Below are 144,179 nucleotides of genomic sequence, written 5' to 3'. Positions count from 1 at the left end.
GAAGGCAGACGTTAAAAAGCTTCTCCTTTTAATGCCTGCTTTACAGTGACGGTAATTTATTGCACTAAACCCTGTCTACTAATGTTCATAGATAGGGTATGGCATCAAAAAGCATGGGTCGCAGCATGGGAACGCTAATGTACCATCCATGTAATGCCACCTTGGAGCAAAGTACTGCAAAACAGCTTTTGCGCTGCCCAGTGTTACTTTTCTGTACAATCCAACGCTAATACCAATTAGCGCTGATTTGTTAATCCCAAAATAGGTTTAGCTTCGGGTTAGCATTACAAAAATAACTCTAACCTGACTCTAAACTTTTGTGACTCTGGGCCTTAGTCTGTTTTTTTGGAAGTTGAAAATCTCCAGTGTTACAAAGCTGGAGGCTGTAGCTGCAAACAGTTCCACATGGCTTGATACCCCTTTGACGATGAACCACTGAACAGGATTTGCTGATGCGGAGAAGAGTAGAAGGTGCTGTGAAGTCAGGCAGACTGGCGATGCACCTTGTGCCAATAGATCAGCAGGGTGGTCTCAGTCTCCTGTCAGTTTTCAAAGCAGTTTTTAGCCAAGAATATTTCGAAGTCCCTAGTATTGGATTTTGTCTATCTGGGCACCTGTAGCACCACAATCTAGGGTCCAGGAATGGAGAGGCACCGCTTGGGGGGTTGCAACTCATTATGACTTGGTGCAGTTTATGGGTTCAAAATGGTTGGATCCTTTTCTGTCACTGTGTCTCTGATCAGGAGGTCCGTCAACTAGCACTTGGAGTCAGTCTGGTAGTTCTGGGTTTAGCCGTACAACAGGGCTCAATCAGCAGGGCAGGCCTTTGAGGGTTCGAGGCAGGCTTCAGACAGTAGAACAGTCCTTCCAAGTGCAGCAAAGCAGATCTCTGAGAAACACAGCCGGCAAAGCAGCAGGCAGTCCTCTGAGAGTCCTTCCACAGGTCCAAAATTGAACTGAAGATTGTGTCTAAGGGTACAATTTTTATACATGGTGCCTTCTTTGAAGTTATTCTATGTTAACAATTCTGTAGAGTGCCTGGCTACTCCATACAGAGTGTCCCTGCTCTAGGATGCCTGCCTTAAGATGGTCAAAGCTATTACTGCACTAAAATTTTACGTTTGTCTGAAACACCAAGTTTTACGTTTTTTCCGAAAGGCCATTTCCCACTGTTCCTGTCTCAGTTCAGCTGGGGGGGTGTTCTACAGGTTCGCCACTGGAAAACTGAAGGCGTGGCTTCCCATTCGTGCTCTCTCCACTCCAGGGACCACAATGGGTTCTGCTCCTGTGGATCTGAGACGTCTGCTAGGGTGATATGGCTTAATAAGGGGAAGTAGATAGTGTGGTCCTTTCGAATTCAGGATCTTCTGGCAAAAGCAATGGGCTTTGAAAAAATCCTTTTCCTGACTGGAAGCCAATGCAGTTCAACAAGGGCTGAGCCCATCGGTGAGTGTTTGGAAATATTCAGAAGCAGCCTTGCTGCAGAATTGTGTACTCTTTGTAGCTTGTGTAGATTGCCTTGTGTAGTACCCATATACAACACATTGCAATAATCCAGACGGGAGATGAAGAGGGCTTGAATTACCATGCTTAGGATCTTGAAGTAGGTGAAACTCCTAGAGAATTGCTTAGAAGTGTTTGAAGTTTTATTGCTCCAAGCTGGCAGTATGAACAATGCAGTGGTGTCAATCCTATTCATCTGCAAGTGGGGCTATACACACCTAATCCCTCTATTATGGGGCTGTCTGGGAGAAATAAATAATATCTAACTGCTAACTACACTCAGTCATGTGACTCAGGAACATGCTGCAGGAAGCAAATAGTTAGGGCTGGAAAATGCCAACTTTCTAAAAGTATACAAAAAGTGATGGATGGAATGCTTGGATAAATCTCTATCACTTGTAATTGCTCAAGCTGCATCCCAAACCATTGTTATCTTGCACACCATGCCCCCCAAGCTACCAAACCAGGCCCTCCATGAACCAGAATACAAGAAACCCAGGACGGGTTTCACCCTATTTATTGGCTCATTAGCTGTGTATATAGCTTGGTTTTAGTGACACAGTGTGCACAAGCCTTCTTGTCCACTTAGGGCAACAGACTCAAGTTTACAAGAAGTGATGGATGGAATGCTTGAATTAATCTCTGCCACTGGTAATTTTTCAGGTTGCATCCCAATCCATCATTATTTTGCTCACCAAGCCACCTCAGTTTGGAACCATCTATATGCACATTAGTCTTGACCTTGCTCCAATGGGATGCAGCCTACTAATAGCATTTCATTTACAGGCCCTGTGTATATGGTAAACCCCTTTACTAGGGACTTATAGGCAAATTAAATATGCTAATCAGGCACAAGTACTTTAGCATTGGTTAGCAGTGTTAATGTGCACAGAGTTCTAAAGCCAACAAAAATGAATATAGCAAAATAGGTGGGTTAAAGCAAAAAGTTTGGGGGAGACAACACCCAAAGCTGATAGGTTTAACTAATGTCCCCTGTTAGAAATGGGATCTCTGGTTGGCTAAGGCTTGCGCCAAAGCCAGGCAGAGACCGCCACTCTAGTCAGGGCAAGGGAGTTACACGCCAAAGATAAACCCTGCTCACCCCCTTGGTAGCTTGGCACAAGCAGTCAGGCTTATACCGGAGGCAATGTGTAAAGCGTTTGCGCAACACACACACACAGCAGCAACACACTAGGCACACCACAAAAGGAACTCCACACAAGGTTATATCAAAAATAGCCTTTGTATTATCATAAAACACATTAGATGGTAATCACACAATATACACTGTGCCAACTGGCACTGGGAAATATTTAAAGGGGATTATATACACATGACAGGGCCACATGGACCACTGTCAGAATCATCAATTAGTAGAAATAGTAAATGTAGAACTTGTAATAAAGGTAGATCACAACCAGTAATTATGGGCCACCACTGTACTCAGCATTATCCTGCAACATAAAAGGTGGGACACCTAAATCATATCAGGCATGAATCTCTTTAGGCATAAAACTACATTAGCATCACACATTATGCAATCATCATATGAGGCACTAAGCCTCGCAAGCATAAACACCTTAGGAAATATTTTGCATAAAACCTATGTGCCCCAATCGGGGGCACAATGCACTGAAACTGGCCCTAGGCCAACTGGCCTCTCACAGGGGCTCAAATGCCCTATGTCCCGCAGAGTCAGGGCGTAATTTGCCGAGGCAGCAAAAGCAAAAGTGCGCAATGAACTTTCTTAAACGTAGCAGCTGCCCACTAATTGCTGGGCAGCTGTGAAAATGAGCCCGGGCACCAGCGTGCCCCCTGAGCCCCTCTCTGGGACTCTAAATAAAAATGTATGTGCCCAAACGTTGCAGCTGCCTGCGCGCTCACAGGGCAGCTGGAAATGGCACGGGCACCACTGTGCCCTGTGAGTCACCCACTGGGACCCTAAACTGAAAATTGCCCCATGGTGCAGCTGCCCACCACTGCGGTGCAGCTGGAAACAAACCCGGCACTGGCACTCACTGTGCTACTAAAGTCCCACTTAGGGACTTTAAACAGAATGGCCCCAATGTTGCAGTGGCCCGCTACGGCTGCGTCACTGAGGAAAACTTTGCCCCAACACTGGGGACAAACTGGTCCCCAATGTTCCAGATGCCCACTGGAATTCGGGGCAGCTGGGAGTGTCCAAAAAGTGAAGCCCTCACTCATCGGGCTTCGTGGATGCTCCTCAGGTCTCCCTCTTCGCCGTCGGGGCTTTCCTCTCCACATGGGAGCTCCGCTCAGGTACTTATAGGCTCCTGGTCACCGTTGACTGGACAGATGCGGGGTGGGCACCCGCTAGTTAAATAAGCGAGAATGCGGGGTGGGCACCCGCCAATAATTAAAAAAATATGCGCACCAAAGGCTGCCGAAACGCGAGGTGGGCTCCCGCAAATTAAAGGGCAGTGTGGGGGAATCCCACTCGTTGCCGCTTCGTGCTGCAGGCCATCAGCGCTCTTCAAAATGAAAAATAAAGCGCTCACAGGCACTGCAGAACAAAGTCCAGGGAAAGCCCTTCAGAAGGAAGGGGGGCAAAGGCTGGGCCCAGCCAGGCCAGCTCACAGGGCCCTCCAGCAGGGAGGCAGTCCCTAGTGGCGGTTCCTCCTGGAGCCCAGCAGCAGCAGCAGGCCCCCCCCTCAAGTCAGGAACAGCACAACACAGACATGGGGTCACAGCCCCTATATTTATACCACATTTCCTTTGTGTGTAGGCACAGGATTGTGGGGAAAACCAGATGCAACTGGTTCAGGGGGGATTTGGAGCACTCTGTTTACCCAGCTCCTCTTCCCCTTTGTTCGGTGGGGGCTTAGTGATCAGACACACCACAGGGGGCGGAGCCAGCATTGTACTAGGGAAGCACCATCCCATTCAGAGTCAGGGGATTACTCCTCCCACCACTCTTCCTCCAGGTGTCCCATTCAGCCTAGTTGACTCAACCTGCCCCACCTGGAGCCACCCACAACCCTCAGCTCCTGTCACTCACAAGCCATACATGCAATTCACATCAGGCAGGCAGACACATAGCACACAGAAATGGCAACTTCTAAAAGTGGCACTTCTCCACCAGTCACCATAAATCTGCGTACACCGGTGCGCAGCATTTATTCTCATGAACTCATACATACTAAACTCGCCCCTGCACTCCTCTCATTCCCGGAATTACCATGGACACACATATCCCCCATGCATTCCTATGGGAGAGCAGGCCAATCTCACCACACACACTCAGAGAGTGCACGCACCTTCCACTGGGCCACAGTGCTAAAGTGCGCAGAGGCCAAAAACTACCAATATCAGGTCACAGAAAAGGCTAAAAGTTTAGGGGTGAACCTGCCAAAAGGGCCAAGTCCAACATCCCCCATCTGAAAGATGGGAAAACTATTCCTCCTCCCGTGAGTTCTCTTCACTAAGGGTGAAGAACCTGGACAGACCATCAGTATTGCACTGGTCTGACTGAGGACGGTGTTGCACCGTGAAATACATTCCCTGTAGGAAGATGGACCACCTTAACAGTTTTGGATTTTCACCCCCGCATCTGCATGAGCCATTTGAGGAGCCTATTGTCTATTTGGACCCAGAAGTGAGTCCCAGCTCTTCAGCTTCTTCAGTGTCCAGACCACAGCAAAGCCTTTCCATTCAATAGCACTCCACTTCTGTTCCCTGGGAAGTAGCCTGCTAGAGATGAAAGCTGGTCTTGACCCACCTCTTTTAGATTGGATAAGACTGCCCCTATGCCATGCTCTGAGGCATCAGTTTGCACAATTAATTACTGTCAAGGGGCTTCAGTACAGAGACTGTACACATGGCCTGATTGAGGGTGTTAAAGGTGGTCTGACAGGCCTCTGTCCAGATCACCATTTTAAGCTGCTCTTTTGATGTCAACTCAGGTAACGGTGAAACAATGGTGCCATGTCTCTTAACTAAGGGTGGCTGAAGCTTGCATAGCAGTACTCTGCGGAATTTCATACAAGGGAGTGTGGAGTTTTAAAACTCCACAAACTTCGCTGGTGAAGCGGAGTTATCCTCCCAGAGGTGCAGAGACAGAATATTGAGTTGGAAATGTTGACTTACGCAAATATCGAGTTGGAAATATTGTGACACAGAAATATCGACAGCAGGAATATCGTGGTCAAGAATATCGACTTTAAGGTAAGAAATATTGGGGGATATTCTCAAGAACGTGTGATAATCATCGCAATATTAGCTTAATGCAACTCTTCACATCGCAGTCTATCATGGGAAAATAACTCCATGTTAACGTGGTATTCTCAAGCCGGCGACACCATGCGATAGTCCCACGATAACCCGTCAAATGACAGCATTAAAATCAACGCGACACCGCAAAAATGCGAATTAGAACGCAAAAAAAGTTGCGATGAGGCCAAGCACAATACAAAAATCACCAATAACCAGCGACAGGCCTGCAATTTCCACGCGTCATGCAGAAAATTGCACCATAAAAGCAGAGTAACAAAACGGTGAGATTACAATGTACAAGCACAACCCCACATCCGTGACTGAGAGCAAATGACCATTGTCCCGCATCAAATAGGCATCTCCTCACAGTCACAATGTACATTGACATGCCGTCTGCATGTAAACAGCGCCAATGCTAAAACATTCATGGAACACACTGTGAAACTGCATCTCCCCTTCACATCGCAGAGGGACAAGCAACTCCTCCTGCACACAGACGTGTCATGACCATGATCAATTAATTATGCAAGAGTGGATGAATGTTGGGGCAATGACTCCCACTTACGTACCTGTTGCCCATGTTGTGGGACTTGAGTCACAAGGGGCATCCCTGCACCATGGTGGCACATATCTGACCCCAAAAGCAGCCCTGTTGTCACCTGTAGGTCACAAATGGCAGCCCAAATGGAATGAATTTGGACACATGTGAAACTCCAAAGAGTGGGATTTCCTACTAACTGTGACACACAGAACTGGCAGTCCGAATACGTAACACCCTAAACAGCCTCTCTGCACAGAGGTGACACACCCACCATCCATGAACAAATCATAAAATTGTTAGCAATACATGTCACACTCACACTTGTCTGAGTGATGTGCCTGTACAGATGAGTGACATGCACCCAGGAAATGTGTTTTTGGAATGCATTTATTTGCACATGCTGTGCCTGTGCTCATTTTGTACTGACCCATGATTGCTAAGGACTGTCACAATGTGAAATGCTCATGTGAAGAAACTGTCAGTGATGGTGTTCCTACGGGCTATTCCTGCTGCGGCTGCAGTGGGGTGTGGTCCACCTGCCTCATCTTCATCATCATCTTCCGGTGCATCTGGCACTCGTATCCATGGGGCATTGCTGCATACACATATGTTGTGCAACACACAACATGCAATGATCATCTTGCACATGATGTCTGGGCTGTATAGGAGCCTTCCACCTATGACGTCCATGCACCTGAAACATGACTTCAACACGCCAAATGTGCATTCCACAATGCCCCTGGTGCGTTTGTGGGCCGCATTGTACTGCCTCTGAGCCTGTGTGCTCGGGGTTTGGAGGGGTGTCATCATACAAGCACAGAGTGCATATCCTTGGTCACCTGTGACAGTGCAGAGAGACATGAGTCAATAGTTGGTTCCGCATGATGTGGTGGCGCTCACTGGTTCATTGGCATGTGATGTGTGACTTGGTGATTCATGAATGACATGTACTGCTTGTTGCAAATGAGCGGCATCAATGTGTATTACATAGCCTCACTGCTGCTCCTCCCTCCCCCCAAGCCTATTCACTAGTGTGCGCAGTGCGGTTGCATCACTTGCACCCCTGCGGCACACCATTGCCATGCCTGTCTGCACATGTACACAAGCCTGACAATGACACAGTGATGTTGTGTGCTGAAGGTGGGTGGCCACGTGTGTGTAGGCCTGTGGTAAGGACAGGGCTGAGACACAGATGTAGAGTTCATGCCTTGCCGAACTCACCATGCGTTCGAGGGTGGACCCTTGGCTTATGCTGCGAAAATAGCGACACACACAACAGTTGGCATGTCTGATCCCAGACCCCGAGCGGGCTTGCGCTCCCTCATTCAACCCTCGGCCGAGCCCGCACTCCGGGGGCATGCTACATAGCAACATTATATATTGCGTGATGGGTGGCGCCGACACGACACCAGAGACACACGCATTAGTTACTTCCTTGGCAAGGCCTAAACTTAACCACGCCCAGAGCCACGTGTTGAATGACGACATCCCTATGCCATACTGCCATACGCAGGTCCACTCCCTTACACTCACAGGGGGGTCCGACACAGCTACATGTCCCAGGTCTACCCCACTGCCTGAGGTGACATGGTTGTGCCCGCTAGACTCAGCACAATGTAATGTGGTATGGCCCTGGTTCCCATGGACACACTGAGATAATTTGTGGAACTGGCTACGGGCACGTGCGCCTTGCACCTTTTATTGCCAGGGTCACATGTCCAGTGATGCCTGTGCTGGATGGGTGTTGGGTAGTGTAAGCCACCCCTCAGGGTTTGGTTGGTGCTGACAACAACTACAACAGTGATCAGACAATCAGAAGTTCGAAGTCCAAACTGTAAAGGTCCATGACTTGAACTGCACAGAGTTAGTGGCCCCAGATGCAGTGTGGCCGGCACAGGCACACTGCCACGGGACGGTGACTTTGCTTTGCACTGAGGTAGGGCCATGAGAGCTGAGCGGGTCCTCATTGATGTCCAAGGAGAATATCGCGGAGTGTTACCGGGAACAGTGGAAGGTGTTCATCCAGGGCATGATGCAGAGGACAGAAGCAAGTAGAAACAGGCAATATGAAGGAGTCAAATTCTACAGTCTCCTTTTTCCCACCATGTCATTATCAGCTACATGATGATGAGGACAACCCCCAGGCCAGAGACTCAGACGCCACCACAGTTCAACCAGAGAGTGTCCATGACTCCCGTGGCACAGAGTCAGTGGCCCCAGAACTGGAAGGGGATGCAGTCTGCGATGAGGCCTGTAAATGATATAAACTCTGAATGAACAAAACAAGACTCAGTTCCAATTGTGTGACCTACTCGACCGCAGTGTGTGCCCGAGGCAGCAGTCAGCAGTGGCCCACAGCCACATGTCGTCGGCTTACGATGCACAGAGTCAGTGGCACCAGTGCAGTTGTAGGTAGTGTTCGATCACCTCTGTAACGGAGATCCTTTTGTCCTTCGGACTTAACTACTTCTTCCTCTTACTCCTCTCCTTGTGTATTGTGGTATGAACTCTGCCATGATGAAATCAAGACTCAGTTCCAAATATGTGAACTACTCAACTGCAGTGTAGGCTGGAGGCAGCAGTCAGCGAGGGTCCACCGCTGTGCAGCTAGCTCCTCCTGGATCTCTAACACACGGCGTTGAAATGGCATGTGGAGAAGATTCCTGGTTGACGCAGGTAGAGGCACCAGAGCTGAGTGGGTGTGCACCCTGCGACGATGGCGTGTCCTGCCTGGTACGGACTGTACTGGATTGGTGTGAGGCCTGCTGGACCGCAGTGTAGGCCGAAGTCAGCTAAGGTCCCACAGACACGTGTGGTCGGAATGCTATGCACGGAGTTGGTGGCACCACATCAAAGGGAGTATAGTGACATAAACTCAGCCATAAAATATGTACTCTGCCATTGTGTAATCAAGACTCAGTTCCAAATGTGTGACCTACTTGTCTGCTGTGTATGCCGGTGGAGTACATCAACGAGAAAGGAGTACTGTCGGCCTTGCTCACAGAGGCCGTGATGGTCTAAGGAAGCTGCCAAGGTCACGGGCCTCGAGCTTAGAGCTTGCACCGGCAAGTGGTGGGCCCTCTTTGAGACACGCTGGTGTCGGCAGGTGAGCAGTGAGGCCTGGATGCACAGAGGCAGACAAGACTGTTTTGGGGACCAGTGGACCGGGTTGCGGCAGGCACGCGGGATCTCAGGCACCGCCACACACAGCGTCGGCCTCGTGGCGGGGTGAGAGGCGCCGCCCTGGCAGACACGGGCATTATGGAAGAGAACCACGCCCAGGGCTACATGCTTTTTATTCACACCCCTATGCTAGCCTGGCGTACGCCGGGCCAGTCCACCCCGCACACACTTACAGGGGGGACGTAACAAGCTACATTTCCGAGATCTTCCCCACTGGCTGGGGTGACATGGTTGTGTCCACTGTCCACAGCATGACCACCATCAGCAGTATATGTCGACATGGATATGTCTGTGGTCTGCATACTGCAGTCTGTCCAGCACTTCCAGCCCATACTTGGCATTGTGTGCATTCTCATTCATGGGTCACCTGGCTCCTTCGCACATTCCTGTTTCCCACCTCTCCCCACATTCTGCTATTGTGTGGCTGAGGTGCCATGCCATTGATGACTCATGTACATGGCTAGCCCAGGTTACCACAGTACGTTGTGCTGTCATGTATGGTGGGTGGGCATGTTGTTTGGCATGTTGTATGTGAGTTTGTACCTAGCGCATTCCCAGAGTTGTGAGTTGCATGATTGTGGAGTTGAGGTGTGTGGTGTGTTCATTTGGTACTTACCAACGAGCAGTGCATTTCCGTAGGTGCCATCCTGGAAGCGCCGGTTGATGATGGACTGCTGGAAGATGTATGAATCATGCACACTTCACCAATGTTATCGCCAACTACCCAGGCAGAGTCCCCGGTGGTCCACTATTGCCTGCACATTGATGGAAAGCATGTGCTTTCTGTTGCCGTAATTGTGTGCAGTGTCAGCAGGGGCACAAGTAGGACATGTGTGCAGTCAATTGCCCCCCTCACATGCAGGAAGGGAGCTATGGCATAGAAGCCTTTCTTGGTCTCCAGCTGTTCCTGCACAAGTATAGGTACTGGGGTACCAAGCTGATAATGGCATCCAGGACAGGTGTGAAGAACTTGGATAGGGCTGGCTGTGAGACTCCTCTGACTCTGGAGGTTGTTGGTTGGAAGGTACCAGAGGCCAACAAGTGCCGCACAGCCAGCAGCTTTGTCTGAGGTGGGATGTTGGTTGTCCGCTGTGTTGGTACCATCAGCATGTGGGCAATGATGTTCAGGATGCGGAGGATGGTTGTCCTTTTGAGTCTGTGGTGGGCAATGACGTTCTCTGGTGTTAGGTCTGTGAGGCTGGTGCGTTTCCTGAAGGTCCGCTGTCTTTGTCTGCACTGTCTCTGTGGTGGTCCGGGGGGGCAGGGAGGTTCCGGGGGGCAAGGGGGGTGGCGGGCCAGGGGGTGGTTGCGGAGGGTGTTGTGGCTCCGAGCTGCTTGATGAGTAGCTCCATGGCATCTGTTGTTCTTCAGGTTTGGCTGTGTGCTGGGCTCCCTTTTCTGGTGCAGGTTATCAGACTTTACACCAGGTCAGAGCAGGTGTTAATTTCCTGCTGCTAACGCGCCTTTTCGCCTGTCTTGTGGTCTTATCGCTGTTCTGGCTGGTTGTTGAAAATGTTGCGGTGTGGTGTTGTCGCTGCTTTTTGCTCGGGAATGCCTACTCAGCATCTCATTAGCGATGATTGCCGGGTTCATCTGTGGCGAGGTTTTTTGCGGATGCTAATGCGGGAAATCTGGTGATATCGGCTGTTAGCACCAGCTTGTGAATGGGGCGATAAATTTATCGCGACTTTGGCTGAGATAAAGTGCCGATAACTCGGCGATAGCTCCTTGAGAATATGCCCCATCGTTTTTAGAAATATCGAAGTCATTAATATCGTTTGTAAAAATATAGTTGTTTAAAATATCGTATGTAATCTATTTTTGTATGAGTACTGCTTTTGTTTTTTAATATATATTAGTTAAATGTTTTGTAGTTATTAATTTTATTTTAATTACATGTATTGTTTTTTTGTTCTGTAGCAAATTGTGGGTTTATAGGGGAATAGGGTGGGAAGTAATTTAATTATAATAAATTAATTATTATTTTTTATTTATTAGTATTTATTTAATTTAGATTTTATTGTGGGAATTAATGTATTATTAATTAATTATGTCATTTTGTAGGAGTGGGTGGTGGGGTATATAGGGGAAGAGGGTGGAAAGTAATTTAACTATCATAAATTAATTATTATTTGATAATATTTATTTAATTTAAATGTTATTGTGTTGATTGTGGGAAGTAATTTATTAATAATTAATAATTAATTGGTAATTAATGATGTTAATTGTGTCATTCTTTTAGGAGCCGGTGGTGGGTTTCAAAGGGGTATAGTAATTTATTTTTACTTAATTATTAATTATTTGCTAATTAATGCTAATTAATTAATTACAAATTACATATGGCAATTGTGTAATTAATTTTAGATCTGAGTTGTGTGGGATTATAGTGGTAAAGGGTGGGAAGTAATTTCTTTTAAATTAATTAATACGTTGATTTTAATTGATATGAATTTATTAAAATTAAAAAATAATTATGGAAATTGTGTAATGATTTTTAGGTGTGGGTTGTGGTGTTTATTGGGGTAGAGGTTGGAGATTAATTTATGTTTACTTAATTAATAATTAGTTAATTATTAATATCAATTCATCAATTGATAATTAATTAGGGTAATTGCTTATTTTTGTATGTGTGTGGGTTTTAGTTTTATAGGGGTAACGTTTGGGAAGTAAATTAATTTGTATCTGTTTTAATTTGTTTTTTAATTAATAATATTTCTTTAATTGATAGTTAATTATGTTAATTAGGGAGGTACATTTTTTTAAATGTAGATGTGTGTTGTGAATTGTGGTGCTATAGGTAGGAAATAAAAAAGATATAGGTGCCGATTCCGATCCGTTAAAAATATTCCCCGTACGAATCGTATCCGGATTTTTTTACGTACGAATCGTACAAGTCCCGTACAAACTGGCAAGTACGATTCGTATGTTAAAAAATCCATACGAATCGCATTGGGAAAATTCCCCGACACGTCCTCGGGTCGGAAAAAGTGTCCGACACGTCCCCGGACAGTTTTACGTACGAATCGGTAAACTGAAGTCCGAGCGCGCAAGTACGATCCGTCCCGTCCGTCCGAATGCACAACCGTATGGAAAAAACACCGCACGGAGCGAACTCCCATAGCAACCATGGAGACGTCCAAACATGTGCCCGCATACGCGCCGAACACCCCCCCAGCCCACCCCCCCAAGTACGCGCCGTATCCCCAGCCCCCCATGTACGCGCCGTACCCCCACCCCACCCCCGTAGGCACGGAGCGTATCCCCACCCCGTAGGTACGGAGCGTACCCCCACCCGTGTAGGTACGGAGCGTACCCACACCCCCGTAGGTACGGAGCATACCCCTACCCCACCCCGCAGGTACGGAGCGTACCCCCACCCCCGTAGGTACGGAGCGTACCCCCACCCCGTAGGCACGGAGCGTATCCCCTCCTCGTAGGTACGGAGCGTACCCCCACCCCCGTAGGTACGGAGCGTACCCCCACCCCACCCCCGTAGGCACGGAGCGTATCCCCACCCTGTAGGTACGGAGCGTACCCCCACCCGTGTAGGTACGGAGCATACCCACACCCCCGTAGGTACGGAGCATACCCCTACCCCACCCCGCAGGTACGGAGCGTACCCCCACCCCGTAGGTACGGAGCGTACCACCACCCCGTGTAGGTACGGAGCGTACCCCCACCCCTGTAGGTACGGAGCATACCCCCACCCCACCCCGTAGGTACGGAGCGTACCCCCACCCCCGTATGTACGGTGCGGACCCCCGTCGCGTAGCGCTGGGGGTCCGCACCGTACCTACGGGGGTGGGGGTACGCTCCATACCTACGGGGTGGGGGTACGCACCGTCCATAGGGGGGTGGGGGTATGCACCGTCCATAGGGGGGTGGGGGTACGCACCATCCATACGGGGGGTGGGGGTATGGCGCGTACATACGGGGGGCTGGGGGTACTGCGCGTACATACGGGGGCTGGGGGTATGTGCTGGGGGACGGTGCGTACATACGGGGGCTGGGGGTACGCACCGTCCATACGGAGGTGGGGGTATGCACCATCCATACGGGGGTGGGGGTACGCACCGTACCCCCAGCACCCCGAATGTACGCGCCGTACCCCCAGCCCCCCGTATGTACGCGCCACACCCTCGGTTCCCGTATGTACGGCATGTACCCCCAGGCCCCTACACCCTGCCCGTGCCTGTACGCACCCTACCCCAAGCCCCTACACCACCACACTCACCCAGCATTGCGCATGTACGAGTCGTACCAAGCCATAGCAAATGTGAGCACTGTACAACAACATGGCCGATGTACGCACCTTACAGACGCGAAAAACACACGTACTGAACCAGGACACTGCATAACACCACAAGGAGAGTCAATTCGAATCGCACAACACCACAAAACACGTCCAACAAGCCCAAATACATCCAATACACTGACCTGCAACAGCCAAACAGGTAAACAGAGGCCCAAAACACAACCACTCCTTATAACACACCCACCCAAAGTTCAAACACAGCCACACCCACAAATGGACCAATAAAAAGGGCCCACACACACAAACCATGAGCCTTTGCAACAGACCCACTGCTGCCAGACCCCACAGACAACCCACAGCACCATACTTGAACCTTGACTACACCTTACACTTGCACACCTTCACACAACCACCTTTCACAAACACCCCCTCATCACACTCACACACACACCTTCACAACCACACACCCACACCCACAACCATCCACACCCACACCATGCCCACAGACAAGAATCCAAAGTTCACAACAGCGGAAATCATCAGAGTCGAGCCACAGCTCTTTGGAACATTGGTCAGACAAACCAGCGTAGCAGCAAAATCAGCCATGTGGCAGAGGATCGTCGACAAGGTGAATGCTGTTGCGTCCATCAGAAGGACCAGGCATGAATGCCAAGCCAGGTGGTACGATCTGCGGAGGACGGTCCGCCGCAAAATGACTGACGAATATAACCAGGGAAACATCACTGGAGGTGGCCCGCCCCGCAGACCGGTACACTGCCATCCCTGGGAGGAGAAGGTGATGCGCACGCTGCCACCGGTGGGAGTACACGGAGTAGAAGGAGTCGCCGAGCCTGGTGAGTCCACAAACAACTCACCTCACATGGGGGGAACTGCATCAACAACCCAACTCCCAATAATGCACGCAACTACCCCAAAGCCATCACCGGACACAACCACACTCCAAAAACACGCACATGCCACTAGCGGTTCCATGCCCCATGCACCAAGCAAGGCCATGCCAAGTCACAGGCCACACAAAACACCAACACAAGACAGGATGTCCGTGATGCCGGGAGGGTGGGCCTCCAAAAAAACATTGTGCAACTCAGAAGCAGACACCAATGCCCTCAGCCCATATGGCCTAGGGCAGAGCTATACAAACAGTGTGTCCCGACACTGTACTGTGTCGCCTGCAAATGGTGGACGCGTCGCAGGATGACATGGGTATGAAGGCCCAATTTGCACATAACAGCAGCTAATGAAGAGGCATCACTGTGAAAGAGTGTCAGCACACACCGCCGCAGCAGCGCAGACTCAGAGACACTCTGCCCAATGGGGGCCTGGAGATTCTAAACAAAGCCACATGAACAAGCCGATGGCCTTTGAAAGACCTGCAAAGTGTGTGTGCCCAGGAAGCTGGGCTGAGATGACAGAGGGTGACAGACAGACGGAGGGAGAGGGAGAGAGAGGGAGGGAGACAGAGGGCTACAGAGGGCGACAGAGGGAGACAGACAGAGGGAGGAGGGTGACAGAGGGAGGGAGAGAGGGAGACAGAGGGAGACAAAGTCAGCCTTGGGTGGTGTGGGCATGTCCGCTTGTCAGCAGGTGGACTGTGTGCATGTTGACAAGGTCTGGCAGTGCGTGAAACACCCCTTTTTCTTTTGGAAATCGCTGGGCCATGTGCACGAGTAGATCCTTGCTGCAGGCACAAACCTAACCTTACACCCAGTATACCCACTCACTGTGTTTGTTAGAACCCAGTCACAAATGCATAAGTTACCTACCTGCATTCTCCAATAGATATGAAAAAGCACCATTTGCCCATGTACAGTGCAAAACGTAAGCCGGTCCTGCATCGCTCGCTACGCACGCTCACTACACTGCTCACTGCGTTCAAAAATGATGCAACAACAAAGAGTGTGTCACACATAGGAAAAGTGTTGGAAGCTGTGGCCAATGGACATACCCATGCACCATGCACAATGCACAGGGACTTGCCAAGTACAGACAAGGTAGATGACACTTGGCCCTGCTGTAGACAGCACAAGGCAATCCTGTGACCACTGTACACTCAAACACCAACTCCACATGCCACCTACCTACCACAGGAACACACATTCACTGTCATGCCAGCATGCACCATGAGGGGTTAGACACATCACCTGGTAGACCCAATGACAAATCACACCACACCCAACAGCATGCCCGGTCGCACACCCCCCCCCCCCTTACACAAGCACACCCCCCCGGGGCAGCCAACGCAAATTAGCACTCCCACAATGGATATGTGACTCAACAAGACCAATCCATAGCCAAATAAGCATCCCAACACTCATTAGACAGGCCAAATAACCAGGAGTACATATCAATCTGTCCCCCGCAACATACCCATCCACAAGTGCACTGTGAGAGGAATGCTAGACATATCCAACTACCCAGAGGAACTGTGCCAACTTGAGTATCTATGAAACATGGATGTCGCATGAAACACCATTAACATTGTCTCTCTCTCACACACAGGGCAACGTCATCGATCTCCCCCCAACACTGGGGGGGAAGAATCACAGGATCAGGCTCGGCGTGACGATGATCCCACCGGCAGCGACGACTCTCATCACACCGTGGATGACCCCGACCAACCTGGCCCCTCTGGTGCCCAAGCACCTGCAGCACCTGCGTCAGGTACAACTGTGCCAACCACCACCCCCATTCCTGCCACATCCCAGGATACACACAGGAGCCCTGCTCGCACACAACAACGCAGCCAATCTGACCAGGAGGGACAAGGTACTCCGGGCACCCAGGAGGAGGCAGGCGACCCCGCAAATGCCATCCTTCAGGGGTCCCGGAGACCCGATGTGCCCACAACGGCAGGCCAGGCTCAAGTGGGCAGGGGTGGTGGGAGTGGAGGACGGCGGAGGCGCGAACCTGACCAGACAGCTAAGGAACCCGTTATGTCACACGTCCGCAACATCCTGGACACATACCGGCATGACACCAGGGGCATCAGCCAGGCAGTGGAGACCCTCAATGAGATTAAGAACCTGCAGGCCGAGCAATATGCCAGTCAACAGCAACACCAAGGACGGATGGAGGCAAGACTGGCTGAGCTCGTGGCGGTGCAAACGGACATGAGCCGTTCGCTCCGTCGGATTGCCGAAAACATGGGCAACCCTCCCTGTGCCACCAGGTGAAGATCACCACCAGCCACAGGGAGGGATCAGGAGGAGGAGGATTCGTCCGACGGAGCATCACAGACATCGTCACGGCCTGCTTCTGAGGGTCATCCACGCAAAAGACCGTGAGAGTCAGCGGACCATCACCATCTCCCAGGTCACCTGGCCTGGCACCTGGCCCTCTGGCACAACAGCAGCACCTCATCCAATGACATTCTCTGCCACATGGACTTGCTGGTCACAGTCTGACCAATGTTGACAAAGACTGTGGCATGGACTCTGATGACTTCCAATGGCAAGGATCCCAACTCCCCCTGTGATCTTTGGATTACAGACACCCAGCGAGCACCTCTTTACATCCCCCCAAACACGTACCCCACCACTAATAAAAGTCATAAAAATCACGAGATGATGCCGTGATTTTGTATTATTCCATAACATGTGTGTGTTGGAAAGTCAAACCATGCCTGAGTTTTGAAGTAACTCCAACCATGCATACCATGGGGTCTGAGTCTGGCACAGGACACACATGGGTCACAATGTATCATCCAATACAGACATGGAGCACCATACTCACCCGTGATGGGCCCAACCAGCTGAGGGGGTGCCTGCACAACTGTGCGGACAGACCTATTTCAAAGAGCAACAGTCATGCGCAGAGGTCAGGGATCATGTGGAGTGTCCTGGGGTGGGAGTCCCAGGTATGTGTAGCCAGGTGGGAGAACTATGTCCTGCATGCTGGAGTCAGGTGGATGTGGAGAATGGTGGCCAGGTCAAGGTTGGATGCATGGAGATGGCACAATGGGGTCTTGGATGACAGTGCCACAAGGTTGTGTTGGGGTCGTGGTCGTGGGCTGCATCCTGAGTGTGGGCGTGGATTGTGAAGGTCATCCTGCAGCTGACAGTGATCCATTGCAGCTATCTCTGTTGGACGGTGATGTGGCTGGGTCGCCGGATGTTGAAGCAGAGCTGTGCAGATGCACCCTGGATGTGGACAAGTATCATGGGAGCTGTAACGTACTTTTCCGTAGAGTGCAAGGTAGGATTAGACACGGATGTTGTAGTTGACCTGGGGGATGGTCTGTCTTGCCGTGAAGTGGATTGAACTGTGGATCTTGTGCATAATGCAGAGTGTGCTGAAGCCTGAGCTACAGATGCTGGTGATCAGCATAGTACATGTGAGCAAGCAATCCATGATGCACACCAGCTCATGTGCGTGGACACTGTGTGCCTGTGCAGGGCCCTTGCAGGTGGGACACAAGCAGTGGAGCCAGCTGTAAGGGGACAATCCGCAGATGAACACCTCAGTCGTGTACAAGTCCAGCATCAGGTGGCCGATGTTCAGCCATCTGCCAATGGATACCATGCATTATTCAGTATGAGAACTGGCAAGGACTGCGTCTTTGGGGAGGGTGAGGAGCACCTGGCTGTCAATGGGACACCAGATGATGATGAGATGCAGTGCGCATGTCATGGTGTAGAGGGGGATCCTGGACACATTGTAGACTGACATGCTGAGACATGATACCTGTGCCATGTGTCCCACAACGACACCATACTACATGCAGAGGCCTGGAGTACCACTCCCATGGCCTTGTTGGGGTACAGAGCCGGTGGCGAGTAGGAGGGACATGACCTGGTTGGTGTGACAGGGCCTGGAAGGCATGCCAGCGCTGTGTAGGCAGTTGGAGTTGCACACTCATTATGCAAAGGTGTTGTGTGGGCGATGAGTGCATGCCTGAGTGCATGCAACAGATGTATTGGATGGACATTGCTTGGTGGGTGGCCTCAACATCATGGTGTAGCGTGATGTGGCACATGCAAGGACATGAGGCACGTGCAATGTGCACGTAGCATGTGCAGACGGTCCAGTCCTTGCCACCGCAACTGTGTCACACACAAGCAGATTACACCAAAATGAATGGGTGGAGGGAGGAAGGGGGGTGCGTCTTAGAGGCGTGTGTGTGAGGCCAAATATAGAAACTCTGCGTGCCCTTGCTGCAGGGCCTGCAGCAGCAGGCGCCATGTCCTGAAAACCATGCCACAAGTTGCACACAAACACAAGCATGTCAGAAAGGACTACTGCAAAAGGTGTATGATAAGGAAGGAGTGTCTGTTCAACATGGCACACACACAGACAATGGATGCACATGCAGCAAAGTGGCCGTTGTGGGGACTGAGATGCCAAAATACCTACACAGCCATGTACATCATGCGCAATACATATCATAATCCCTGACAAACAGCTTTCATCTTGCTACTCTACACATAGACTCATATGCACAATCTGTGATAACTATGCCAGACATGCCGCATGCACAGTGGCAAGAGACCTGCATTGACAGAGATGAGACACCTTGGAGGCTGAGGGACACCTTTATTAGTCATGTTTGCCGGAAGGCAAATGCATCTATATTAACAGATGCCCAGGTCATGTGGATGAACATGTGGGACCTACACTGGCACCCCCCTTTGCACCACAGATGTAGGAAATCCATAGAACTGGCACACAAGTGACGGGTTTGAGGCAAACACCCCGTGCTGCTCACGGAGAGGCTGCAATTCACCATTGAGCCTCTAATGGGGATGTCCCACACTATGTCAACCCTGTGCATCCCGTATGTTTCCGAGGGCAGTGTTACACACATTGATGCCTTCATCACAATCCACAATCGCATTACAGATGACTGTCACCAAGTGTGACTATCAATTCAGGTGAATCCAGCTCCATGTCATGTGCCCCATGGTGATTCTACATGTATGCAAAGTAACCAAACATGAACAGGAGCAGTGCACACACATTCAAAACAAATCGCACACCCAAAAAGCCGTGCTGCATCCCTTACCCTAAGGAGAATTTTCGACATGTCCGTGCATGTTACGCTGATTCAGCACACGTTGCTGTATTCATGAGGAATAGCAGGAGCACAACAATGCCACCGGCAGACAGCATGCGCAAATACCTGGGGATGAGAGACACACAAGAAGTGAGCCAAAAGAAGCACATCCGCATGCATGGGCATGTACTCGACATGTATAAGGTTGTCAACATGCTAGGTGAAAATAGTGTCTCAAGAAAGACATTCTTTTATTACACCATCACTCGAGTGACACATCCAAACACACCTCTGACTCACTTGCCATACATGCAGATGGACCCACACATTGCAACACATGCCACACAAGGCTCAATGCGTGCACACTCAGACACTGCAACTCACCACTAAGCAAAGAAGTTGCGTATGAGCCGACTCCGGATGTCCTCTTCCTCCTCCTCCTCAACATCACTTGCCTCGTCACCAAGCCCCTCATCCTCCACGGGTGGATGTTCCTGCTCATCCGGATCCAGGATGAGTGGCACAGCTTTCTCCACTGCCATGTTGTGCAGCATGCAGCACACGAGGAAGATTTTGCAGACCTTCACCGGTGCATATGGGAGTGCGCCGCCGGTCTTGTGGAGGCACCGGAATCGACTCTTCAGGAGGCCAAAGGTCCTCTCTATCACTCGCCTGGTCTGCCCATGGGCGTTGTTGTACCGGTGATCGCCAGCCGTTCTGGGGTTGCGGAGAGGCGTGATCAGCCATGGCATGTTGGGATAGCCAGAGTCCCCTACATGGAAACATCATGGACAGAAGTGGGTCAGGAGAAGCAGTAAGACAGAAAGATGATGCTAAATACAGGACTAACAGAGTATACCCACCAACAAGACATGCTCGTTCGTTGCGCAGCTGCAGCATCATTTCAGGCACCCTGCTACGCCTCATGATGTAGGCATCGTGTGCTGATCCTGGAAAACGAGCACAGACATGGGAAATCACCATGTTAGCAAGACACACCACAAGGGCATTAATGGAGTGGTAATGTTTATGGTTGCGAAAGGCTACCTCCTGTGCCTGTGGTGGTACCAAAGCCACATGTGTCCCATCAATAGACCCAATGACATGGGGCATCCCTCCCAGGGCATCGAAGTCACCCTTGACACCTGTCAACTGCTCAGGAGTTGGGAAATGAATAAACTCATCCAGGTGAATCAACATGGCCTCTAAAAAATCATGCAGGGCACGGCTGAACATGGTCTGGGACATGCCACCAACATGAGCTATGGTATATTGAAACGTACCCGTGGCAAAGAAATATAGGGCTGCCATCCCCTTCATCATGGGTGTCAGTGTAGTAGGATTCCTGTGTAGCGGTTGGAGGTGTGGTGCCAGCCTTGCTGTCAAGTTCACAATCAACCGGTGGGTGAAGCGGTAGCGGCGTATACAGTCACGTTCCCTCAGGGCAGCCAAGTCTGGCATTGGTCGGGGGAGAGGCGGAGCCCTGCAGTAATTTGGAAGGGACAACGAAGAGTGAGTACAGTACAACAACAATGTCAATGTACTGAGCACATGTTAAACAGCCAATACACATATGCTACATACAGAGTCAGGTCTGTGCAACATATCCTGGACACGTATGCCAGGCAGGGGACACTCCTACCAAGAGCCAGCTACAAACGTGGATTCGCAAGCTCAACATGACATGGCATGAAACTAGCTGTGGGCCAGTGTAAGTGAACAGGCAGACGCATTACAGGAGTGACAGACATCCACATATGTGCAGAAGAAGGATGTTTATCATACAGACAGGTTGCGGAACACTAGAGGCACAGGTCACATGTCCCTGAAAAAAGGACAGACCACACACCTTGCCATGAAGGGGTACATGTCAAGACTGATCACACATACATTGATACTACGCAGATATGTCCTTGTCTCGCAAGTCCCTGTTCGATGCATACATACACACGTTACGTCTGATTCCACATGTGTCTTGGTGTGCATAATAGTGTGCCATGCCCATCTACACACAGGCACATGTAGGATGCAGCAACTGCAGATGCATTTGACGGAACACCAACAGCAAGCTTATGGGAACACATGACACACACATGACATACTCACATCGTGCAATGCCGGTAGTCACATGTCAGGTGTAATTATCCGTGTACCTGACATCAGGGGACAGTTGCGGGTGTTGGCGACTGTGCCATGCCAGTGACACATTGCTCAACAAGTCTATACTACATGCACACATGTCAAAGGTGTGAAGGGGATGTGTGGCACATAGTGCACCATCACACATGACATGTGTACACAGCTCATCACACATCTATTGGGTTCAAACATGAGGAGATATGTGCCACATCACAGCCTGACACACCTAGGCCCGAGACATGTAGGACTGCACTGACAATGGCTTGATGTCCAGCCTTGGCCAAGTATGACAGCTCAATTCCTTTCTGTGTGCCGCCTGTCACCAGTGTAAGGTGTGAAACGCACCATACACACGCTCTGAGGGCGTGTGTAGGGTCCGTATCACTATGGTTGTGTTGCCGTAGGCGTACGCCATAGGGATACGGTCCGTACACGCGTGTGTAGGGTCCGTATCACTATGGTTGTGTTGCCGTATGCGTACGCCATAGGGATACGGTCCGTACACGCGTGTGTAGGGTCCGTATCACTATGGTTGTGTTGCCGTAGGCGTACGCCATAGGGATACGGTCCGTACACGCATGTGTAGGGTCCGTATCACTATGGTTGTGTTGCCGTAGGCGTACGCCATAGGGATACGGTCCGTACACGCGTGTGTAGGGTCCGTATCACTATGGTTGTGTTGCCGTAGGCGTACGCCATAGGGATACGGTCCATACACGCTTATGTAGGGTCCGTATCACCATGGTTGTGTTGCCGTAGGCATACGCCATAGGGATACGGTCCGTACACACACGTGTACGTGTACGGACCGTATCACTGGAGTAGTGGTGCCCTAGGGGTGTGGAACGCACCATACCTGTGTGTGTATAGTGAAATTACATAGGGGACACATGAGGGACAAGTATAAGGGCCTAAATGCATGCTGGTTGTCATGGAGACCGAGTTTCAAGTTCAAATATTTTCATCAGGTGGCCAGCAAAAGTCGGTTGGAAACAATATCCTATGTTGCAAAGTGGTTGTTGACTTGACATCATGCTCAATTTTTAAACCATGCAAAGCCCCTCACTGGGGTAGGTTTAAAGGGATTGGAGGAAACGTAGGATGCAAATGAGATTGACCAATCACTCTGTACTCCTGTAAATGAAACAGGCCAGCAAGGCAAATATAAGGCAGCCAGGTCCCATGAGAGAGCACTTGCCTGCACAACCTTTCATTCCACACCACTGCTGCTGCTCGTGATTCCTCTGGCACCATGCCCAGATCTGTGGAGAGGGCCCAGCCATTCACCCTGGAGGAGAATGTGGCATTGCTGGATGTCATCCTCCCACAGTTCCCCAGCCTGTATGGGAGACCAGGGGAGCAGGTGAGTGCTGACTCCACTAGCTTAGACTGTGCCCCTTTTTTGTGACTGTCACTTCTGGCATTGTGTCCAGGTGTGACAGACATGCAATGTTGTTTAGAGTGGGTCCCGGGGGGGGAATGCCTCATGTCTCCCATGCAGAGCATGCTGTAGTGCATGTCTGCACTCCTCACTTGCATAGTGCTTACTGTGACAATCACTGCATGGTGCATGCCACATTCAGCCTGGCTAATCCTCTTGGGAATGTTGTTTCTACAGCCCTGATGTGATTCTGTGTTCCACCCAGTGTGACAGGTGACTGTACCCACAGATGTGTGTGAGTTGAGTGTAGCTGTGGTGAGAGTGTCCAAATGATGTGTTCATCCCCTGGACATTGGTGTGTGTGTAAGTCCCCTGTCATGTGGGTGAGTGTCTATGTGGAGTGTTGCAGCCCAGATTCATGAGGGATGCATATACCCTACCCATCTGATGTGAGCAGGGAGCAGTGCTGTGTGTCTGACATGCTGGGCTAGCCCAACACCTGTGACACCCCCCAGTCAAGTGGCACATGTGCAGAGTGAGGTTTGTACCCGCAGCTGCCAATGGCAGGTGATTGTCCTGTGCCTGTGTGTGTCTGTGTACTCTGCTGAGGTTTCGTCAGTGGCCTGGGGCATGTGACTGCTGTGAGGTGCTGTACATAATCCTGGTGTAGCTTGTGATGCACAGTGTGAGCCATGATCATTGATTGTGTCGCACCCCTCATTCCACCTGTGTACTTTCAATGCCACGTAGTGCATTTTGCCTTCCCCAGAGGATAATGTCCCTATGACAAAGGTGCAATGAGTCTGCTGCATACTATGCCCTGTTCAAACCAGCCAAATTGTTCTAATGTGTGTCTCTGTGACATGTAGCATGTATATTTAAGTAGTCTCACTTTGTCATTCTCACAGGTAGGCGCCTATGCCAAGGGGGAGATTTGGAGGCAAGCCGTCAGTGCCGTGAGGTCGGTGGAGGGTCGGAAGCGGCGCCTGGCCCAGGTGAGGAAACGCTGGCAGGATATCCGGTGCTGGACCAGGAGGATCGCCCGGGTCCTGCTGGGGGACTCACCAGAAGGGAAGAAGAACCGTGGGCGCCGGCGCCTGACCCACATCATGAAGCGTGTGCTGGCGGAGGTCTTCCCTGACTTGGATAGGTGCTTACTGGAGAAGCAGCAGCAGGAAGGGGGTAAGTACATGTGTGTTTGTTGTGTGTCACCAGCTTTTGGAAGTGCGCAGTCGCATGGATACACTGCCAGGGTTTATATGTGCAGTGCATATCCTGTTCCACAAAGTCAACCCGTGCTGTTCTTCCTCCCTTCCCCTCCTTGACATGTGTTCCCGGGTCTGTGGGTAGTCACTCTTGCACAAGGTTATCTAGGCTGGCAGTTAATCCAAGTGCCCAATGCTTGCAACTTCATGTGTGGGGGTGGTGTGTTACATGTGTTGTGTGCTTGCCTGTGCCCTGGCCAGTTCAGTCATTGTGGGGTCCATGTTAGTTGGCACTGCTGCTGAGTCCCGACATAGGAGTGTGTCTTAAAAGTGTACTGCCTTACAGCATGCATGACCAATGTTGTGCCCTCAGACATGATGTGCATGAGTGTGAGATATGCATAGTGCAGGGACGGTCGCTTCTGTTGCAGTCATATCCATACAGGACCATGGAGGAGTGTGGCCACTACAGTCCCCTGGGGCACCTTTTCCTAGGTATCATGTGTGTCAGCCAACAATGTGGGCATTCTCTGTGTCTTCAGCATAGGTTGGGCTCTGTGGCATTGTACCCTGGCCTCATTTGTATTTACGTTAAGTGTGCTACATGTGTCCACGTGACAGGGTGACCCAATTTGGCTTGTGCATACTCACACTGGCCAGTGCCTGTGTGTCTTGGTACAACTATCTGATGATGGTTGTTTGTCAATTATATGTGTGGTCAGGCGCACGAGGGGTAGTTCGTGTACAATCAGGATTTATTGTAGGGCATTTTTTTAATCCCCGAGTACGAGGTGTAAGTACTTCCTCTGTCTCAATCACATTGTCTCAGGTAGGGGGGTGTTTGTGCGGGCAAGGCCTACATGTCCAAACCGTATGTCTCCTTGCCAGGTCTGGCCTGTGTGTGGTGATTGTCTGGACATACACTCAACATGCAGTGACCCAGTCATGTTGGACATGGTTTAATGTATTTGTTAAGCATGCATGTGCCAAAAGTTAACAGACATGGTTCCTGCTCATCCCTTTTTTGGCAACGGTGTGTGGTCCAGATGCTGTGCTCGACTGTCCCCAGACACTAGCTCCTCTGTCTCATTTGATATCAAGTTATTTGCTGTTGTGTCATGCTCTCCATTGTTTCTCAGTGGCATGGTGGGTCAACCCACTGTGTGGTGCAGGGCCTACACATGTGCGTAGTATTGTAGATGTTACTCATGTTGCTTTTCATGCTATGCACTGTGACCTATGTAGTTTTGACTCATGTGTCATATGTATACAGGTGTCTGATTATTTCCTGTCTCTTCACCTTGCCCACAGCATCGTCAGGGAAAACCGAGGGAGACACTGGCACGGACCTTGAGGAGGGATCCAGCACCGGTGCCACCACTGCTGGCGAGTCTCGCGCAGCGAGTGGCACGGAGGCCGAGGGGAGTGAGGCAGAGGACCTGTCCAGTCCCACCACCGACTATGACGCTGATGGGTCCGAGGCTGAGCTCCCAGAGGGGGCGGAGGCTGCTCCCAGAGCTGAAAGCAGCACTCCATCTCTCGCCGCCCCCTCCATTCCCATCACCAGCCTCCCACTTGCTCGGGTCCCTTCCCTCCGTGCTAGGCGACAACATGTCTCCTTCGTGCCAGGCACCGCACCCCCTGCCCCTGTCTCTCCTGCTGCCGTCAATGCCGAGTCTGTGGACATTCTGCGGCAGTTGCAGGTGCGTCAGACATCGCTGCTTAATGTCCTCCATGGCCACACCAGACTGCTGACACAGATGGTGTCGTACATGGAGGGCATGTCATCAGCGATGTCTGAACAATGGATGTTGCTGAGGTCCATAGACTCGTCACTGACTGCAGCAGTGGATCTCCAGCAGCGCTCCGTCCCCCCCCTACCCCTCCACTATCCACACTTCCCACTCCCATGCCTGTCCCACGCACACCCAGACGTCCCCATGCATGCACCCCACCAGAAACAGGCAGCACACCACCAGGGAATGCCAAGCGCACACCTCCTGTCACGCACACACAGGGGGAAGTAGGCACAGCCACTGGGTCGGGGGGCAAACGGCAGCCACACAGCCACAGTGGGAGTGCGCAGTCCTCACAACCCACTTCCTCCAAAACCACTCCCCTTAGCTCTCCTGGCCAACTGTCAGATAAAGAGTCCTTCGTGGCCAGTGTGTCCCTCAGCCCCAGTTTGGCACCACCCCGCAAGCGGTGGAGGCAGTGCCCGGACAGGGTATTTGAGTCCCCCCCCTGTCCACACCCTCCCCCAGTAGCGCTGCAACCCATCCCTCCGACCCCCCCCCCCCCTCCTTGGGGCCTGTGGTTCATTCAGGTGCAGGGGAGACGCTGGAAGAGCTTGCAACCGTGTGCAGCGCCCTGCTAACCACCACCTTTGGCGCTGCCCCACCCCCTGTGGTGGAGTCGTACGTTCCTGCAGCCACAACACCTACCCTTGCCCCTCCTGTCCCTGCGGTGCCTGGTCCTTCCCCCCCACATGATGCCCCTCCTTCTGTGGATGATATGGAAGAGTGAACTGTGCAGGCAAGCTAGGGGAGACGCGCCCCAAAGTGTCCCCCACCAGGACTTCGCACATGGCCTGGCCTATGGGCCCTGTATATAGTGGACATTTCTTTTGCTATAATTTTTTATGCTGAATAAAGCATTTTGGTTTTCATTTGCACACAAATGCTTTTCTGGTCTTGCTGTTGGTGGTGCTGCTCCATGATTTGGGGTGGTGATAATGTGTCAGGTGTCTGGGATATGTTGTAGTGTGCTGCTCATGGGGTGGACCCTGGTATCTGTGTGCCATCACAAGGTATCTGCAAATAATCTTTGGTCATGTAAGCTCTTACTGTATGGTGACATTGTCCCAAGGTGTGTTCCTTCCTCTGTGGACCCTGACATCTTAGCTGCAGGGTGTTTCCCAATTGTTGTGCTGAGCTCTGTCTACATTTCCTGGGTGTGTGACGGATCCCTTCAACTTTGGCCATGCATGCTCAGCAATGTCTCCACCTGCATCATTTGTGGCATCCTTGGTGGTCACTGTACTTGTGTATGGAGTATATTGACATGACTTCATGTGGACATGTTCCCTTTTACACTATGCATGTGTGTACTCCCAGCCTCGCACACATGTGTTACGTGTTCTGCAGGGTCTTTGGGCACCTGTCTTACAATTGTGGGCATTGTATCTGTGGGTACTCCACCCTTTTCCTTCCATGGGAGGCAACAACTTGTTGGCTGCCCCAGCACCTGTACATTCCTATCAGTCCTAGAATGTGCGTGACAGTGTGTGTTCCCTTTGGGTCTCTTAGTTTAGTAGGGTGGCACATGAATATACAGTCTTGTTGCATGCTCTCAGTGTGTGTATTGTGCTGCCAGTGCCAGGGGTGGGTAAGCATGTGTCATTTGTCATCACACCCACATGTGGTGTGTCATGCAGTGGGGGATGGACATCCACCCTCATGGGAGTAGGACACTGCTGTCATTGATGTGTTGGCGTGCCACTCTCAATATAGTCGCACTTTGTGTATGCCTTCATGCACCCATGGAGTTTTGCTAATTGTAGGATGGTGTACACACCACCATGTCTCTGTCCACTGCTGGGAGGACTCTGCACCCACCCCTCCTATGTCTGGGCACTGTTGGGAGGACTCTGCACCCACCCCTCCTATGTCTAGGCACTGCTGGGAGTCCTCTGCACCCACCCCTCCTGTGTCTGGGCACTGCTGGGGGGACTCTGCACCCACCCCTCCTGTGTCTGGGCACTGCTGGGAGGACTCTGCACCCACCCCTCCTGTGTCTGGGCACTGCTGGGAGGATTCTACACCACCCCCTCCTCTGTCTGGGCACTGCTGGGAGTGATAGGCACCCACCCCTCCTATGTCTGGGCACTGCTGGGAGTGATAGGCACCCACCCCTCCTGTGTCTGGGCACTGCTGGGAGTGATAGGCACCCACCCCTCCTATGTCTGGGCACTGCTGGGAGGACTCTGCACCCACCCCTCCTATGTCTGGGCACTGCTGGGAGGACTCTGCACCCACCCCTCCTGTGTCTGGGCACTGCTGGGAGTGATAGGCACCCACCCCTCCTATGTCTGGGCACTGCTGGGAGGACTCTGCACCCACCCCTCCTATGTCTGGGCACTGCTGGGAGTGATAGGCACCCACCCCTCCTATGTCTGGGCACTGCTGGGAGGACTCTGCACCCACCCCTCCCATGTCTGGGCACTGCTGGGAGGACTCTGCACCCACCCATCATGTGTCTGTGCACTGCTGGCAGTGATAGGCACCCACCCCTCCTATGTCTGGGCACTGCTGGGAGGACTCTGCACCCACCCCTCCTGTGTCTGGGCAATGCTGTGAGTGATAGGCACCCACCCCTCCTATGTCTGGGCACTGCTGGGAGGACTCTGCACCCACCCCTCCTGTGTCTGGGCACTGCTGGGAGTGATAGGCACCCACCCCTCCTATGTCTGGGCACTGCTGGGAGGACTCTGCACCCACCCCTCCTGTGTTTGGGCACTGCTGGGAGTGATAGGCACCCACCCCTCCTATGTCTGGGCACTGCTGGGAGGACTCTGCACCCACCCCTCCTGTGTCTGGGCACTGCTGGGAGTGATAGGCACCCACCCCTCCTATGTCTGGGCACTGCTGGGAGGACTCTGCACCCACCCCTCCTATGTCTGGGCACTGCTGGGAGGACTCTGCACCCACCCCTCCTATGACTGGGCACTGCTGGGAGGACTCTGCACCCACCCCTCATGTGTCTGTGCACTGCTGGGAGTGATAGGCACCCACCCCTCCTATGTCTGGGCACTGCTGGGAGGACTCTGCACCCACCCCTCATGTGTCTGTGCACTGCTGGGAGTGATAGGCACCCACCCCTCCTGTGTCTGGGCACTGCTGGGAGTGATAGGCACCCACCCCTCATGTGTCTGGGCACTGCTGGGAGTGATAGGCACCCACCCCTCCTATGCCTGGGCACTGCTGGGAGTCCTCTGCCCCCACCCCTCCAGTGTCTGGGCGCTGCTGGGGGGAATCTGCACCCACCCCTCATGTGTCTGTGCACTGCTGGGAGTGATAGGCACCCACCCCTCCTATGTCTGGGCACTGCTGGGAGTGATAGGCACCCACCCCTCCTGTGTATGGGCACTGCTGGGAGTGATAGGCACCCACCCCTCCTATGTCTGGGCACTGCTGGGAATCCTCTGCACCCACCCCTCCTGTGTCTGGGCACTGCTGGGGGGACTCTGCCCCCACCCCTCCTGTGTCTGGGCACTGCTGGGGGGACTCTGCATCCACCCCTCCTGTGTCTGGGCACTGCTGGGAGGACTCTGCACCCACCCCTCCTGTGTCTGGGCACTGCTGGGAGGACTCTGCACTCACCCCTCCTGTGTCTGGGCACTGCTGGGAATGATAGGCACCCACCCCTCCTATTTCTGGGCACTGCTGGGAGTGATAGGCACTCACCCCTCCTGTGTCTAGGCACTGCTGGGAGTGATAGGCACCCACCCCTCCTATGTCTGGGCACTGCTGGGAGGACTTTGCACCCACCCCTCCTATGTCTGGGCACTGCTGGGAGGACTCTGCACCCACCCCTCCTGTGTCTGTGCACTGCCGGGAGGACTCTGCACCCACCCCTCATGTGTCTGTGCACTGCTGGGAGTGATAGGCACCCACCCCTCCTATGTCTGGGCACTGCTGGGAGTGATAGGCACCCACCCCTCCTATGTCTGGGCACTGCTGGGAGGACTCTGCACCTACCCCTCCTATGTCTGGGCACTGCTGGGAGTCCTCTGCACCCACCCCTCCTGTGTCTGGGCACTGCTGGGGGGACTCTGCACCCACCCCTCCTGTGTCTGGGCACTGCTGGGAGGACTCTGCACCCACCCCTCCTGTGTCTGGGCACTGCTGGGAGTGATAGGCACCCACCACTCCTATGTCTGGGCACTGCTGGGAGGACTCTGCACCCACCCCTCCTGTGTCTGGGCACTGCTGGGTCTGATAGGCACCCACCCCTCCTATGTCTGGGCACTGCTGGGAGGACTCTGCACCCACCCCTCCTATGTCTGGGCACTGCTGGGAGGACTCTGCACCCACCCCTCATGTGTCTGGGCACTGCTGGGAGTGATAGGCACCCACCCCTCCTATGTCTGGGCACTGCTGGGAGTGATAGGCACCCACCCCTCCTGTGTCTGGGCACTGCTGGGAGTGATAGGCACCCACCCCTCCTGTGTCTGGGCACTGCTGGGAGTGAAAGGCACCCACCCCTCCTATGTCTGGGCACTGCTGGGAGTTCTCTGCACCCACCCCTCCTGTGTCTGGGCACTGCTGGGGGGACTCTGCACCCACCCCTCCTGCATCTGGGCACTGCTGGGAGGACTCTGCACCCACCCCTCCTGTGTCTGGGCACTGCTGGGAGGACTCTGCACCCACCCCTCCTGTGTCTGGGCACTGCTGGGAATGATAGGCACCCACCCCTCCTGTGTCTGGGCACTGCTGGGAGGACTCTGCAGCCACCCCTCCTGTGTCTGGGCACTGCTGGGAGTGATAGGCACCCACCCCTCCTATGTCTGGGCACTGCTGGGAGGACTCTGCACCCACCCCTCATATGTCTGGGCACTGCTGGGGCTGATGGCCACACACCCCTATGTGTCTGTCCACTGGCGTGGTACGACCCGTACCCACGTCCTTAAGGGATGGGTATGGGCCGTACCCCTACGTCACCCCAACAATGGCGGTACGGCCGGTACCCATGCCTTTGGGACGTGGGTACGGGCCGTACCGCCAATGTTGGGGTGCCGTAGAGGTACGGCCCGTACCCACGCCTTAAGAGCGTGGGTATGGGTCGTACCACGCCCACCCCTACGTCACCTCAACAATGGCGGTACGGCCCGTACCCACGTCCCAAAGGCATGGGTACGGGTCGTACCACGCCCACCCCTACGTCACCCCAACAATGGAGGTACGACCCGTACCCATGCCTTTGGGACGTGGGTACGGGCCGTACCGCCATTGTTGGGGTGACGTAGGGGTGGGCGTGGTACGACCCGTACCCATGCCTTTGGGACGTGGGTACGGGCCGTACCGCCATTGTTGGGGTGCCGTAGGGGTACATCCCGTACCCACACCTTAAGAGCGTGGGTATGGGTCGTACCACGCCCACCCCTACGTCACCCCAACAATGGCGGTACGGCCCGTACCCACGTCCCAAAGGCATGGGTACGGGTCATACCACGCCCACCCCTATGTCACCCCAACAATAGCCAGTATGGCCCGTACCCACGTCCCAAAACCATGGGTACGGGCCGTACCGGCATTGTTGGGGTTACGTAGGGGTGGGCGTGGTGCGACCCGCACCCACACTCTTAAGGCGTGGGTACGGTGCGTACCACAATTGTTGTGTTGCCGGTTCGCGTCCATGTCGACTTCCGTTGTGGCGGATGCAGGCGTTGGTGGAGACGCCCCCGCCCTCCGAAGTGACCATGCCCTGGGGGTCAGGTATGCACAGGGCATGTATGATTTTTAACTTGGGTGGGTTATGTTTCCTGCCCCTGCCCCCCCCTTTGCCCCTGGGTGTTGTTCTGACCTTCTGCGGCGTCTGCGTCAGTTCCTGTACACCAGGTGGACTGCTATGAGGGCTGGGATGACACGTAGGTTGGGGTCCATGGCTGTCCGTCGCGTACAGGTGCTCCTTCTGCGCGTCGTCCTGATTTCCCGGCAGTTTTTGGCTGCCGTAAAATATAATTTGTGCGGAGTGACGTGGGCAGGGATCGTACTTGCTGGTTCGTGAAACGCTGCCTGACTCCATCCGGACGTCACGTCCGCGGTGTCCCGGATCGGAATTGTGGGTGTGTGTTTTGTCGGTCGGTGGTTTTTGCGATTCGTACGGAAATGGTGTTTCCGTACGAATCGTACTTGCATGTTTGTAAGGTATTTGTCCCAGGTACGAGTCAGACGGAGAAAACGCTCCGTCCGACGAATCGTACCCGGTTTTTCCAGGATCGGAATCGGCCCCTAAATGTCTGTAACAAATAATGTTTTTGTTTATGAATAATTTCTATTTAAAAATAGGTATTTGTTTGTAAAAACATTTTTTTAAATCAATATATTATTTCTAGGTATTTGTTATATCTATTTAACATTATAATTTGTTTCTATCTTTTTTATTATTTTATATATGTTTTATATTTTGTGTTTTAAAATCTTTTGTGTTGTTGTTGGTATTTTAGTTGTTTTTAATTTTGAACTGACTCCAGTGGGAATACTAATTTTTACCCCTCTGCTATCCAACACTATCCCTATTGTTGTAATAACTGGAGTGGAAATATTATTTTTGACCTCTCCGCTATCCAACACTTTTCCTATTGTTGCACTAACTGGAGTGGGAATAGTATTTTAACCCCTTCTATCCAACACCTTCCCTATTGTTGCACTAACTGGAGTCTGAATAGTAATGTTTACCCCTCCGCTATTCAAAACTTTCCCTACTGTTGCACTCATTGGAGTGGAAATAGTAATTTTTACCCCTCAGCTTTCCAACATTTTCCCTACTGTTGCACTCACTGGAGTTGGAATAGTAATTTTTACCCCTCCGCTATCAAATTTGTTCCCTACTGCTGCACTCACTGGAGTGAGACGTTTTTTTTATTCCTCAGCTATCCAACATTTTCCCTACTGTTGCACTAACTGGAGTGGGAATAGTAATTTTTACGCGTCCGCTATTCAACACGTTCCCTACTGTTGCACTCACTGGAGTGGGAATAGTAATATTTACCCCTCCGCTATCCAACACTTTCCCTACTATTGCACTCACTGGAGTAGGAATAGTATTTTTTACACCTCGCTATCTAACACTTTCCCTACTGTTGCACTTACTGGAGGTAGAAAAGTAATTTTTACCCCTACGCTATCCAACACTTTCCCTACTGTTGCACTCACTGGAGTGGGAATAGTCATTTTTACTACTCCGCTATCCAACATTTCCCCTACTCTTGCACTAACTGGAGGGGAAATAGTAATTTTTACCCCGCCGCTATCCAACACTTTACCTACTGTTGCACTCACCGGAGAGGAAAATATAAGTTTAAAGACTTTTAAATAGTTTGATGTTTTAATTTATCTTATAATGTTTTTTATTCGATTTTATGGTCTAGGTTTATGTACATATATTAATTTGTAAATTTTTATATATTTATAAAATTACAAAATACATTAACATTAATAGTTTATTAAGTTTTAAAGTAAATATATATATATATATATTACATTTTATATATGTATTTTTTTTTTTTTTTTTTTTTCCAAATGAGTTTTTTCATGTAAGTTTTTTTTTTTTTATTTAAAACTCTTTTTATTAACATTTCCATTTTCAACCAATACTGCAATACCATATCGTGCTTTATCAAGTACATCACAGTTTGCTCGTGTCAGCCTTTGCCGAGCGCTAAGGGTCCCATTCGGTCTCCTCAGGACCCCAGCACCCTCCTCCTCCACCATGCCAAACATCTCGTGTCTTGCTTCCCCATACACCCCCAGTTAGTCTGAATCATCTGACAGGGATTCATCCTGCGGGGGGTCACAAATGTTTCCCCGATAGTCATTCCACTTCCCCCATATCTTAGTCCATTTTTTGGGGCATCTTCTGTGTACATAGACCGATTTCTCCGTTACCATTAGTTCGTCCATACCATTACACCATTTTCGGAGGGTCGGGGCCTGCCTGGCTCCCCACTGTTGCGCAATGTCTCTTTTCGCCAAGGCCATCCCTAGTGCTACCCATGTTTGCACTGTCTGCGTAATGTCCGCTTCCTCCCAGATGTTCAAGATACACCCCCTTGGTTCAGGGACCAATGTTGCCCCTGTGACTTGCGCAATTGTACGCATGACTGCTTTCCAATATTTCTGGATGTTTACACATTGCCATAATATGTGCCAGAACGTGCCTGGCTCCCCACACTGTCGGACGCAAAGTGGTGTGTCGGCTCTGTGTAGTTTATATAGTAGTGTCCTGGTATAGTAGGTACGGTGCAGTATCTTCAGTTGTATTAATTTAAATCTGGCTGAGATCGCCACTTCTCGTGGCGATGCCAACGCGTCCTGCCAATCTGTCTCATCCAGCTCCCCCACGTCGGTCTCCCATTTATCTTTTAGGGCTCGTGTTGGGTCTGGTTGGTTGTTTACGATTTTTTTGTATGTGAGTGAGATAGCTTTCTTCGTCATATGATCAGTAAGGAGCCTGTCCTCAAGGGGTGTGGACTCTGGAAGTTTTGTGCCTTGTGGTATAAGTGCTGTGAGGGCATGCCTTATTTGTAAGTAGCGAAACGCCTCAGTGTCAGCCATCCCATAGCTCTGCTGCAACTGCTCGAACGGGACGGGGTTCCCCTTTTTCCACACGTCCCCCACCTTTGAGATACCGATCAAGTCCCATTGTTTGAACCCCTTCGTTTCCTTAGCCTTCCCAGTTTATTGGTGTCCCAGAGTGGTGTCGCCTGCGTGATGACTCCTTCCCATCGCATCTCCTTCTGCACTGCGTGCCAGATCTTAATTGTATGAGCTGTAGGGCCTATAAGATGCTTGTGTTGATTCCTATTGTAGAGTACTCCCATAAGGTTATCTGCCCCCAGCAGATGCCTATCCATACGGTAGGCCGGGTCTCCCTGATCAGCATGAAGCCATTGGTTGATTACCACCAGGTGTGAGGCCCAGTAATATATCTTAATGTGTGGGAGTGCTATCCCTCCATCATACCAGCCTTTCACTAGTTTGTGCATCGCTATACGCGTCGCCTTGCCATCCCACAGCAGCTTGCTGGGTTCACTATTCACTTCCCTAAAGTATGCTGGGGCTATCGGGAATGGTGTATTTTGTAGGGCGTACAGAAACCTCGGGAGCGCCATCATTTTAAAGAGGGCTGCCCTGCCCAATAGGGTGAGCGGCAGAGACCGCCAGCACTGCACATCCCTGCGGAGTCGCTCCAGCGGTTTTTTGAGGTTTTCAGCTATGAAGTGGGATTCCTGCGCCGTGATGTGGATGCCCAAATACATGAATCCATCAGTCACTATCTTAGCAGCACAGTTACGTGGGAGTCGAGGCCTATCGCCTGAGAGTATATAAATATGTGATTTTTCCCAGTTTATGGTATACCCTGAAACCCGGCCGAATGCCACACAAATATCCATGAGGCAATTGAGGGATCGGGCCGGTGAGGCCAGATAGAGGAGTATGTCGTCCGCGTAGAGCGATATTCTGTCTTCCCACCCCGGCGCCCATTTAAGCCCACGGATTACTTGGTCTTGCCGTATACACGCCGCCAAGGGTTCCAGCACTAGTGCGAATAGAAGCGGCGATAATGGACAGCCCTGCCGAGTCCCCTTAGCCAGAGGAAAGGTGCCCGAGATCCTCCCATTGGCCACCACCTGCGCCATGGGTTTCGTGTACAGCAGTTCCACCCATTTTATGAATTTGGGACCGAAACCTAAGTGGTGAAGTACCGCGCATAAAAACGGCCATTCCACCATATCGAACGCCATTTGCGCGTCCAGGGAGAGAATTATGGCGTCCTCTTGGATGAGGGATTTGCGCGCCATGACACTATGCACTCGCCTCAGGTTCAGCGCCGTGTTCCGATGCGGCAGAAACCCCGATTGGTCCGGGTGAACCACCGACCCTAGACAAGGCTGGAGCCGCCTCGCTAGCACTTTGGCCAGTATCTTTGCTTCTGCGTTGATCAGGGATATGGGCCGGTAGGACATGCAACTATTTGGCGGTTTCCCGGGCTTGTGTATTGCTACTATCGTAGCCAAGCGCTGGTCCCTGGGAAGCTCCCCCCTTTCTAAGCTGTCATTATACATGTTCAAGAGGTGGGGTGTTAAGACCGTAACCAGGTGTCGGAAGAGCTCCACCGGGATACCATTAGGCCCCAGAGCCTTGCCCATGTGGAGTGCGAGTATGGCCTGAGTCGTTTCTTCCTGCGTAATGTCCGCCTCAAGCGCCTGCACTGCTGTTTGAGCCAACTTCGGCATTTGGATGTCGTGCAGGAAGGCTCTGTTTTCTTCCTTAGTGGCCGTTGCGGTCGGCGTGTATATGCGTTCATAATGTGCCGCCAGTTCCTCTACAATGGCCTGGGGGTCTGTGATTGGCGCACCGTGTTGTGTGGCAAGCTCTGCTATCCACCTATTAGCTTTGTCTTTTTTATCTAACCAGGCCAGTAGCTTCCCCGCTTTGTCCCCCTGCTCGTATACTGTGTGTCTTGTGGTCTGTAGTCTAGATTTTGCCTCCTCCCATACAAATGTCTTGTATATACGTGAATCTGTTTCCCCTGCGTCTGGAGTAAAATATAAACAAGATTAGAAACGAAGAAAAACGTGTGCAATACTGAGATCAATTCGAAGGTAGGCAATGACTCTGGATCTAAATGAATGGAATGGGGATGGATACCTATTAGTTTTAATAGAAATAAGAAAACATAAGAAAACATATGTTTTTTCAGATTCCAGCCATATGAATAGAAAAGTTGGACGGTTCCTCACAATCAGAAAGGAAGAGTGAGCACATAGCAGATTTACCCAAGATAAGAAAGAATTGAGAGCGGAAGAAGGTGAGGACTATGTTATAGAATATACACGAGCCCCCAGACTATGTTAGATAGAAAGAGGCATGGGTAGAAAAGTGAGACACACATAAAATACACATTGTCTCAATATCAAATAAGGATGATGAATTGCTATATTTATCTTAACACAGGATCGAAATATTGAACATTGAGTTGAGAAAACCCTCATCAATGGTCTTGACAAAGATAGTGGCAAACAAATGAGCCCATCGAAACGTGTCGACGCAAAAAAGGCACAATTCAAGGAACGGGTACCGACCTATAGAGATGAATGTATGAGTATCTCATAAGTGGTATAATTTTAGCTTTGTTCAAGAGGATGTGCAATATATGACAAAGTGTACTGTCTTTTTATGTGGTGTTTTCTCGGTTATGCAGGCTCATAACGGGATAATGTTATCATTTGATTTCTGTGTAAAAATCTAATTTGTGTATTTGAGTTTTCCCTATATATTTCCAATTGGTTCCTTCTTGTGCTGCTAAGGAAAAATTTACTGTTTAGAGTAACTGTTAAGTAGGGACCATTTTAGACTGTGTTTTTAAATGTGATGTATAACATGTTTTTTAAATAATAAATACTAATGATTTCTGTATAAATGTGTTGGAGGATAATTGTCAAATAACGATATTACACAAGGGACTGCTAGTTGATACTTTTAAGAGTACCCTATTCCCTTGAGTACTACAAGGGGTCTCTCTCTTTTATTTTATATATGTTCAGAACAACCTGTTGGTTGGAGAGGGCTTAGGCTTTTACCTAAGAAAGTTGAAGTTATCAAATTGTGTTGATAACAATAAGGCGTCTTTATTAATATGGACAAATTGAAAACTTTTGGATTCTCAGAAGACCAATTTAATAGGCTCATTAATCAGAATCCACGTAATGGCAATACGAATGCTTTGAAAAACACGAGTCATGAACAACTGGTGAAAATCTTGAATTTAAAGAAAAAACTAATCCGCACTGAATTACATGCGGAATTTTTAATTGAATATTTGAAGGCAGGGGTCATTCCGATTGGATTACAAGTGTGGAATGAACCCGGACTTTTCACGGAGAACCCCAAATTTATAGAGACTTGGACACACATAGCGAATCGCTGTAGCCGTGACTGGCTTATTCTCATTATTGAGACGGCCCAAGAACTAATAGATATAGAGAAGAAAGAAATAGAAGATTTAGAGAACCTTCTCAGACAAAATACAGCATTAGAAGAGGCCAAGAAAAAGATGGAAGAATTAGAGAATGAAACCAATAGCTACAGAGAGTATCTAACAAACAAAAAAATGAAAAAGTTGAGAAAGGATATAGATAGATACAACGAAGAGATAGTATATCCATATTTGGGGAAGGAATATTTTAAAAATAGACAAGACCAGAGATGGGAAAAACCCCAATTTGTTAGACCACTATACTCAAGAGGGGGTAATAAACGGGTGACCTTCTCCGAAACATCAGGCTCAAGCAGCGAGGAAGAACAGGAATCAGAGCATAATAACAGACCAGCACCTGCATTTGAACGGGAGCCTTTTTTAGGGAGACGCCAAAATCGGGGACAGAGAGGGTACAGGAATTACAACCGGCAAGAACCCTCGAGGAACCATCAACCTCAAAATGCAGGGCAGGAGTATTTAACGACCAGGAGCAGACAATACTGGAGATAGATGATTTACCTATTATAAATTTGTCCAAAAAGGTATTAACTAAAGACGAACAAGAGATTTTGAAAAAAGGTTTTAGCTTCGCGCCGACAGCCCCTCACAACATTTATGAGTTTGAAAGTGATCTTAAGATGTTTTTTAGGAAAATCAGACTAAATAGGTTTTTTGAAGACAAAAATTATATACAACCACCCAATGTTTCGGGTTTTAAACCCAAATCTACTTTCACGCCAAATCTAGGTCAGGTAGATAAAAATATTGAGATATTTGAGAGGGTAGTAGAAATGGACATCAAAAATATGAGAAATACCACCCCGAAATACAATAATCACAATTTATCGGTAGACCAGAAGAAAGCATTAAAATCATTACAGCAATGTGAAGAGATTACCATCAAACCCACCGATAAAGGCGGGGGAGTGGTCATCTTTGACTCCACAGATTATGACAAGCGAATGAGAAATCTCCTCAATGTGAGGGAACACTACCGACCTATCCGCCTCACGGCCATAGAAAAGTTAAAGATGGATGTGGCTTCCCTTTTAAATCAGGGACGAGATGAGGGATGGATTTGTGACAATGAATACAAATATCTTTATAACATGCACCCTATAATACCGGCAATTTATGGTCTACCGAAGATACACAAAAATGTTGAAGATCCCCCCATGAGGCCAATTGTTAGTAGTATAGGCTCAATATTAGAGCCCCTGAGCAGATACGTGGATCACTTCTTGAAACCTATAGTACAGAAGCAAAGATCCTATATCAAAGACACTGCCCATGCCATCTCGATATTTGAAGGACAAGGCTTCAACAGGGAGACCCAAATGCTGGTCACCCTGGACATTGAAGCCTTGTACACCAACATTCCCCAAAACGACACCATTGGGGTAGTCTCTGCTATTCTTGAAGGGGAGGATTTGGCGGGTGCCAATAAAAACTTTATTGTGTCATGTATTGAAATGATCCTAAAAAATAATATATTTTTATTCAGAGATGAGGCATTTATCCAGGTCAAAGGGACCAGCATGGGGGCTACCTGTGCTCCCAGCCTGGCATGCCTCTATGTAGGCAATTTTGAACAGAGACACATTTTTAACGAGATGGCCCCTTATTTTGAGAATATCCTAGGCTGGCACCGTTTTATAGACGACATCATCTTCATCTGGGATGGAGGAAGTGATGAATTAAAACACTTTTTGGAATGGATAAACTTGGGAGATCCAAATTTAAAATTTACAGCGCATTTTAGCAACTCCCATGTGGAATTCTTAGACATAAAAATAAAGAATGTGGCCAACGTACTACAAGTCGAGCTTTTTACAAAACCAACGGACAAAAACACTTTATTAACGTACAACAGTAATCATCCACGATCTCAGAAGGACAACATTCCCTTTGGGGAGTTTCTGAGACTGCGACGAAATTGCACCACATTGTCAGATTTTTATCATCATGCGGAAATACTAACTAACAAATTAAAAGCTAGAGGGTATCCTAAAAAACTCATCAAACACTCGCTAAAAAGGGCAAGATTCTACAATAGAGATAGTTTATTAGAGACCAACAAAAAGAAAAAGGATAAATCCAGTGGTAGAATTGTATTTGTCTCACAATTTTCAAATATGAGTAACCAAATCAAGAATATAGTTAACAGAAACTGGAAAATTCTAAACTATGAAGCCAACATAAAACTAGAGAAACCCTTATTCTCATTCAGACGGAATAAAACAATTAGAAATTCCCTAGTAACGACGTACAAACAAGTACATGACACACAGACCACACTAACAGGAGAGAGAGCTAAAGGGAACCACAAATGTGGTACCTGCTCTGTGTGTGCACAATGTATAGAGACCAAACATATAACACACAACAACAGGAAAATGTGGGCTAAATCATTGAACAACTGCCGCAGTAAAAATGTAATTTATCTCCTGATCTGTCCCTGTGGATTGGGATATGTAGGGGAAACAGGCAGAGAACTCCGCATTCGCCTGTTGGAACACAAGTCTGCAATCAGGAACAAGAAAGTAAATGCTCCACTCACTGACCACTATGAGCAATTGAAACATGACTGTGAACAATTTCAATGGTTTATACTGGAAAAGGTGGTAATCAACAGGAGAGGGGGAGATCTTAATGCAAAAAGGAAACAACGAGAACAATGGTTTATGTGTCAATTAAATACAGTAGATAGGGGACTTAATTCCAAGGAAGATTGGATGAGCATCATCACGAAATAACGAATATACCAGTCAAAGAAGATTTGATGATGCGACAGGAATTTCATTAAGTATAAAAATAACACACGCGGTTTCTTGGAGAAACTAGTTTATATATAGACGAGTTAAGGTTAACTTTTAATTACAAGAAACAATATTGAACATAATGATTTGAAGAAAATAAACACATAACGCTAGGTTTGAAGATGTACTAGAGGCGAATACAATTGTAATGAAGTCCATAAGACTATAATAAAGTTTTGTTTTTATTGACAAAATAAAATAAAACAAAAATAAAAAAAACTAAAAAGAACGATGAAAACATAACACAATAAAACTGCCGAAAGCAAGCAATTTGCTGAAAGCTCTATAGATAGTGTAACAATCTACCACTATAGAGCAGGTCCAATATCAATGCTCCCACAAATAAGATCATGTTTTAGATCAATTAAAGGCGAATACAATAGTGGTGAGATCCACAGGAACACAATAAAGTTTTGTTGAAATTGACGAAGCATAATAATATAAATAAAACCAAGTAGAACGGTGAAAATGAAACATAACACAATACAACTGCTAAGAACAAGCTATTTTGTTGAAAGTCCTATAATGTGTATAACAATCTATCTTTATAGAGCTGACTCAATATTAATGTTCCCCAAAAAAGACATAACAACATGTTAAGAAAAAGTTAGATGAAGTGGAACGTAAAAATAGGGATCGGCTACAAAACGGCAAGCACTGGCTCAGAACGGGTCATGTGTAAAATACGACCAATCAGAAACGAGGTTAGGGAGATCAAATAGGAGCACGCGATAGAGCGCTGCGTAAGAGAATACCGAGGAAACGACTCTGCACGATAATATCACCTGCACGCCACAGGTAAGAGGGAAGGGAAGAATGAGATAGTGGAGTAACGCAGTGAATCGCGTACACCGCGTTTAATTTATTATACAGCACGCTGCTTTAAATAAGGCTTGGTTAGCGAGAGAAAGTATGAATCTATTGTGTTGATATCACCTTTAACGCTCCGGACTAAGGATATGGGGGAATAGGATGGCGCCTACCGCGAGTAATTTAAAGTAAGAGTATGCAGTGCACAATATTTGGGGGGCAAGCGAATGAGAGCTACCACTTATGCAATGAAATACAACTATTGACTTGCCCGATTTAGGCGAGGGTCGAACAGAGAGGAGGACCACATATCCAAAACTGGTTCCTCTGACGATGATTGAGCGTCCTTATTAAATAGTTGGGAGCATGTCGTGTGAGACAAATGCTTTTAACAGCGAAAGTTAGTAATCCCTTATAAAATGAATATACTAAAATAATGCTTTCCGATCCTCTCAACTTAGGAGAAGGCGGTCCAGAGAACAGGGAGAAACACCATATATGTGAATCTGTTTCCCCTGCGTCTGGAGTAAAATATAAACACGATTAGAAACGAAGAAAAACGTGTGCAATACTGAGATCAATTCGAAGGTAAGCAATGACTCTGGATCTAAATGAATGGAATGGGGATGGATACCTATTAGTTTTAATAGAAATAAGAAAACATAAGAAAACATATGTTTTTTCAGATTCCAGCCATATGAATAGAAAAGTTGGACGGTTCCTCACAATCAGAAAGGAAGAGTGAGCACATAGCAGATTTACCCAAGATAAGAAAGAATTGAGAGCGGAAGAAGGTGAGGACTATGTTATAGAATATACACGAGCCCCCAGACTATGTTAGATAGAAAGAGGCATGGGTAGAAAAGTGAGACACACATAAAATACATATTGTCTCAATATCAAATAAGGATGATGAATTGCTATATTTATCTTAACACAGGATCGAAATATTGAACATTGAGTTGAGAAAACCCTCATCAATGGTCTTGACAAAGATAGTGGCAAACAAATGAGCCCATCGAAACGCGTCGACGCAAAAAAGGCACAATTCAAGGAACGGGTACCGACCTATAGAGATGAATGTATGAGTATCTCATAAGTGGTATAATTTTAGCTTTGTTCAAGAGGATGTGCAATATATGACAAAGTGTACTGTCTTTTTATGTGGTGTTTTCTCGGTTATGCAGGCTCATAACGGGATGATGTTATCATTTGATTTCTGTGTAAAAATCTAATTTGTGTATTTGAGTTTTCCCTATATATTTCCAATTGGTTCCTTCTTGTGCTGCTAAGGAAAAATTTACTGTTTAGAGTAACTGTTAAGTAGGGACCATTTTAGACTGTGTTTTTAAATGTGATGTATAACATGTTTTTTAAATAATAAATACTAATGATTTCTGTATAAATGTGTTGGAGGATAATTGTCAAATAACGATATTACACAAGGGACTGCTAGTTGATACTTTTAAGAGTACCCTATTCCCTTGAGTACTACAAGGGGTCTCTCTCTTTTATTTTATATTTGTATTCTTGTTGCGCCAGCTGTAGCCCATGTGTTGCCGCCTCTGTAGCGTCGGCGGCGTAGTCCGCCTCTGCCCTTTGCATGTTTTCCTCTAGCGTGCGGAGTTGTTGGCGCTGGCGCTTCTTGTGGTGCGACACTGAGGAAATGGCCTGGCCCCGCAGGACCGCCTTATAGGCTTCCCAGAGCGCCGCTGGCGACTCCACCGTGTGTTCATTCTCACTAAAGTATTGTTTCATGGAGGTGACCAACGTTTTCTTGATCTCTTTAATTGCTAAATAATGTGGGTAGATCGGGAAGAGCCTGCGCCTGCCCGGGATGTCTGATGAGTATGTGAGCATTATTGGGGAGTGGTCCGAGATTCCCCTGGGCAAGTGTGTCACCTCCGCTATCCGTTCCAATCCCAGCATCTGGGTAAACATGTGATCTATCCGCGACTCACTGTTGTGCACCCCTGAGTGGAAGGTATATTGCCTGTCGTGTGGGAATTTCGCTCTCCAGGTATCTGTGAGGCCGATCGTATCTACAAAATCTTTAAGTTTCGAACTAGAGCTACTGGGGTCTCTGGGGGGTCGCCTATCCATGACGGCGTTGAAATCCCCCCCTATAATCGTTGCGCCTTGTGGGAGCGACAACAGGAATGCGCCCAGGTCCGGGAGCGCGGTACCATGTAATGCTGGTGGGATATATACTGATACGAAGTTGTACCTTTTCCCTTCCCATTGGCCCGCCAATGCGGCGAATCTGCCCTGTGCATCGGTCCATGTCTGTTGTACTATCAGTGGACAGCGCTTATGGATTAATATACCTACACCCCGGGATCCAGAGGTGAACTCCGAATGAACTCCCATTTTATATCCCCATCTGTCTAAGGCTTGACATGCAGAACCCACCAAGTGCGTTTCCTGCAGCAGTGCTACCGCCGGCCCCTTTCGTTTAATGTACTGTAATACCAGCCCCCGTTTAATCTTGTCCCCCAACCCGTTGACATTCCAGGACAGGACCGCTAGGTGCGTGCCAGTACTGGTGTGGTCAGTGGTATGCGGATTGTCGGTCGTCCCTAAGGTCTGTTCCGTGTCCGGCCCCATGTGCTATCGTATGTGGTATGTGCGATGTACAATGAACGGTGTGTGGAGAGTCTATGCAGATGCTGACTGAGCTTGCGGTATGCAGATAAAACCTTGTGAACCAAAACCCCCTGTAAACACCCCATCCCCCCCCCACCTCCCTGCTGCCCTGCCCGGCGGATTCCAAACTACCCACCACCCCCAACTGAGCAGAGTGCTTTGTCCCCATAACTGTGTACTTGCGTGCCAGGGGGGAGATGCCAGTTGCACCCAGTCTTAGTCTCCCCCTCAGAGCTTCATTATGTCCACGGCTGTGAAGATGGCTCAGGCTCCGGCCGTACAAGCCTCCCCCTCAGCTTTCTTCAGTATGGCGCCGTCTCCAGCCTTCGTAGGCCCTCTGTTCCATCACCGGCGAGAGGCCCCGGGGAGACAGCCAGGTCCAACCCCCATGGCCATCCTCCAGGAGCGACAGAGGTCGTCGTGCCATTTCCGCTGTCCGGCGAGCCCCACGTTCATATCGTGCTTGGCGCGGTGTCATAGTCCTCTGTCCGCCCCCTTTTCGATGGGTCCGATACCTCCGCCCTGTCCGCGGATTGTCCAGGTCTCTGCGCCGCTCCAGTGCGTCCCGTTGTCTTCCGCCAGCCCTCTAGCCATTCTGTGGCCTCCGTCGGGGACATGAAAAACCAGGTTTTGCCCTCCGCCTCCACCCTGAGCTTCGCGGGGAAGAGCATTGCATACTTCAGTTCTCTCTTCCGTAGCTCTTTCTTCACCTCCAGGAAGTCTCTGCGTTGCTTCGTTACCAGTGCTGTGTAGTCCGGGTATATCTCTATTTTGCTATTCTCCACTCGGAGTGGGGGAGCGACTCGCGCTGTCTGCAGAATGGCGTCGCGGTCGCGGAAGTTGAATATTCTTGCTAGTATAGGCCGTGGTGGGGCTCCCGGTTTGGGCGGCCCTCCTGGCACCCTGTGCGCCCTTTCCACTGAGAAAAACTCCGACAAACCTCTAGGTTGGAGTTTATTCTTGACGAGGTCTTCCACAAATAAGTCCAGCGCCGGACCGCGCACGGTCTCCGGCACTCCCACTAAGTCCTTAGTAACAATATCATAGGTACACAAGTCGAGGAGTGAGGGAAACTGTAACAGGAACTGCTGTTCTGGGGTCACGGTAGGAGACCTTCCACTGAACCATGTTTTTCTGACAGGAGGTTAGGGAGAGGTTCACTCTCCTCTTCCCATACATCGTCTGTCACCAACAACATGGTCACCTCAGACCTTTCATAGTGGGGTTTGAGACAATTGATGTGGAGAACTCTTAAGGAGTTTCTGGAGGTCTCATAGTCCACCAAGAAGGTCACCTCCCCCTTCCTCTCCTTCTCCTCATAGGGCCCAGCCCAATGGTCTCGGAGAGTGCTGGGCTGCACTGATCCATCACCCACACTTTCTGGCCAGGCTGAAACTCCACCAAAGTGGCCTTTGTGTCATACAAGAGTTTCATGACTTCTAGCCTCCAAGTTCTAAGAAGCTTTCTTCTAAAACTTGGCCATTGAGTTTTTCTTAGGACTAGCATGTAATTAACCACATCCTGGGGGCAGGGGGCGTACTGGGAGCAGAATTTCAAATGGGTTGAACCCAACTCCCTTCTGTGGCACATCCCTGTAGGCATAGCACTAACACATCCCACTTCTGCCTTAGGGGCTCAGACAGGTATGAAATCATGCCTATCAGGGTCTTGTTGAACCTTTCAACAAGCCCATTTATTTGGGGGTGACAGATATTGGTTTGGGAATGATTGGGGATGGAGAAATTGTAGGTTACTCCACACTCATTCCACATGTATCTCATGTAAGCAGAGATGTCAGCCACCACTTCCTTTTGAAAACCCTACCCAGGTAAAAATCCTGATCAGGGTCCAAGCCACTGCAGGTGCAGTCACAGACCTTGGAATGATTTAATCTGAGAATCTAGTAGCATGGTCTACCAAATCCAGGGTATACCTGTCACCCGAAGGTAGTTTGGGGTCCAAGAGTCCTGCAATATCAAAGCCCACCGTTTCAAAGGGGGTGCCAATGACATATAAGGGATTCAGGATAGTCTTTAGCTTTTTTTGCTGTTTTCCCACTGGCCTGGCATGTGAGACAGGTCCTGCAGAAAGTATATGGGGCTATCCTCATCCAGAGCCAATAAACGTGGGAGACAAGCCTGGCAAAGGTCTTGTCCTGCTGCAGATGTCCTACCAGGAGAATTTCATGAGTCAGCCCCAGTAGGAAGGCCCAGAAGCATTGAGGGACCACAAACACGCATGGTGCCCCATGCACAGGTACCTTAGGCTTTCTATACAGGGGATCATTCTCCCAATATATCAGACCCCCCAGGATTTCGCGATTTCGCGATTTGCAAAAAAATCGCGAAATCGGCACTTTTGTAAAAATGCCGCGATTTTTACAAAAGTGCCCGCGAAATCCTGGCATCCTGGCGGCATCCCACCCCCATCCAGCAGCAGACAGCAGATCACGCGCCTCTCTTCCTCTTCTATTGTTCTATTGGGCCAGTGGCTCTTGCCACGGGTCCAATAGACCAATAGAAGGGGGTTAGGGGGGGTCCTCACAGCAGGCAGTGCTGACGACTCGATGACGACGGACGCGACTCACCTGGTCTGGAGCGGCGCTGCTGGTCTGGATCGTCATTGTATCGTTGTCTGGCTGGTGGTGGATCGTCGGATCGTCGTCGTCTCGGGAGGCCCAGAGGCCCAGGTAAGCTGCTGTGAGCTGGGAGGCGTCTCTCGCCCTTAACATTTGCTTCCACAGGCAATAGTGGGAATCCATATCGCCTGAGTTCTTTTCAGCAGCGGTAGAAAAGTGAAGGATCGACCCGTGCTGGCCGCCGCAGCAGAAGGGCTATAGATTGTATATAGTTATACGTTGCACTCTGATTCAGGGCCGGCTTTAGGGTGCTGGCTTCCTGGGGGCGCCGTCAATGAAAGTTTATTAAGCTTTTGAAGCACCTGCCGCAGCGTTTCTTTCCGCGGGCAATGACCAGGCCTCACATAAATGTCAAGATAACTCCTGTGATTAATTATCTTCCTGGATAGAGATCAGCATTTTGTGTAGTTCAGGGTTTGACTTGGGTGAAGTTAGTGCAGAGGGTTAATGTGCCTGCTGCAAAGAACGTGTACCAAGTAGATTACAGAATGCGTAGGATGTAAACAGATCAGCAGGTTACTGCTTTCAAAAGAGACATCCTTTTGTTACTTGCAATTTATAACTTAAAGTCCTAATATAGAACAGCGAGCTATTACCTTTCATCCCAGAACTGCATACACACTGCAAAGTATACATTATTAGAACATTGATTAATGTTGCAAAAAGAGTTAATTTAGCTATCATTAAAGAAAACTCCCAACTCTGCTGTTTCTTTTTCGACTCTGCGTTTGTGCTTCTCCGCACCAAGCACTCTTAAACTATACTGCCTACGAGTATGGACGTAAGCATACAGGTACCCTGGGCATTTATTCAGTAACAGGTTTATGTCCTATTTGTAGTCTTGAAGACAAACAAAGTCTCTACATTGTAAATAAACCAGATATACATAGCTTCATGGTGTTAAATAACTCAAAAAACAAAGAGATCTGTGTTTGTTGTAGGATAAACTGCCAAATAAAACGCCGCTAAATTGCCGCTAAATTTCCATATTTGTGCCGCTAAATTTCCATATTTGTGCCGCTAAATTTGCTAATCCATGCCGCTATATCCTGGGGGGTCTGAATATATGAGGTGATCTCTGAGGGGATATCATCAGTTGCATGGGCTTTAGCCGGATGCCTTATGCCCTCCAGGCTTGGGCGCTCCTTCTGTGTTCTGCAGAACTCCTCCCTGGTAAGCCCGCCCTCAGCTTGCCATCTAATAACCTCAGGTAGGTCTCCAAGGGAGGCAATGTCATCCCCTGTAGGCTACAGTGTGGCCTCATCTGGCACCCCATCCACCTGTACCATGGGAATTTCAGGGTCTAGTTTCCTACTCCCCTTGCCCTTCCCTTTCTTGGCAGCAGCCTGGGCCATTCTTCCAGGCTTCCTTGACTCCCCTACTGGGCGACCATGGGCCTTGTGGTCCTACAGAACCACTCAGGTAACCCCAACATTTCCAGGTGTGACCTGAGATCCACTTCCTTCCAGGCAGTGTGCTCCAGGTCATTCCCAAGCAAATAATCCACAGGCATGCATGGCAGGGATCACAGCTTCCCTAAGAGAACCTGACACCCCCTCCCCCAACCAAAGACACTGGATAGTGGTTCTCAAGGTTGTCTGGTACCACAACCTGGTGACATGTATTAGGCATCACATGCTTCAAGGACAGCAGATGACACATGACAGTAATCATACTCGGTCCTCTGTTCTTCAGAGCTTCAATCTCTGTCAACTGATGGTGACTTCCTGCCTGTATTTGGAAGTATTTAAAGGCATGAGGGCTTTGGGCACTGTCTCTATGTCCCCCAGGATAATCTCAGCTGTCTCCGCCACACTAACTGGGGCCATCTCCTCCCCGCTACACTGGCCATTGCAGAGTTATGCCCACCGCTGGGTGCCTGTGCCCTTCTGGGGCCCTTGGCATCACCCTTTGTGTGCCCAAACTGGTAACACTCATAAGAGTAGGGGAAAAACCCACCAGTGTACTTGTCTACAAATCCCGTTTTCTGGTCAGATTAGGGCTGGACCCTGAGAATCTTTTGGGGGCCTTGAGAGAACTCCTTCCTAGTTTTATCTCGCCCCTCCTTATTCTAGGGTGGGAACTCTGACCACCCTTTTTGGTGTCCCCTACAGATACCTTCTTGTTGGCCCTAATGCTGATTCAGTGGTCTGCCTCCTTAGCAAGTTCTCAGGAGTTGGTAAGTTTTATCCACCGGATGTTTGAAGCTGCTCTGCAAATAAAACACTGAACATGCGCTCTCTAGCAATCAAATTGTACAGCTCCTTATAATCACTCACTTTACTGCCCTTCATCCAAACATATAGTGCCGTGCAATAATTATCTACACAATCCACCCAAGTCTGCTGGGGCAGCTTTTTTCTGTCCCTAAACCTTTACCTATATTTCTCTGGGGTGAGCCCATACTTGCCGGTCAGAACTTTCTTCATGAGGGTATACTTCATTATGTCTCCTATCCCTAGGACTAACTGGGCATCCCTCCCTTCATTTGGAATGTGCCTCCAGAGGCAGACCCCCCAATCTTCCTCATCTCTAGGGTAAACTCATAGGGCTCAAACCAGATTCTATGTCATCTCCAGAAACACAGTTAGGCACCAGATCTTTTGGGATTTTCTCCAGTGGATACTGGGGTAATGCTACCATCGTTAGTGCTGGACTCTGCCTGCCTGGCTCTCATGTCCAGTTTCCTGAGACCGAGCTCTTGTGCCTTGTTCATCCTTGCCCAGGCAGCCTCAGCCTTTCTCTCCTCTGCTTCCATCTTTAATTTGGCCAGATAAAGGTTGAGCCCCCTTTCTGCCTTTCTATCCTCCAGCTCCTATGGGGACAACCCCCATGCAGCTACACTGCCTACTAACCCACCCTGGGCATCCTCTGAGGGTGAGTTGAGCTCCTTCTGGAGCTCAGCACTCACGTTTGGGTCCACCTCCTCATCATCATCCAGGTGTGCTCTCTCCTCATCATCTCCTTCTGGGATGGACGGGCACCTCTGTGCTTCCTCATATGTTGGAGGTCCACCTTGGTAGCCTTCTTGCTTTCCCTCTTTCTTTGTAGAGCTTCTACAGCTCAGCCCTGTTGAGGGTGTCAAAGTTGAGCTACTCCATCTCCATAGGACAAAAAAGGGAGGTAGGTCACTACAATTTAGAAAAAGAATAAAACAGCCAATGGAAAACCAAGAGAAATTTTAAAAGAGGTCAACTCTGGTGTTAAATTATTTATATGGGATTTTCGTGTCACACAAATCACTATGTGGTAACGCACAAAGACAAGTACTGGACCCCACCACTGAACACCAATGTGAGAAATTATGTTGCTGGTTGAGTGGGGTGCTACCTCTGCTCAAGCAACAACCACAATCCCTGTCAGGTAAACCATAAAAATCACTAAATTAACCTGTACTTAACCCTCTGGTAGCTTGACGACAGAAAGCAGTCAGGACTAACTTAGAGGCCATGTATAAAGTTTTTATTCAGCACTCAAATAGTAATAAAGCATAAACACAACACAAGAAAAATCCCTCAGTAATCAAGATAAATAGTGTACATTTAATCATTTATTTGACACCAACAAAACAAAATGGAAATAGTTCCAGAGTTATGAATTTTTAAAGTTTAAGGTAAAAACTAGTGCCTAAAAGATCAAAGTGTCAACCCCGGACATCTAGTCACGCAAGATTGGGTCAAAGTAAAAAAATATGGCTGATCGCAATGCAGATACAAAAAGTGGAATGGGCCTGGTCGGGGCTTAATTTCAGACATAGAAGAAGTTTTGACAAAAAGTTGTCTAAGGTAAAGTTCAGCAAGGCAAGGCTGCAGGCGGCGTTCGAGGAGACACTGGACGAATTTGCAGTGCAGATTTCCCTGTTTGCCTCATTAGAATGTCCGATGACCACCACTGACAGGCCGTCGGTGGCAGTCCAACCGACATCAAGTAGAGCTTTCTGACCGCCGCATTATGATGCAGTTGGTTGAACCACATCAGTATGAGAGACCGTCCGATGATTCTGACTGGCTCAAGGAGCCTGTCAGCCCGTCCGTTGGGTCATATTCCCCACAATAGGGGCAGTGTCAGCTCAGGCATCTTTTTCTGACAGCCTTTCCATGGTGGTCTGACTGCCATGGAAAGGCTGTCAGAAAGGGACTTTGCGCGGCCCCTAGCAGGGCCACCGTCCCCCGTGGCCCTCCGTTACAAGGCCTGGGGGGCACCTGTGGTGCCCACCAAACATCCATACCCTGTGTGCCAGGCACACAGTGCATGGATGTTTAAAACATCCCTTTTTCCATTGCAACTTGTGCTGTGCCCCTTTTTTACTGCAGCACAAGCTGCAATGGGAAAAGCTATGATTCAGACTGTCTATACGGCAGTCGTATCATAATTAGGCGGGTAGGACCACAAACTACTTGTCGGTCGGACTGCCATCGTAATCGGGCCCTTAGTCTCTTTTTTTGGAAGTCGAAAAACTCCAGCGGAATGAAGCTGGAGGCTGTAGCCAATGAGAGTTCCACGAGGCCTGATAGCCCTTTGAGGAAGAATCACTGCTGAGGATAAGAACGCAGCGGGAGCTGATGGAAGTCAGGCCGACCGTTGTTGCAAGTCCCAAGTTTTGGATTTTAGCTCTCTGGGCACCTTTAGCACTACCACCAAGGGTCCAGGCCCGAGGAGGCACCACTTGGGGGTCAGCACTAAGGCTGGGTCCAGTTGCGGGTTAAAGATGGTTGGAGTCTTTATATCCCTGAGGCTCTGATCAAAAGGCCAGCCAACTAGCTCTTGTAGGTACTCTATTAGTCTTCAGCAGTAGAACAGAGCTCAAGAAGGAAGGCAGGCCTCTGAGGGTTCAAGGCAGGCTTTAGACAGCAGAGCAGTCCTTCCAGGTGCAGGAAAGCAGTCCTCTGTAGTGCACAGCAGGCCAGAGCAGCAGGCAGACCTCTGAAGAATGGTTCTGATGGTCCTATTTGTATACATGAAGTTAACACGATCTCCTTGTGGGACTCCACTACTTTAGTCTGCCCCCCCCAAAGATAGGATTAAAACAATAAACCAGTGCAGGGTAATGACTTATCCCTGACATAAACTGGTCAACATGTTTCTGCCCTAATTTTCTTTTTATGTTCTTATAGCCACAAAACCGCTGCAATGTCAAGCTTTAAATACAATGGGAACAGACTAAAAGCCTGGTGCATATACTTGACCCCACCAAACAAGGACAGGCTGTAGGGCCCAAATCACATTGCTGCATTTGTGAAATCATAGAGCTGCTTGATTTTACAGAACCAACCTCCTCCTCAGAAATCCATGCCCAGATCGTATCAGCCCTACCTGGAGTGCTCTCTAGGTCTAACCTACAAGTCCGACGGGAAGTCATCAGCCATGCTCCTGGGGAGAGGGGAGTTGGATTTAGCCAATTTCTGTAGATCTCCCTTTTAGTAAGGAGCAATAGGTAAAATAGGAGACACCGATGAGATCTGTCCAGGAGGTTGTATGTAATAGTGTCTACACCAAACAAGACAAGCGGGGAGCTTACCTTAACTGAGACTACCAAGATACCAGTAATGATATTACTCACAGTTTTGAGTAGTTGAAAATCGAGGGACAATTAAAGAACATGTTCTCATCGTTTGCTTCAGATAGACCACATCTTCTGCATCCTGAGAGCAGATGTTTTGCTAATTTTGCTATCCATTGCGGGGTCTTGAACATTCTGTTGAGGGTGAAAAAATGATTCCTTTTCAAATTTGCAGGCTTGGCCGTGTAGCACAGTAATTTTAAGGATACTTGCCACAGGTAAGATGACTTCAACTCAAGCAACATGTCTTCTCAAACCAAGTGAGGGGCCTTCACATTTCCATTGCTTGCATCTAGAAGCTTCCAATACCATATGGAGGTCAAAAATGCTAAAATACGAACAACTGCTGAAGCCGTTAGATACTGTTTTAGGCATAAAGAAAATAGTGCGATAACAATGATGATTACGTTTTTAGATCATGCATATAAAGCATTAACAGTGTAAATGTCCCATATAGTGGGAAGCAACACAGATTTAATCACCAGAAAATGTAAATTTAAATTGTATAATTATGAGAAAAATATGTACCTTATACTTCTGGGGCTTTAGTATATTGCCGAAAGTAATGAAGTGAGTTAAAAGAACACAATACAGAGGTAGAAGGGTGAACACATTTTGCACATTTGGTACATTAGCACTTTAGTATATCTATAAAATCATAGATTGAGACAAAAAAGATTATTATAATGGCAAAAGGTTAAATAATATATGTAAATTAATGGAGGAAAAAGAATATAAATTGCATTTACACCAGGGATGCAAACATATAGAATCTCTAATGATAAATCAGATGCATATATTTTGCCTAATCGGCACATTAGCACTTTAACTTGGAAAAAGAAATAGACTGAAGTAAAGAATATTGTACTATAGTGGTACATGGATGGATAATGAATGGGAACAATTGTGGGAACTAACAGAATCCTTGTATTATGAAGTGTTGTATTGACTATGATAGCATGTTTTAATTATTGGAGTTTTAAACAATTGATCATTTTTCTTTTAAATGTTTGCATTTTATTGTAATCAATTGATTAATACAATAAAGTATTTTACTTCTACATATGGAGATCTCTTTTTTCATAGGCTGCACATCCTGCAATGCTGTGTCAGCTTCCCAAGCGCTCCCGATCTCCTGTTTCTTGCTAGCATACCAGGGGGAAAGCTGCAGATATTTAAATCTAGATAAAAGGGGCATATTATCAAGAACGGCGTTAAAATTATCGCCGCTTTAGCGGCAGGAAACTGTTCTGGTGTGAACATGGGCTTCTATTGGAATTCTCAAGGGCATATTATCAAGCCCATTATCGCCGCTTTAGCGGCAGTTTCCTGCTGCTAAAGCAGTGATAATTTTAACTCCGTTCTTGATAATATGCCCCCACCGGGCCTGATCTTGAGTGCCTCCCAGAGTTGTAACCTGGATGCTGTTAATAATTCCCCCTAAGTTGTTATTCCCACATTCTTTAAGGAGTAGCTCATGCTTGCCTAAGAGACTCTCTGGGGTGCCCGGGGAATCCCAGTGGGTGAGAAATCAGAGTGGTAATTAACACCCTGGGTCTTCCTGCCTTCATACCAGAGACTAACTGAGGCCTTAAAAACATTTAAGCAAACTTTTAAAGTATTTTTATGCCCCATATTTATATCCAACACAAATAAATCCCAGCTCCTTAGTCATTTCTGTTAATATCCTGCCCCACGTTGAATTATCTGGGGTTCCCAGGAGCATCCTACAGTTCTTAAATTAGTAAGCATTTCAGTAGAGGTGCAGACCTGGCAATACGAGGGCCACTTGTGGAGAAGTGTGGCTCAATGATTAGAGCGGTAGACCCTGATGCAGAGGTCTAGCCTGGGACCAGGGTTCAATTCCCTGCCTCAGCAGGTCTTGGGCTCAAAAATTCCACGGACCTGATAATTCTCGCCTCGGTGCCATTCCAATCATGGAGTCCCACTCTGCAACTCTGAGCAATAGCTTGCTTAATCTCCACAACGGCCCCCACAACGCTAAGGATGCCTGGCCTCCACCTTGGGGGTGCCCAGGAGTGGACGCCTCACAGGGAAAGCCAGGATGGGTTCCACAGTGGTATTCGTACAAGCGCCTTGAGACCCTTGCAGGTGAGTAGTGCGCTATACAAGTATCAATTTACATTTACTTTCCCCTGTCTTCACCTCAGTTTTTTCCAGGAAAGCCCAACTGTGCTAGCGGCCCAGATAAAAGTTGTAATTTCCCCCTGTATTTTAGCCATAGCAGTTTGAGGAAATTTGGGGAGAATCAATATTTTAACTAAATTACCCCGGCGGTAAATTGTCAATGGGAGATGTCTCCACTTGATGAGCAGCAGGTCAATCTCCTTTGCCACCTTCCTCAGATTATATGCTACGTTTGCCTCTAAAGAGTGGGCTATAGTGATGCCCAGGTATTTGATCTCAGCCCTTACCTCCCTATTCCAATCAGTTGTATTCCAGCACATAGTCTCGTACATACCGCTGTTTATCGAACATCTTGATATAGACCCAAACTCCTTGGCTACCTCTTCCACTCTGGGAAAAGTCTTGGCAGGGCTCGACAGGTAGATTATGCGGTCATCTGCATAAAGTGCTATCTTAGTCTTGAAAGCCTGCAAGGCAAAGGGGATCCCTTCTGAGTAACTGAGCAAATGTTTCAATATAGATGTCTAACAATAAGAGGGGGAGGAAGGCAGCCTTGACTCATACCTCTAGAGATCCAGAGGGGCTTATTTACAAGCCCCTTGTGCAGCCCGTACGTCTCTTTTTCCCATATTAAAAGTGACACACCGGCAGCGCAAGGAGCTTGTAAATAAGCCCCAGAAACTCTTAGTTAAGGACATATTAAAAAAAATTCTGGTGGACGTATTCCCATATAATCTCTGAAGTGTCGAAATGAAGAAAGGTAATTTCTTTAGTCCTCATGTTCACCGAGCCCTTCCAAACCCATCATGGATCTAAACTATAAAACTGGGAGGGGTGACAGATGTGCCAAAAGTGGAGTTAAATGGGTGTAGGCAGAGAGATACGGTTCTTAACTTGGAACGTAAATGGCCTCAGGTCCAAGGGGAGACAGAGATTGGTGCTCCGATATATAGAAGATAGTAAGGCCCACATCATGATTTTGCATGAGACTCATTTAACAGTATTCCAGCATTACTGGGCCCTTTATTCTTTAGATTCAGTTTCTGAGCACTATCTCTTTCTGACACTAACTTGGTCCTCTGATGGACCTTGTTTTGTGCCGATGGGGACGTGGGAAAAACTGTGTAAGGAGGGAAGAAAATGCAGGCCTCGTATATTTGCTTTAAAAGATGTGCACATATAAAGTAATGAAAATACACATTTTGTGAATAAAAAGCAATGCACTACTATTCTCCCAATGCATAGTTACTCAGAATAGGTTATAAATATTGTAAATCTCACATGTAACTATGACATATTACTGTATTTTCAAAGTACCAGCGTGTAAAATTATTTCAAATTATAAAATATAAATATTGTTTCAAGTGGGTTACATTAGTACATATATAAAGATTACATTCTGAAAGTTTGGTTTTATTGTCTCTCAATATTACTATGCAGCACCACTTTTTCTTTTCTCATTTAGTAGTAGTAAAGTTAGGATTTTGTCTTAAGTTTGACTTAAGATAGACTTAAGACCGACTAAAGACAAACTTAAGACAAACTTAGGACAGACTTAGGACAGACTTAAGACAGACTTAAGACAAACTTAAGACAAACTTAGGACAGACTTAAGACAGACTTAAGACAGACTTAAGACAAAATCCTAACTTTACTACTACTAAATGCCTTCTGTGAATACCAAAAGTAGTAAGTTTAGGATTTTGTCTCAAATTACTTCTGTGAATCAGGCCCTATATAACATGTAAGGTCTTCATTCTAGCACTCGAAGGCACTTTGAAATAGCATATTAAGGCTTGTTTATAAATCAGAGCCTACATTATTGGATGAGTATATTTGTGACCATTCTTGTTTATCTGAATGCTTTTACGATGCAGTAACTAAGTTCTCTGATTTCTATTTTCAATATTTCTTCAACGTGTAATTGGTGCATGTTCAGTCGTAGATTTTTCAAAATGTCTCATAATCATTTTAGGTAAGTATCAAAGGTTCCAGCTGTTTATCAGCTATATCAATGGCGACTGAGAGTGGAGCCTTTTATTCAAAACAAAGTTGGATTCAGAACTATACAGCCTCAGATCAGGGAGAATATTGTAAAGGAGTGTCAATCCTCTTAAGGAAAGATGCAGGAGTGGAGTTGTTGAATTCTAAAGCAGACAGCACAGGTAGGTGGCCCATGGTGTGGTTGAGATTTTCCAATGAGGACTTCATATGTGTGAGCTTTTAGGGCCCCAATGTCGACGACCCATCCCACCTTTCGACCCTGGCGTGGAACGTGCGGGAGCCTCCACTACCAGTGGTTGTGGAGGATGACTTTAATATCCTGATGGATACCAACCTTGATGGTTCAACCAGAAGATATTCTTTCTTTGGTCCTCATTCCACCGACAGATTTCCATGCTCCTCGGGAGGAGAATAAAATCCCTACGCTGTTTCGAAGCGAGTGGGTGCTGGCTATAAGATATTACTGAAGAGGTAGCGTATATCGAGTCTTATTGTTCACTCAACAGAACAGTGCAGTAATCATTGGATCATTGAGTCTCTCTTTCACCATATCTCAAATGCATGCCATCTTCTCACACCATTCCCCTTGTCACATGTCATGTCAGACTTACTTATATGGCTGGCTGTGTTCATCCAGTCCTCACTCAGAAGTGGTTTAGGCGAGACCCACTCTTACATATTTCTCTTCTCACTATTAGCATCAACATAAAAAGAAGGCCCATTCGCCATTTTTTCCAATTATTCATTATTTGTTGCTGAGTCTATCCCAAATAAGATTATGCAATGGCTTACCGTAACTTCTGTGCCCAAAATTTCTCCCAGTGTGTCACTGACCTCATTCCACCAAAAGGCTAATTCCTGGCACTCCACAAACATGTTAGTCATCTGCTCCCAGAGCATTGCCTTTCTTACACCTTGAAGGATCTTTTGTTACCCTGGCCTTCCTCAGGGGGGTCCAATAGGCTCTGTGAAGCATGAAAAGATGGTTTTGCTTTAAAAAAGACAGTTTCACTGTTTTGTAGCGAAGGTTGAAAGATACTTGCCATACGTCTTGACACGGGAGGTGCAGCAAACCATTCATCCAAATCTGGTGTGGCTCTGTTCATGTCTTGTTCGCAGCTGTAACCACATCCCAATACCATAGGGGTACTTCTTTTTTAATCTCTTTGTTCTCTCCGAACAAGGCTTCATGTTCCCATTTTCCCCCTTAGACATACCCTGTGCTGAACACCATGAGCACAGCTGGAAGAATTTAAACTCAACTGTTCGCGCAGAGAAATCCAACTAGGAGATTGGTCACACCATCTCTTAGCTCCCTCAAGGTTTTAAATTCTGCTTTCCACCATGGGTGACCAAATCGTTTTTCAGCCATTTCGAGGTACCTGGTGAATCTCATATTGGGGCCAAGTCTGAGTAATATAGTACCCCCATCGCCTCCTTAACCGAGACCCAAACATGGAGTTCAGTATGGAGGACCTTTAGGTGGACTCGCTTTAAAAAGTTGGGGTTGCCGAATTTAAATGAACAAATTTCTATGCCTAAATCCGTAGGCATAGCAGTGTATAACAACCCCCACTTCAAGGTGGGCAAGCGTTCTCGTCATAAAGAAATGTTCTTTTCTCCTGATCTTGTAAGAAACATTGCTGTCTTGAAGGTGTGAGCTTAAGTCATACAGAGGGTACACCTTGACTATGGCAAACAGTGCAACAGCTCCAGTTGTACCAACCTAAAGCTGGTCCTGCATGTTGCACTGCTGTCATCTGAGTAGTCTGTGGAGCACTCCCTTCCTTAGCCATGCAGGAATTGGAACTGGAGCAACAAATTGGGCAGCGTGGTCCCACATTTATACAAAAAGTCAGACAGTGGATGTGGATTCACTGTTTGAAACTGTAGATTTATTTTAAGCAGATTGTCCTTTCAACTGTAATTTTCAAGCCGAATTATATACATACATAGCCATAGTGATGCTTCTGACAGCAGGATAGTGTTGAACCTTTAGCACCCACAACAAAGCCACAAAGATGTGTGACTTTTTTTAAAATCTTGCAGTCATCAGTCAAAAGAAGAAATTAAAGCCCTCAAACCTCTCATTCAATGATTGTCATTCTTTAAATATACAAAGTTGCTTCTCCATGTAAATCAAAATATATTCAAAAACTTTTTTAAGAGACAGGTCATCACTCCTCTCACTTTAGTGCCTAGGTCTCCTCCCCCCGACCTTTGAATGTATTAAATATGTTTCCACTGTCAACAGGAAATTAGGATTATGAACTGTGAACTGAAAAAGAACTTTAAACAAGTTTGCGGGTATGCCTCATTTCCATTAATTAATGATACATAAAAACACACTGCTGACACACATTAACAAATGACAACACCACTCAATCATTGTACCCATTTTAAGAAAGGAGACTGGCAAAATCCAGCCTGCTACCACCCAATATCCCTACTAGATTCTCTGATGAAGGTAGCAGGGCGGATTGTTTTAAACCCACTTCAAACATGGGCAGAGGAAACTAATATTTTAGCAGATGTGCAATATGGTTTCAGGCAGGGGTTGGGAACTACGGAACAGGATCTTAATCTTAGCATTTTATTAGGGAAATACACCCAGGCTAAAGCAGGGAAATTTTATTTAGCTTTTGTAGACCTCACAGCCGCTTTTGTAAATTATGGGACATCTTAGTGGAATTAAGGGTGGACCCACCGCTGGTCTAGTTTTTGCGTCAGCTGTACAGCAAAACAACCTCTAAGGTACTATATGGTACCAAGGGGGAATGTACTGCGTCATTCAAAGTAGAAAGGGGGGTTAGACAGGGTTGCATCCTGGCGCCTTTCTTGTTCACCCTCTACACAAATGCTCTGGAGCAAGTGTTGGTGGAAAGGGCAACGGACCCACCCTACATTAATAAACGCCCAATAGCCTCCCTTCTCTAAGCGGACGACGCAGTACTGATGGCCAATACTCAACTAGGCTTACAATAAGCTCTTTCCTCCTATTCCACTTTTATGGACAATCTAGGCCTAAAATTAAATGCCAAAGAAACATGTCATGACTTGTGGGAAGGGGAGACAGTAATGTAGGAGCCTACCTTTAGGGGGAAGTAGGGTTGAATCCACAAAGACGTTTACATACTTAGAATTTTATTTGGTTGCACTGGTTCTTGGCACCAGGCTGTCAAAAGCAGGAGTCTCCTTTTCATGAAGTCAACTGCAGCGGTGGCCAATTTTGCAATAAAATTGAGAAGAAGGCCCCCTGAGATGCTCCTCAAGATCTACAAGGCTAAATGTGTGAGCATTGCTACTTTTGGTGCGGGTATGTGGGGTTTAGTCGAAAATGCTTTTTTAAAGTTTATTTTAGCAGTACCAGGCAGTACCTCTGTCTATAATTATCATAGTGAGCTGGGCATTCCTTATATTGCTGACATTACTAAAGCCCAGCCGGTATTACTATGGCATAGGATTTGGACGACAAAAAGAACTGGGGGTCCAATGTTAATAGAAAGAAGCACATAACAAAAGACAAGAGTATTATAGAGAATATATCTCTTGATCATAGAGACTACCTTCATGTAAAGCTATCTTGCTCAGATAAACAGGTGGAACTAGACCCATCGATAAAGAGAGACAGTTGTGTCTGTAGTTAGTGATCCTAGAAAACATGTGCAGTGCAAAAATAATATAGTGAGTGAAATCTTAAAAAAGAGTTGTGCGAAGGAAAAACACTCTTTTATTAAACAGACTCCTCACACTCTTATTAAAACCAGTGCAAAAGATAGCAGTGTTAACAAATGACTGCTAATTTAAAGGTCGACATGTTTCAGCCATACGGGTAAACTACCCAAGGCTTTCTTCAGGACCTATGTTCGTCAGAATTTTGCTACTGCAACATATACTCACACCACCCACAATAAAGTGTAAAAGAAAGTTAATGACACAATTGATTACTAAAAGGTTGGAATCAATACAACCTTACTTAGTTCCGATCCTCCGTTTCAAGGGGTGCAAAGGTCACCTAAAAGGACAGAACAGTTATCACCAACAACTCATGTATTAAATGTGCTTATAAAATTAGGACCGAATGGCCTCTATAATCTAAAGAGTGATAGAGCTTTCTTAAACCAATCGTAGCAGAGAGCATATATGTTTGGCTTACCCGTCTTGATCGGGGACTAAACCTCACCTCACCTGGAACCTTTTTCAGGAATATGAGGCCCCGTTCTAAAAAAAAAAAAAAAATGTGGTGGAAAAGGGTCGTTATTAAAATTGAAATCCATAGCTACTTGACCCTACGCTCAATAATTCTATATTTAGGAGAATGAATATGATACACAGTGTCCACCAAGGTACACTCTTATATACTGCAAAACCAGTCTCAGCCCAAAATTAAAACCTGTTCCTCATCATAAAATGTTTATCAACATACAACGTGAGGTATTGTCAGTCTTAACAGTCTACTCAGTCCAGATGTACAAGCCTGTGGTGATAGTATTACTTAGACTGCATTATACATTGACTAAACCTCAACAAACCAAATAATCTCTCAAGCCCTTATTAAGGAAAACTGCTGCTGCCCCTATTGTGGCCAAACGCGCCCAGTCAAAGAGTCACCCATTAAAAACCTTAGGGACCGCGTGTGCCTACCTGTCCATCGTTGCCTCAGGCGTCTTCTGAGTCAGGGATGGAGGCAACGAACGGAACAGGAGCCACGCTTAAATAGATCGCGCTGGCACACTTGTTGTCAATTCACATTCACCCAGCTCTTGGTGATGTCGTCACAGTTGACATACGACCTTCCGAAAGCGCCCTCACCGCATTGGGTATGAGAATGGGACGATCTACGTAAAGAACGTCACGAGGCAAGAAAGAACTACAAAATGATATCATAATGTTTGAAATTGTAGTTCAAAATAAAGGAATCTTGCCGTACGATATTGTAAAGACCCGTCAAATCCTCAATATATATGGGGCATGCATTCTGATATTTAGAAACTAAAGGATCCACAAAAAGTATATCATAGTAGTATTAGCTTTAAGGAACAACTAAAAAAGCTCTTGCTTATTAACATAAATCATTATCAGAAAGCGTAGGGTGAGCGCATTAATCACAAGGAACGGGATGGTCAAAACTAATTTATCGGGGACATCGTGAATCACTTGCAGTTTCGATGTAATAAGGACTACCATATGACGTCATAATATGCATTTTGGCAGTTCCGTGGGGAATTTTACTACAATGCAGACCCCCCTGCCAGTTATTACTAGGAACTAGGGCAGGCCGTTAAAAATATCCCTTAGATCCTATTTTTCTAAGTGCGTTATTATAGGATTTGGACTTCCAGCAGTACAGGATTGAACCAAGATATAATTAAAGACTCAATGAAGGTGGATCAGGCTACCAAGATTTCTTGGCTGAAGTATATTAAAAACTTTATGTATGATCTCGGGTACCCTGGTTATTACAATCTTCCTGAATCTATGAATTCTGTCTCCAGGAAGGAGTTAAAAAGAATCTGTATGAGCCACCTGGAGGCAAACAGGTTTGCTCTGGAAGCAAACAAACCGACAGTAATTCAGCATCAACTTAATACATGATATTCAGCCATATTTATTGTGTAACTTAAGTGGATACGACCAATACCTTTTAACCCGTTTCAGATTTGGGAACTTTCATCGTTTAATTAGTTACCAAGAATTGAATAACTGGTTTAGACAGTTAAGTGTCTGTCCATGTGATGGTCTATCTCCACAATCAACAATACATGTGGTCTTGTTCTGTAAATTTTGCAAAAAAGAGAGAACGAGATGGATCCTGCCCCTTCTAAGGCTAGGCGGATGGAGGCAATGTTGACCAGCATTTTTATATTTGCACTTTTTAGACAATGATTGTTTTACTGTAGCTATTGCCTGTTTTTTTAAATGTATACTAAGGACATTGTATGATGGATTTAATTATGCGAGAAAGATGTTCTGTAAAATGGTTTTCTTCTCCAATTTTATGAGTTATGTTTACTCTTTAAAGTTTCATGTAGGATGAATTTTAGAACATATTGTAAGTTTACATTTACATATAATGTGTAAATTGTTTTCCTTTCTATCTGATTTGTTTGATTTTGTGATTTTACATGCTGAAACTCAAATAAAGCATATTCTGATCTGATCAGATTTGACAACACCACTGTTTACTTGAAAGAATATAAAAGATAGATATATTAGAAAATCTAATATCTTCTGTGCTAATACATCATAAAAGGGGATAAAGTGGCAGATGTATCAAGCATTTTTGAGTTCGCAAAATGCCCTTTTGTGAACGCAAAAGTTGCTTTTCCGATGCAGCAAACCTAATTTTGCGATTCGGTAACCTGTCACCCGATCGCAAAATGTGTTTGCGATTCAGTATTAGGAAGGGGCGTGTTTAGGGCGTCCCTTCCTAATACTGAATTGCATCGGTATGTATGAATGTTTTCTGACCGCAATTGCGGTCAAAAACATTTGCATTTTACCACCTACTTCAAGTAGGTGGTAACCCATTTGCAAATGGGAAGGGGACCCCTTCCCCTTTGTGAATGTTTGTAAAACTATTTTTAAGAGCAGGCAGTGATCCCACAGACCACTGCCTGCTCCTACAATATGTAAAGAAAACTTTTCATTTTTCGTTTTGTAAAGCATCTTGTTTTCCTTTAAGGAAAACGAGCTGCTTTACAAAAAAAAAAAAGTTGCTTTATTGAAAAGCAATCACGGACATGGTGGTCTGCTGATCTCAGCACGTCACTATCTCCGTGATTTTTGCGATTCCTAGTGGGTCGCAAATTGCGACCTACCTCATTAATATTCATGAGGTAGGTCATTTACAACCCCTTAGGAATTGCAAAAGGTGTACTATACACCTTCATACATTGAATTTTGCTATTTCTTAATTGCGAATCCTTGTGATTCGAAATTAGGGAATAGCAAAATGATAGCTACATACATCTGGCCCATAGTACAGACTGTGAACACTGTTTGTGACATATATAAATGTGCCTCATAAATAACATAAGTGCTAACACAATGAAAATGAAAGCCATTCAATGAAATAAACATATATAAAGGAATTAGTTATTGCGTCCACCTACAATAGAAAACCCTAACGAGACGTGATTTTCATCCTGTCATGAGTATGTCTAAATAGGCGTGGTATGCTTATTCATGTAGCGTCGATGTTTTGACCCCCAGAGAATGAGTGTGGTTAGGCAACATCGCCATGGGGTCTTCATCAGGGCTGGGTACAGCCTGCTGTGCAAGTTTCTCAAAAAGAAGGAATTCGCGTTAAATGTCCTCTTACAGGTTACTACCTCACTGAGCCGATGGACAATTCAAATCCACTTCTATAATGGGCCATGTAGGGGTCAATTCCATCCTTCTTCCATAGGGGATCACCTTTATTTTGTCATCCAAGTTCTTGGAACACAAAGGGCTTCCTAGGGTCCGCTGGCGTGCTGAGAGATCAGTAGTGCTCGGTCATCACAGTCAGCGTCTCTCTTAAAATGATTTTCTAATATATCTATCTTTTATATTCTTTCATGTAAAAAGTGGTGTTGTCATTTGTAATCTGTGTCAGCAGTGTTTTTATACATATCATTAATTGATGGTCCTAAAATCTTGGTGGACAGACTTTATTCATACAAAGTAATCACATGTTACATGGCATAACCTCTGTCTCTATACCGCTGTAATTCCCCAGGTTCTGCATGCTATTGCAATACACTATTACTATTAATGATCATTTCCATTAATGACAATAAAATAGGTTTTCATAGCTATGCATTCACAAAGCATGTTACGCTGCAAACAACCACTTTCTAACATTGATGTTACACTTGGTGTGTCCTACGAGTGCACCAGATAATTCCAGGACGTTAATATTGTCAAGAGACTGGCCTACATCTCTTAGCACATTAAATGAATATGCTGTTGGTGGAAAAAAATGAACTTGATAAAACACATATGGAGTTTCAAGGCAGGGGAACAATCATATAGGATATTCAAGGAATGGTCCTGCTTCAATAATGTGTACACATAGATAAAATATATTTGTAAAGACATTCAATGCAATGTAAATACAACTTCCACAATCCAATAAATAATTAAAAAATACTAAATATATGATTTAAAAATAACAATCACACATTGCAATTTATTTTGTAAAGTCAAGCAAATATATATTACTCACCAGGAACCTTTAATGTGCTTCAAATTGACAGCGCTAAATATGTCTTCTATATTTACTTTTGTTAAGATTGCCGATATATTATTATAATGATAATTGCAAAAGGATAACATCATACTTATATCCATTTGACAAAATGTAATTTTTTTAATCATTTATATTGTGAAAGGATGGGAGTGGCATTTTGACTTAATTTATTTTGGCTTCTTGTGAATCATTGCCCATACTAATATTCCACATCACAATAAAATAACAAATTAGATTATACTGCATTTCATTTTTTTCTATTTATCTTTCAATATTTCTTTCTCTATCTCTCTCTCACTATGTATATATGAAGAAACCCGACATACCTGGGACGTTATAGCCAGGCTTAGATTTTACTCATACAAAACCAGTGAAATTTGCAGTTATAGTTGCCTGAGCTAACTATAATTTACAACCCCGCAATGCACTGTTTATGACCTCACATATAACATCACCCATAACATGGACAGTGACATCACTGATGACGTAACTGATGATATCACTGATGACATCTCAAATGACATTATGATGACATCACTCATGACATCATCCACAGAACCACTCACATATCCGCTCACACAACCACTCATTGACCCACTCACACACCCACATAATCACTCACACACCCACTCACTGATCCAGAGAGCCACCCACTTACTTACATATAAAATCACTTACACAGCCACTCACTTCCCATATACCTACTCACAGAGCCACTCACTCACCCATACAGTCACTCACACAGCCACTCACTCACCTTTACAGTCACTCACAGAGCCACTCACTTACCCGTACAGCTACTCACACATCCACGTATTCACCCATACAATCTCACACACACCGAGTCACTCACCCATACAGCCAGTCAACCGAGCTGCTCACTCACCTATACAATCACTCAAACACCCACTCGCACCCCCATACAAGCACTCACATGTGTAATCACTCACCCATACAGCCACTCACATAGACACCCACTCTCCCATACAACCACTCACACAGCCAATCAGTTAACCAAACACCTACTCAAACAGCCACTCACTCACCCAAACAGCTACTTACACACACACTCCCACATACAGCCACTCACACAGCCACTTAATCACCAATACAGCCACTCACATATTTACTCATAGACCCACACAGCCTCTCAGACAGCCACTCACTCATCCATACAGCCACTCATATTCCCACTCACGCACCATTATACACACTCCTACACCTAATCACTCATCTATAGGGCCACTCACACACCCACTCACTCACCCATACAGACACTCATACAGCCACTCACTCACCCATACAGCCACTCACACACCCACTCACTGACCAATACAGCCAGTCACACAGCCACACCCATATGGTTAGTCACACACCCATTTGTTAGCCCATACATGTACTCACACACCCACACCTATAGTCACTCAGAAATCCACTCACACATGGATACATAGTCACACAGCCACTCACATAATATATGTTAACAATAGTATCACTCATGTTAGTATACAAGTATAGTAATTTAATTTTTGTAATACCTTAGTATATACGGCTAACACTCATAACATTTAGAAAACACTCCCAATCACTGGATGATGTCATCAGTGATGTAATATGAGATGTAATCAGTGATGTAATCAGTGATGTCACTGATTATGTCATGAGTGATGTAATATCTGAGGTCATAAGCAGTGCATCGTGGGGGCCTAAGTTATAGGTAGCTGAGATAACCATAACTGCTGAATTTCAATGGTTTTGCAAGAGCGAATTCTGACCTAACTATAACGTCCCTGCAACCTTTGTTTTTCAGGGAATTTCTATTTTTAAAAAAATGCTAATTAAGATGCCTATCGCAATGCACAGTGAGGGGGATTGGACGCAGGGTCTAACCTGGCATTGTACTGCCCTCGGCCAAGCTTGCTGTTCCTTCCCCCTCCTCCTTGCTACACATTGTCCAAGTCCATGTTCCTGTTCCCTCATTACATCCCTGCATGGCCATTGTTCCGCCACTGCCATTCCCATCTGCCCTGAACAGGTAGCTTGCTGCCCTATCCATCCACCTCCTCCCTACCCTCTGTCATTAGAGGCCATGCACCAGCCCCCTCCCTACTGCACTGCATGGCTCTATGTGCTGCCAGTGCCCTCCATTTACCTTGACTTCCCTGCCTACTGCTCCTGCAATCTATTGTCCAAACATATGCCCCAGCATTGCCCTCCTGCTTAGCCTCTGTGCTTAGCCTGCTGCCCCTACTCTTCTTCACCTGCCCTTCAATGTGTGTGTGCATGCCCGTGCTCCCTCCTTTATGCCCACAATGTTTCATGGAGCTGCCACTGTTCTGTTGAGCTGCCACTGCCCCTTCCATCATGCCCAGCATGGTCAGATGGCTGTCACCTATCCCTGCCACCTCCACCATGTCCGAGTTCCTTGCCCCATCCACTTCCTCCTGTCCTCCATGGTCCATTTTGCTGCCACTCCTTTCTGCCCTCCATGCTGTGTTGTGCTGCAACTGCTCCACCTGACTGCGCTGTTTTAAAGCCCCTTCCCCCGCTCCCGCTTGTCTGTGTCCAGCCCCTACCCCTCTCTTCTGTCCTCCATTATCCTTTGTGCATGCCCCCTCCCTCTTGCCCACCATTGTCATTGTGTTGCCCGTAAAACTCCCACTTGCCATGCATGGCCATCTGTGCTGCCACAGCTCCTCCCACCTGCATGTGTGGTCAGCTTGCTGCCCCTGATCTCCTCTCACCTTCCCTTCATTGCCTCTGTGTGTTCCATTACAGTCTCACTGTTGCCCAACATGGCTAGCTTGCTGCTCCTGCCCCCTTATCCCCTGCCCTCCATTTTCCATGTGCTCTCTGTTGTCCATGTACATGACCCTGTCCCCTTCCTATTGCTTTCCATGGTCCGTTGTGCTGCACTGCTGCACTGCTTGCGCTGTGTGGTCTATTGTGCTGCTGCAACCCCTGGTGGCTGCTATTTCAGGCCAGTTTGCTGTCCTTGCCCATCTCCCTTCTGTATTCTGTTATCCAAGTCCATGTCCCTATCCCATTCCTCCTGCCCTCTGGGATCCAATGTACCATACTTGCCAACATTTTTAACTTGATAATAGGGAGATTTGAAAAAAATTCCTGAGCAATAGAATTTCCACATTGACTTACTTTGAAAAAGAGGAGATTTTAGGCAGGAGACAGATAAAATAAAGTCCTTTTTTGCTTAAAAACCTCATGAGTCTCCTGCATGAATTGTGTCTGTTTGCATGCACTTCCACTGCGTCTTCCTTCTGTCCTCCACGGTCTGTTATATTGCCACAGCCTCCCTTACCTGTCCTGCATAGATGGTTTATTGCCCCTGCCCCCCTTCCCCCTGCCCTTCATAGTCCATTGTGCTGCCACTGCCCCTCCCGCCTGCCCGGCATGGTCAACTTACTTTCTCTGCACCCTCATCCCTTCCCTCAATTATCTGAGTCCATGCCCCTGACCTCTGCCTCCCAATAGTATTTTAATGAACAACTAGATTGCTAACATTCCTAATTTATTACAAAAGTGTGGCCCGCCTGACGTCATCTTGATGTAATCAAAACTGTAATACCTAAAGCATTGCCTTTATAAATTATTCTCATAGAAATTATGGTCAGTGCTCTAAAAACTAAAATGAGGACATATTTCTGAGTTTTCAAACAGCGACAATGCACCTTTAAATGAATGTTTCCTTGTGTAATGTAACTGATGCTCGTGTAAAGCATGCCAATACCTTCTGGTCAAGTCTGCGCTATATAAAAGTGCAACAAAAAAAAATTAAGTGTTTTGCATGCTTCTGTCATTGGGCTATAGGTGGGCTACATTTGGGTGATATTTGTGCTATATTTGGGCCCTTTTCTCTCTGGTGGACATCTTGGGAGTCTCATTCATTATGAAGCTCCCTAAGTATCCTCAGTGGAAAATACTTTTGGTTTTATACTTCGATTCCATCAAGATGGTGTTCAGATGTGTTCAGATGTGCTACACTTTTGCCATAAATTGCGAATGTTAGCAGTCTAGCTGCTCATTAGAACACTGTAGTAAAGCTGTTCATCAACAGGGAGAACTGTCAGTGTGCTGCAGGTGTATAATGTCTATGACAAAATGAACCCCTCATGTTGTTCCTTTCTAAATTAAATGTTTTACATTTTACAAGATGGCTTCAGGTGTGCCACACTTTTGTCATAAGTAACACTGTTAGTGCTCTAGGTGTTCTTTAGAACACTCTGGGAGGGGAGGCTGCATTAGAACATAAGGGAATCAACTGACAGGCTGCTTGGGTTGGAAGTACATGTTTTACTGAGAATGTCAGACTTCATTCCTATATGACTGACAGATAGTGTGAATTTACAGAATATATGCTCTCTTTTTAGCTTCTGCAGCACCTTCCATAACCTTTATGGGAAAATCATGAAAAAAGTGTTTTCTCTCAAACATGATTCATTAAATCCTAGCAGAAGGCTTTTTCACAGGATAAAATCACCATAGAACACACCACGATCCTTAAAATTAGTATAGTACCATCAACAAATAATTTATATTGTAACTAAAATCTGTTATCACACTTTATACAGTGGGAAATCCCAGGAGGGTTCCCAAAGGGTCCTTAAAACCTAACACCCCAACTTACAGATCTTGTCGTTTGGAAATCCTGATGGCTTCTGACAGGTCAATGGACCTTTGCCACCGTTATGGAATGGAGCTGGAACAAGAACGCAAATCATGCGTAATCATCAACTGCTGTTGCAGGGATTCTGCTCATGCACAGAACTATGCGCAGGAAACCAGGACCTCAGTGAATTGTGGTGTACCAAAAACTCACCTCCGAACCCAGAACCCCTTATCCGACCAGCATCAGTGTCCCATTCGTTATCCGATTTTATCTCGGCGGTCCCAATGTATAGACAACCCAGAACAAGCGACTTAGTGTATTCTCAGGAATGGTGGGAATCAGAAATACCTGTTCGTAATTATTCTCATATCAGTCCACAACAAGAGTAAACAGAGACACTGTAAAGTTTAAAGAGTTTATTTTATAAACCTCGTGTCCTAAGATGCAGTACTTTGGCTAACATAAGCAGACAAATGATTAAAATGAAAACCATCAGCATAGTTACAATACCATAGAAAATGAAAGGAGAAATCATAATAAAATGACAGGGGATTACAGCCACCCTCCTTTCGCTAGTAAGCTAATATTATTATTATTAGACTAATAGAGGGTCTCTAGGCTTGAATGGGGAACCCCATACCGTAAAGATCAGCTTAGTGGAATCACATCACAGGATCAGGTACTCTCTGCCCCTGGGAAAGCTCTTCTTCCGAATGTGTATAAAGCATGCAGCCTGCAATATTAAAAGCACTCGACTTTCAGGTATTTGCAGCTGCATACGTGTTATGGCTAAATAGTGGGCCGATCAACCTGAACCCAACAACATGCACCGTCGAGCGACCCACACTGTTTCTTTACACAATGTTCAGACCAAGGTCGCAGCTCACTGTTAGGGATGTGAACAACAGACAGTTCTCATGTGAAGCAGAGGCGAGCAAGCATTTCTCAATTAATAACATGTAACTACAGTGTAGTGTGCAAAATCTGCAAAAGCGGCAAGATGGCTTTCTAACATCTAACGCGGTTGTGCTAACTTAGCATTGTAAGTATATAAATAGCAGTCCTCACTACACCCCCCCTTGATCGGACCACTAACCAGTAGGGGCGCAATTTCAAGAACGCAGAGTTCAAGTTCGATAGAACGGAACCAAGGGCACAAATTGTGAATCCATATAAGGTATGTGAAAAGTTCGAAGAAAAAAGGAGAGAAAAAAACCATTTAAAGGGGAAACAAATATTCTCGATGGATGTTCAACGATAAAACAAAAGGTATTCCACAGGAATTTTGGTTGACCACCAAGTTAATCCATCAATGTATAAGCACAATAAGTTGCAACGGCTTCCAAGAGGAAATCATTGGAACGTTCTGCAAAATTATCTGCCATCCAATTCAGCAAGGGGAATGAACACACATGTTCCTCTACAACCGGAGCCTCTAGTACCATCAGAGGACAACTGGCTTGTTCTTCAAGATAACTTCTTGCCAAGAATTCAGCTGCAGCCGGTCCGATGTCCCAATTCCCTAGGACTCCATGTGCTGATCCACAGGCCATAATCCTGACACCAGAACAGTCCAACTCATGAGCCACTAAGGGGCTCATAAGCCGATCATAATCCGGGGCGGGAGACACCGAGTTCGACAAGCACAAATCCAGAGCCCATTGGAACGGACACTCTAGGCAATGAAAGACAGGCTGTACGCAAGTAAAGTAGGGAAACCGGAACGAGAAGCCATAGGCTATGCTCAAGGTTACCAGTGGTAATGTTCCATAGTATTCAAGCATCTGGTTACGAAGATGGAGCAGCCGGGACATGCTGTCGTGTGACGCAAGTTGTGCATCCATAGCGTAGTACGCAGATCAACAAAAGCACCCCAGCTACGAGGGCGAGAATCAAAGAGAGACCTCCGAAGACGCTGGAAAAAATAGAATGACAAAATGCCGGGAGCACACCAAAAATAGTTTGAAAGGAAGTCACGAGGTTGGAGCCCACAATTTTGAAAAAATGTGCCAGGCCACTTGTTGACGAGGCATTAAAGATAGTCTGAATTAGGGCCCCAAAATGAAGTGGGAGATCAGTATTCAAAAGCGCTTGCACCTCTGTGCGCGTGTTTGCTACGTGAAGGACAAATGTTTCCCGGGATGAAGTCAACGCGACTTCTTTTTGAGACAATAGAGCCCTTATTCTGCTCATCTTGTTGAACTCTGCTTTCAAGGTTGGAATGGAAGGCCAGATGGATACATCGAGCCGTCCATGCGGGGGTGGGAAAAGGACGTTATTACAGCAGACTACTCTCTGTGATACAGTCACTATTTAGGGAATTCCCACTAACATCCCACAGCAAGCTTCAATATTTAATAGCAAATAACTACCGTTAGCCAGCAGCGTAAAAGACGGTGTTATAACTGGCACCGGGATCCATTTCAGGATGCAAGCTAAATTAGGAGTGTGCACATTACATGCACCATGTCATTGAATGTGCCGACACACCACGGAGTGATCTGGAGTGAAAGTGCACTCTTCTCCTTTTAAGTAAACCTCTTTTCCGTCCCTCACACATCTGTACGTGAATGGGAGTGACCAAACTTCATGCAGGAAGGCAGGACCTAGTTTTTTATATCTGCCTAGGGCATAATGTTTCATGCACGAACTGAACTTAAACAGGGGGAACGGTAATGTGATTAACCCGTGGATAAGCCACACAGCGGAGTTTAATTCGGCAACAGAAAAAGGTGAAGGTTCTAACTTCTCAATGTGCAGCAATGAGTATGTTGCATCTTTCATGGACATAAACTGTTGTTTTGCAGTTAAATTGAAAGGGAGGAACAAAGATGAAGTATTCATGTAATCCCAAAGGACTTTCCCAGCCTTTAACGTTTGCAATGTCCATGCAAACTGCATAATAGAACGCAATTGATTTTGACCATGATACAAAACAGACAAATCATCCTGCACAATGTCAACAACAGATGAAACAATATTATCTAACGTATAAATTCTGGAAGACAGGGTGTTAATGCTATTATCTATAACAGCCAATACTTTCTCCATATTGGCTTGATCAATAGCTCGTAATCTGGATGCAGCTTCAATCTGTGATAGCTTCCAAACTTCGTTATAAACAGCATATACCCATCTTTTGGACCTGCCAACCGCAGGACCCTTAACAAAATCATTCAAATCTATTTTGTCGTTCAATTGTGATAAATGAAGTTTAACGGATGCTAAGGTGGAATGTTGCAGCCAAGATTGGCATAACTTCCCTACTGATAGGTAGTTATCGTGTGAGAGGATTCAAAGCGGGGGTCCACACGAACTTGCGAATACCCCGGATTCAAATCTAGAAACCGATGTTGACCGGAATCTGAGCTTGTTTGCCATACCAACCACCCTTCCGGATTTAATTTGGAAATTTTGAAGGTTGTGTTAGAAACGTAAGACTGCAACGTATCAAGGGACAGATCTGTATGATTATCCCAACTAGGATAAGCACCCAGATCCGGAGTAGAGGGAGAATTTAATTTTTAAGAAGTAGTCAATCCAAAACAGGTGGTCTGAAAAATTGATGAATTCAAAAATAACATGTGGTTCGGGATGAGGCAGGCACGATGCAAAGCTTCTGATCCCTGTACCTGCCACGGTTTAGAACCCCAAACCGATTTAAGATCGATAGTAGCTTTCCACAGATCATAACCTCCGGTTGGCAACTCGTCCATAAAGGACTTGGAATACAACAATTTAGTGTGTGTCAGTCTAACTTTCGAGGCAGACTCAGCCGCCACTTTAAAATAAAAGGAGGCCGGGTTTGACACACTGAAATCTGAAAAATATGTGAATTTGTCCACTAACGTGGTGGAGCTGCCCAGCTAGGTGCTGGACAGTGTTCCCATTGCGTATAATTTACAAAATTTCTAAATGTATTTGCTTTGTGTAGGAAATGATTGCCATAATGTTGATAGCAGAACTGCTCATCATAATTAGCAGTATCTAAATACAAATCCTCAGCATCAAATGCAGCATAATATTTTAAATCAGAAAACAGTGCTTCTATGGCTCGAACATCCCAATCATCCGAGTGGATGTTTTGCTTAACTACATCACCCATAGAAACACGAAATACATTTGGCACATTGATTACTTCAGTGGGAACATGAATTTGAAATTTAACAGCATCCCACGCGATCCCATCCAGTACAGGCCAGGCAGTGATGTTCACAATAGTCTGGTCCCTTTTCATGATATGTGATGAGGAGTGGGGAGCCAAAGTTCCATCAATTAGTCTAATTGTAGATCTTTCTTTCAAGTAGTGTCCATTTCTAAGTCTAAAAAACACTACCACAAATCCAATGGACATAAACAGAAAAATACATATGAGCACCAGCCAAATGTAAGTCCAAGGGGGAATTAAAAAATGTCTTTTAAACCAGACAGCAAAAATTGAAATTTTTGATGGGGCAATGGAAGTCATTGAATTAGTGTCAAAGGAGTAGCGCGACTGGTTAACTGTGGTGGATTGTAAAACAGGCAATGGGACATCTGCAGGATAAGCATACTCAATATCTTCAGGTAGACCACTAGCTGTCGGTGACAACAAAGTACCAGTAACTGTATGCATCTCGATGGCAACATCAGGCAAGGTGGTAGAAGTTGGGGCCAAAACAGAATTTCTCAGCATCGCAGGGCAAGAAACCGCTGGAGTCATACTAAGAAGAATCAGCCACTCGCTGTAGTTTGACATTGTCAATAGAGATGTACCTGTTATCCTTGCGACCAGGAAGTGGAGGTAAAATGACTGTACGTGTACCCTGTACTCCAAGCACTGGAACTGGTGCACGATAAGAGGGGCCGAACTCCTTCTTGTTCTCCACCTTCTCACGGACCAGGTCACCAACTCGAAGTAGCCAGCCGACTACCGGTATCTGAAGCGCAGCATCAGACGTGGAGGGCACATGTTCCTTCGCTAGACTGTCTCTGGCTTCTTGTAGATTCTGCAATACAGCACAGTGATCATCTACGTCAAAGGGTGCGGCTGACGCCGCCATGTCTAGACCATCAAGGTCCGGGACAAACATTCGTATGCCAAAGAGCATCATGTATGGGGTCCGCCCGCCCAGAGACCTTCTAGGGAGATTATTAAGTGCACGTTGTATGTTATACAAGTGGGCTAGCCAGTTCCGGCCAGTACCTAAAACCCTAGCTGTCAAAGATTGCTTTAAGTCACGGTTCATTCGCTCCACCACACTATTACCCTCAGGTCGGTAGGGAGACGAAAATTTGACTTGGACCCCCAAATTTCTCATGGCTTCTCTGTACGCCCTAGAGGCGAATGCAGGGCCCTGATCAGAATGAAAGGTACCACATGCAAAACTTCCAACAAAGACACGCAAATCCCTGATGACAGTATGGGCATCAGCACTCCTTTGTGGCCATACCCACAGAAAACGTGTGCACGAATCCACTGTAACCAAGATGTGCTTGTACGCAGCATCAGAGGTGAATGGACCGCAATGATCTAAATAAACACACCCTAGTGGTTTATTAGATATGTACAACTGAGTCTGTGGTGGGCGCGCCGCAGTTGAAGGTTTTATCTGCTGGCAAATGTCACAATTAAGAACATAAGCTTGAGCTTGTTTATATAAACCGCACCACCAGTAACGTTGTTGTAACAGAGATACAATACCTGCAACGCCGGCATGGGCAGACGCCATGCCCTCGTGAGCCGCTAATATCAAAGATGGTCTGCAGTCCGTGTTGGGAATCAATCTGTCACCAACGTCGTTAATCCTCACTAACGGGACATTATCAGGACTTAATTGATAATGGTAACGAGAAGGGAAACCTCTCGGGTAATTTGTTCCCTTCTCTGTAGCAGCAATAGCTGCCAAGATGTCATCATCGATCTTACTTTGTGATCTTGTAACTGCTGCTACTAAGTATGTCGCCACTGCTGTTTTTGCTGCCTCGTCAGCTAGGCTGTTGCCGACAGCATAGACACCAACTCGTTGGTGACCAAGAATGTGAATAACATTCACGAGAGGCAGATGTTCTTTAAGTTCTGCCACTCTAACCCATAGCATTTTATGCTTAATTGTGCTACCTTTGGAATCACGGTATTCATTTTGAGACCAAAAATGTAGATTGTCATCGTAAGATTGAACACAATAGAACGAGTCACTCACTATTAGAGTGGTGAACCGGGAATCAGCAAACTCCAGTGCGAGAACCAGAGCACGGAGCTCTGCCAACTGTGCGGTACAATCACCCAATGACTGCGTATGCACGACATCAGATTGGAATTCACCATTCACGAAAGTACTGACCACAATTGCGCAGGCCGCTGAATAGGCATGCTTCGATCCAGTCGCCGGTTGCGCAGAACCGTCAGTGTAAATGACACAATGGTAATCCTCGAGCGGGCGCAAGGACAGAGGAGCTGTATGAACAAATTCATACTGTAAGAACTCCTGAGTCTGTAGTGCTGCGTCAAAGATATATGTGATGTTGGGCGATGGCAAGGAAGTGGCCCATTGTATCCACCGTGGATGCAAAGCTTTAGAATTTGGTACACTCGCTTTGGTCACCGCCTCAAGGGCAGGATATGGCGTGACCACCAACATGCGTTTCCCTTGCGATTAGGCCTGGGCAAAAATGTCGTTCCATTCGCGGAAATTGCGATGATAATTTGACATTTTCGCGTTCCCCGGAAAACGCGAAAATGTCAAAATTTCCGCATTCCGCAGCTTAGCGATAATTTGGTTCTTGCTCGCGCTGTAAAATAATACATTCTCGCGCGCGCGCGATCGCCTTACCTGAATCCCTGCGTTCGCTGACAAGTTTTCTTGATCCGGTCGCGTTCTCCATGAGATATTGTATTGTTTTTAGCCATTTGCGCTGTCTCACGACAGTTCGCGCCCGCAGTGACGTCATGCGTCGCCGTCTTTCTTCTCGCGATCATGCACCGCGAGACAACTGAAAACAAGATGGCCGCGCCCGCGAGCAACCACATGGGTAAGTTGGCGATCCGCAACCATGCAGAAAACCTCGTGAACATGCCGGAAAAAAAGTTCCGCATCTTCGCGATATTTCCGCCTGTTTGCGATAATTTTTAACATTTTCGCGATAATTTGCGAAAGTGGATTTCGCAAATTCCGCCCACCCCTACTTGCGATAGCGCTCGTTCTTTAAGAATCGCCATCTGCACTGCGGTCAAAACTTTCTCGACAGCGGAAAATCTCAGTTCAGCCGAAGTGTACAGGTGCGGTTTGTAGGCAATGGGGACGGTGTCGCCCTCATTGAACGTTAAGTACGTGAAATTCACTGCGCCTGGCACAATTCTAATGACCAGGTTAGTGTGGTTATTACGCGTCAGTAAGTATTTTGAAGCAAGAAGGTCAGCTTGCAAAGATTGCAATATAGCTGAATGCTCCGGCAGCCAGCATGATTTGGAAAAAGTAGGTTGTACCAAGGCATAAAGCGGCTTGATATGCTGGGCATAATCAGGAATATACGTGTGACCGAAATTCAGAAAGCCCAGCAAAGATTGTAATTTCTTCAGTGTCGTACGAGCACGTAGGCACGCGCATTTCTCTAAGAAGTGCGGAGCCAACCCTCGACCTTCATTGTTGAGTTTGTATCCCAAAAACAACACTGTATACTCTGCAATGTGAGACTTCGCAAAGTTGAATTTGTAACCGAAGTCTGCAAACAAAACAATAATGCGATCAACGCGACACAGATAACTCGTCATCTGTGAGATAAATATCATCCACATACGAGTACGCATCAGGGTCAATGCTCTCTAACAGAGAGACCACACGAGCGGCAAAGACCCCAGGGCTGTTTTTATAGCCCATCGGTAATCTTTTGAAATGTTTTTGCTTGCCGCCCGAGGTAAATGCTGTCCATTGACTACTAAGAGAGGACAGGTTATGGCTGTAAAAGCCATTGGAAATGTCAAGTGTGGTTTTAAACCGTTTTCTCACGAGACTATCGACGAGAGCCGAACTGTGGGTATTCTGTACTGCGCATGTCCTGCAATGGGAGTTTAAATGCCGGTAATCCAAAACCAGGACGTACGACCCATCAGGCTTCGTCACAGTGAATAAAGGATTATTCATCGGTGACACACATGTTTCAATAACACCTTGATATTCCAATTGTTCAAAAATAGCCGCGACGTGAGGTCTTGCTTCGTGCCGCATGGGATATTGGGGTTGTGGCTGGGGCGTGGACCGCAACGGAATCTCATGGCTGGGGGACAATTTATCCCAGCCTACCTGATTACGATACAAAGCAGGTGCAAGCACCAGAGCCCACTCCTCGGCGAACTTCTTAGCTTGGTCCTTTGGCTCTGTGTGCGCAAAGGACAGGAGGATCACTTCCTCCCCTCTAGGAGCATCTAAAATGAAAGCCGGGGGCTAGTCTGCCTCCGCCAATAAATTATCGTACGAAGAGGTCAGATTGTCATAAAAAATCCCTTGAATCGTACGTTGTATGTCACCTTCAATTAAAAGGACTATATTATACAGTCTGTCAGGGGGAGCCACTCTAGTGTCAGCAGTTTCTACAGTAATGAACGTATCAGTTGCTGTCGCCACCACATATGGACGCAGTGCTTGTCGCACTACTGTAACTTCCGCTGCGCTGTCGAGCAGAGTTAGTGCCCATGTCAGGTTCTGAAGCTGCATCCGCACTATCTGTGGCATACCTCGCTGTTAGCGCAGCAACTTTCTTCTTCTGAAACGGGGGTCGTTGACGTGCAGACTCGTCCTGCTTGCCTTTGCCGTCAGTCTGACGGGGTTGCTCACGACCTTGGGCACCCCGTCCTTTCCCACGGTCTCCGCCACCGGACTGGGAAGCCGATGTTTCCTGTGAAGAACGAGGAGAACGTTGTTCAGAAACCTGAAATCTATCAGGTGACTTAATACTAGATCGATCGCGCAGATCATATGTGCGTTCACTAGACGACTGTACGGGTGAGGCAGGACGAGACCCCTGTTTCTGTTGCTGCTTCCCCTGTTTCTTTGCCCGCCAATTTTGTTTAGGAAATTTGGGCGTTCGTCTTTACCAGACGAGCTCACCTTAGTTTGCTGTACTATAGCAGGAATTATTACAGTTGGTTTTACACCTAATGCACTGCGACCTATGGTCCTATAGGCTTCCGCAATTATTTTAGCGAACTCCTTGGGCCTGTCGAGTTCGTCCACGAGGTCCAGCTTATTAGCCACTTGGAACTGCATGGCATCGCCTTTGAGGTTGCCCATTACCATGGAAGCAACCACATCAAACACCCCGACAAGCCGCATTCCTAATTCAACAGCAGCCTCCGCACCGTGATTTTCTTGAACACGTTTAATGACGGAGGGAAGTACAGACATAGACGGCGTGCCAAAGCACTTCGAGTAGGTCGTGGCAAAGACCTTGCCCCAGTTGTCACAATCGGCCATATCTGGGACTAAGCCTTTCGGCAAACTAATGGTGAGAATCCTGTGTTTCTCCACAGGAGTGGTATGCGGAAAAACCGCCTCCAGTTGGTCAAATTTCTCAGCAAGCCAATAAGGTAAATCATCCTTATTTTGGGGCCGCTTGCCCATCACCGAATTAACCATAACAGGACTAATAACCACTGCGTGGTGGTCCGTTGGTTGTCCCGCAACAGCAGGTGCCCCCACCTGCACGTTGCGTGACACGTACTGCACTAAAGCCCTATGCACTGTAATCAGGGCTGTGTTTAGTACCCGCAACTCAGCCACCGCCACCGTGAGATAGTGGGGATGAGGCGTAAATCCGTCCAGCACCGGCCATGTGGCCCCTGCAATCGACAACGGGCCCATTCTAGCCGGTGCAACCGCATGGGAAAGGGCGCCATTAAACCAAATGGTATGCTGCCAGGCAGAAATAGGAATTTCTTGTGTCCTATACGGCGTATAGACTGCAGGTAGCTGCGTGGGAGTAAAGGAATGAAACGTATCATCGTCTGCATTCACCGCCAGAAAAGTCACCCAAGAGTAAAACAACTCATAAGGGTAGGACGCATCAGCGCTCACCACAAAAATAACAGCCATCCCATCATCCGGCACCCCATGCGTCGTCAAATGACAGCGCAGAGGTGCACGGCTATGTCCAGCAATGTCAACCGCCATAAGGACACACAAAAGAGTAACAACGATTTTAACAGTAGCACTAGGGTTCAGAAGAAACCTTTTTAATGATCAAGCTTGAAAGAACCTATTAGTCGAGAAACAGGTAGGTTAAACCCGTCACTCCCGTTATCCGGAAACAACAGTGAGGGAGTCGTGGACTAATATAAGCACTACTAAGGCGTTTCAAGTCAATCGACCAAACGTTAGGTGCGCCATGTTGCAGGGATTCTGCTCATGCACAGAACTATGTGCAGGAAACCAGGACCTCAGTGAATTGTGGTGTACCAAAAACTCACCTCAGAACCCAGAACCCCTTATCCGACCAGCCTCAGTGTCCCATTCGTTATCCGATTTTATCTCGGCGGTCCCAATGTATAGACAACCCAGAACAAGCAACTTAGGGGCATATGTATCAAGTTCCGTTTTTGCAATTCTCAAATAGCGATTTTTAGGGAATCGCTATTTGAGAATTGCAAAACGGGATGTAATCAAAAATTCGCAAATGTTTTGCGATTCCTTGGCATTCCTTAATTGCGATTAGCAAATTGTTAATCGCAATTAAGGAAAACCTTCCCATTCATTCCTATGGGCTAGGAGGCCCATAGGAATGAATGGGAAGACATTCTCATTTTGCGATTCGCAATTTGAGAATCGCAAAATGAGAATGCAATTTCAAGGGTGCTAGGGTGTCAAATGGACACCCTGTTGCACCCCTGAAATATGTATGTATGCACATGTGGCGCACATACATGCCCTAAGGGCATGTCTGTGCGTCACATGGCACTTTGAAAAAAGCCAAAAAGTGCATTTTTCAATGAAATCGCAAATTAACACCAACTTGAAGTTGGTGGTAATTTGCGATTTCTTACAGCCAAATTGCAATTTTTCTAGGCTTCATACATTGCATTTAAGGAATCGCAATTTGGGATTCCTTAAATGCAATCGCAAAATAGAGAATCGCAAATTTTGCGATTCTCTAATTTGCGAGGTCCTTTTGGGAGGATACATCCCAAAAGGCCTTTTCCCGTTCGCAAACGGGCCGATTCTGAGAATCGGCCCGTTTGCGAACGGGAAAAGGGTTCGATAGATGTGCCCCTTAGTGTATTCTAAGGAATGGTGGGAATCAGAAATACCTTATTCTCATATCAGTCCACAACAAGAGTAAACAGAGACACGGTAAAGTTTAAATAGTTTATTTTATAAACCTCGTGTCCTAAGATGCTGTACTTTGGCTAACATAAGCAGACAAATGATTAAAATCAAAACCATCAGCATAGTTACAATACCATAGAAAATGACAGTGGATTACAGCCACCTTCCTTTCGCTAGTAAACTAATATTATTATTATTAGACTAATAGAGGGTCTCTAGGCTTGAATGGGGAACCCCATACCGTAAAGATCAGCTTAGTGGAATCACATCACAGGATCAGGTATACTCTGCTCCATGGGAAAGCTCTTCTTCCGAATGTGTATAAAGCACGCAGCCTGCAATATTAAAAGCACTCGACTTTGAGGTATTTGCAGCTGCGTGCGTGTTATGGCTAAATAGTGGGCCGATCAACCTGAACCCAACAACATGCACCGTCTAGCGACCCAGACTGTTTCTTTACACAATGTTCAGACCAAGGTCGCAGCTCACTGTTAGGGATGTGAACAACAGGCAGTTCTCATGTGAAGCAGAGGTGAGCAAGCATTTCTCAATTAATAACATGTAACTACAGTGTCGTGTGCAAAAGCAGCAAAAGCGGCAAGATGGCTTTCTAACATCTAACGCGGTTGTGCTAACTTAGCATTGTACGTATATAAATAGCAGTCCTCACTACACTGCCAGAACCTTAATGTTCAGTCAATGATGAGAGGTTGATATAGTTTTTAAAACATTTATTTGTTTTAAAGGATTAGTATGGGTTTCATCATCTTTATTCAGACAGCATAAATCAATACGAAGTGTTCCATAAAGGACATTTTCACTAAACTAGCTAAGAGCCTAATCTACCCTAAATTACCCGGAAAAGAGCAAGGTAGGACTTCCCATGAAAAGTTGTTCTGGAAACTCAACCAAGTTCCTTACAGTCACAGTACCAACTGTCAATTGGTCAGTAAAAAGAAAATGATTGTGATTGTTGCAGTAGCATTGATCAGAAAAGAGTTTTGATAAGGAAAATATTAAAGTCACCTTTAGCAATAGCTGTTGATGGAGCATAATATTGAATATAAAATCTGCTCGAGGAATTTTCGTTATTTGCATGTATTTTTTTTTATAACACGCAAAACTACTAATATAACATGAGAGTATATAACATGAGAAATGTGCTCAAGGCACGAGAGTTGATCTTTCTTAGCTGAAATAATGTGAATGTTGCTAAATGAGTGCTATTCTGTCTTCCTAACTTCAGAAAATAAACAACAAAGATTCTGCTTTTATTCTTCGTGAAAGTAGTGTAGGTTTTTTAGAAATGATTTCTTTTTTTGGTAAAATAAATGTAGGCCTCAGCAAATGTTTGTTAATGGATGTGCTGCCGTGCTCCTGGGCTGTCTGTGCTTGCCGAAAATGTAACTAATACTTCCTTAGAATAAAGAAGCTGATAGTTCTTTCCTGTCTAGGCGAGAATTGTAACTACTGCTAGATTTATTATACAAATGTATTTAGGTTCTTCCTTCTTTCTCTCTTAGAAGTCGTACGATTTTAGACAAAGAGTGCTTAGAAATATTACTTAGGTCATTGTGAGAAGACAGCCACACCATCGTGTTTAGCCAATGAAAATGTTTGTAGCAAGTAGAGAAAGTAACATTTTAGCGAAGGAAAGGAAGTAGCGTACTATAGAGAGTCCTGTTGGAAAATGCTCCTCAGCTTGTTCACAAGATTCGTGACCTGTCCTGCATTCGTAGTATGCTGCATGCCGTGCTGATTCCTAATTCTCTGGCTGGCTGATTCTTCAGCTCCTAAGAGACTTTTCGGAGAGTTTGCACATCATCGGCTCATGGTGGTGCCCTTGCTATACTCTAACGGCTGTGGAGTTAGCTTTTCGAACTAATTGCATGTAGTGCATTAGTATTTGATCTGTAATTGAGCTGTTGTTTCACTGATGTTTTTCCTTCTCCGCTCACTCCTTCATACCTGATTTTCTGATGTTTATTGAATGATCTGTGATGATTATTGTGAATCTATACTGTATTCTATAAACTAATTTATGACATTCGAAATGTATCGTATTTGTGTTTGACCATTCATATTATGAAATAGCAACAAAAAAACTAATAGAAAAGCATAGAGTCTGTCTTTATTCCAGTGTTTTTGAGTTACTGGATATTTTTATAATGACAAATGTTAGCGTTTTTTTCATTTATTTAGTCCCTTTTAGCTCTACCACAGATTAATCCGAAGACATTTGATATTACTAATTGTGAGACAAATGACTTATGGGCCCGTCATTAGAGTTACGCTTCTGATTATGAATAATGGGTGGTGTGGATAGATAGCTAACTGAAAAATCCCCAAACGCTTTCGCTGCATGAGTTATTGGTAGTTGCACCAGATGGTTAGTTTAGACAAAAATACTGGGTAATGAAGAGATGGAGTTTAGAGACAGGGCAGATTTAAACAGTCTATGATATATGTAAGTTTGTACCTTTATGTAAGATGAGGTTTGTTGAATCTCAATGGAATTGGCGGGTCCGTCGTTGGCCTGAGATCCCGGGATAAGCCTATGGGCTTTCTTAGTGTGGCATACACTAAGCTTTATGTGCATTGTCTGCTGGTAATGCGGTACTAGGTGGTCGTCGAACTGAAAGTTACTGTACAGGGAACTTTGATGAGTGAGGTAGTGGAGATTGATTTGGGTCACTTCAGAAAGCGCAACTGGGGAAGTCCTGAGAACTTTCTGCTTGCAGGAGAGCATAATTGCGCTGGTCTAAGTTGTGCTGAAGTGTAGAGATTTCTTAGAATACATGAAAATACTTTGGTATTTCTTTTAGTGGAGCAGACAAACTATGTTTATATAGTTCATAATTGTTTTTAAAGACATTAAAGACATTGACACTGACTTTGTAACAGGAGGGTCAGTAGAAGGAGTGACACTGGCGTAATAAAAAGCTGCGCTGGTATTGGTCAGTGATGAGTATACGTCACCAAAAGTGCCGCGCTGCTGTAGGTTAGTTGGTGTGAGTCGCGTTGAGATTGGATAGCGTAAAATAACTTTGATTGAAAGCAGAGAAACATAACACGGCAGAGAGTTTGTAGATGTATTTACTAATACAAATTTTTATAGATTTACGAAGAAATCATGACACTGACTTTGTAACAGGAGGGTCAGTAGAAGGAGTGACACTGGCGTAATAAAAAGCTGCGCTGGTATTGGTCAGTGATGAGTATACGTCACCAAAAGTGCCGCGCTGCTGTAGGTTAGTTGGTGTGAGTCGCGTTGAGATTGGATAGCGTAAAATAACTTTGATTGAAAGCAGAGAAACATAACACGGCAGAGAGTTTGTAGATGTATTTACTAATACAAATTTTTATAGATTTACGAAGAAATCATGAAGATAATTAAATTGTTGAAGACTTTGTTTAGCAAGGATCAACCAATACAAATTAGAGAAAGAATTACGATGCCTCCTGAAGGAACGCCTGCAGCATTCATGGCATTAGAAAGGGGTTATCATACTTGTACATGGTAAGAAAATTAGATGAAATATACAGATAATGATGCTTATTTACCTTTTCCAGAAAATAGTACCTTTAATACCAGGAATTTAGAAAATTTGACATTTCGAATGAATAATTTGAGTCCAAACCCAAGACCAATGGAGTATGAGGCTTTGGAAGACTGGGAATACAAAGCATACAAGAGAGAGAGAGAGAGAGAGAGAGAGGCACCAAAATAGATATAAGAATATAGTGAGTAGGTATTCCGAAGCAGAATGAGATGCTTGTGAGAAAATGTGGGGAAGAGATGTTGTAGAAGGTACTGTTTCCAGTTAGAGAAGTTGAGACGAGTGAAGGGGGAAAATCCAATGAGAAAAAGAATAATACAGAACCACAAGAGAAAAATATAGACTTGGTGGATACAGCTGAAATTGATGAGGATTTCCTTAATGAATTATTAATGAACAGACCTCCACCACATCAAGAGGAACAGATTAATACAAATGCGAATGCAAGTGCTTCAAGCATTTCACCAAGTGCTCCTTTAATTCAGCTTGAAGAACGAATAAATAGGTGACCTGAAGTTGTGAGCCAAATTGAAAATGTTAACAGAGAAGAAGTAGTGAGGATGAATTCGATAACAAATCCAGATAATTTGTCAGTCCCAGGGACAATTTGTCCTATCGTTCCAATGTATAGCGAGCAAGGACTTACTCGAGTAGAAGCTTTAACAGTTCCAGGAAAGAGTAATGAACATTTTTACATGGATAATAGAGATAGTACAAGTGAATGGAAATAATAGTCTGAATGTAAATAAAGCTGCAGAACAAGTAGAACAATTGATTGATGTTTCAGAGAAGAATGAGACACCAAAACAAATTATACATCTTGATCCTAAAAGATTAATGCAAGTAGAAAAGAGAATAGATACCCAGACACCTAATAGGTCAAGAAGCGATACGAGTGAGAATGTGCAGTGATCATTGGGTCCATCACCAGAAGAATTAGATGATTGGATTAGAGAGATAGCACCTGGATGTAGTGGTCAAAATAAAGATGCCTACATAGATGTGATTAAGTTGAAAGGAGCTTTGGAAGATATGATTGCAGGTACAATTAGTCCAGAAAGATTGAGTAAATATCAAGAAGATGAGTTGTTATTCTTATGTAAGAAAATTACAAGAAAAGAGAAGCTTGCATGAGACATTTGCTGAAGTTGCACAGATGTATGGAGTTGAGATTGAGAAGTCTAAAGCTTTGCAAAAGACATATAGATTGGATTTCACAGACAAGGATTTAGAGAATCTGAATATATCAGGCAGACAACTGCAATTTAAAGAGTTGATTTCCACATTAAGACGTTGGGTAGAGTTAGATAGATGGAAAGGAAGATGGGCAAAAAAGAAGGATGAAGTGAGTGTTTCAACAAAAGTTGCTTTGTCATTGTATCCTCTAAAAGAAACAGAAAAAGAGTCAGTACCAGAGGGTGTGGTTACGGCATATCCAATGAGAGAGGTACCAGGAGGTGGTTTTGTGCACGTTCCTTGGTCAAGACGGGACATATTGTCATTCACAAATGATTTCCCCATGCTGAGAGAAAAACCTGTTTAGTGGTACAGGCAAGTGGAAGAATTTGTGAAAGTTTCAAAGGTTTTGTGGGTTAATTTAGAAGGTCTTCTTGATATTGTAGTTCATGCGGATTTGTGGATCAAGTGTAAAATTGCTGTAGATCGGCCGAAAAAAGAGTATCCCAGAGATCAAAAAACAGGAGCACCTTTAGAAGAAGTCATAAAAAAATATAATTAGGTCATTACGTACTTGAAAGGGAAAATTTCTCCAAAAGAAACAAATTGGATGAAAATAGACCGAACTACTCAAGAATTAAAAGAATAAGTGCATGCATATTATGTTAGGCTTCTTCAAGTATTTCAGCAGTACAGTGGTATAGAAAATGTCACAGATAAAGATATGTGACACTTTGTATATAGATTTGTGTATGGATTGAGACCTGAGATAAGTGCTTTGATTCAACAGCATTTGATTTGTTGGCAGAGTAAATCAGTTGACAAAATACTTCATTATGTAAAGTATTGTGGAGATGACATAGAAATGAGACATAAGAAACTGAAAGAAAAATTTATGTTGGTTCAGATCAAACCAGCAAAGAAAGAAGGGTACTTGAGTGTTGATTCGTCAATTGGCTTTCAGAATATTGGTCAGACTACTACTGGAATGAAAGGTGTAGTTTTAAATGCTGTGACGCAAATTATCCCAATAGGTCAAGGGAGAGGTAGAGGCAATTTCAGAGATAAAGAGGAATTGAAAAAGAAGTATCCTTGTGATAATTGTGGATAATTTGGACTTTGGCGATGTAAGTGTAAGAGTTTGTTAAATAATTCAGGACAGAGAGGAAATAGTGATCAAATGCAAATACAGAATCAAAATTATCAGGTGCAGAATCGGGATTATCAAATGCAGACGAATGTGACTCAGATGAATAGAGCACAAATGAAGCAATGCATAATCAAGCTCCACAAATGCAGGTAAGAAACAGAGGCCAGGGTTTACAAATACCACAAGCTCCTATACCAGATCGGGATGTGAATGGTCAAATGCAGAGACACAGTATGAATGTGGGTTCTCATAATAATGTTCAAATGAATTCAAATGTGCAGGTGGCTTCACAATATTTGATGACAGAAGAGAACGAATCAGATACATCACAATGACAGTGCCTGGGGGGGGAGGAAGAGTGAATTCTTGCTCATCTCTAGAGGTAGATCAGTCAGGTCCCTATGTGGATGGCGAGGTTGATGGTAATGCCATTACATTCCTCGTAGATACTGGTGCTACCGGTTCCACTGTGAGAACTGTGGAAATCCCAAACCTGCCCCTCTCCGTAGAAAATATCCAAGTTGTAGGAGTCTCAAATAAATTAATCAAAACGCCAGTAACAAGACCAATGAAAGTTCAAATTGTGAATTTTCAAGAACTATACAAATTTGTTTTTGTGTGACACAAGTCCAGTTAATCTGTTAGGAAGGGACTTGTTGTGTAAAGTGAATTGTTCCATTTATTGTACCCGAGATGGAATAACATTTCATACGAAAGACGAGGATGTGATTTTTAAGATGTCAAGGCAAGGGACAGAAGTGAATGAGTTGTACCCAATGCTTACAGCGAATGATTTACCTGATGAATTGAGAGAGACGATGAAAGGAGTTGCACTGATTCAAATTGCAGTAAAGCCGGATGAAGAACTTCCAAGATTTCGTCAGTATAAAATGAGCCCTGAGACGATTGCGTGAGTGACATCTGTGATTGACATGTTGATTGAACAAGGAATACTAAAAGAAATCCTTGGAAGTCCATGAAATTCAGCTATAATGGGAATTCGCAAACTGAATGGGAAATATAGGATCGTATAGGACCTAAGAAAGGTGAACCAAATTGTTATACCTTGTTGTCCAATTGTACCAAACCCAGTTGTGATCTTATATCAAATCCCATATGATGCAGAGTGGTTCAAAGTAATTTATCTGTGTCAAGCATTTTTTTCAATACCCTTACATCCGGATAGCCAATATTTATCTGTATTCCGGTTCGGAAACCGTGTTTTGGCATGTTGCCGAGTTTCTCAAGGGTACACAGAAAGCCCCTCAATCATCAATCAGATATTGAAGAAATGTCTGGAGTCATTGGTATTCCCTAAAGACCCAGTTCTCGTTCAATATTTCGATGACCTTTTAGTGGCTTCGAAAACGAGAGAAGACTGTGTGACAGATACAATTGCCTTACTTAACCATTTGGCAGTAGGTGGGCAGAAAGTGTCACCAGCGAAGCTACAGTTCTGTAAGAAATAAGTTCTTTATTTAGGTCGTGTCATTGAAAAAGGAATTCAGAAAGTTTCTCAGGATCAGATCAATGCTATAATACGAATGAATCCACCAAAAACACAGAAAGAAGTACAAATATTTTTGGGAATGGTTGGATATTTTAGGCAGTGGATTATTAATTTTTCTCTGATTGCCAAGTCCTTACAAAGATTGACACACAAAGATTTATGTAACAGATCCAATACATCTTGATGTCGAAGGGATGAAAACATTCCTGGAGTTGTGAGACAGTTTATGTCGAGCACCAGCATTAGGAATGCCAGATTTTGACAAAGAGTTTGAATTGTTCTGTTCAGTTTTAACACAAACTCACAGAACAGGACGGGACGAAGGCCAGTGGCATATTTTTCTGCCAAGTTGGATCCAGTGGCTGCAGCATTACCACGATGTCTAAAAGCAGTTGCTGCTACTTGTGTGAGTCTTGAACAGAGTGAGTCGATTTTAATGGGACATGCTTTGAGAGTATATGCACCACATTCGGTTGAGATTTTGCTAACTCGGACACACACTCAGTACAAGTAGTTGTGATATTGGGTGAGGAGAATGTAACAATAGCAAGATGGACAACATTGAATCCAGCCATGTTGTTACCAACACCAGACTGTGAAGTGGTCATGGATGAAGTTGATCATGATTAGCTGGATGTGACTGAGTTGTGTACTAAACCAGGACCTGATATCAAAGATACTGCGTTGGTTGAGTCTGATGTCATATTGTTTGTAGATGGGTCATGTTTGAGAGATTCAGAAGGAAGTTTAAGAGCTGCATATGCAATCTGCACAGTGTCAAATGTGATTGACGCATCATGGTTGAATGGAGTGAGTTCTGCAAAAGTGGCTGAGTTGGTGGCTCTTACTAGAGCATGTTGCTTATCAAGACAGTTGAGAGTGACAATACATACTGATATGGCTTTGGGGTGGTCCATGACTTTGGGCAATTGTGTTGCCAGCATGGATTTTTGACCTCTTCAGGTTCATCAATTAGAAATGGAGAGTATGTAAAGGATCTACTGATGGCACTGCAATTGCCAGCACAAATTGGGATGGTGATATGTTCAGCACATTATTCTGGTTGTGAATATGTTACACTAGGTAATAGATATGCTGATGAGATTGCACACATTTTGTGCTTCAAATACATATTAGATTAACATGGACCAACAAATTGATCAAATTGGCCAAACAAAATGCAGCTTGATATTCTCATCTGTTGAAACTTGGGATGAGGTGATTTACAGTGAATTACAGAAGGAAGTAAGTGACTCAGAGAAAAATGGGTGTATTAAGTCAGGATGTACACGTTGATCAGAGGATGAGGTGTGGCTCTCTACAGATGGAAGACCAGTAATGCCAGATGGTCTATATCACAGCTGGCAAGGGTCTACCATTGTCCAACACACATAGGATGCAATGATTAGATTGTTTCATCAAACATGGTTTAACCCAAAATTCAGGGTTATTGCAGAAAATCTCTGTCAAAGATGTGCAGTATGGCAACAACAAAATGCAGGGAGAAAAGCAGTAGTCAGCGTGGGTCGAATTGGAAAAGCTGCAGGTCCATTTACTCATATGCAGATTGATTTTTTGGAAATGCCTCCTTGCCAGGGATTACAATATGTTCTTGTGATTGTGTGTCTGTTTTCTTGTTGGGTTGAAGCATATCCAAAAAGATGTAATGACAGCCTAACAGTTGCTAAATTGCTTCTTAGAGAGATAAGAACTAGGTTCGGTTTCTTTGGAATCTCTTATGGGAACGCACTTCAAAAATGAAATAATGTAGATGGTTTGTGCAGCATTACAAATTGAACAAAAGTTGCATTGTGCCTACAGACCTGAGGTCTCAGGTGTGGCTGAGCAGATGAATGGCACAATAAAATCTAGATTGGCTAAGGTTTGTTCTTCCAAAACACTGAAATGGCCTGATGCATTACCATTGGTGTTGATGAGTCAAAGTAGTATCCCTGACAGGAGAACAGGACTGTTACCACATGAAATTGTGATGTGCAGGGCAATGAGACAGCCAACAGTTCCAGCAAATCAAATAATGAACATAACAGATGAGTTGTTACTGGATTATTGTAAAGGATTGGCTGATGTGGTACGTTCTGTGTCTCACCAAGTTGGAGAAGTTGCAACAACAACACAGCACGAACAAGGACATGATCTGTGTCCTGGGGACTGGGTGCTTGTGAAGAAGCATGTAAGGAAGAATTGCCTAGAAGCACGTTGGTATGGTCACTATCAAGTAATACTGGTGACAACAACAGTTGATAAGTGTGGAAGTATGCAAATTGGATAAACGCATGCCACGAGCCAAGAGTTCCAAGTCCACTTGAAAGTGAAGAGCTTGCTGAAGAAGAACTACGAGAATAAAACAATGTTCGAGTCGAGTAGAGTGGGCACAAGATACTGGGACTGAAGAAAATAATGCTGTGATTGTTACTGCTGAGAATGAAATAATCTCTGAGAACAGTAATGATGATAAGAAAAGAGTGAAGCTGAAGAAAAAGAGAAAATGAGAAGAACAAAGAGAATTAAAGTACCAAATAAGAAATACAGAGCACCTGAATTGACCTATGTGGTGACTACTTCAACAAATGATTGGGGAAAAGAATTTCCCGAATTTTATTCAAAAGGCAGTTGCTGATACAAGCTGCCACAAATGAATTGTTTTCTTGTGGAAAAGGTGCAGAAAAAAGAGAGAAGAATTATGAAATATATGAATTTCGAAGAAAAATTTTGAAGCATATAAGAAAAAAAAGAAGAAGAAGAGCTGAGGGAGAGCTGAAGACTCTAAAAGGTGTGGGGTGTACAACCTGAAACTAATCTAGAAAAAATTGGTACATTTGTATTACATTTTTGACTAATTTGTTTGATTTTTATAGATTATTATTCTTGATTTTTTAGAATGGATACAACTGAATCTGAGACTGGTAAACGGAATCAGGGTATATGTAGGCAAAGATGTCTCAATGTTTGTCTTGCATGTGTTACTCTAACAATGTTTGTATGGTTGATATTAACATTTGTAGCACCATATTTTATGTTTACTAATGTAGTAAATATTACTAATAATTAACCCCGGGTGGAGACCTCTGCTCCGCCCGTGGAGTGTGCGGAGATTTGCAGAACGCGGAGAAGGCAATCTCCGCACACTCCACGGGCGGAGCGGAGTTGGCCAGACCCTGCCTCCACCCCCACTATTACAAGTAAGTAAACATTAGGTAAAAATTCATTTAAAACTGCTTACCTACGTACTGCGGCGTCCCCTGGCTGCAGTCCTCATCTTTCTCTCCTTATCGGTAATCTTGGTGAAAACTGCGCATGCGCGCGCACCCGCACATACGCATTTCCTGCAAGAGTATGTAACGATTAATGTTAAAAGAGATATGAAAGAGGATCCAGAGACTAATATTAAAGAACTAACTGGTTGTATTTTACATTTGGATAAATCAATTAATGATTTCTCTTTAAATGTTTTTACTAATCTTCTCTATGAGTATGTTGATACTATGGATGCGATAGATTGTTATGTGTGCATGCAGTTACCTACGTTTGTGTCAGAAGGAGTGACTTATCATCACCTACCTTTAACATATGGTATTTCGTGTAGGGTATTAACCAGATTATTTTATGGTAAGCCGATGTTTCAGTACTATAATTAAAATTTTGGCTTCATTTTTAAAGAAGTTCCTATTTGAAAGAATATAAATATAGTGTATAGTGCTAGGAATGCAGAATATATGGGTGACTTTTTTCATTCTACTAAGACAATAGACACAGTATATGCACATCGAAATAACCTAACATGTAAGCTGCATAGTGTAGAAATACAATTCAATAATACAGTGGAAAATAGGCGTAGAAATTTTAAACAAAGAGCTGCAGAGCAGTAAAGTAGAGAACCCCTGTGGGCACATAAAGAAGGAAATTATACACAGGGTGAGACTTATGCTGCAATGACTCTGGATTGGCCTCACAGAGGGAAGCTTTGCTTACTAAGGCAGAAGACTGACTATAATAATCATTTTGTTGGTTCCAGTGAATGTGAACATACTTTCCTTATTACAGGAGGTTGGGGATTAAGAGGCGGTACTAATCCTGTGTTCCCTGGAGTTTATTTTGTGTGTGGAAAAAATGCCTATTATAGGTTGCCACCACATTGGTATGGGTGTTGTTAGATGGGTATAGTTTTCACAAAAAATTACCTTGTTGGTAAATAATATGGAACCAATGAAAAGGGACTAGCACGGAATAAAAGGGGTTTGAGTGCGGGGGAAATTGTGGGAGATATCTTTGGAGCATTAATACCTTCAGTCGGGGTGATTCTAAATTCACAAAAGATTAGAAAATTAGCTACAGTGGTTGATCGTTTATCAATGGATACTGCTGGTGGGTTTTTAATGGTTGATACAGAAATGGTTGCTATATGGACCATGGTTTTACAAAATCGACTTGCCTTAGATGTATTATTGGCAAAGGAAGGCGGAGTCTGTAGTCTGCTGAAAATGCAACAATGTTGCACATATATTCCTGACAAAAGTAGAGATTTGGAGGGATATAACATTACTAAATTGTATGATGATTTGGTGGAACTGAAGGTTAACGGTGCTTCGGAGAAACTGAGTAAGGGTTTCTCTTCTATAGGTAATTGGTTTTCAACATTTACTAATAGCTTACTAGGAAACTAATAGTTAGTGTTACTACTGGCATACTAATAGCATATTTGCTTTATAAATGTTGCACGAATAAAACAAAAGGTGCAAAATGGAGGGTGAGAAAAAGAGAAAGAGAAGAAATAGAATTGGAAGAACGAAAGGGTACCTATTATAGTATGATGAAAGATTTAGAGGGTGTTAGAATTACACGGATGAGAAAAATGGACACCGCATTCTGATATTGTCATCAGTAATCTGATAAGGGTTGTTGTGATGGTTTGGAGTACCAACAGATGAGTGATTGACGGAGCACAATTTTTTAATATAAAATCTGCTCAATGAATTTCCCTTATCTGCATGTATTGTTTTAATAAGTTACGCAAAACTACTAATATAACACAAGAGTGTATAACATGAAAAATGTGCACAAGGCACAATAGTTGATCTTCCTTAGCTGAAATAATGTGAATATTGCTAACTGATTGTTATTCTGTCTTTCTAACTGCAGAAAATAAACAACAAAGATTCTGCTTTTATTCCTCGTGAAAGTAGTGTAGGTTTATTGGAAATAATTCCCTCTTTTGGTAAAATAAATGTAGGCCTCAGCAAATGTTTGTTAGGGGATGTGCTGATGTGCTCCTGTGCTTTCTGTCTTTGATGAAAATGTAACTAATACTTCCTTAGAATAAAGAAGCTGAATAGTTCTTTCCTGTCTAGGCGAGGATTGTATGTAACTACTGCTAGATTTATTATACAAATGTATCTAGGTTCTTCCTTCTTCCTCTCTTGGAAGTCGTCCGATTTTAGACAAAGAGTGTTTAGAAATATTACTTAGGTCATTGTCAGAACACAGCCACACCATCTTATTGAGCCAATGAAAATGTTTGTAGAGAGTAGCGAAAGTAACATTTTAGCTAAGGAAAGAAGTATCGTACTATAAAGATTCCTGTGGGAAAATACTGCTTGGCTTGTTCACAAGATTTGTGACCTGTCCTGCATTCGTGGTATGATGCATGCCGTGCTGATTCCTGATTCTATGGCTGGCAGATTCTAAAGCTCCTAAGAGACTTTTTGTAGACTTTGCACATCATCGGCTGACGGTGTTGCCCTTGCTATACTCTAACGGCCGTGGAGTTAGCCTTTCAAACTAATTGCACGTTGCGCATTAGTATTTCATCTGTAAGTGAGCTGTTGGTTCACTGATGTTTTTCCTTCCCTCACACCTCTACACCTGATTTTCTGATGGTTATTGAATGACCTGTGATGATTATTGTGGATCTATACTGTATTCTATGAAACAATTTATGACATTCGAAATGTATCGTGTTTGTGTTTGACCATTCATATTATGAAAGAACAAAAAAAAAGACTAATAGAAAAGCATAGAGTCTGTCTTTATTCCAGTGTTATTGAGCTAGTTGGATTTGTTTATAATGACAAATCATAAAAGATGTTGTTGGTAAGGGGGTCCATAGGCATGGTTGTTCCATAAGGCAATCTATTGGAACCCCGTTTGGTCCTGGAGCCCTAGCACTATTACATTGGGCCAATCCATTCCTTATCTCAACCAAATCAAAGACAAGCTGCCACCATGACCCATCGACCTCTGCATTGTTGGTGAGGCTCAATGCTCACCTACCAGCCCAAATATATTCAAGAAATATTTGACCCAGATTTCTCCTTCAACATGGATGTCTGTAGAGGGATCATTTTCGCCTGTCAAAAAAGGGGCTTTGATAAGACAAGGGCCAGATGTATCAACATTACAATTTGCGAGTCTATAATAGCGAATTTTACTGATTCGCTATGATAGACTCGCAAAATTCAATGTAAGTAGGAATCTGCTAATATTTAGTGATTCCTACACATTCTTTATTTGCAACTCGCAAATTGTGAGTCGCAAATAAGGAATTGCTTCCCATTCATTCCTATGGGCCAAGAGGCCCATAGGAATGAATGGGTATTGCATACGCAATTTGTGATTACCCAATAGGTACTCTCAAATTGCGCACGCAATTTCAAGGCTGCAAGGGTTCCTAAAGGACACCCTGTTGCACCCCTGAAATGTGCATGTGTGCACATGTGGTGCACCTACATGCCCTAATGGCGTGTATGTGTGCCACATGGCACTTTGAAAAATGCATAAAATTGCATCTTTTAAATAAAATCGCAATTTACCACCAACCTGAAGTTGGTGGTAATTTGCGATTCCTTACAGCAAAATTACAATTTGCGATGGATACTTGAATAGCATTTAGCGAATAGCAAATTGCAATTCTCTAAATGCTTGCACAAAATAGGGAATCGCAAATTTTACGATTCCTTATTTTGCAAGTGGGTTTTTACTTACCTGCATTGCACACCGCTAAATTGCGATCGCAAACGCTGAAACTCTGTGAATTTCAGCATTTGCGATTGCAATTTACCTTGATACATCTGTCCTCAAAATTCTTTACTATATTTCCTTAGTGCTGCTAATCTCAGCTTCTCTTAGGTATTCTCTCTAAGGGCTCTTAGCCTCAACCTCCGTGCATCCTTATACTGTGCACGCAAGCTCCAAACCAAAATCTTAACTCTAGGTATCATCCTCAATGCCTTGTGTAAGCTTTTTAAGGTTCTTGACCAAGCAGCATCAAACCACCCAGCTCTCGTAGAGGATTTAAGGGAACATGGTGTCACCAGTTGCATTTTGATTTCAGCCAAAATCACATTAAAGGTTCCCAATAATGTACCTGTTGTCATTTTAATGCAAATCCATTTCTCCTTGCTAGGAAAGGTTTTGGCACAGTATCATCAGGTGTATTACTTTTGGCTTCCCATTTTATCGTGAAAACAAGGGCAGCATGATCACAAAAATGTAAACACATCACTTCCACTTGAGTCAGGAAACTACCCACAGTGTTGGATGTGACTATGTAATCAATGGTGGAACCCTTTTCCTTGCACCCAAAAGTCTTTTGTAATAGACCCGAAAGAGTGTAAACCAGATTCATAATCTCCAAATTCTTGAAAATTAGCATCCTATTAAGTGTGTTGCCATGGTCACTGTGGGTAAAGTGGGGAATCACCTCCCCTTTCTCGTCAATTAACCAGCAGACTGGTTTATACATTAGATCGCAACTATGGGTTAAAACCACCTAGCCACATCACATGAATCTGTTTGGGGTGTGCCTCATTCAAGGGACCTAACTCCTTTTCCAATACTCCGACCACTTCTGCTATATCACCATTGAAATTATTATTATACCAATTTATTAAAATCCAGTCCCAATTGTTGAGGGATTCACACAGCAAAATATGGAAGTATAGGGATGCATGCCAATATTTTAAAACCTTTGTTTGCTGTATTGGCTTTCAGAGTTAGAAGGCCCCCTCTTGCTCTTCCTGTCTTCAATGAGGTGGCATGCATTTGGAATGAACTATACCCATTTAAAAAAAAAAAAAACTGACTAGTTTCCCAGGTTTGTTTCCTGCTTACGTAATACATCAAACCCTGCCACCTCCTTAAATCAATCTGGGTTACCCCTCTTATATTTTAATCCGGCAACGTTCCATGTAATCCATCTTAACCTCCGGCTACTCTCTACTCTCAATTTAGCCCGCCCTGGTGTGCTTCCAAATTGGGTTTGTCTGTCCCAGGTTCCTTTGGCAGCTGTAGTTGACTATCCAGTCAATCACAGGTTTCCAAACCTTCCAGTGGTTCATATCTATTTCTTGTTCTAACATCCACCCTGTTGAATTCTGTGTTTTGTTTTATATGCTGGGGGAAATAACTGGCACTAATGTTACTAAACCACCCCTTCTCTCTGATCACAGGGAGTGTTGACTAGTAGAAGAATCCGAGGGGGAGAACATGAATCTGAGTGCCTGTAATGAGAATATGGTGTAGTCTTCTCAACAAATCCTCCACCTATCGCCTATCGTCAAAATTGATGACTATACATTCACCACCTATAGTTTTGGGGGCCATACCTATCCATGGAACTCTTCTGGCCATTATTATATGACCATGCAGAGCTAAGGTCACCCTAGAATTTTTGGTTATTTGGTTAGCCAAAGAGTAACTTTTGTCATTAGCTGCTCTGTGGTCTCAGTTTGCATGTGGTTTAGTTCCGGTGTATTAGCTAATATTAAAACGTATGGGAAGGTCGCGGGGGGAGATTCAACCGTTGGCCCCTTAATTTGGCTTGTTTGACACCCTTCCCACCCTCGTCAACATCCCTTTGGATTTCCACTCTATTGCCTCATAAGACAGATGCATCTGACCCCTCATTCACCTGAGCTAGGGCAGCTCTTGCAGGGGTCATTGCCTGTACCTCGAAGGCCTGCACCGGATAGCTAATCCCTAAAGGATTATGTGGAGGGTCAATTAGGCAGGTTTGTTTTATCATACCTTCCCTCTGCGTATCTCCCTCGGATTCCCGAGTTACCCTTTGATTCTACTGAAAGGCTTTAGGAGGGATTTGATTATCACTGTTTTCCTGGATGCCCTGGTCTCCCTTCCATTCTGTTGCCCTCTCCGAGCGTGTAGTAGGGAGAGAGAGAGAGACTCTCTTCTAATTTCTCTACTCTCTTCTATAATGGCTGCAGTAATGACTTAACAATAAGCTCCATTTTACTACATACAACATCATCCTCATTATTAGAACTGTCTCTAAAATTGTCCTCCAAAGATATAGTCTTTTTATCCATGGTGGCTCTCTTCTTCTTAGGCCCGCCCCTTTTTCTCTGTACTGGGGGTTCTATTGAAGTTGTGCAATCGGCATTGGGAGGGCCAGGTGGTATGTCAGCAGGTGTACTGAGAACAGCAACTTTCCTTGGTGAGCATACAGTTATAGTTTTCGGTGGTGGCACTAAACAAGATCTTACATTCTCCTCTAAGCCACTCCTTACCTCCTCCAATGAAAGGCGGCATTCCGTGAGTTCGATTTCCTTAGTCAGGACCCTTGCGCCTCTTGTCAGAAACTGTTCCAAGGTGATGATTACTTCTCCCCGTTGGCCTTCCTTTTTCTCATGGCTTATAGGTGCTTAAACAGCCCAAACTCTGGAGGCTTAGAGAGGGGGCCCAGCCCAGCCTACTCCGGGCGATGATGGGCAAGCCTTTTTCCCTGGCACGGCCCACGTGTGTTCCGTGCAGCAGGAGCCTGCAACACTCTTTGTAGTGCAAGGGGGGGTGAGGCCTTCTCCTCCCCCAGTCTCTCTACAGTGCAGCCTCCTGGGACATGAGTCCTGCCAGACGAACATACAGAGCAGAGCTCCCCAAACACAGGAGCCTGTGATGCTCTTTGTAGCGCGAAGGGGGGTGTTGCGTCCTCCTGTCTCTCTTAAGCGCAGCCTCCTGAGACACCAAGTCCCATCACAGGAACACACAGAGCAGAGCTCCCCAAGCATGGGAGCCCATGATGTGCTTTGTAGCGCAAAAGGGTGTGGCCTCCTCCTCCTCAGGTCTCTCTTCATTATGCATTTTAAAGGATTCTTTTATGTTATACATCAAACACATTTTCCTACGTGCCATTTTCTATATAAAAATATTTTGGCAGCAGTTTAAATGCATTCTAAGGTGCAATTATAATATGGTTTGCCAGTCAAAATTTGATTTTTAAAGTCATTTCCCAGAATACATTCTCCTTTTTGTGAACCTCAAAACCTGCCATTCATTACAGTACATTTCAATGGGGTGCTATCATGTGTATTGGTCCCAGGATGGCTGCCAGCACTTCCTGATTGAAGAGCTGACAGCCAATCAGATTGCACCATAAGATCGTGCTTAGGCTCCGCCCAGATATACAAATTTCTTTTTCTTTTAATATCTCAAAAACTACTGGACGGATATACACTAAATCACAAAAAGGGCTCTCTTTAGACCAAGAGCTAGCTTTCTGCCAAATTTGGTATAGTTCCACTCAGCAGTTCGGGCTGTAGTCATGTTCAAAATCCCTATTGGAATAAACATGGGAAATGCATTTTTTATACCTGCCCCCATTTTCTCGCCCCCCACTTGACAGATCACCCCAAAACTTTCCATGAATATCTAGAATCAGCAAGACACTCTTTGGGAAAATTTCAGGAAATTCGTCAAACAGCCCCAAAGATATAAGCAAGTCAAAAACACTTTTCCTATGGAAACTCGCTCCCAACTCACCGAAACGCGTACCGTCTTTTTATTGCATGAGTATTGAAATACATTTTTTTTTAAATCACCCCTGGAGTGCTACCTCAATTCTGCTGAGCTACGAGAAGGATGGAATTGTGAGAACCAAATATATATATATATATATATATATATATATATATATATATATATATATATATATATCTACTGGCGGTTGCCAGTAGATAGTTATAGTTAGGACCTATTTTCCATAGAAAATCCGCAACATTTTATTCCCAATAAGTCTGGCGCTGGTTGATGAATCCTCGCAAAATTTTCCAAACTTTTGGCCAGGTCCGCTCCGCTCCTACCCTGAAAGTTTTGTGGTGATCCGTCAAGCGGAGGCCAAGAAAAAAGGGGGGTCCCAAAAAGCGTTTTTCCCATGCAATTTTCCATAGGATCTGTTGTCGCAGCTACAGCCCCAACCGCTGAACGGAATGACACCAAATTTGGCAAAGAGGTAATCCTCAGTTCAGACTCGTGCTTTTTGCATAAATGGTGTGAATCCGTTCAGTAGCTCCTGAGAAAATTAGAATTAAAAGTACATATATATCTATGGCCGGGGAGGATCCGCGCACCCTACCCGCACCGTAAGTGCACCCTCCTCGAACCGAGCACGCACCCTCCCGATCGCACGCTGAATGCTAATTGGCTGTCGAGTGTCTCTCTACATTCGAAACCAGGAACTGTTGGCGGCTATTTTCTGCCTCGGTAGAAGCGAGGCTGAAGAAGCAAGGGGAATACGTGTGTAAAACATATAAAGGGGGCAGAGTGGAAATACTCTGACCCTCTAGAGGTGCGTAGGGGGTCCCAGAAGGACCCCCTGGGGCCCCCTTTTTTAAAAAAAACAAAAATGGCAAAATGCGCGCACGGTGCGCGCATCCTATCGCATTGGCTGCATGGATTCTCTCGCGTTGGGTGCGCGGATCCAAGGAAAAAAAAATTGAAAAAAGACTAGAAATCATTGGTTGTATGACAACTTTCTACACTGAAAGGTAGGGTGTATATTTCTGTTTTTTAAAGGCATGATTCCTATTGGTTAACAAAAACTGATTGTAAGGAACATTATATATGATAAGCTGATATGTTGAAAAGTCAAGCACACTTGCTGTCTTGTTTAGCAACATTGTGTGCTGAACTTGTGACCTGTGTGCTCAGTGCAGTGTTCCATGGCCTGTTTCTATGGTAATAGGCAGAAGGAAGATTGGGCGAAGGGTTGAAATGTATTTAATTTGGAAAGGGTTGAAATGTTTAACCAATAGAAATGTGTGTTTGCTTTTGTATTTATGTGAGAAAGGATTGTGATTTGATGTTTACATGTATATGTGTGGAAAATGAAAGGAAAACTTTTCCATTCTTTGCTTTTGCTGAGAGGTGCACAGTGCAGAGATTCTGTAAAAGAAAATCTGGTGTGTGACTGATATACTTCTTAATCTACAAAACAACTTGAAAGGTGAGTTATTTAATTGTGAGGGGATGTATGTAGACTATTTTGATTTTAATCAGACTAATGTATTTCTCTTGCTAAAGTGTAGGGAGTACTTTTTTTCTCTACAATCTTATTGACAGTGTGTGTGCATGTAGAAACCATTCTGTGTTAAGCATTTGTGTTTTTCATGTGTTTGCAGACAGATAACTGTGCTGTTTTTATATTTTGGTAGAATTAGAAACCAGTCATTGTTTATGAATTTGTGAAATGAGTTATGTTTCTATACTAAAATGTAGTACTCCTTCTAGATGAAGAAATGTGTTTTGGTAAGCTGCTAGGGATAGTGTTGCTTGTCTAGAATCACACTGTGAGTCTGTGTGCATTTGGGAACCACTGTGAGAGAAGCATTTGGTAACATTGTGTATTTGCTGACAGATAACTGTTTTAAAACCTGTCTTGTTGTCAAGTTTTAGTAGCATTAGAAGGCAGTTTTTGCTTATGCTTTGATTAAATGAGTCAGGGTTTGACATAAAAGTGCAGTCCTGAAATATGTAGATTGTGTGCAGTTCCCTTACCACTTCCACTGTAGTGAATGAGTTTTGGTAAACTCCTAGGGATAGTGGTGCTTGTCTAGAATCACACTGTGAGTCTGTGTGCATTTGGGAACCACTGTGAGAGAAGCATTTGGTAAAATCGTGTATTTGCTGACAGATAATTGTTTTAAAACCTGTCTTGTTGTCAAGTTTTAGTAGCATTAGAAGCCAGTTTTTGCTTATGCTTTGATTAAATGAGTCAGACTTTGACACAAAAGTGCAGTCCTGAAATATGTAAATTGTGTGCAGTTCCCTTATCACTTCCACAGTAGTGAATGATTTTTGGTAAACTCCTAGGTATAGTGGTTGTTGTCTAGAATCACACTGTGAGTCTGTGTACATTTGGGAACCACTGTGATAGAAGAATTTGGTAACATCGTGTATTTTCTGGTAGATAACTCTTTTAAAACCTGTCATGTTGTCAAGTTTTAGTAGCATTAGAAGCCAGTCTTTGCTTATGCGTTGATTAAATGAGTCATGCTTTGACACTAATATGCTGTACTTAAATATGTAGATTGTGTGCAGTACCCTTACCTCTTCTAGACTAGTGAATGAGTTTTGGTAAACTCCTAGGATAGTGCTGCTTGTCTAAAATCACACTGTGAGTCTGTGTGCATTTGGGTAAGGATTGTGATAGAAGCATTTGGTAACATCGTGCATTTGCTGACAGATGACTGTTTTAAAACCAGTCATGTTGTCAAGTTTTAGTAGCTTTAGAAGCTATTCTTTGCTTATGCATTGATAAAATGAGTCAGGGTTTGACACTAAAGTGCAGTACCGTGTACTATTCTCTTTACTGTGCCAGAACTGAAAATGTAAAAGTTTTACCCAGGCACTGTCCTAGCAGTAGTCTGATGATTTAGTTAGTTTCCAAGTACTCATGTTGTGAACCATACATTACCACATAGACTGCTTCAAATGTCTATGCAGTATGCATGCAGTCTTCTAACATACTATACACTTGTCTTTCACATCTTCAATTCCCTAGTCAGTATCCATACAGTCCAGCAAACATCCTGTCACTCCCTTTGCACTCCTCTAGTGACCCATTCAGTACCAAGTACTAATCCATTCACTGTGTCAAAAGCCAACCACTTATAAATTCACCCAGGCACTCTCTTTGCTGTACTCTAATCATTCCGTCAGTTCCCAAGTACTCATGCAATGAGCCAGGCTTAGCACATAGACTGCTTCAAATGCCTAGTCACTATGCATGCAGGCCTCTAACCACCTATACAGTTGTCTTTCACACCTTCAATTTCCCAGTCAGTATTCATACACTTCTAGAAAACACCCTGTTACTCACCCAGTGTGTCTCCTTATAGTAGTGTAATTATTCAGTCAGTTAGCATGTAGTCTTTTAGTGAGGTAGGCTTTAGGGCATGAACTGCTTCAAAGTAGTATGCACTATGCATGTAGGGGCAGATTTATGAGCCCCTTGCGCCACTTTTGCGTCACTTTTCCCATGTTAAAAGTGACGCAAAAGTGGCGCAAGGGGCTCATAAATCTGCCCCGTAGTGTTTTAACCATCGTCACACTTGTGGTTCAGGGTTATAGTTTCTTAGTCAGTTTTTATATAAAATGTGTTTGTACAGTAATGGAATAGTATAAATTTGAAAGTTATTAAAATACATTTATTTGTGATTCTTATTTACAGATACAGAATAGGAGTGTTTCTCATCCGTTTGCACTCTTCTCGTGCAAGATTGTTTGGATGAAGGGTCCTTCGGTGTTTTATCATACTTGCCGTGCCGTACGAGTATTTCTTGTTAGGATCCCCTCGCAACAGAACTCTTTTGCAAATCTTGCACGTGACCAAGGTGGCATTGATCTTTGTTTGCCCCTCGGGAAAAGTAAAAAATGTCCACAGCACAGAAGAAAAACGTTGTGGGCGTGGTGCCTCCTCCAAAAATTCATCCTTAGATTCGGTGAATATTTTAAAGCAACAACATTTACAGTTTTTTTAAGTTAAACTTATAACATTTTGTTAGCCGCAAGCATTTTATATATCTGTGATTTGTATCTTGTGGTATTTTGCTGAGAATAGCATGTTTTTTTTTTAACAATCTTTCTGATTGTTTTTTTTTTTGCCCGCTGTTGAGTGATGTCTGAGAACAGCAAAAAAGGCAAACAAATTACTTTCTTGAAATTATGCTGTGTTGTAAAAAATGTATTATTACATGTTATAATTTTTTTTTCCTTTTCTTTCACAGATCCAAATTTAAAAATAAGCAATTTATGTGAATTTAGATTGCAATGAAAATCTGAATAAAATGTATACCATTTTTTATTCCTATTACTGTGAAGGTAAGTTTAACTAAGTCTCAATATGCAGAATGAGGAGGTCTGCAAGAAGCTACAAAGTTGAAACATGTTTCTAAAAACACTCTGTTTATACCTATGTAGTTTTTAAATCTGACCATAATCAGATATCATGTGACCTGCAAAAAAAGAGATTTGAGGGGTTCATAATATTTCCCATTGTAGCTATTGAAGGATCGCAATCATTTCAATCATTCTTCTTTTAATATCTTTGCAGACAAAGTCCTGTGCTTACCTTCTATCATTCGCAAGGAATTTTAAAAGTGGAAATATGTCACTTTTTGTAACATAGTTATTGCGCAAGACACTGTTTCATATTTACAAAGAGAGGAAAAGGCACTCTGTGCACTTTTTATACTCCATGTAAATACAACCTCATTATGCACACCAGGTTGCGTTGAAAGGGTGTTCTATAAGTGTTGTCATGCATGATTGCACTGAATACTCATAGAACAAGACACATGTCTAGATTTGTCAGAAATTATAAATTTCGATAAGTGTGTGAATGCTGCACCATTCTAAAATTGGTGTAGGAAAGCACAACAAGGAGAATTGTTTTCATTTCTCCACATTTTTATATCTTCAATGCATGCTACAATGCTCAGCATACATTGAAGGAGAAAAATGCCTTTACTGATTGTTTTTGTGCAGGAAGGTGTGTCTTCCTGCACAAAAATAAACAGCACATGACACAGATATCCTTGCACTATGGTGCAAGGGTGCCTGTGTCACCACATTAGCAAAAAACAAAGGATTCAAGCAAGCCTGGCTGAAGACGGCTGAAATGCCAGAAACCGGTCCTAGGAAGCTTGTTTCTGGTCCAGGGAAGGCATGGCTTGGCAGTTCGGGCTGGACTGTTCCCATGAGGCACAGGGTCAGACTGATTTGCATATGGCCATGTCTGAACTGGGGTGGCAGAGTGGGCTAAAGAACGGTGATGGATCAAAGACAGATCTGTTGACTGGGTGTGAGTGTTTGATTGGTTCTGATGCTCCGTCCATCACCACCCCCTTTTGTACCACTTTGTGCGCCATAAGTTGGCAGGGTATGCTCAGACGTGAGTCCCTTGCTCACTTTGCCACTGGATTCAAGCAAGCCTGGCTGAAGACGGCTGAAATACCAGAAACCGGTCCTAGGAAGCTTGTTTCCGGTCCAGGGAAGCATGGCTTGGCAGTTCAGGCTGGACTGTTCCCATGAGGCACAGGGTCAGACTGATTTGCATATGGCCATGTCTGAACTGGGGTGGCAGAGTGGGCTAAAGAACGGTGATGGATCAAACCCAGATCTGTTGACTGGGTGTGAGTGTTTGATTGGTTCTGATGCTCCGTCCATCACCACCCCCTTTTGTACCACTTTGTTCGCCATAAGTTGGCAGGGTATGCTCAGATGTGAGTCCCTTGCTCACTTTGCCACTGGATTCAAGCAAGCCTGGCTGAAGACGGCTGAAATGCCAGAAACCGGTCCTAGGAAGCTTGTTTCTGGTCCAGGGAAGGCATGGCTTGGCAGTTCGGGCTGGACTGTTCCCATGAGGCACAGGGTCAGACTGATTTGCATATGGCCATGTCTGAACTGGGGTGGCAGAGTGGGCTAAAGAACGGTGATGGATCAAACCCAGATCTGTTGACTGGGTGTGAGTGTTTGATTGGTTCTGATGCTCCGTCCCTCACCACCCCCTTTTGTACCACTTTGTTCGCCATAAGTTGGCAGGGTATGCTCAGACGTGAGTCCCTTTCTCACTTTGCCACTGGATTCAAGCAAGCCTGGCTGAAGACGGCTGAAATGCCAGAAACCGGTCCTAGGAAGCTTGTTTCCGGTCCAGGGAAGGCATGGCTTGGCAGTTCGGGCTGGACTGTTCCCATGAGGCACAGGGTCAGACTGATTTGCATATGGCCATGTCTGAACTGGGGTGGCAGAGTGGGCTAAAGAACGGTGATGGATCAAACCCAGATCTGTTGACTGGGTGTGAGTGTTTGATTGGTTCTGATGCTCCGTCCATCACCACCCCCTTTTGTACCACTGTGTCACCACATGGCTGCAGTTTAAGCAGCCGTGCAGAGAGAAGCATAGATTTGCAACATATTTATGTACAGCACACTGCAGTTAAAGGGGTTACTGTGTGATGCTGCAGCACTTCCTCATAGTTCTGCACTTATACATTCACCATACGCTACTAATGCATTCATTCAGTCAATTACGTACTACACATACATTCATCTAAACTTTCACACACTAACAAAGAAATTTAGCTCTTTTTTTAAACCAGGAAAGTTAGTTCTTACAAGAACTTTTATTTTTCTTCTTTCTTCTTTTATATTTTTGGGGGGTTTTCTGAACAATTTGTAATTTTTTGGGGTTTTTCTGAAAAAAATACGAAAAACAAAACAGGAGGAACCAAACAATGAACTTCACAGAACAATAAAAAAAAACTTTAAAAAACTAGCAAATGTGACTTTCTTGCCGGCGGCAGATCAGATCGATCGACTGCTCACCGTAGCACAAAGTCGCATCGCACTTAGTGCAGAGCACTTTTAAATATTGAAATTGAGGACGGATGTGCTCGGCTGCGATGAGGTGGAAGGCGCAGGAGCAGGTGTGTTTCTCATCCGTTTGCACTCTTCTCATGCAATATTGTTTGGATGAAGGGTCCTTATGTGCTTCATTATAATAGCCGTGCCGCACAAGTATGTCTTGTTAGGATCCCCTCGCGACAGCACTCTTTTGCAAATCTTGCATGTGACCAAGGTGGCATTGGTCTTATTCTGCCCCTCGGGAAAAGTAAAAAATTTCCACACCACTGAAGAAAAACGTTCTTTGCGTGGTGACTCCTCCAAAAATTCATTCTCAGATGTATGAGGAGATGAAGGTGATGCCTGCTGCCCTGAAGCCATTTTTAGTTGAAAAAAGTTAGAGCTAAGTGTAAATTTAGTCTGAAAAATATTCTTCTCTGCAAAGAGATGCTCCTCCAAAGAAGGTCAAAGAAGAATGATTGAATTGGGTGGGGTCTTTCAAAAGTTACAACAGGAAGTGTAATGAACCAATCAAATCTCTTTTTTTGCAGGTCACATGGGATCCGCGCACCCTGCGCTTACGCAGCACGCACCCAGCGCGCAGCTGCGAAACTGAATTAAAAAAAATTATAGGATTAGATGTAAAAATATATTAGTTTTAAGACTAGTTTAGAGTTTGTCTTCAATTAATATTCTCATGAAATACATACATATATATGTTTTTTTAGATGTTAAATATTTCGCGGGATCCGCGCACCTACATCGTCATAGACGCAGATGACGCAACGTGGAAGCGCGTAAACATCGCGATACGTACATCGAACGTGTCGCGTATAGGCTGGGAGTCACGTACCTGTCGCATTGCGTTCGCGCACTAAACACGTACCCAACGTATACAGTGCACGGATGCTTGCGCGTAGGGATCGAGAACGGTGCGCATAGGGTGCGCGGATCCAAAAACATTGAAAAACAATATGCAAAATAAAGTTTTTAACGTATAGTTAAAGAAATATTTTTAAAAATATAAAAAATATGTTTGAAAACCCCCAAAAAAACAAATAATATTATTTATTTTTTACAAGAATCAATTAAATAAATAAATTTAAAAAATGGTGATATAAAAGAATTTCAAAAAAACATAATTAATGAAATTGACACACTGAAATTGAAAAATATAGGAATCCAATTAAAATCATTAAACATGATATCTTTAGAGATAAGCTATAGGTAGGAATTAGCATTTAAAAAATCTTTGAAATTCACTAAAAAAAACCATAGGTTTCATGCACGTTATAGTTAGGAATTGGCATTTAAAAACCTTTGAAATTCACTGAAAAAACCAAAGGTTTCAGGGGCGTTATAGTTAGGAATTGGCATTTAAAAAACCTTAGAAATTCACTACAAAAAACCATAGGTTTCAGGGGCATTATAGTTAGCTGGACATTTCCCTCGTACAAAACCCTAGAAATTCCCCTGTTATAGTTAGTTCAGCTAACTATAACTCGCGCCCCCGCAATGCACTGCTGATGACGTCACATATTACGTCACTCATGACATGGTCAGTGACATCACTGATGACATCACTAATGACATCTCAAATTACATCACTGATGACATCACTGATGACGTCATCCATGTGATAAATTAGTGCATCTTGCCACACCCTAATATAACCTTTGATACACCGACTCAAAATATCAGACGGCCATTTTGAAAACCATAGATACTCCAATACCAATAACTACATACCCACTCATTGACTCTTAGGTCTACATACACCTCCACTCACTCACCTGTACAGTCACTCATACTTACAGTCACTCAGTTCAGGACAATCATATGGATTTATACACCTATATAGACACTCACACACCGCCAATCATCCATTGAGGTACTGACACACCTAGTCAGTCATGCAAATAATTAATTACAGTCCAATTTACTCACCTATACAGTTAAATACACTCAAGTTCACTTACTCATAAACATACTTAAAAATTCTGACGCTCTTATACAATTACTGATACAAGCACACACTCATCCATACAGCCACTCCCAAAATCACACACTCTCACATATAAATAGTTATACACTCTTACACACATATACACTGTGTTTCACATATGTAGTTACTGACACATGTACAACTGAGATATACATTCAATCACTAACACACCCTTACATACAGTCACCCAACCATACAGTCCATCACACATGCACTCTTAAAACCATGCACCCACTGAATCACCCACTCAGACATCTATGCACAGAGTCACACACACCCTACCCACACAAACACTCAGGCACCCATACAGAAACTCATACAACCAATCAATAACCCATAAAGACACTCATATAGCTATTCACAAAACCATGCAGCCACTTATAAACCAACACACAGACACATACAGACATTCACACAGTTTAGTCACTAGTCTGCAGTAATATACATTTAATGACTCACTTATAGAGTCAGTTACGCACCTAGAAAATCACCCATTCGCACACTTATACACCCACTCATTCTTCCATAGGCCTTTCACTATAAATAAATAAAACGTATTTAAACTTTTCAGAAAAACACACATTCACTGGATGATGTCATCAGCGATGTCATCAGTGATGTCATCAGTGATGTCACTGACCATGTCATGAGTGATGTAATATGTGACGTCATCAGCAGTGCATTGCGGGGGCGCGAGTTATAGTTAGCTGAACTAACTATAACAGGGGAATTTCTATGGTTTTGTCCGAGGGAAATGTCCCGCTAACTATAACGCCCCTGAAACCTATGGTTTTTTTTAGTGAATATATATATATATATATTCACAGAAAAAACCTTTGGGGGGAGGGGAATCACCTGGCTCCCCTCCCGGGCCACTAATAGCCCCGGGGACCCCATCCTCCGGGGCTGGCTTTCTCAATTGGGGGCCGTGGGGGGTCCCCAATCCCCCCACGGTCCCACCAGCTCCTCCGCCTCCTGCTGGAGCCGGCATTGCTTTTCCACATGGGGAGCTGCTAACATGCAGCTCCCCATGTGGAAAAGCAATTTGGTTTGAATTTTGAAAGAGAGAGCAGGTTTCCCTGCTCTCTCTTTCAAAATTGAAACTAGTGTCCCGGCGGTGGGCACCCCGGGACACTGCAGGAGCCGGCCCTGGGGGGTGACAGTCCCCTGGGCCATCATTGGTTCCAGGGGGGGCCACGCAGCCCCCCTCCCACCAATTTAGAAAGCCCTGGGGGTGGTGGTCCCCGGGGCTGGGGGTCCGTCACAGACCCCCCAATTTACATATTTAGAGCCCAGGCAGGTGGCTGTCCCCAGGGCGTGTTGGGGGGTATTTCTTTTTTTTAAATACACAAGCCCCGGGGGGTGGTGGTCCCCGGGGCTGCGTGGGGCCATGAGCTCCCCGCAAATATATTCACAAATTCTCGGGGGTGGCGGTCCCCGGGGCTTGGGGGGGGCTTTCAGCCCCCCAGCAATTAATTTTTGAAGCCCCGGGGGGGGGTGGCGGTCCCCAGGGCTGGGGCAAATTAGCAACGAAGCGCGGTAGCCCGCACTTGTTTTTGTTTTGTTTTTATCGGCAGAATCTGCGCACCCAGTGCGGATTTTGCGGATTTTTTTAAAAAAAAAATTGGGCCCTGGGGGTCCTTGTGGAACCCCATGAGCAGGCCTAGGTGTTCAAGGTGTTTCTACCCTGCCCCCTTTTTGCGTTCTGCGTGTTTTTTCTTCTTCTGAGGCACATGATGGCTGCCAACAGTTCCTGGTTTGGAGTGGTGACAGCCAATTTGCATACAGCTTTTGCTTGGCAGGGTGCACGGATCCACCGCGCACATAGATATATCTATGATTTTACTTTTGATTTTCTCAGGAACTACTGAACAGATTTACACCATTAAATGGTGTAAATCCGTTCAGTAGTTCCTGAGAAAATCAAAAATAAAATCACATATATATCTGGGCGGAGCCTAACCACACATCTCATCGTGAGATCTGATTGTCAGCACTTCATCCAAGAAGTGTTGGCAGCCATCTTGGGACCAATATACATTAAAAAGCATTGCAGTTAATAGAAGGTTTTACATTATAAATCATTTGTTGATGGTACCATACTCATTTTAGGAATTGTGGTATGTTCTAAGGTGATTTTACCATGTGAAAAAGCCTTCTGCTGGGATATCATGAATCATGTTTGAGAGAAAACTATTTTCACATGCTTTTCCCAATGAGGTTTGGAAGGTGATCTATAAGCTAAACTGAGAGCATTTTTCTGTAAATTCACATTATCTTTCTTAGTCATGTGAGAATGAAGTCTGACATTCTCAGTAAAACATGTACATCCAACAAGGGCAGAGACTGTCAGTTGATTCCTTTGTGTTCTACTGCAGCTTCCCAGAGTGTTCCAAAGAACAACTAGAGCGCTAACACTCCTACAGATGATAAACGTATGGCACACCTGAAGCCATCTTGATTGGAATAAAGTGGTAACTATTACAACATTTAATTTAAAAAGGAACAAAATGAGGGGGTTCATTTTGCCATAGAATGTATGATTAGTGCTGTGGAAAAAATAATTAGGGCACATTTTGAGAGACTGAAGTCCCAAACACCATATGATGTCCCAAACCAAGTTGGCAGCTTCCCCCAAACCCTCGCTGTTGCTTGGGGGTTATAAATCACTTCCAGTCGCCCTTATCAGGCAATTCGATATTGCCTCCTCTCTCCCCATGCGCCAGTTACCTCCTTGTGGAAATTGATAGCACCGGGGGGGCGACGTGCTGCAGACAATGCTCCAACCAAATGTTGCAGGTATCCCACGCAGCTCCAGAATGAGAGGGCGTGTCGCTGGGCAGCACCTGCAAGCTGGATAAACACAGAAACCAGGCTCCCTTCAGGTGAGAACAGAGTGCGACACAGCTCCGGGATAGACTGGAAATGAATTTATTAATCTTATAGCGCTCTGCGTGCAAAGTCCAAAGAACCGCTTGGCAGACGCGTTTCTGCTTTCAAATAGCTTCATCAGTGCCTGTTTCTATGGCTCTTCATTTTTCTGGGAGTCAGTTAATTTGTAGATGTTTGCTGTGACCACTTCCCATCAGGTGACTTCTTGCCCCTCCTCCGCCTTTAGTGACTACTAGGCAGCTTGCGCTCCACTCACCAAGCTGCTGCATTATGGGTATTGGAGTCCTCTGTGAGAGCCCATTCAGTAACGGGGCCTCTCAAAACACCATGTGATGTCCCAAACCAAGTTGGCAGCTTCCCCCAAACCCTCGCTGTTGCTTGGGGGTATTAATCACTTCCAGTCTCCCTTATCAGGCAATTTGATATTGCCTCCTCTCTCCCCATGCGCCAGTTACCTCCTTGTGGAAATTGATAGCACCGGGGGGGGGGGGGTGACGTGCTGCAGACAATGCTCCAACCAAATGTTGCAGGTATCCCACGCAGCTCCAGAACGAGAGGGCGTGTCACTGGCCAGCACCTGCAAGCTGGCTAAACACAGAAACCAGGCTCCCTTCAGGTGATAACAGAGTGCGACACAGCTCCGGGATAGACTGGAAATGAATGTATTAATCTTATAGCGCTCTGCGTGCAAAGTCCAAAGAAACACTTGGCAGACGCGTTTCTGCTTTCAAATAGCTTCATCAGTGCCTGTTTCTATGGCTCTTAATTTTTCTGGGGGTCAGTTAATTTGTAGATGTTTGCTATGACCACTTCCCATCAGGTGACTTCTTGCCCCTGCTCCGCCTTTAGTGACTACTAGGCAGCTTACGCTCCACCCACCAAGCGGCTGCATTATGGGTATTGGAGTCCTCTGTGAGAGCCCATTCAGTAACGGGGCCTCTCAAAACACCATGTGATGTCCCAAACCAAGTTGGCAGCTTCCGCCACACCCTCGCTGTTGCTTGGGGGTATAAATCACTTCCAGTCTGCCTTATCAGGCAATTCGATATTGCCTCCTCTCTCCCCATGCGCCAGTTACCTCCTTGTGGAAATTGATAGCACCGGGGGGGTGACGTGCTGCAGACAATGCTCCAACCAAATGTTGCAGGTATCCCACGCAGCTCCAGAACGAGAGGGCGTGCCGCTGGCCAGCACCTGCAAGCTGGCTAAACACAGAAACCAGGCTCCCTTCAGGTGAGAACAGAGTGCGACACAGCTCCGGGATAGACTGGAAATGAATTTATTAATCTTATAGCGCTCTGCGTGCAAAGTCCAAAGAAACGCTTGGCAGACGCGTTTCTGCTTTCAAATAGCTTCATCAGTGCCTGTTTCTATGGCTCTTCATTTTTCTGGGGGTCAGTTAATTTGTAGATGTTTGCTGTGACCACTTCCCATCAGGTGACTTCTTGCCCCTCCTCCGCCTTTAGTGACTACTAGGCAGCCTGCGCTCCACCCACCAAGCTGCTGCATTATGGGTATTTTAGTCCTCTGTGAGAGCCCATTCAGTAACGGGGCCTCTCAAAACACCATGTGATGTCCCAAACCAAGTTGGCAGCTTCCTCCACACCCTCGCTGTTGCTTGGGGGTATAAATCACTTCCAGTCTCCCTTATCAGGCAATTCGATATTGCCTCCTCTCTCCCCATGCGCCAGTTACCTCCTTGTGGAAATTGATAGCACCGGGGGGGTGACGTGCTGCAGACAATGCTCCAACCAAATGTTGCAGGTATCCCACGCAGCTCCAGAACGAGAGGGCGTGCCGCTGGCCAGCACCTGCAAGCTGGCTAAACACAGAAACTAGGCTCCCTCCCTCCCTATATGTGCATATGTGTGCGTGTAGAGAGAGGTAGAGAGAGGTAGAGAGGTAGAGGTGTAGAGGTAGAGACGTAGAGGTTGAGAGGTAGAGGTAGAGAGGTAGAGAGTAGTAGAGAGAGAGGTAGAGAGAGGTAGAGAGGTAGAGAGGTAGAGAGTAGAGTATGAGTAATAGAGAGTAGAGAGTAGAGAGAGAGTAGTAGAGAGTAGTAGAGAGAGTAGCAGAGAGTGAGTAGAAGAGAGTAGTAGAGTGAGTAGTAGAGAGTGAGTAGTAGAGAGTAGTAGAGAGTGAGAAGTAGAGAGTAGTAGAGAGTAGTAAAGAGTGAGTAGTAGAGTGAGTAGTAGAGAGTAGTAGAGAGTGAGTAGTAGAGAGTAGTAGAGAGTGGGTATTAGAGAGTGAGTAGTAGAGAGTAGTAGAGAGTGAGTGGTGGAGACTGAGTAGCAGACAGAGAGTAGTAGAGAATGAGTAGTAGAGTGAGCAGTAGAGAGTAGTAGAGAGAGAGTAGTAGAGAGTGAGTAGTAGAGAGTAGTAGATAGTGAGTAGTAGAGAGTAGTAGAGAGAGAGAGTAGTAGAGAGTGAGTAGTAGAGAGTAGTAGAGAGTGAGTAGTAGAGAGTGAGTAGTAGAGTGAGCAGTAGAGAGTAGTAGAGAGAGAGTAGTAGAGAGTGAGTAGTAGAGAGTAGTAGAGAGTGAGTAGTAGAGAGTAGTAGAGAGTAGTAGAGAGAGAGAGTAGTAGAGAGTGAGTAGTAGAGAGTAGTAGAGAGTGAGTAGTAGAGAGTGAGTAGTAGAGAGTAGTAGAGAGTGAGTAGTAGAGAGTAGTACAGAGTGAGTAGTAGAGAGTGATTAGTAGAGAGTAGTGGAGTAGTAGAGAGTGAGTAGTAGAGAGTAGTAGAGAGTGAGTAGTAGAGTGAATAGTAGGGAGTAGTAGAGAGTGAGTAGTAGAGCAAGTAGTAGAGACTGTGTAGTAGAGAGAGAGAGTAGTAGAGAGTAGTAGAGAGTGAGTAGTAGACAGTGAGTAGTACAGAGAGTAGTAGAGAGTAGTAGAGTAGTAGAGAGTTAGTAGAGAGTAGTAGAGAGTGAGTAGCAGAGAGAGTTGTAGAGAGTAGTAGAGCAGTAGAGAGTGAGTAGTAGAGTGAGTAGTAGAGAGTAGTAGAGAGCGAGTAATAGAGACTGAGTAGTGGAGAGTGAGTAGTAGAGTAGTAGAGAGTGAGTAGTAGAGAGTGAGTAGTAGAGAGAAAGTAGTAGAGAGTAGTAGAGTGAGTAGTAGAGAGAGAGTAGTAGAGAGTGAGTAGTAGAGTAGTAGAGAGTGAATGGTAGAGACTAGTAGAGAGTAGTAGAGTGAGTAGTAGAGAGTAGTAGAGAGTGAGTAGTAGAGAGTGAGTAGTAGAGTGAGCAGTAGAGAGTAGTAGAGAGAGAGTAGTAGAGAGTGAGTAGTAGAGAGTAGTAGAGAGTGAGTAGTAGAGAGTAGTAGAGAGTAGTAGAGAGAGAGAGTAGTAGAGAGTGAGTAGTAGAGAGTAGTAGAGAGTGAGTAGTAGAGAGTGAGTAGTAGAGAGTAGTAGAGAGTGAGTAGTAGAGAGTAGTACAGAGTGAGTAGTAGAGAGTGATTAGTAGAGAGTAGTGGAGTAGTAGAGAGTGAGTAGTAGAGAGTAGTAGAGAGTGAGTAGTAGAGTGAATAGTAGGGAGTAGTAGAGAGTGAGTAGTAGAGCAAGTAGTAGAGACTGTGTAGTAGAGAGAGAGAGTAGTAGAGAGTAGTAGAGAGTGAGTAGTAGACAGTGAGTAGTACAGAGAGTAGTAGAGAGTAGTAGAGTAGTAGAGAGTTAGTAGAGAGTAGTAGAGAGTGAGTAGCAGAGAGAGTTGTAGAGCAGTAGAGAGTGAGTAGTAGAGTGAGTAGTAGAGAGTAGTAGAGAGCGAGTAATAGAGACTGAGTAGTGGAGAGTGAGTAGTAGAGTAGTAGAGAGTGAGTAGTAGAGAGTGAGTAGTAGAGAGAAAGTAGTAGAGAGTAGTAGAGTGAGTAGTAGAGAGAGAGTAGTAGAGAGTGAGTAGTAGAGTAGTAGAGAGTGAATGGTAGAGACTAGTAGAGAGTAGTAGAGTGAGTAGTAGAGCGTAGTAGAGAGTGAGTAGTAGAGAGAGTAGTAGAGAGTGAGTAGTTGGGAGTGAGCAGTAGAGAGTGAGTAGTAGAGAGTAGTAAAGTAGTAGAGAGTGAGTAGTAGAGAGTGAGTAGTAGAGAGTAGTAGAGTGAGTAGTAGAGAGGGAGTAGTAGAGAGAGAGTAGTAGAGAGTAGTAGAGAGTGAGTAGTAGAGTAGTAGAGAGTGAGTGGTAGAGAGTAGTAGAGAGCATTAGAGTGAGTAGTAGAGAGTAGTAGAGAGTGAGTAGTAGAGAGTGAGTAGTAGAGAGTAGTAGTAGAGAGTGGTAGAGAGTAGTAGAGAGAGAGTAGTAGAGAGTGAGCAGTAGAAAGTAGTAGCGAGTGAGAAGTAGAGAGTGAGTAGTTTAATTTAAAAGGAACACAATGAGGAGGTTCATTTTGCCATAGAAATTAAGATTAGTGCGGAAAAAAGAAAATTAGGGCACATTTTGAGTGACTTCTCAAATCCTCTTCTATTCCATAAAAAAATTCAGACATGTAGACTGAAACATGCACTTTCAATACCAGCAGCAGACTTCCCTGGTGAGCAGTAGCTTTACTACAGTGATCTAATAAGCAACTAGAGTGCTAACATTCCGAATTTATGGCAAATGTGTGACACATCTGAATGCCTTCTTGGTGGAATGAAAGTAAAAAACCTGAAAGTATTTCCTACTGAGGAGACTGTTGTAAATGAGGAAATTAGGAAACTTCAAAACAAATAAGTCTCCCAAGATGGCCACCAGAGACAAAAGAACCCAAATGTAGCACAAATATCACCGAGATGTAGCCCAATTATAGCCCAATGACAGAATGTCCCAGAGTGTTTTAAAGAACAACTAGAGCGCTAACAGTCTTACTTATGACAAAAGTATGGCACACCTGATGCCATCTTGATTGGAATAAAGTGGTAACACTTAAAACATTTAATTTGCAAAGGAACAAAATGAGGGGGTTCATTTTGCCATAGAAATTATGATTAGTGCTGCAGAAAGACAGATTAGGGCACATTTTGACTTCTCAAATCCTCTTCTATATCATTAAAGAATTCTGACATGCAGACTGAAACATGCACTTTCAATACCAGCAGCAGACTCCCCTGGTGAGCAGTAGCTTTACTACAGTGATCTAATGAGCAACTAGAGTGCTAACATTCTGAATTTATGGCAAATGTGTGACACATCTGAATGCCTTCTTCATTGAATCAAAGTAAACAAGCATTGAAAATGCAATAGGTCTCGCCCTCGTTTAAGTTAAAGCAATTCTGTTTGTAATTAGGTGGCTTTTTAGCTTTGCTTGTATTAGAGTTTTTCAAACTTTCATGTATATACCATGCATATGTATGCATATATGTATATGTTTGCATGCATTTATATTTATATAGATATGCAGATTAAATTTATATGTTTATATGTGTATATATATATACACATACATATATATAAATGCATATGCATATATATATGTGTGCATATGTGTGCATGTACAGAGAGGTAGAGAGGTAGAGGTGTATAGGTAGAGGTGTAGAGGTAGAGAGGTAGAGGTAGAGAGGTAGAGAGTAGAGAGCGAGTAATAGAGAGTAGAGAGTGAGTAGTAGAGAGTAGTAGAGAGTAATAGAGAAAGTATCAGATATTGAGTAGTAGAGAGTAGTGGAGTGAGAAGTAGAGAGTGAGTATTAGAGAGTGAGTAGTAGAGAGTAGTAGAGAGTGAGTAGTAGAGTGAGTAGTAGAGAGTAGTAGAGAGTGAGTAGTAGAGAGTGAGTAGTAGAGAGTGAGTGGCAGAGAGAGAGTATTAGAGAGTAGTAGAGAGTGAGTAGCAGAGTGAGTAGTAGAGAGTAGTAGAGAGTGAGTAGTAGAGAGTAGTAGAGAGGGAGTAGTAGAGAGAGAGAAGAGAGGGAGTAGTAGAAAGTGAGTAGTAGAGAGTAGTAGAGAGTGAGTAGTAGAGAGTGAGTAGTAGAGAGAGAGTAGTAGAGTAGTAGAGAGTGAGTAGTAGAGAGTGAGTAGTAGAGAGTAGTGGAGTAGTAGAGAGTGAGTAGTAGAGAGTGAGTAGTAGAGTGAGTACTAGGGAGTAGTAGAGAGCGAGTAGCAGAGAGCAAGTAGTAGAGAGTGAGTAGTAGAGAGAGAGCAGTAGAGAGTGAGTAGTAGAGTGAGTAGTAGAGAGAGAGCAGTAGAGAGTGAGTAGTAGAGTGAGTAGTAGAGAGTATTTGAGAGCGAGTAGTAGAGAATGAGTAGTGGAGAGTGAGCAGTAGAGAGTAGTAGAGAGTGAGTAGTAGAGAGTGAGTAGTACAGAGTGAGTAGTAGAGAGTAGTAGAGTGAGTAGTAGAGAGTAGTAGAGTGAGTAGTAGAGAGTGAGTAGTAGAGAGAGAGTAGTAGCGAGAGAGTAGTTGAGTAGTAGAGAGTAGGAGACAGTAGTAGAGTTACGAGAATAGTAGAGAGTGAGTAGTAGAGAGTGAGTAGCAGAGAGAGTAGTAGAGAGTGAGTAGTAGAGAGTAGTAGAGAGCGAGTAGTAGAGAGTGAGTAGTGGAGAGTGAGTAGTAGAGAGCGAGTAGTCGAGAGCGAGTAGTAGAGAGTGAATAGTAGAGAGTGAGTAGTAGAGAGAAAGTAGTAGAGAGTGAGTAGTAGAGAGTGAGTAGTAGAGAGAGAGTAGTAGAGTAGTAGAGAGTGAGTGGTAGAGAGCAGCAGAGAGTAGTAGAGTGAGTAGTAGAGAGTAGTAGAGAGTGAGTAGTAGAGAGTGAATAGTAGAAAGTAGTAGTAGAGAGAGAGAGTAGTAGAGAGTGGTAGCGAGTGAGTAGTAGAGAGTAGTAGAGAGTGAGTAGAAGAGTAGTAGAGAGTGAGTAGTAGAGAGTGAATAGTAGAGAGTAGTAGAGCGTGAGTAGTAGAGAGTGAGTAGTAGAGTAGTAGAGAGTGAGTAGTTGAGAGTGAGTAGTAGAGAGTGAGTAGTAGAGAGTAGTAGAGTAGTAGAGAGTAGTAGAGTAGTAGAGAGTAGTAGAGAGTGAGTAGTAGAGAGTGAGTAGTAGAGAGAGTAGTAGAGAGTCAGTAGTAGAGTAGTAGAGAGTAGTCAGTCAGTGTCAGTCAGTGTCAGTCAGTATCAGTCAGTGTCAGTCAGTGTCAGTCAGTCAGTCAGTGTCAGTCAATCAGTGTCAGTCAGTGTCAGTCAATCAGTGTCAGTCAGTCAGTGTCAGTCAATCAGTGTTAGTCAGTGTCAATCAGTGTTAGTCAGTGTCAATCAGTGTCAGTAAGTGTCAGTCAGTCAGTCAGTGTCAGTCAATCAGTGTCAGTCAGTGTCAGTGTCAGTCAATCTGTGTCAGTCAGTGTCAATCAGTCAGTGTCAGTCAGTCAGTGTCAGTCAGTCAGTGTCAGCTAGAGCAGCTCTGCTGACCTGGTTCTCTGGCTCTAAAGCAGCTCTGCTGACCTGGTTCTCTCTCTCTAAAGCAGCTCTGCTGACCTGGTTTCTCTGGGTCTACAGCAGGTCTGCTGACCTGGTTCTCTGACTCTAGAACAGCTCTGCTGACCTAGTTCTTATGCTAGAGAGCAGCTCTGCTGATCTAGTTCTCTGGCTCTACAACAGCTCTGCTGACCTGGTTCTCTGGCTCTAAAGCAGCTCCGCTAACCCAGTTCTATGGCTTTGAAGCAGTTCTGCTGACATGGTTCTCTGGCTCTAGAGCAGCTCTGCTGACCTGGTTCTCTGGCTCTAAAGCAGCTCTGCTAACCCAGTTCTATGGCTCTGAAGCAGTTCTGCTGACATGGTTCTCTGGCTCTAGAGCAGCTCTGCTGACCTGGTTCGCTCCCTCTAAAGCAGCTCTACTGACCTGGTTTCTCTGGCTCTGCAGCAGCTCTGCAGACCTGGTTCTCTGGCTCTAGAGCAGCTCTGATGACCTGGTTACTAGGCTCTAGTGCAGCTCTACTGACCTGGTTCTCTGGCTCTAAAGCAGCTCTGCTGACCTGGTTCTATGGCTCTAAAGCAGCTCAGTTGATTTGGTTCTCTGGCTCTAGAGTAGCTCTGCTGACCTGGTTCTCTGGCTCTAAAGCAGCTCTGCTAACCTGGTTCTCTGGCTCTAAAGCAGCTCTGCTGGCCTGGTTCTCAGGCTCTAAAGCAGCTCTGCTGACCTGGTTTCTCTGGCTCTACAGCAGCTCTGCTGACCTGGTTCTCTGGCTCTAGAGCAGCTCTGCTGACCTAGTTCTTAGGCTCTAGAGCAGCTCTGCTGACCTGGTTCTCTGGCTCTACAGCAGCTCTGCTGTCCTGGTTTTCTGCACTCACGATGCACGCACCGACTTCGCGAAAATATGTTTAAAAATAATGTACGTTTATTATAAGTACTTGCCTTAATATGTATATTAAAGACACATACATATCATTTTGGAACATAAATTATTTTTGCCGGAGTCGCGCACCCAGCGTGCCCCAGCACGTATATGATGTCATGCGGTACCCACAACCGTGCCAACATCTCGTACCGTAATGTGCATGTGTCACAAATGCGCAGGGGCAGGAGTCACAGACTGGTCGCATACCAATCGCGCATATCACGTCATAATATATGTATATGATGTAACTGAAAAACACGCAGCCGTCGCACACCATACGCGGATCCTTCATGACTTTTCTAAAATGGCGGCTAGAATGCGCGCACCCACCGTGATGTGTACACTTCGAGTGCGCGACTCCGAAAAAAATTGCATTTTTTTTAAAGAAAATAATATAAATATATTAAAATAAAAAATGAAAACAAGAAAATTAATCAATATTTCAGTTTTAATTAAAAAAATATTTTTTTTTTTGCAATTTTCAGAAAAATATATAATGTTATTTAATGAATAAATTATTTATAAATAAACAGTTAAACTGTAGAAAATCAGTACAAAAAAATAGATATAGCTACTATCACACTTAAAAGTTAGCATTTAAAAAACCTTTGAAATTCACTGAAAAAAAACATAGGTTTCAGAGATGTTATAGTTAGAAATTAACATTTAAAAAACCTTAGAAATTCACAGAAAAAACCATAGGTTTCAGGGGTGTTATAGTTAGCTGCCCATTTCACTCATACAAAACCATAGAAATTCCTCCGTTATAGTTAGTTCTGCTAACTATAACTCACGCGCCCGCAATGCACTGCTGATGATGTCACATATTGCATCATTCATGACATGGTCAGTGACATCACTGATGACATCACTGATGACATCTCAAATGACATCACTGATGACATCATCCACTTGACAATCTGATACACCTCATCATACACTAGTATAACCTTTCATCACTCACTGTAAAATACAGAGTACCATATTTGAAACTATTGACACACCAATACCAGTTACTACATACCCACTCACTGATTCCTAAGTCTACACACACAACAACCCATTCAACAACAGAATCATCTATACATGCAGTCATTAATTAATAGAACACTATCAAATGCACTTATACACATAAATAGACATTGACACATCAGCAGTCATCTTAGTCGGTTATGCAGTCATCCTACTCACTCATGAAAAAAATGTATCGCACTTAAATTTACTCACTTACACAATTATCCAACAACACCTCATTTATTCAAACACATTGTAACTCGTTGTTAATATTTTCAAAAAGCACCATTACAATTATACACTCATTCATATAGTTACTCTCACAATCACTGACTCTTACACATACTTATTTATATACACCAACTCTCACATACAATGCCTTTTATTTTTTTACTTTGTTGTACAACTAAAACATATATTCGCTCACCAACACACAAATAAATACACTCAGTCACCCAAACAACTGTTTCCACATGCACTCTTAAACCCATACACCTAGTCAATCAACCTTTCACACATCTATGCATAGAGTTACACACATCCCATCCAACCACACACAAACTCAGTATCCCCTACAAATACTCACCCAACTAATCAATAACTAATATACACACTCATGTAGTTAGTGACCAACTGATGCAGCATGTTATACAACAACAGAGACAGTGCTGCACACATTCACATAGTTTAGTTACTAATCCATGTATTAAATGAGACACTTTTAATTACTCAGTTAAAAAGACAGTCAGACAGCTACTATATCCTCCAGCCAGACAGTTATATATCCACTCAATCTTCAATACAGATTGGTATATATATATATAATACATATTTAAATTTCAAACTAAACCACATTCAGTGGATGATGTCATCAGTGATGGCATCAGTGATGTCATTTGAGATGTCATCAGTGATGTCATCAGTGATGTCACTGACCATGTCATGAATGATGCAATATGTGACATCATCAGCAGTGCATTGCGGGCGCGTGAGTTATAGTTAGCAGAACTAACCATAACGGAGGAATTTCTATGGTTTTGTATGAGTGAAATGGGCAGCTAACTATAACACCCCTGAAACCTATGTTTTTTTCTATGAATATATATATATATATATATATATATTCACGCTCCATGACTCCTTCAGGTTTCCAGGAAAGAATCGAGCACTCACGGGTAAGTAGTATGGCAGCTTCGTTTAATTCGGAGGAGTAAACAACAAACGCGTTTCGGAGCTAGTCCTTCCTCAGTGTTGTTACTAAGTTCATTACAAGCTACTTCTTATATACATCATTCAAAATTAAACATAGAGGAGGTCGGAGGAGACAGCGGTCCGGGATATTTGGGCGCCATCTTTGAAGGGTCAAAAATTAATGGTTCAGATACAAACATAAATAGGTATATGATTATGGATTGGCTGTGAAGTTTAAACAATTAATGTTTTCGAAATACATAAACATTTCATCAGTTCAAATGCAAAAAATAAAATTATCGCATTGGATATGTTTCACAGTACAATCTCTTGGTTATAAAGCCGTGGATCGGCAGTCCGCCTATATTAGGCGATTTGTGACCCCGTAGCAGGTGCCAGACAAAACTGTCCATTTGACCATAGTTATGCAGTTATCTGTATTTCGCCGTGTATTGGCATTGCTGGCTAATAAGTCAAATGGTAAAGGACAATCAATTTAAAGAAAGGAGGAATGGTGCAAGGAAAGAAAAAAGGTAAGGGAAAGGGAAAAATAGGAACAGAAGAAAGATAATGTGACACATATTTCGAGAGTCAATGCTGGACAGCATATTCAGATGATACACATTGGGTCACAATCAAAGTTACAATTGATGATTGGTAGGTCAAGTATTTCTGAGTGGCAATGACTCCTGGAGTATCTATTATCTAGGTCCCTAGATGTACAATCAGTTCTTCTCCTGAGTTCAACCCATATGGGGTCTTAGTTTGGAGATCGATTATATATCTTGACTCCAGTCGCCTTAGTCTTGCTACTCTGTCCTCTCCTCTGGCATGTGCCAAGACACAATCAATCGCAAAAAACTGCAACAGATCCCTGTTGCTGTTATGTTTTATGGCGAAGTGTCTAGCTACGGGATAGGTGAAATCTTTTTTCGCTATCGCCCGCATGTGTTCCAGAATTCTGAATTTAACACTGTTCACTGTACTTCCCACATACATGAGTCCGCATGGGCATTTTAGACAATATACCACATATGGTGTTTGGCAGGTCAGAAATTTCGAAATGACTCTTTCTTTAGGCAAGCCCTTAACATTGTAGTGAAACACTCTTTTGCTAAAGGCGCAGGCTTTGCACTTCCCACAGGGAAAAAAGCCCTTCATTTCTTTTAAAGTGCCCTGTTTGCGGGGAATGGGGTCTAAATGGCTGTGTACCAGGTTATCTTTCAACGATCGAGCTTTTCTGTATGTGATTTGGGGAGTCATTGAAACATCAGACCCAATAATGGGGTCAGTTTTTAGTACATGCCAGTGTTTTCTGAGGATAGACCTCAACCTCAATGTGTCACTGGAGTAAGTTGTGATAAGCCGAAATTGGCCCTCCGTAACTTTCTCAGATTGTTTAGTTTGTAAGATTTGTTCCCTAGGTATTTTTCTGACTCGTTCAAGAGTGTTCTCTAGAAGATTCGTATTGTAGCCTCTCATCTCGAATCGTTTGAGACTGCTCTCTGCTGCTCTTTCAAAATCACACTGTCTTGAGCAATTTCGTTTTAATCTAAGGAGCTCGCCATATGGAATGCTATTTTTCAGTTTTTCAGGATGAGCGCTAGAGGCATGGAGGATACTATTCCCTGCTGTGGGTTTGCGAGAAAGGTCAGTTGTTAATTTCCCTGATTTAACTTCTACCTTCAAATCTAGATAGTTTACTGCCACTAAACTAATCTCCCCTGAAAAGTGTAGATTCACGGTATTTTCATTAAGGTGTTGGATGAAATCATTTGCTTTGTCCGTGGAACCTCTCCAGATTATAAAAAGGTCATCGATGTATCGATGCCAAGATACAATCTCCTTTGTCCATTCTGAATTTTCCGTGCTCCAGACCACCTGCTCCCCCAACCAGCCTACAAACAGATTCGCATAGCTGGGAGCGAAGCAGGTGCCCATCGCGGTCCCGGAGATCTGTCTAAAGTATTCTCCTTGAAAGAGAAAAATATTATTGTAAAGAGGAGTATTGCGACAACTATAAACATAATGGAGATGTTTAACGAGGCGGACCGGAGGGAAGCGGCAACGGGCATTTTTAAAAAGAAAATGCCGGACACTGATGCAACATCAACAACGGAAGTAGGGGATATTCCCAACACGTTACAATCACAATTTACAAAGCTGGAAAGGTTGTATGAAAGAGAAATACGTAAGTGGTGGGAGGCCACATCCCTGCAGAACTATATTGAAGTGGAGAGAGTACCGAGAGGGTTACGCGTTTACACGGTGCCTTCCTATGAGAATCCCGACCCACTTCTCCTCGAGGAATGGGCTTTACATACAGCCGCATTTTGCAAAGGCACGCTGGAACTATTGGTAAAGTTCGCGTGGAGCGACAGAGAAAAGGCTTTGAAAAACATTAAGGAATTAGAAATGGAAATCAACAAAGAAACTGATAAAAATCGACTAGATCTATTACGATCAGCGATGAAAAGAAGACTCTCTGCTTACGAAACGAAGATTAAACAACGTAAACAAGAGAATTTTCAGCGAGACGAAAGAGACTACGCCTCAGGGAGAGTGTTAACTTTCGCAAAGAAATTTGATCAATCTAGAAAAGAAGTTCAAAAAAGGAAAACTATGCCTCCGGAAACAACAGTTCAAGTGGTAACCTCAGAATCGGATGTTACCGAAAATGAGTTCTCTGAGGATGAAACAGCCGGCTCTTCTGGTGAACATACTACTCCTTTTCAATTGGAGTTCAACATCATACGCCAGACGTGGCTAAGAGGAGGCAAAAGCAAGCCCCCCGAAAAAGAAAAAAAACAAGAAGGAGCGGCTGGAAGAGGAAAAACCAGGAATCAAACCCCACGTACAACACGAGCCAAAAGGGGAGGCCGATGGTAGAAGAAACTGACCAACTAACCATAATCAATCTAACTTCTAGAATCTTGACTCCGACAGAAGAAACAGTTCTGAAATTAGGACTCTCTTTCTGTCCACGAACCCGTCTGGAATATACGCAAACCAGGATTGACATCTTTAAACTAGTGCGTAAGTTGAAACTACACAAATTCTTTAAGTTAAAACCGACAAAACAGGAAGCCAGATTTCTAAAATCCCAACATATAGACACTGATCTACTTACGGTAAACGACCTAACCACCTTGGAAGTGTTAGAAAATCTAAGGAAAGAGGGAACCTTAGAAGAAACATCGACATATATGACTTCAACGCAAAGGATTGAAGCAAGCAATGTGACACAAGAAGCACCAACGAGTGGCCTCAAACAACCTTCCCAATTTTTACCCCAAATGCCGATGGACGCCATTGATGTTTTCTCTGAAGGGGTAATCAAAGACCTAATCAAATTACGAGCGAGAGCAGGAAATTGCAAAACTGAACAGAATCTGACTCTTAAACAGAAAGAAGCTGTAAAAAATCTACAAGAGGACACCACCATGATTATTAAACCCTCAGATAAAGGGGGCAACATCGTATTAATACCTCGTGACCAGTACATAAATGAAGCCTTACGACAATTACAAGATGTTAATTGTTATGAATTAACCACAAAGGAAAACTACCTAGAGAGCATTAAGAAATTGCATTCCATCATTAAGAAATGGCACGACACAACAATGTTGGACTTGGAAGAATATCTGTTCTTGAGAACAACAAATCCTGTCACGCCCACTTTTTACCATTTACCCAAAATCCATAAGAATGCAACACTACCACCAGGAAGACCAATTGTCTCGTCCATGGGAAGCCTAACGGAAAATTTGTCCAGATTTTTAGATCACTTTCTCTTCGAATTTGTACTGAGATTGCCATCTTATATAAAAGACACGACTGATTTCATTCACCAACTTGAAAAAATTGAGTGGGACTCATCATTCTGTATGATTGTATTAGACATCACCAGTCTTTATACATGCATCAATCATAACCAAGGGCTAAAGGCCATTGAACATTTTCTCAGGAAGAGAGCTTTGAAATTTGCAACCCATAACAAAATGTTATTGGAACTTATTGAATTCTGTCTTTACAATAATATTTTTCTCTTTCAAGGAGAATACTTTAGACAGATCTCCGGAACCGCGATGGGCACCTGCTTCGCTCCCAGCTATGCGAATCTGTTCGTAGGCTGGTGGGAGGAGCAGGTGGTCTGGAGCACGGAAAATTCAGAATGGACAAAGGAGATTGTATCTTGGCATCGATACATCGATGACCTTTTTATAATCTGGAGAGGTTCCACGGACAAAGCAAATGATTTCATCCAACACCTTAATGAAAATACCGTGAATCTACACTTTTCAGGGGAGATTAGTTTAGTGGCAGTAAACTATCTAGATTTGAAGGTAGAAGTTAAATCAGGGAAATTAACAACTGACCTTTATCGCAAACCCACAGCAGGGAATAGTATCCTCCATGCCTCTAGCGCTCATCCTGAAAAACTGAAAAATAGCATTCCATATGGCGAGCTCCTTAGATTAAAACGAAATTGCTCAAGACAGTGTGATTTTGAAAGAGCAGCAGAGAGCAGTCTCAAACGATTCGAGATGAGAGGCTACAATACGAATCTTCTAGAGAACACTCTTGAACGAGTCAGAAAAATACCTAGGGAACAAATCTTACAAACTAAACAATCTGAGAAAGTTACGGAGGGCCAATTTCGGCTTATCACAACTTACTCCAGTGACACATTGAGGTTGAGGTCTATCCTCAGAAAACACTGGCATGTACTAAAAACTGACCCCATTATTGGGTCTGATGTTTCAATGACTCCCCAAATCACATACAGAAAAGCTCGATCGTTGAAAGATAACCTGGTACACAGCCATTTAGACCCCATTCCCCGCAAACAGGGCACTTTAAAAGAAATGAAGGGCTTTTTTCCCTGTGGGAAGTGCAAAGCCTGCGCCTTTAGCAAAAGAGTGTTTCACTACAATGTTAAGGGCTTGCCTAAAGAAAGAGTCATTTCGAAATTTCTGACCTGCCAAACACCATATGTGGTATATTGTCTAAAATGCCCATGCGGACTCATGTATGTGGGAAGTACAGTGAACAGTGTTAAATTCAGAATTCTGGAACACATGCGGGCGATAGCGAAAAAAGATTTCACCTATCCCGTAGCTAGACACTTCGCCATAAAACATAACAGCAACAGGGATCTGTTGCAGTTTTTTGCGATTGATTGTGTCTTGGCACATGCCAGAGGAGGGGACAGAGTAGCAAGACTAAGGCGACTGGAGTCAAGATATATAATCGATCTCCAAACTAAGACCCCATATGGGTTGAACTCAGGAGAAGAACTGATTGTACATCTAGGGACCTAGATAATAGATACTCCAGGAGTCATTGCCACTCAGAAATACTTGACCTACCAATCATCAATTGTAACTTTGATTGTGACCCAATGTGTATCATCTGAATATGCTGTCCAGCATTGACTCTCGAAATATGTGTCACATTATCTTTCTTCTGTTCCTATTTTTCCCTTTCCCTTACCTTTTTTCTTTCCTTGCACCATTCCTCCTTTCTTTAAATTGATTGTCCTTTACCATTTGACTTATTAGCCAGCAATGCCGATACACGGCGAAATACAGATAACTGTATAACTATGGTCAAATGGACAGTTTTGTCTGGCACCTGCTACGGGGTCACAAATCGCCTAATATAGGCGGACTGCCGATCCACGGCTTTATAACCAAGAGATTGTACTGTGAAACATATCCAATGCGATAATTTTATTTTTTGCATTTGAACTGATGAAATGTTTATGTATTTCGAAAACATTAATTGTTTAAACTTCACAGCCAATCCATAATCATATACCTATTTATGTTTGTATCTGAACCATTAATTTTTGACCCTTCAAAGATGGCGCCCAAATATCCCGGACCGCTGTCTCCTCCGACCTCCTCTATGTTTAATTTTGAATGATGTATATAAGAAGTAGCTTGTAATGAACTTAGTAACAACACTGAGGAAGGACTAGCTCCGAAACGCGTTTGTTGTTTACTCCTCCGAATTAAACGAAGCTGCCATACTACTTACCCGTGAGTGCTCGATTCTTTCCTGGAAACCTGAAGGAGTCATGGAGCGTGAATAGAGATTGCGGTGCACCTCCGCATTTGAAGCACCCGCCTTTAGTGTGCCGCGCTTTTCAGGTGCAGTTGAGCGGGATATATATATATATATATATATGTATATATATATTACCTACTGGCGGTCGCCAGTAGGTAGTTATAGTTAGGACCACGTTTCCATAGGAAATCCGCAACATTCTATTTTGAATAACTTTGGCGCCGGTCGACGAATCCTCGCGAATTTTTCAAAATAGGTGGGGCGCTATGCTCCGCTCCTACCCTGAAAGTCTCGGGGGGATTCGTCAAGCGGGGGCTGAGATAAAAGGGGGGTCCCAAAACGCGTTTTTCCCATGCATTTTTCCAGAGGACCTTTAGACAGGGCTACAGCCCGAACGGCTGAACAGAATTACTAGAAATTTGGCAGAGAGGTAGTCCTCAGGTCAAGGAAGTGCCTTTTGTAGGTTTGGTGTAAATCTGTTCAGTAGATTCTGAGAAAATAGCCTTTAAATCAATATATATATATCTGAGCCAGCTTACGGTGCGCTTACGGTATGCTTACCGTACGCGTACGGTGGCGTGCGCGAGCGCGATTCTGATTGGCTCTTAGATCTTAGTAAACATTCGAATCGGCCGAAACCAGGAAGCGGCGGCCGCCATTTTCTCTCTCGCACTGAGAGTGATGTTTAAAATATAAAGCACACAAACATGTAAAGGGGCTGTTTAGCCAGCTCCCACACACATAGCAATGTTGAGGGAGTCCCCAAAGATCCCCCAAGGCCAAAAACGGAAATTTTATTTTTTCGCTAATTTCGCCGATTACGCTTACCGTACGCGTACGGTAAAAAATTATATAAAAAAAAAAAAATTATCCACACTCTCCCCACCCCGTGTGCAATTGGTGCCCGAAGGGCACCAATTCGGCATGGCTTATTAAAGACGAAGTAAACAAAATTATTTAAAAACAAAATAATGAAAAAAAAAATTATCCACACTCTCTCCACCCCGTGTGCAAATGGTGCCCGAAGGGCACCATTTGCGCATGGCTTATAACATATACGAAAAATTAAAATATTACCTTTCAAAACGAAGTGCATCATATGTCCTCCATGTGCGCACGGTGCGCGAAGAGCATCGTGCGTAGATGGCCCATCTAGCGTGCCCACCGTGCGTGCACGGCACTAACTGCGTAAAGTGGGCGCGCGGAGCACGAAGCGCACCGCGTGCTCACTGTGCGCGCACGGTGCGCGAAGCGCACCGTGCGCGCACGGAACGCGAAGCGCACCGTGCGCGCACGGAACGAACTGCGTTAAGTGGGCGCGCACGCCACGAATGGCGTAAAGTAACTTAGCATTTAAAAAACCGTACAAATTCACAGAAAAAACCATAGGTTTCACACACGTTATAGTTAGGAATTAGCATTTAAAAAACCTTGCAAATTCACTGAAAAAACCATAGGTTTCACACATGTTATAGTTAGCGGAAATTTTACTGATAATAAACCAATGAAATTCCCCCGTTATAGTTAGTGCAGGCAACTATAACTCACGCGACCGCAATCTTATGCTGATGACATATGTGTCTTTATGAAAAAAAAATATTTGTAATATATGTATAGCTAAAAATGTATGGAAGAAGACATGGGCAAATAAGTGTCTAAATACAGTATTAGCATCAGCAGAGGATTGCGGTCGCGTGAGTTATAGTTGCCTGCACTAACTATAACGGGGGAATTTCATTGGTTTTTTATCAGTAAAATTTCCGCTAACTATAACATGTGTGAAACCTATGGTTTTTTCAGTGAATATATATATATATATATATATATATATATAGTCACTGAAAAAAACATAGGTTTTAGGCATGTTATAGTTAGAAATTGGCATTTAAAAATCCTTTAATAATTCACTGAAAAAAAAGACAGGTTTCAGGGACGTTAGAGTTAGTTGGACATTTCACTCGTACAAAACCAGTGAACCAGTGAAGTTCAGCTAACTATAACTCGCGCCCCCGCAATGCACTGCTGATGACATCACATATTACATCACTCATGACATGGTCAGTGACATCACTGATGACATCACTGATGACATCTCAAATGACATCACTGATGACATCCCTGATGACATCATCCACAAAGCAGAGTTTGCTATGAAAGGGAGGGAGCCGTGCTCCCGCCCTGCCATAGCCAACAGCAATGTCCCGGGGGTTGGTACCCCGGGACATTGCAGGAGCCGGGCCTGGGGAGTGGCGGTCCCCAGGGCCATCAAGGGCTTCAGTAGGGGGGCCCTCCTTCCAACGTATTTAAAGCCCCGGGGAGGTGGTGGTCCCTGGGGCTGCGGGTGGCCACGTGCCCTCATATTTAAATTAATAAGCCCCGGAGAGATGGCAGTCCCCGGGGGTGTGGGGGTCCCCATAGGCCCCCACAAATTTATTGGTGAGTGGCCCCAGGAACTGGGGGCTTTCAAATATGAAGCACAAGAGCCCGCACTTTATTTTTTATTTTCTCGGCTGAATTCACAACCTCAGTGCGAATTCGGCTGATTTGTTTAAGAAAAATGCTTTTTTTGGCCCTGGGGGTCCTTGTGGGACCCCCTGACCAGGCCTAGAGGGGCAGGGTGTTTGTACCCTGCCTCCTTTTCATGTTTTTTATCTTTGTTTCACCCTTTTTCGTGTGACTCAGTTTTACCCAGTCACAAGATGGCTGCCAACAGTTCCTGGTTTGGAGTGTTGGCAGCCAATCAGAGTGAAGCTCGTACCGGGGTGCTCAGATATCGATATTTTTCTTTATTACATTTCTCAGGAACTACTGAACAGATTTACACTATTTAACAAAAGGGCACAGCCTAAACCAAGACCTACCTTTTTGCCAAATTTGGTGTAATTCCGTTCAGCAGTTCGGGTTGTAGCCTGTAATAAAGTTCCTATGGAAGTTAACATGGAGGAAACGTGCTTTGGGACCCCCCTTTTTTCTCGGCCCCCACTTGACGAATCACCCCGAAGCTTTCACCACACAAACTGAGCGGTCCAACCCTGTTTTTTTGGAAAATTTCATGATTATTCGTCAATCGGTGCCAAAGATATTGGCAAATCAAAAAACGCTTTTCCTATGGAAAATAGGTCCTAACTATAACTACCTACTGGTGACCGCCAGTAGGTAATAGATATATATATATAAAACAACTTGACTGTGTAGCACATTCTACAATATTGTCAAATGTCACCCGCCATGAAAAGTAATTAATTTCTTTTCATTTCTTTTTTTTTTAATTGAAATCCATATAACAATTTTTTTTTTATCCATAAATACATTCATTAGATATGACAATTATAATACAATGTTGTTAAATAACAAAAATTGACGAAGAGGGAATAAATCTAAAAATCCAGAAATATGAGTAGCATAAACGTTTAAACCAGTGTACGAGGGACATAGTAAGAAAAAACAAACAAAAAAAAACAGTATGCACTACCCATCATAAATATAAACTGAGCAATAGATTAAACCTTGGGTACCCAAACATATACCCAAAAATCAGCGAGTATGTAGAAAATAATAATACATCTTCCTATAATCAATAATGTAGCTGACACACTAGACAATATCACATGTTACGTAATAAAGTAAGATACTGGTATTGCCAGACCTAGATGTCAGGCATAGTGGAAATACCTCCTAAAAAATACACTGAACTTAATCAAAATAAGCTGCCCAGATCCTCTCAAACTTCTCAAATTCCCCAATTTGCGATTTATATGCTTGTTCGCTCTTTTTAACTAGCTTCAGTTGTTAGGCCCATTCATGGACAGAAGGTATAAGATCTGATCGACATCTTTGAAGCAGAAGTGATCTAGCTACAGCCATTGCAATGTATAAAAGTTTGACAAGCTTATCTGGAAGAAGAAGGTCTGAGTCAAAGCCAAGTATTATTAGCCAAGTGCTAAATCCTATTAATATCCCGCATACATGTTTCAGATAAAAAAAGATATCCTTCCAGAACCTCTGGATCAAGGGGCATTGTAGTATAATATGTGCCCAATTGGTTGAAGGATGGTTAAGGCAACAGAAGCACTGCGCTGAATAATTAGTATAAATTTCAGCTAAAAAAGAGGAGTTCTATAAAGTTGCCATTTACTAAAAAACAACATCCTTCGCCAATTAGCTCTCCTTAACGTGCTAAAATTTAGATTATTAACTGCTGACCACATACTCGCTGAGATTTCCAACCCCTCATTCTTAGCCCATTTCGTAATAGCCTTCTGCTCCAGATCAATACCCTTGGTGGAGGCTAAACATTTTTTCCATTCCCCAGGTTTCTTAAATGCAGTATCTTCTAATAATTCATATACTAAGTGTTTCCGTTTACTGATCTGGGCCAAATCAAGCTTACTGAGGAATTTGCTAAAAATATTGTATGACCAAAGAAGACCTTTCAGCTATGCTCAGCCATCTATCATTCCTCAAAAAATCAGAGATTTTCCGAAATCCAGCATTGACCCATTTTTGTGTTACTACTGAAGATTCTCTAATCCCAGATAATATGATAGGGCCAGATAATGGGGTTGAGGAGTTAATTGTGTGGATAGAATATCTTCTATACAGAGCCTGCTGTTTTTGGGAAAACCACTGTAAACACTTATATCGTACAAATTTAGGTGAATTGACAATTGTTAATGGGCAGTGGATCTGATTTTCCTTACAAATTAAATTAATAAAATAGTTAATAAAAAGATTTAATTGTTGTTCCGGCTTAAATCTGGTTATATATTGTGCAAAATATGCAAAGTAATAGTCCCTTAGATTCGGGAGAGCTAGTCCTCCATGTTCCAGCTCTTCGTATAATGTGCTAAGTGCAATTTGAGGGGCCTTCTTTGCCCAAAGGGAAGGTTGTAAACATAGACTCTATTTTGGTAAAAAAAGGAGCTTGTTAAAATACATGGAATCGCCGAAAAGAGGAAGTTGAATAGTGGAAAGACAGACATTTTAATCAAAGCAACCCTACCCAAGATGATTAATGGAAGAGAGCTCCATCGAGGGAATAGGTCCTGAACTTTTCATAGAAGTGGGGCAAAATTCAAATCGTATAAGTCGGCTATTTGTTCAGAAAAATAAACACCCAGATACCTCTTAGGTTTTGTATTTAAGCAAGAAAGAATATTGGAGTGTAAATCCATACGCCCTCCGCCACACTGTATGATTTCTGTCTTTTTTAAAATTTATTTTATATCCACCTAGTGCCTCAAATTCCTCGAAGATCTTAAATGTTTTTGCTTGGACCTCCTTCTCAGGCTTTATAATAAGCATGATATCATCGGCATATAGTTTCAATTACGCCATAGTTGGAAGTGGAGGGCAGATATCAGTACCAATTCCTATTTGCAATCACTAATGGCTTGATAAAAAAGGCAAATAATACCGGTGACAGAGGGCACCCTTGTCTAGTCCCCCGTTTAACCTTAACCTGACCAGCCTCCGAGGTTTTAATGATTACGTTGGCTTCAGCATTCAGGTGTAAATTCTGAACCAACCCCGTAATTTTGGGAGGTATGCAAAATAAAATATAGGGTCCCCCAAACGACTAGGTCAAATGCCTTTGCGGCATCTAAAAGGAGGACTAGAGCAGGTATCCTCTGAGTCTCAAAATAGTCCAATGCTTTTGTTAAATAGTGCATATTTGTACCAAGCTGCCTGCCAGCAATGAAGCCATTTTGGTGAGGGTGAATCAAATGCAAGGCATTTTGATTAAAACGATTAGCTAAAAGTTTAGTGATTATTTTATAGTCAGAATTTAATAACATGATGGGGCGATAAGAGTTCGGGTCTTTACTCTCCTTTCCCTTTTTCAAAAAGCTGACTATATTCTTATTTCTGAATGACACTGGTATCGCCCCACCTTCTAAAATTGAATTAGCTAACAATAAAAAATAGTCCGAAATGGCACTGCGAAAGACTTAAAAAAATTCTGCCAGGAGGCCATCCAGGCCGTAGACTTTTCCGCTCTGAAGATTTTTTATGACCCCCTCCAGCTCGTCTTTTGTAAAAGGTCTTGCTATACTCATTTTCTCCATATCCGAGAGTACCGACAATTCATTTCTCTGGAGGAAACCTCTCAGGGATGTGATATCAACAATCTGTTGTTGGCCACAAATAGAGCTATAATATTGTAGCATCATATCACCTATTTTTACCGTGTCGTCTGTACGGGAAGCAGTTGAGGGACATTTTAATGTAATTATCTGATTAGTAGCAGCTTGCTCCCTTGCCTGCCAAGCAAGAAACCTACCAGTATAATTGCTTTCTTCATAAATTTTTTGTCTATGATGCTGGTAGAAGGATTCACTCTTAAGATAATATCTTTCGGTAAAATTCTGTTTAGCCTGATCAAGCTGCCGCTGGTTAAAAACTGTTGGGCTGATAAGAAATGTGTTGAGAGACCTTTGTACTGTCTGCTCTAGGGACTGCTTTTCTTCCTTAGCTTTCCTGAGATTTTCAGCATCTTTTCCGATGACCAGCCCTCAAATAAAAGCCTTGAGTGGGTCCCAAATCACGTTTAAAGGTGCAGAGCCATTGTTTCACATAAGAAATTCTCTGATCTCTGTATCAATAAAGAGCACTCAGCTCTCTTCTAAAAGATATTGCCTATTTAGCATCCATCTTTTAGGGGTCCTGATATAATCCCCGAACTGTAATTCAAGAATCAACATCGCACAATCTGAGAATCCATTCTGAAGGATTCTCTGGCGGCTGAAACTCAGTCTCCTAGAAATAAGAAAGAAATCAATGCGTGATGAGGTATGAAATCTGCCTGACAAAAAAGTATAGGCGATCTTAGTTGGGAATTCCATCCGCCAAGGATCTAATATGTCTATAGTCAGGCCATAGTTTTGTATAATTCTTAAAGTTTTAGGTTTCAGCAGTTTTTTGGACAGAGCAGAGGTGTCGATTTTGGGATTCATCAAAAAATTTAAATCTCCCCTAGGATCAGTTTATCAGGTACTTGAATAAGGGATTGAAAAAATTCCTTGTACGGCGTTGGATTATCCTCGATTGGGGCATATATGCTGGCGAAAGTTATAAGTCTGTGCCCTAAGTTAGGTGGCCCAGCACCACCGTCCGCTCTGATCATTTACAAAATGAACAACTTCTCCCTGAAGTTTTTTACTAAAAAATATTGCCGTGCCCCGATGGGATGCTTAAGATGAGGGAAACCCCCTATAGGCTGCCCAGGACCTTAACATAGAAAAGTCTGGTAATTTTGCTGCAGGTATATGGGTTTCTTGTAATAAAATAACCGCTGGATTTTCTGTCTTGATCCACGCCTCAATTGCCCCCAATTTCTTTTTGTTATTAAGGCCATTAACGTTGGAAGAAGCCACTTTCAGAATCTCCTTTCTAGCCGTTAAAAATAGAGAAGATAATAAGCAGTCTTAACAGCATTGAACCACAAAATGATGGCAATGATGATGGCGAATTGCCCCATCTGCGAACTGACAGAGTGTAAGTCTGTTGATAGAAAATGGATGTATATGTGTATGGATTAAAAAAAATTATTTTGTTTTTCCCCTATGCTCCCTTTTCCACCCTCGTGACTCCACCCACCCCTAGCAGCCACTGTGAACAGAACACCGTTTCTGCTCACATCTGACATGCTTCTCCCCTCCCCCTTGACTGGCACTATGACTTGGTGCCTAATGCCCCCGGCCTCACAGCCCCCCCCTTCCTACAATGTTTTTTTTAAAGAACGAGAAGAAAGAGGCAAAAAAAGACAAAAGATACAGAACAAATCGAAAAAGCAATTAAAAAGGAGCTATCTGACCTATTTAGCCTATCACAAGTGTCTAAAAAAGGTAGCTTACAGCAAAGAAGAGCCATGCAGCAGCATAGCAGCGAAGTCAAGGGATCAGAAATAGATAGAAAATGACCTCTTGTCTAAAGACTACCCTTCAACGTTGAAATGCATCGAGCCACACCAACCCAAAAATGTCTGCAGGTCAGTAAAGTTCGAATTTGTTGCAGTCATTACTACATCTTCCAAGACAGTACAGGCCAAGCAACCTGCCACGCTTCCCCCAGCCAAAAAAAAAAGTAGAAGATAAAGGACGCCACCTCTACCAATGCAACTAGACAGACAAAACTAAAAAGCAATAGTAGACAAACTGCTTTCAAAAGATATGCTGGAAAAAAAACAAATCCCAAGATAGAGACCCAGAACAGCAAAGCAAATATAAGAAACATTTGAGAGCAATTTGAAAAGCCCAATATTAACGTAATATCATATCTTGAGACTGAAAATTGTACAAGCACCTAGGACTTTGTCACAGAGATTTGTTTCAATAGTTCCTGTGCTTCCGGGCTTTACAAAACACGTGGAATATTCCTTTGACTAGCACTTTTAACTTGCTCTGTTAGGCAATCATGGCCTGTGCCCCCTGTTCCTTGAATAGGTGTAGCATTTTTACGAATTCCTTCCGCCTTTTGGCTGCCGAAGCCGACATGTCAGGGAAGATGCGGCAAAGTGGAACTTCTGTTGAGGTGAACAGTTGTTGTTTAATTGCCTTAATTTGTTCCTTGACCCTATAGTCCCCAAAATTAACCAGCATAGTTCGTGGGAATTTAGGATTAGGAGGGAGATGGGCAGGCACCCTATGTGCTCGCATAATAGTAAGATCGCCATTGAACTCTGGGAGGACAGTCTTTTTGATAAATGAGTCTACCCACTGTAGAGTCTGCTGCCCCTCCAGGCCTTCCGGAATACCTAAGATCCAGAGATTAGAATGCCAGGAATGGTTTTCTAATTCCTCAAGTTTGTATTCCAGTGTTGCTTTCTGGTTTTGAAAGGTGGCGACTTTACTATTCATAGTTAAGACTTGGTCCTCTAGCTGCAAAATCCTCATTTCGGTTTCGAAAAGCTGTGTCAGTATCTGGGCCATGCATTCCTAGATTTTGGATAAACGAAGATGTATTGCAGCTATCTCGGTGGATTGAGAGGCTTTCAGCTCTCGTATCTCATCCAAGATCAGATTGAGGAGGCTCTTAGCATCCCATTGCATGGAAAAGGACCTATTTTCCTGTATGAGGTTGTCTTGAGATACTTCCGTCATGCCTTCAGGCAAAGCTGCGTAGAGAGCATGGATTTAGCTGAGGCAGGCTGGACAGATCCCGCAGGAGCAGGAACAGAAAGATCTGAACAAGAACTTCCTCCAGAAGAAGATGTAGACTCAACTGGGATGGATAAAGTAGGGATCACAGGGGTAGGTAGATCCGATGAGGGTAAGGACCCCCTCCCCCCCCCCCCGGAGAGCAGCCTCTGTAGAGCAGAGGAAGGCGGGGAAGATTGGCTACAATCTAAAGGATCTTTCAGACTCCCGCCTGTGTCCAGAGCCATAGGGTTGTCTATAGGATTGTTGATTGGGGGGACTCATTCCCTGTCTCCCCCTGCTCCCCCGATGGCAACCTGTGGGTAACTTTGAAGAACAAAGGATATTATTTAAGATCCTTGGATGCTCCATCTAGGCCAGGTAGCGTCAGTGTCTCAACTTTGGTTGAATCTGATAGCATGGGAGTCCCTGCCGAGGACCCCCCCTTTATAAACTTGATTCGGAGCCTCTAGGCTTTTTATTTCAGCAGTTTCAGCAGTTTCAGTGTTTATGTTGAGATCCTTCCTGAGGGCCGCCGCGCGGTTTGCACGGGCAGAGGCTTGGCCAACTTGCTTTTTCACTCTCTGGCCTAGGCTTGGGAAATCTGTGTGGATTGTTGTGCTTTTAGCTCCTTTAGCGAGATGTCGCATAATGTGGTTGTGGCAGAGATTGCTTATCCATATTGCCAAAAAGTAACTGCCTGAGATCCCCCAGCGACCCTCAACCAAGCAGCATAGGTGAACTCCCATGCACTAGTGGGTAAGGATAATACATACACTTACCCCCTCTTGGCGAGAAACCTGGTGGATCGAGCAGCAAAGAATCAAAAAAGTCCAGAAGCAGGAGAGGAATCCTGAAGAACTACAGCTCCCAGAAGTTCAGGTGGCAGTGCAGGAGGAAGCAGCCAAAAGATATTAAGGATAGCCTGTAAGCCTGTAAGCCTGTAAGCCTGTGAGCCAGTTCAAGATGATATACAGCTGGAAATGTGGCTGTGAATGTAATCACCCATGAGTGACTCTCGGCTCTTGATATTGCCTCGTGTCCAAGCTGTTTACCCGCTCCCGCCGATATTTTCATGGAGTTCAGGGGCCTTCAGCATTCAAGTCCTTCAGCGTTCGAGTCCGTTAGTATCCGCGTGTGACGTCCGTTCCAGCCCTGCACCGGCCGCGAAGAAGGAAGGGGGTGTGGTTACGGCATGGTTACGGAGCAATCAGTCGGCCGGCCATGCCGTCAATCCTTTTCATTACTTTTTGTAAAGTACATTTTACAATTTCTCATAATTTTTCTATACAGATAACTATTTGAGCTCAATCTTTTCACTTCCATGACACAAATGACCTGATTCCTTTATTCTTTACAATTTTTTTATCGATTTTTTATTTTCTTATATTTCCATTAATCAATTAATCATGATGTTCTTCATGAAAGTTATAGTAAAGTACTCGATTTTTGGTGGCGTAAGTGCTTTTCATGATAGGTAATTTTAACTTTACTCATAGCAAAGTATACTCCAGATGGATGAACCAAGAAAAAGAAAAGAGAGTTTGAAAAAAAGTGAGAATAATAAGTTGAGGTAAAGAAGAGAAGGAGAGGAATAAGAGGAGAAATTCGCAATCATAATAATTCGAAATACAATGAATATTTTGATCTTTCATCAAAATAAAGTGTTCTGCATATACAAACTGTGAACAGAAGGAAAAAGATAAAAGGAAGAGGAGTAAATAAGAACAGAAGTTTATCATATGAGGATTTTAATTGGAACCCATGTCCATTTGATATAGTGCAGTTGCTTTTTAATTTATCATTTGAATAATCCCTAGTCATCAATATGAACCAAGGCTTTATTTATAAAGTGCAAATGCAATATGCACAAATTTGGCTTTATGATAAAGTGCAATTTGCAATGATAGCATAACTTGCATATAGGTATACCTTAAAGTGCAAATGCCTGTTCTCCTCATATTAAGTTGAATTGAAGTGCAACTGTGCTGGAGACGTGATATTTGATAACATCCCTAATGTGCAATTGCATTGTATACAGTACTGATGTTCTCATATTAATTGTCCTTAGTATTCATCTCACATAATACTTATTCTTCCCCTTTTCCTGCTTTTGGAACTGTATATCATACTGGGAGTTCTATATAACTTTGAGCAATGTTTTATGAAATGTGTAGGCACCTTATTACATCTACGACAGGCAACCCCACACTGTATCACGAGATTGGAACTCTGCCTAAAATCCATGGCACTATTGCACAACAGAAGCGGTGTAAATTACATTGTTGATTGTGCCAAGGCTGACTCATCTTCATTGAAAGATATAATATTTGAAGAGTTAGGGCGATACAAAAACGGAGATACAGAATTGTACAGTACATTGATGGGATTAGGATCTTACGATTTGCCTAACATACAGGAGATGGAGCAAATGACCAGATCTGTGCAAAAAAAATGAATACTCAATATGCTCACTACAAAGCAGTGGAATTTGGACCTTCTACAAGCTGCAAAATATAATCATATGGATTTAGTAATTGATATTTATACTGTACAGAGTCAAGAATATTTAAGATATAACCTACATGGCTATATAAAAAGGAATTGTTTAAGATTCAGACCTGCTCCCGTTCCCGGCGAAGGTAATCGAAAAGGCCATCAACAAACAACTGGCCAGCTTCCTCGAGGAGAACAGCATCCTGGACCCGTCCCAGTCTGGGTTCCGCAGCAACCACAGCACCAAACTGCCCTCATCGCCGCCTCCGACGACATCAGGACCCTGCTTGACAACGGAGAAACCGCGGCCCTCATCCTCCTGGACCTGTCAGCCGCCTTCGACACGGTCTGCCGCCGCACACTACGAACACGCCTCCACGACGCTGGAATCCAAGAGAAGGCCCTGGACTGGACCACCTCCTTCCTCTCCGGCAGAACACAGAGCGTCCGCCTCCCCCCTTCTGCTCCGAAGCCACCGAGATCATCTGCGGCGTACCCCAAGGCTCATCCCTCAGCCCAACGTTGTTCAACGTCTACATGGCACCGCTCGCCCACGTCGCACGACGGCATGACCTCAACATCATCTCCTACACCGACGACACCCAGCTGATCCTCTCCCTCACCAAAGACCCCCACACCACCATAACCAACCTCCACGAAGGAATTAAGGCTGTGCCGACTGGATGAGAAACAGCCGACTGAAGCTGAACTCAGACAAGACGGAGGTCCTCATCCTCTGATCCACCCCCTCGGCCTGGGACGACTCTTGGTGGCCGACTGCATTAGGAGTACCCCCTACACCCACCGGCCACGCACGCAATCTAGGGGTCATCCTTGACTCCACCCTCTCCATGACAAAGCAGGTCAATGCCGTCTTCTCCTCCTGCTTCAACACCCTCTGCATGCTTCGCAGAATCTTCAAGTGGATCCCCACCGAAACTAGAAGGACGGTCACCCAGGCCCTCGTCAGCAGTAGACTGGACTACGGCAACGCACTCTACGCCAAACTCCTGAAATGGTTCCAACGCATCCAGAACGCCTCCGCACGCCTGATCCTCGACATCCCTCGCCGCAGCCACATCACACCCCACCTGAGAGACCTGCACTGGCTCCCCATCAACAAGAGGATAACCTTCAAACTCCTCACCCACGCACACAAGGCACTCCACAACACCGGACCTGCGTACCTCAACAGCCGACTCAGCCTCTACACCCCCACCCGCCAGCTCCTCCGCATCCGAAGAGTGACCGGCGGCGGCAGATCATTCTCCCACCTCGCTGCCAAGACATGGAACACCCTCCCCATCCGACTGCGGCAGACCGGAGACCTCCTAACCTTCAGGAGACTCCTCAAGACAGGGCTCTTCGAACAGTAGCAGCGCCCCCCCCCCACTAGCACCTTGAGGCCCTCATGGGTATGTAGTGCGCATTATAAATGCTATGACTGATTGATTGATTGATTGATTGATATACCAATTTGGGAGTTTGAAGAGAAATGAAACCAGCACTTAAAGGCAGACCAGCTTGCCGGCTCGGTGGAGCTTTAGCTGAATCTTTTGTTCATCTAATATGTACCTTCCCTAAGCTGCTGCCCATACGGAGGATATGCTTACGCTCCTTGTTTTAAAATGCTAAAATATGAACAACTGCTGAGGCCGTTAGATACTGTTTTAGGCTCAAAGAAGACAGTGCAATAACAATAAAGATAATGTTTTTAGATCATGCATATAAATCATTAACAGCGTAAATGTCACTTATAGTGGGAAGCAAAACAGATTTTATCGTCAGAAAATTTTAATGTTAATTGTATAATTTTGAGAAAATGATGTATCTTAGACTTATGGCACTTTAGTATATTGGCAAAAGTAACAAAGTGAGTTAAAAGAACACAATACAGAGGTAGAAGTGTGAACGAATTTTGTACATTTGGCACATTAGCACTTTAGTATATATATGAAATCATAGATTGAGCCGAAAAAGATTATAATAATGGCAAAAGATTAAATAATATATGTAAATTAATAGAAGAAAAAGAATAAAAATTGCATTTACACCAGGGAGGTGAACGTATAGAATTTCTAGTGGTAAATGAGATGCATATATTTTGCTTAATCGCCACATTAGCACTTCAACTTGGAAAAAGAAATGGACTGAAGTAAAGAATATTGTGCAACTTTTTCTAAGTCATGCCAAGGAGCTGATGAGCTGCCCTTACTAAAAAGCAATACAGATAATATCAGGTGACATAGAGGACCACTAAGGATGGATTATTAATGAATGGAAAACATTGTGGGAACTTACAGAATTCTTGTATTACAAAGTGCTGTATTGACTATGATAGCAAGTTTTAATCATTGGAATTTCAAACAATTGATAATTATCTTTTAAATGTTTTTATTGTAATCGATTGATTAATACAATAAAGTATTACCACTGGGAGTTCTGTAGATCTTCTTTACAACATCCCAGTGATGTGTTGGAATTCACCTTCTGTATTCTAATTGTACAGTTAATTCAATTTTAAAGTGTCAGTGCAAAGATGTGTATGAAAAAGATGTATAAAATAAAGGTTTAAGTGAAGTTTTTTAGGTAAAAGTTTCTTTGGAGATAGAAGGATAGGAAGGGGGCAGATAGAAATGTTCTTCTTTCTCACAAATGCCTGTGTGAATCTATCAAAGTGCAAGTGCTAAAGTGCAAATGCTATTCCTTAAAAGTGCATCTCTGACAAGCACATACAATGCAGAATGTTAAAGTACAAATGCATAACATTTCATTTTTGTATTTCATTCTCCCTTGTTTTATATAATGCTAATCCTCTATCTTTTCATATCTCCCATTGTACAATTTGTAACTAGTTTTACTTGTTCCATGCTTTCAATTTCATGGGCAAAATGACTTGTCAGTCAGTCAAATTAACTTTATTTTGGTTCAATGAACCATAAAAGTGCACAGTACAAAGACAATTTAAATACATTAAACAATTCATAGATATAAAACACATCCCAGTATAAAGGTTTTAAGGGGAAACTCCAGTCATCAATTAACAAAATGCCTCTCCCAAAACTAAGATCAAAACCAGCGGGACAAAAACCTCAACAAGAGGAACCTTGAAAAGGTGCTCCTTAGGGGTCCGCTATGTCACCTGATATTATCTGTATTCCTTTTTAGTAAGGGCAGCTCACCAGTTTCCTGGCATGACTAAGAAAAAATTGTGCACTTACAGTACTATACAATATTTAAAAAATCCTGCATAAAACCTGCATGTCTCCGATCAATTCCAATCATCATAATAATGATTTAGTAAAATCTTTGAACAATTCAGATTGTCATAACAATGATTTGAACCCGACAATCAAGCAATTCATGTGCAAGACAATATCAAATTGAGATGCAACCCTAAGAAAGTTATATAAAACAGACCTCATTGTAAACCTTATTCAAAAGTTGTACAAAAATAAATTAGATCATCATTACTCTAACAATCTTGACCATAGCACTTTCTAATAGCAAGAGCCCCCCTGATTAAGTTCACAACTGCAGTACAGATGTCAATAGAGGCCAATGTATAGAGATATCTAAAACCTTCTCTATATGTACAGGGACGCTGCTTTCTCAATAGTGGGAGCAAAAATCTTGCTCTTGTTGTTTTGTAGAGCGCACGTAATATAAAGCACTTTGTTTAGACAAATTAGCACAAGGAGTAAGGTCAAATCTATAATGCAAATGATTACTAAAAACTAAATGAAATTGTAAATGATAGGCCAAAGGACTAGTCCCAGCGGGTCACAATGTTCCAAAATGCTCCAGCGACTTCCGGTGACGATTATTGGCCCTGATAGAGAAGGCCATTTTAATACTGGCTTTGGCTTTTGAGGTCATGTTCTGCGGGGTTTAATAGAAGTCCAGTAAGCCAATCTCGAGAAACATACATTTCAAATAACGAAACCAGGGAATCTTATCAATAGTAGAGACAGCCAGACAGTCCCTGATGATGTCTCTCAAAAAGACTACATTTTTAGATAGCCATATCTTTACCCACAATAACAGAGGGGCAAGGCCAATACGGGCCTCCATATACTCGAGCCCTATTTCAGAGTGGCAGAATTTTATGGATGCACTTTTGGATACCATCATTAGTATTTTGATAAAATGATTCTCTGCAACTTGAAGCTAATTACTCCTGCTATACTCCCATACTCCTGCCCCACGAGTGACGATGGAGAGGCATTTTGCTTTAAAAGAATTAATAATTCTTTTACAAGTTTCTGTCCCAATTTGGCAGCAACTTGAAAAAGCGCATGCACGCCTCTAGTTGTCTGCTGCTCTCTTAAAGTAAACATGGAGTCCCAAGACAACTGTGCATTAAAAAGGTTACCCAAATGCGAAAAACCTTTTAACTTTTTCCATCTCTTTTCCCTGCATCATAAAAGTTTTTGATTTTGTGGACTTGGGGCCACTTACCATAATTTACAATTTCTTAAAATTAACTTTTAAATCAAATGATGTCATAAAATCAGTAAAACATTAAGGGATATCTGAAGACTCATGGCTGTCCTTGCCAGCAGCACAGTATCATCAGCATATGAGAGAAGTGGGACAAAAATGTAGCTTCCTCTCCAGTAAAAATGCCTGTAGCCTATTTGTATGTATAAGAAATAAAAAGGGGGCAAAAATACAGCCTTAACGGACCTTCTCAGTTGAAGCATTTTGCTGTGCTTTCTCCCGCTTGCCACCATTTCTTACACTAACCATTGTATTTGCATGTAACCTGCTTAGAAGGACAACCAGTGCTTCATCCACTCTGAGAACATTGGACGATTTATAACTTCCCAGAATTTTATTTTATCCGTTATGGACCCTGCTAACATTAGATCATTCCATGCCACGTTCCTCAATTCCCTTTTCCTCTGTTGAACCACAGATTTATAAGTATTCCTAAGGGTTTTTACTCACTATATATCTTGGGGATGGAGTGTAGGGCCTCTTTTAGATCTGCATGAGCTTTTGTACATTAATTGTTACACCATCACCTCAATGGTACATTT

The sequence above is a fragment of the Triturus cristatus genome, chromosome 3_1 (assembly GCF_964204655.1).
Source record: "Triturus cristatus chromosome 3_1, aTriCri1.1, whole genome shotgun sequence".
Classification (NCBI taxonomy): domain Eukaryota; kingdom Metazoa; phylum Chordata; class Amphibia; order Caudata; family Salamandridae; genus Triturus; species Triturus cristatus.
The sequence above is the reverse complement of the archived record's forward strand: the minus strand, read 5'-3'. Positions refer to the sequence as shown.